The sequence below is a fragment of the Cherax quadricarinatus genome, chromosome 22 (assembly GCF_038502225.1).
Source record: "Cherax quadricarinatus isolate ZL_2023a chromosome 22, ASM3850222v1, whole genome shotgun sequence".
NCBI lineage: Eukaryota > Metazoa > Arthropoda > Malacostraca > Decapoda > Parastacidae > Cherax > Cherax quadricarinatus.
In genome coordinates, this window is record NC_091313.1 from 1,648,073 (window position 1) to 1,792,251 (window position 144,179).

The following is a 144,179-nucleotide window of genomic DNA, read 5'->3' on the forward strand; positions in this document are numbered from 1 at the left end:
TGCATATTAGACTGGCCAGTTGGACACACATTTCTGTTACTTTTAGCTCATTCCATTCTATCAAATGAGACAAAAAAAAAAAAATGTGAAATATACTGCTAAGGGGCAGCTAATGGCTGAGAAGTGAACTCCATTATTTAGGGTCCGATTTCTTTCAATTTTGATGTACATTAAGAAGCATCTTTCCATCATACAGTGCCCAAGTTTCAATAAGATAGTCCAACAAACAAATGAGATCCAATTCCCTAGATCAAGAGCAAGAGCCCCTCACAAGCATCGAGGAACCTCCTTGAGGCCTGCTCTCTGGAAATTTTGCTCGTGTCTGGAAGTAAAAAATTACCAAGCGACTGCTCATATCTGGAAAAACTTGTACGTGGATGCGCTCATAAGTAGAGGTTCCACTGTATAAGATGATTATACGTGGATTAAAACAAGTAATTATTATCGAGCAAAATAGCAAATTTCAGCAATTTCATTCCCCGAGGCATACGACCCCTATGGGTTTAGTGCTCCCCATGAATGTAATAATGCAACAGGTTCAAAAAACAGGAATTTTTTTCTTATAAGACTGGAATCTTGTGGATATGACCAGCGGAGGACTGATAAATATATGGTCACTGCAAAGTGATAGGTTGATAGCTGGAGCAGTTGTGTTATTAGAACTGATGAACTGAAGTTATGAGCTCCAAGGCTGCTTCCAGGTTGCATGCGAGTATTTTTAAATATATTGTTAGCGTAGGTTTAGGGTTTTGGGAGGACTAAAGGTAGTAGTCATCCTACCTTAGTAGACAGAAAATGGGATTCAATTTTATATTTGAAGTTGAAAAATCTTCAGTACAGGCATTGCAAGTTGTAAATGAGCAGTGCTGTAAGGTACTTTCAGGTTTAGCATTTCAGTTGATTATAATGTAATGGAGTTAATATTAAACTGGTGTTTTGATGCTGGTGAAGAGCTCTTAATCCAAGGAAGTGGACCTATTCTTCCCTTGGATCAAATCTTTGCAAAACTTTTCAGGTCTTGTTGATAGTTTAACCTTTTAATTGTACCATTTATCAAGGCCCCTTGATGCTGGTGAGGTGCTCTTGGTTCAAGGAATTAAGACTTATTGTTCCTTTCCTTGGATCAAACCTGATTGCCTTCTATTTTTCCCAGTGCTGCTTGACTTTATGAATGTAGTAATTCTAATCAGAGCAAGTATTCATTTTCACTTCCTCTTCAAGGGGGGCTCCTTGGCGTGGTGAAGAGGCTCTTGGTCTGAGGAATTAGCCCTGTCGGTCTTCTTCCTCAGACCGAACCTAATTACCCCCCATTCTCCCCTCCCCTATCCCATCCTCCCCATCCTCCCCTTTTTCCATTCCTCCTCCTCCTCCTCACCCCTCCCTTTTGCCCTTCCTCTTTTTAGCCTTCGTGATTTCTCCCACAGGCGCGCTAGTTCCTAGGTAGGGGAAAGGACACCGGGGTCGATCCCATTCCGTTGAGGTTTCTTGGCGGTGGCGTAGTTTGCCGTGGAATCTGGATTGCCTAGGGATGTCCCGATCCCTCTCCGGTATCCCGGAGTAGCTTTGGGTGTCTTTTGGGCGACGGGTGTATCTCTGGAAGCCACCTTTCGGATTCCGGGGGTGGTGGCTGAAGGAGGTATGCTTTGTGGCGGATATCCGGCCGCCCTCTCTTTTGTCCACCGAGGTAGCTCGGCAGATGTGAGGTTGCTATCCCGGATTGCTGGTTTACTGGCATGAAGGGTAGGGTATGGCACGGGTTCCATGCTGCATCTGCGCTACTAGCGGTGTCGAGTCCTCTTGGGCGCGGAGGGAGATTTCCGGCCCTTTCATTCCTCCTGGGAACTATTCCTCCCCGCTCCCCCCTTTTTTTTATTCTTTTTTTTGTTTTTATTTTCTTTTCTTCTTTCTTTTTTTTTTCTTAAAAACAAAAAGCAAAGGAGTAACCTAACCATGGCAGCCCTAGTCCATGAAACCACTACCCCCGGGCCCCTTCTTGATACCGCACCCCATTCTGACCCTGCCTTGTGTTTAGACCACTCTTCGGACACTCCTGATGCCCCTGTACCTCTTGCTGGTGCTGTTTCCTCACCCGCTTCAGGTACCGGGGCTTCGACTGACTCCTTCGATTTGTCTGAGCTCCGCTCTCCTTTGACTATGCTTCCGGCTTCTCCCTCTACGGTACGGCAATTTTCGAATCGCCCACCCATTTCATGCCGGACCAACTCCGGTCCTACTCCTAAACGCCAACGTCAATCTCCTGATGATGCTCCGTCGTTACCTTCCCATTCTACTCGGAAACGACCGACACGTCAAGCACTCCCTCTCCACGCTCAGTTTCGGACCACACAATGGACTAAATTCTTTACTTTAAGACCAACTTCTTCTTCTGCCTACCTTTCTGACCATAGTATTGCCAAAGCGCTCCTGCGTCATGTTGGCAGAGATATTTCATTTCACGCTCTCAAGAGCGGTACGCGCATCGTCACTGTCCAGAATGCTACCCAAGCTCATGATCTTTCTCTCCTTTCGAATATCGATACTACTCCTATCACTATTGAAAAACATCTTTCTCTCAATTCTTGTAGTGGTACTGTCATTCTGCCCCATACCATAGTCCAACAGAATTTCCAGTCATGTGGCAATGACATTTTTGAACAGCTGGAACTCCAGGATCTCCCAATCCTCAAAGTAGACACTTATGTCCTTCCTGCCCGGGGGCGGAGACGTTACCCTTGCAATGTGGCTCGTTTAACTTTTGACAGCCGAGAACTCCCGTCCTCTGTATATGTCGCGGGACATCGGTTACAAGTTCGAAAGGTGATACCTACACCGCAACAATGTAGAAATTGCTGGCGTTTTGGTCACCCAGCGAAATATTGCAGATCTATGGCCGAATGCCCAGTCTGTGGTGCCGACGACCATTCTAATACATCTTGCAGTCAACCTCCATCTTGCCTTAATTGTAATGAAGCTCACCCTTCGTACTCCCGCCGTTGCCAGGTCTACTTAAATGAACGTGAAATCCGTTGCCTCAAAGAGGCAGAAGGTCTCCCTTATGCTATGGCAGTTACTCATCTCCGCCTCCAAGGGAGACTACCCCGTGTTTCTTATTCTCGTGTTTCCAAACATCCCCCCACTTCTGGGGTCCCATCTTCTGCAGCCTCCTCTGTTGTTACCCCTCCCATAGCCATTACGGCATCTAATCCTTTTGCTGTCCTTGGCTCTGACGTCCCGACTACAACTCAGTCTGTTCTCACATCTTCGCGTCCTTCCTCACAAGCCCCAGTATCGACAAGACCTCGTACGACACCTAATACCAATCGCCCCTCTACTCAGAAGTCCAAAAAATCCACATTGCTCAAATCTTCTTTGCCCCTTCCTTCCCTTCTTCCACCTCCACACGTTACCTTTCCAGTCTCTGTACCTAGTTCTTCCCCTCTCTCTGGCTCTATTACAAGTGTGGAGATTCACCCTCCTCCTCGTACTATGCCTTCCACCCCCGTCCCCTCCCAAGTTTCTCCCTCTTCTGTCACCTCCCAGGTTTCTACCTCTTCTGTCCCCCCCCACACTTCATCTCCAGTCCCTTACACTTTTCCCTCCCCCTCTACTTTGGTACAGTCCATTACTGTCCCAATCTTTTCTCACCCTCCTCCTCCTATCTCCAATATGGTTTCCCATACATCTTTGAATTCAGAAACACTTGAAGCCATTTCAGAATATATTGCAGAGACTAAACCTTCAATGGACACTGATTCACTTCCTGTTCCTTCTCTTCCCTCTCCTCCATCTTCACAACCCCATTCTTCGCAACGCTCCGTTCCTTCGCTACTTGAACATCTTCCAATGCCACCACACGTTGACTTTTCTAACCCCTCTAGTCCGTAGGTGCCTTTACCTACAGATTCCTGATATTTTCTTCATCGCCAATCATGGCCTATTTACAGTGGAATATCCGCGGCCTCAGGGGTAATCGGGGTGAGCTTCAGATGTTGCTTTCCAGGTTTTCCCCTGTTGGTGCTTGCTTACAAGAACCAAAATTACACTCGGCTGTTTTCCAACCTATCTCAGGCTATAATTTATTGTATTCTTCGGATCCTTTCTCAGATGGGACCTTTAATGAAAGTGCCCTTCTTCTACGCAATGATATTCCGTACTGTCAACTATTTGTCCATACCTCGCTGCATTACACTGCAGCCCGTATCCACTTGAATAAGTGGTTTACAATATGTTCTTTATATCTCTCTCCTTCTCGAGCATTTTCTATCCCAGACTTTGCCTTTCTTGTTTCATCCTTACCACCACCACTTCTGTTACTTGGTGATTTTAATGCCCACCATTTCCTCTGGGGGGGGTCTCATTGTGACTCACGTGGCATTCAGTTGGAGGCTTTTCTTGCCTCTCACCCCCTCCATGTTTTAAATACGGGTACTCCCACCCATTTTGATCCTCGTACTCATACTCTCTCTTGCATCGATCTATCAGTCTGCTCTTCCTCCACTGCACTAGACTTCACCTGGTCTGTTCTACCAGACTTACATGACAGCGATCATTTTCCGATCATTCTTACTTCTCCTTCCTATTCACCACCTTCCCGTAGCCCTCGCTGGCAATTTGATCGGGCAAATTGGGATCTTTACTCACACCTCACTGCTTTTAGTGAGGTTCCTTCTTCATCCTCCATTGATGAGCTCCTACACATCTTCTCGACATCAGTTTATACCGCAGCTTCTCATTCTATACCCCAAACCTCAGGCAGGCATTCTCAGAAGTGCGTGCCTTGGTGGTCTCCTGCTTGTGCTCGTGCAGTACGTTTGAAACGTGCTGCATGGGGCAGGTACCGGTACAATAGAACCGCTGAGAGACTTGTTGATTTTAAGCAGAAGCGTGCGATCGCTCGCCGTGTCATCCGTGAAGCTAAACGCACTTGTTGGCGAGACTATGTTTCCACCATCACCTCTGCTTCTTCTATGAGTGCAGTCTGGAAAAAAGTGAGGAAATTGAGTGGTAAATACTCTCCTGACCCGGCTCCTGTTCTACGGGTCACTGGTGTTGATATAGCAAACCCTCTCGACGTTGCCATTGAACTTGGCACACATCTGGTCCGTATTTCCCGAGGGCTCCATCTATGCCCCTCGTTTCTTTCCTCAAAGTCTGCCAGAGAGTTAGTACCCTTGGACTTTTCTTCTCTCGGAGAAGAACAGTATAATGTGCCTTTTACACTTCAAGAACTGGAGGCAACGCTCTCAGCTTGCCGATCATCGGCAGCTGGGCCTGATGACATTCATATTCGTATGTTACAACATTTACATCGGTCAGCCCTTGTAGTCCTCTTACACCTCTTCAATCTTATTTGGGCACAAGGAGTTCTTCCCCAGCTGTGGAAATCTGCCATTGTTCTCCCTTTCCGCAAACCGGGTACTACAGGACATGATGCCTCCCACTATCGCCCCATCGCTCTTACAAGTGCAGTTTGCAAAGTGATGGAACGCCTCGTAAATCGACGTTTAATGTGGTATTTAGAGACTCACAACAGTCTCTCCGCTAGTCAATATGGCTTTCGTAAGGGTCGTTCTACCATAGACCCCTTACTACGCTTGGATACGTATGTTCGTAATGCCTTTGCGAATAATCACTCAGTTATTGCCATATTTTTTGACCTTGAGAAGGCATATGACACAACTTGGAGGTATAATATTTTGGCCCAGGCCCATTCCTTAGGCCTCCGAGGCAATCTACCATCCTTCCTTAAGAACTTTTTAACTGACAGACATTTCCGTGTTCGAGTCAATAATGTTCTTTCCCCGGACTTCGTCCAAGCTGAAGGTGTCCCTCAGGGATGTGTTCTAAGCACAACACTTTTTCTCCTTGCTATAAATGATTTGGCCTCTGTTCTTCCACCCAATATTTGGTCATCACTCTATGTTGATGACTTCGCTATTGCTTGTGCAGGCGCTGACTGTCACCTTATTGCAGTTTCTCTCCAGCATGCGGTCGACCGTGTTTCCACTTGGGCCACCACACATGGGTTTAAATTTTCAAGTACCAAAACTCACCAAATTACTTTCACTAGACGCTCTGTTATCTCCGATCATCCTTTGTATCTCTATGGCTCCCGTATCCCCGAACGTGATACAGTCAGGTTTCTAGGCCTTCTCTTTGACCGTCGGTTAACCTGGAAACCTCACATTACCTCTCTGAAGGCAACTTGTCACAGCCGGCTAAACCTTCTTAAAACCCTTGCTCATCTTTCCTGGGGAGCTGATCGTCGAACTCTGCTTCGCCTACATTCAGCCCTCGTTTTATCGAAACTCGATTATGGTGACCAGATTTATTCCGCGGCCTCTCCTGCTACTCTCTCTAGCCTTAACTCTATCCATCACCAAGGCTTACGTTTGTGCCTTGGTGCTTTTCGCTCTTCCCCTGTTGAGAGCCTCTATACAGAAGCAAATGTTCCATCCTTGTCTGATCGCCGTGATGCCCATTGCCTTCGTTACTATGTACGCTCTCACGATCTACACAATCCTTCCATTTATAGAATGGTCACCGATATTAGTAGACATTCTTTATTCGTTCGCCGCCCCTGTTTGCTCCGTCCCTTTTCTCTTCGCCTACTTTCACTCTTGTCTTCCCTTCAGTTACCACCTTTATATGTTCATGTAGCATCTCACTTTTCCCTACCCCCCTGGGAAGTTCCAGCTGTTCGGGTCTGTTCTTTCTCACTCCCTTGCTCGAAAGCTCAACTGCCTACGGTGGCTTCCCGCTCTCTTTTTCTTGATCACTTCCACTCTCATTCTCATGCCACCGCTGTGTACACAGATGGCTCTAAGTCTTCAGACGGCGTCGGATTCGCAGCAGTGTTTCCGGACAGCGTCGTACGAGGGCATTTACTATCTTCAGCTAGCATTTTTACTGCTGAACTGTATGCCATTCTTGCGGCACTTATTCGTATCGCATCTATGCCTGTGTCATCATTTGTAGTAGTCTCAGACTCCCTTAGTGCTCTACAGGCTATACGAAAATTTGATACATCTCATCCCCTAGTTCTCCGTATCCAACTTTGGCTACGCCGTATCTCTACCAAACATAAAGATATTGTTTTTTGTTGGGTCCCTGGTCATGTCGACGTACAGGGCAATGAACAGGCAGACACTGCTGCGCGGTCAGCAGTATATGACCTACCAATTTCCTATCGAGGTGTTCCATTTCTGGACTATTTTGCTGCAATAGCTACCCACCTTCGCACCCGTTGGCAACAACGTTGGTCAACTCTGCTCGGTAACAAACTTCATTCTATTAAACCGAGCATAGGTTACTGGCCGTCTTCTTGTCATCAGTGCCGAGGTTGGGAGACCACTCTCTCCCGCCTTCGCATTGGCCACACTCGTCTTACTCATGGGTATCTCATGGAGAGGCACCCTGTTCCTCTCTGTGAGCAGTGTCAAGTTCCAGTATCGATTAGCCACATTCTGTTAGACTGCCCTCTCTATCAACGAGCACGCAGAATTTACCTCCAACGTCGTCTTCGTTCTCCTACTCTCTCTTTACCTTCCCTTCTTGCTGATGGACCCTCCTTTAATCCTGACTCTCTCATTGACTTCTTGACAACGACTGATTTACTCCACAAACTCTGATGATACTTTTCGCACTCCCCTCAGCCCTTTCTGGTTCAGTCTCTTGCTGCCCTTTACCCTTTCACCATCCACTGCCCCGCTGTTATCCGTAACCTGTTGCTCATCCATCTCCCTTTTGCCACCTGATGCCCTCGCTTCCTTCCTGCCCTGCAGCGCTGTATAGTCCTTGTGGCTTAGCGCTTCTTTTTGATTATAATAATAATCATTTTCACTTAAAATTATTTTAATTACCAGTCGTATCCCTGAACAACTTGCAAGTTAAAACTTACCATCCTAGCATAGTAATCTAAGCAAGTCATTGCTGGACACAGGTCATTTAGCCAAAAGTATCTAACCAAGACAACTCGCAGCAATGCCTTCAAGTTTGAAAATTTTACATTTATAAAAGATACAGAAAAGGCTGGAAAGTACTGGTTTGGCTATAGAGTTGTAGGTGAGTAGAACAGAGTCCCAAGTTTACCTGGACCTGGAGTTTACCTGGAGAGAGTTCCGGGGGTCAACGCCCCCGCGGCCCGGTCTGTGACCAGGCCTCCTGGTGGATCAGAGCCTGATCAACCAGGCTGTTGCTGCTGGCTGCACGCAAACCAATGTACGAGCCACAGCCCGGCTGATCAGGGACTGACTTTAGGTGCTTGTCCAGTGCCAGCTTGAAGACTGCCAGGGGTCTGTTGGTAATCCCCCTTATGTGTGCTGGGAGGCAGTTGAACAGTCTCGGGCCCCTGACACTTATTGTATGGTCTCTTAACGTGCTAGTGACACCCCTGCTTTTCATTGGGGGGATGGTGCATCGTCTGCCAAGTCTTTTGCTTTCGTAGTGAGTGATTTTCGTGTGCAAGTTCGGTACTAGTCCCTCTAGGATTTTCCAGGTGTATATAATCATGTATCTCTCCCTCCTGCGTTCCAGGGAATACAGGTTTAGGAACCTCAAGCGCTCCCAGTAATTGAGGTGTTTTATCTCCGTTATGCGTGCCGTGAAAGTTCTCTGTACATTTTCTAGGTCGGCAATTTCACCTGCCTTGAAAGGTGCTGTTAGTGTGCAGCAATATTCCAGCCTAGATAGAACAAGTGACCTGAAGAGTGTCAGCATGGGCTTGGCCTCCCTAGTTTTGAAGGTTCTCATTATCCATCCTGTCATTTTTCTAGCAGATGCGATTGATACAATGTTATGGTCCTTGAAGGTGAGATCCTCCGACATGATCACTCCCAGGTCTTTGACGTTGGTGTTTCGTTCTATTTTGTGGCCAGAATTTGTTTTGTACTCTGATGAAGATTTAATTTCCTCATGTTTACCATATCTGAGTAATTAAAATTTCTCTATCGTTGAACTTCATATTGTTTTCTGCAGCCCACTGAAAGATTTGGTTGATGTCCGCCTGGAGCCTTGCAGTGTCTGCAATGGAAGACACTGTCATGCAGATTCGGGTGTCATCTGCAAAGGAAGACACGGTGCTGTGGCTGACATCCTTGTCTATGTCGGATATGAGGATGAGGAACAAGATGGGAGCGAGTACTGTGCCTTGTGGAACAGAGCTTTTCACCGTAGCTGCCTTGGACTTTACTCTGTTGACGACTACTCTCTGTGTTCTGTTAGTGAGGAAATTATAGATCCATCGACCGACTTTTCCTGTTATTCCTTTAGCACGCATTTTGTGCGCTATTACGCCATGGTCACACTTGTCGAAGGCTTTTGCAAAGTCTGTATATATTACATCTGCATTCTTTTTGTCTTCTAGTGCATTTAGGACCTTGTCGTAGTGATTCAATAGTTGAGACATAGAGGAGCGACCTGTTCTAAACCCATGTTGCCCTGGGTTGTGTAACTGATGGGTTTCTAGATGGGTGGTGATCTTGCTTCTTAGGACCCTTTCAAAGATTTTTATGATATGGGATGTTAGTGCTATTGGTCTGTAGTTCTTTGTTGTTGCTTTACTGCCCCCTTTGTGGAGTAATGTCATCGAGTGCAAGAACTTTGAGTAGCTTTAATTATAGGTTGGTAGGGTACATGAATAGGCATAGTTGGGTGTGATTTAGACCAGCCTTGCATGGACAAATAGTTAAATGTCTTTATTATCATTTTTCTGGACAGGCACCTAAAGTCAGTAGTAATAATAATAATAATAATAATAATAATAATAATAATAATAATAATAATAATAATTTTCACATAGCCTTTAATCCAGCGGAGAAACCATCTTCCTACATCCATTCTGGCAGGTTCACTAATGATTACATGTCAGCTGGCTACATAAAATGCAGATTTTAGGTCAAGGAAGGTAGCGTATGAGCTGTCAGTGTGCAGGGTGAGAAAGGTGGTTATGCAATGATGTACGTTCCTTCCATGCATGAAACCATACAAATGGGGATATAGAAACTGTTTGATTCTGTGCATGAGACGAATTAGAATCATCTGAAATGTTTTACACAAGCAGCTAGTAAGAGATATTGGGCAAAATGCATTATGTTGATTGGGCTTTGGAATGGGAATGATGAGGCTGTAGGTCTCAGATTTAAGGAGCTCCCCAGTTACATACCTCATGTTATATAATTCAAGTAAAGGATTACCTGATACTCAACATAACAATCTTTAGGTTACAGTCACATTTTGCATCGACTCGATGAATGAACCATTTTTATAGAGACTGTTACCCAGTTATGACTTTTTTAGCGGTAAAAGATTTTTTTGAGATTTAATTCCATGCTGTACTATGTACAACAACTATATGCCCATGCCCCATGCCCATGCACTCTGCCCCAGGCCCAGGCTCATGGAACTGTGTTCATCAAGAACTGCAAGAAGTCCCTTTCACGTGCTTTTAACATCCTGTGGAGAAGGAGCTTGGACACTGGAGTTGTTCCAGTTACTAAAACAACAGACACAGCCCTACTCCACAAAGGCGGCAGTAAAGCAATAGCAAAGAACTACAGACCGATAGTGCTAACGTCCCATATCATAAAAATCTTTGAAAGGGTTCTAAGAAGCAAGATCACCACTCATCTAGATACCCATCATTTACACAACCCAGGGCAGCATGGGTTTAGAGAAGGTTGCTCCTTCCTGTCCCAACTACTGGACCACTATAACAAGGTCCTGGATGCTCTAGAAGACACAGAATGCAGATGTAATATACATAGACTTTGCAAAAACCTCTGATGAGTGTGACCATGGTGTAATAGCGCACAAAATGCGTGATAAAGGAATAACAGGAAAAGTAGGTAGATGGATCTATAATTTCCTAACAAATAGAACACAGAGTAATAATCAACAGAGTAAAGTCTAAGGTGGCTATGGTGAAAAGCTCTGTTCCACAAGGCACAGTACTCGCCCCCATCTTGTTCCTCATCCTCATATCCGACATAGACAGGGATATAAACCACAGCGCTGTGTCTTCCTTTACAGATGACACCCGAATTTGCATGACAGTGTCATCCATTGAAGACACTGCAAGACTCCAGGCGGACATCAACCAAATCTTTAAATGGGCTGTTGAAAACAATATGAAGTTCAATGATGAGAAATTTCAATTACTCCGATATGGAAAACCGTGAGAAAATTAAAATTTCATCGGAGTATAAAACAAATTCCAGTCACACAATAGAGCGAGAAACTAATGTCAAAGACCTGGGGGTGATCATGTCAGAGGATCTCGCCTTCAAGGACCATAATATTGTATCGTTCGCATCTGCTATAAAAATGACAGGATGGATAATGAGAACCTTCAAAACTAGGGATGCCAAGCCCATGATGACACTCTTCACTTCGCTTGTTCTATCTAGGCTGGAATATTGCTGCACACTAACAGCACCTTTCAAGGCAGGTGAAATTGCTGACCTAGAAAATGTACAGAGAACCTTCACAGCACGCATAACTGTGATAAACCACCTCAATTACAGGGAATGCTTGAAGTTCCTAAACCTGTACTCCCTAGAATGCAGGAGGGATAGATACTTGATTATATACACCTGGAAAATTCTAGAGGGATTAGTACCAAACTTCCACACGAAAATCACTCCCTATGAAAGCAAAAGACTTGGCAGACGGTGCAACATCCCCCAATGAAAAGCAGGGGTGCCACTAGCACTATAAGAGACAACACAGTAAGTGTCAGGGGCCCAAGACTGTTCAACTACCTTCCAGCATACATCAGGGGGATTACCAATAGAAACCTGGCTGTCTTCAAGCAGGCACTGGACAGGTACTGACCAGCCGGGCTGTGATTCGTACGTTGGATTATGTGTGGCCAGCAGTAGCAGGCTGGTTGATCAGACCCTGATCCACCATGAGGCCTGGTTACAGACCGGGCCGCGGGAGCGTTGACCCCCGGAAATCTCTCCAGGTATATGAAAAAACTGAAAATTTTTAATGGAATATGATATCAAGTTTTTGAGATTGTATTGCTTAATATACTGTGTAAAGAACTATATGAAGTACTAATTGTAAAATATGAAATTTATTTTTTTCAGCATGATACAATATTTGTACACGGGTAACATTTTAGTTGTGCATGCAGTAAGCCCATAGGTATGTAGAGCATTTCGGACAAAGGACTAGCATTTCTTTCTAGCTCGCTGTATAGCCCTTGTGGCTTAGCGCTTCTTTTTTATTATAATAATAATTTCTAGTAATTTAACATTGCTCAGTGGGATATTATAAAGACCCCTTGATTAGATTTTGCCACCGAAGTGGCTAGTTTATTGTGCACCCCATATCCATCCTGTGGACGGTAGCGCAAGAGCATATGGATACACAAAAGGCCTAGGAACTAGGCCCCAAAAGGGTTAACAGGTGTACATTTGGATTTATATCTACATATCTACAGTTCACTTATCTGTTACAAGCAAATTTAGGAAATTTGCTTAGTATATCTGGTATCTTATTTTCATTAATAAGATATCTTGACATGTCACATAGGTTATTATACTGTCTGTCTCTATATTCCTCAATAAGTGGACAATTAAGCACATGGTGTTCAAGACAGTGACCATATGCCTGACCACACAGTTTGCATTTATATTCATATTCATTCGTATATTTTATTTGGACATGATACATAGTTGTACAATGAATTATAGTAGTTGGGTGAATATGCCAAAAGCCGCTTGTAATGCAGAGCATTATCGGCAGGCTTAAAATTAACTTAAAATTAACAAGCAATGAAAAGTTCAGTGTTAAAAATTACAGTAAACAATTTATATTATGAAGTACAATTGAGTATTTGAAACAATGAAATTTGAACATATTTATACCGAAGCATTATAGTTGTACAAATTTGTCACATTACAATGTATAACAAAAGATGATCAATTTGCTATATGTTGTCTTGAATTTTAAGATTTAAGTAATTGGGAGAATTATTGGTAATGTTAAATAATGAGTGTTGATTATTTAATCCTGGGCGAGTAAGTGGTTTTTTTTAGAAGAGTATTAAATTGATTTTCAGGCCTGGTTACTTTAGTATGTCCTGGTAATGAATTTCAGATTTTGGGGCCCTTTATGTGCATAGAGTTTTTACAGTGTGATATGGACACGGGGTACATAAAAAAAGAGATCTGTGTCTTGTGTTATGGTCGTGTGTCCTGTTATGGTTGGTGAGGAGAAGTTTGAGTGGAGGGTTTATGTTGCGTGTATTGTTCTATGTATGTAGTAGGCACATGCATAAGTATCGATGTTCTTTATGGTGAGCAATTTTAGACCTTTGAATAGAGGTGGAGTATGCTGTCTCGAGTGGGAATTTGTTATCATTCTGATTGCAGCCTTTTGCTGGGTTATTAGTGGCCTTATGTGATTTAATGTTGCTGACCCCATGCACAAATTCCATATGTGAGATAAGGGAAGATGAGTGAGTGATACAGTGCAAGGAGAGCTGATTGTGGAACTTAGTACTGTATCTTTGATAGTATGCCTACTGTCTTGGAAATTTTCTTGGAAATTTGTTGTATATGTGTCTGGAATTTGAGGCTACTGTCTAGGTGGATTCCTAGGAATTTTCCCTCTGAGTCTTGTGATGAGTGATCCATTTAGCATTACGTTAAATGGAACATTTGCAGCTCTGGTTCCAAACTGAATGAAATAGGCTTTGTCAGTATTTAGGGTAAGTTTATTCGTCATCATCCAGGTAAATATTTTCTGCAATTCAGCATTTAACAGTGTTGGCAAGTATGACTGGGTTTGGGTGTGAGAAGACGTATGTAGTGTCATCTGCAAATAATATGAGTTTGAGTAGCTGTGATGCATTCGGTAGGTCATTGATACAGATGAGAAAGAGGAGTGATCCAAGGACACTTCCCTGTGGGACTCCTACTGTGATTGGTTGGGTGGAAAAGTTTGCACCATTTACGTACACGTATTGACTTCTGTTACTATGGTATGACTTTAGGTAGTTATGGGAATGGCCTCTTATACCACAGTGTGTTAATTTAGTGTGCAGCAATTCATGGTAGACTGTATCAAAAGCTTTACGTAAATTAATGAAAATTCCCAGTGGGACTTCTTTCTTCTCGAGAGCGGTATATATTTAGTTTGATCATCATCTGTGTGTCTCCCAAACTGCCAGAAGTACTTGTAACCAAGCCTAAGCCTGGCCACTACAACATCAGTCAGTCTGTTCACATTGCAAGTTGCTCCATAAACATACTTATCTATGTTCATGTTATCATTGTGGGTAATAGATCTACTCAGACTTCTAACTGCATTCCTATAACAACCATTTTCATTATTTACTTCTCTCGTAATATTATTCCTAATGCTAGACACAGATATACCAATGTTATATTCTACATTCTCCTTCTGGGTACTCTTCTTGTCTAACATATCAACTTTATCTTGAAGGAGTAATTCAATGTGTGATGGGATCCATAGCAATTGTACATTAATTCCTTTGTCCCTGATTTTTGAGTATCTATACCTGGCTTCTCCAATGAGCATGTTGTTGGAGTCATTATATGAGTTAAGAGCATTCATTGATGACATAGAATCAGTAATGATGATTGTGGAAAATTGCATTTATCTGAATGTATCATTATGTACATATCAGTAAATGAACAAAGATAATTATTATTTATCAGTTAGACAAGTAGGAATTTGGGACACCTAGGTCGCAAAAATGTCCCCCTTCGATACCTACCACTGTCATATCCACAAGTTGCTCTGGACCTATTAATTATAAATAAAAGATACATCACCAGGAATGCTGGTAAATATATAAATTTGTGGACTGTATATTAAATTAAAAAATGATTATATATAAACACATTTACATAACAGAAGGAAAATATCTTAATCATAACACTCACCAATTTGACTGGAGATTAATGTGTCATGTACAGGACCCCCCTCCTTTTGCCTACATTTATGAAGAATTTACTGGCCAGAAATTAAACATAATTTAGACAGCTTATCTGAGGTTCCTGGAGTTGTCCGGTCCTGTCGCCTGATTCTCAAATTATGCAGGAATGCACATCCAACAATTTCACCTCCTATATGAGAGGTGTCAGCCCGATTTTAACCTCTAGAGCACGAAAAATTCTTCCCATTATTCACAACGTGTTATTCAATTCAAACAAAATGGCGACTCTCCTTCTGCGCAGACGCAGCTTCCGTTTTCGATAACATAAATTTTATTAAATACAGTATGGCCATCTATTTACATATAACTACTGTATTTCTGGAAAATATATACAGTATTTTCCACAATGATAGAGTCAAGCTCAGTGTCACAGGTTAGCTTTAGCGCCATCAGGATTGCAAACAGTTCAGTTTGCAGTGTAGACACCCAGTTGTTAATTCTTATGCCTAGTTCAAGAAATTTATTATCGTTCTTAATTAGGGAGGTGGCAACAAGAGCAGATGCTGCCCTGCCAGAAGACTCTTCTTTAGATCCAACAGTGTATATAACTTGTGATAACTTACCTACCAGGTAGGAGAGAAATAAGACCCATTGTGTTGCGCAACTTAACATTAAGATCAACAACACTCTAATTGCCAGACATAATGAGGGCAAATTCCTTGGCCTATACCTCGACAACAACCTAAATTTCAGCACCCATATCCGACACATAAAAAAAGTATCCAAAACGGTGGGGATCCTCTCCAAGATACGATACTACGTGCTGCAAACTGCTCTTCTCACACTATACCATACCTCACCTATGCTATCTGTGCGTGGGGTTCAACTGCAGCAACACACCTAAAGCCAATAATAACTCAACAAAAAGCCGCAGTACGAATAATCACTAAATCCCATCCCTGGCAACATCACCCCCCCCCCCCCACTCTTCATAGATCTAAACATACTCCCTGTTCAGAACATCCACACTTACTACTGTGCAATCTATATCTACAGGACCTTAAATTCCAATATTAACCTTGACCTAAAACGCTTTCTTGATATGTAGTTGTGACAGGATCCACAGGCGTAACACCAGACACAAACATCTCTATGACATTCCCCATGTTCAACTAAACCTTTACAAAAATTCAATGTATTTCAAAGGACCTAAAATCTGGAACACCCTATCTGAAAACTCTAGAACTGCAGACACATTCTGTGGAAAATACTGCATATATTTTCTGGAAATACGGTAATTTATAGGTAACTTAATGGCCTATACTGTATTTAATAATATTTGTCATAGAAAACGGAAAGCCTGCATCTGGGCAGGAGACTTGCCATCTTGGTTTTGAATTTTGTACAAACGTTGGTGTAATGGGAAAGAATTTTTTGTGCTCTAGAGGTTAAAATTGTGTTGGCACCTCTCAAATAGGAGGCGAAATTGGTGGATGTGCATTCCTGCATAACTTGAGATATCAGACGACTGGACAAGACAGCTACAGGAACCTCAGATAAGCTCTCTAGATTTGTGAGTAATTCTGGCCACAAAATAAGAGCGAAACACCAACGTCAAAGACCTGGGAGTGATCATGTCGGAGGATCTCACCTTCAAGGACCATAACATTGTATCAATCGCATCTGCTAGCAAAATGACAGGATGGATAATGAGAACCTTCAAAACTAGGGAGGCCAAGCCCATAGCTCTTCAGGTCACTTGTTCTATCTAGGCTGAAATATTGCTGCACACTAACAGCACCTTTCAAGGCAGGTGAAATTGCTGACCTAGAAAATGTACAGAGAACCTTCACGGCGCGCATAACGGAGATAAAACACCTCAATTACTGGGAGCGCTTGAGGTTCCTAAACCTGTATTCGCTGGAATGCAGGCGGGAGAGATACATGATTATACACACCTGGAAAATCCTAGAAGGACTAGTACCGAACTTGCACACGAAAATCACTCACTATGAAAGCAAAAGACTTGGCAGACGATGCAACATCCCCCAATGAAAAGCAGGGGTGTCACTAGCACGTTAAGAGACCATACAATAAGTGTCAGGGGCCCGAGACTGTTCAACTGCCTCCCAGCATACATAAGGGGGATTACCAACAGACCTCTGGCAGTCTTTAAGCTGGCACTGGACAAGCACCTAAAGTCGGTTCCTGACCAGCCGGGCTGTGGCTCGTACGTTGGTTTGCGTGCAGCCAGCAGTAACAGCCTGGTTGATCAGGCTCTGATCCACCAGGCGGCCTGGTCACAGACTGGGCCGCAGGGACGTTGACCCCCGGAACTCTCTCCAGGTAAACTCCAGGTATAGATTTAGTTAGAGTGAGGTTTTCTGAGTATGATACACATTAATCTCCAGTCAAATTGGTGAGTGATATTAAGATATATTTTCCTTCTGTTATGTAATTGTGTATATATATAACCATTTATTATTTTTAATATACAGTCCACAAATTTACATATCTACCAGTATTCCTGGTGTATGCATATTTCATTTAATTAATAGGTCCAGAGCAACTTGTGGTTATGACAGTAGTAGGTATCGAAGGGGGACATTTTTTGCGACCTAGGTGTCCCAAATTCCTACTTGTCTATGTAACATTGATAAATAATAATTATCTTTATTATCATTTACTGTTATGTACATAATTAGTTACATTCAGATAAATGCAATTTTCCACATTTAATTAGCCTGTTGGTCCTTCGAACCGGATGTAATTAGTGAAGTCATTAATTAGTTAATTACTTAATAATTTTATGTGAAATGGCAGAAGGAGGTGGATGTTAAGTTCACAAATTTACTGAATGTGTAGTGAATTATAATTATTACAATATTAATTTTGATAAGTCAAGTCTGGCTAAGTTTATATTAATTTGTATAATATTAATTTGATAAGACAATTCTGGCCAAGATTTATATCAGTGTATGTGTAATTGATAAGACAAGTGTTATGGAAAATTTTCTAGGGGTGATTACCTGTATGTACCTCAACATTGTATACATACAAGTAATCTCATTGGGAGACAACCATATTGTTTACCGTAGTCACCCCGTGTAGACATGTGAGAAAACTTAACCACCCCTGGTCACGGCAGGTGGTTCCTTCGACCTCACAATCTTATCCATATCTATCCGAGACCAGTATGGATTGGATAGCACCCACAAGTATGGTGCTACTAATTAATTGTGGACTGTATAGATTATATTAGTGTAACTGAATGAAGGGGGGGTAGGTTACACATGGATATATCTATCAAGGAAAAACACTTGTACATAATCTCACCACTTACCAGATATTCTCTGGGGGTCACTTGATGTAGCTGGATCACCCATAACCTATCCAATTACAACATACCTAACTGGCCAGTATCAGTCTGCTATAACTAGAAGGGTTACTTAACTGTGGGTGATTGATACTCCTTATTTCCTCCATTCACCATCTCATTTCGATGTCCTGCTACACCGACACGGTTCTTATTCCAGCAGGACGAGGTATCCGACGGTTTGTCCCGGTTTAGAAGTCGTGACTCCATAAAGCCTTCACTATCCTCGGGACAGGAACAACGAGGTAAACATGTGCACACACACTCTGGGAATGGCAGTTCATATCGCTTCAACGATTCCTTAACTTAGTGTTATTATCACTGATTACATTACAATTTACAAGACGGTTTAATGTCTCATAATTATTATACACATTGGAGGCCACTCCATTAAGATTTGAGATCGATGAGTGATGATTAAATCACGGGTATTTTTCCCCGGGACACAGTCCATGGCGACCCGCCAGTCACCACCGGTCCTACAATTATTCACTCATTTTACCACCTTATTTACAGCGGTGCCGTCAATCACGTTCCCTCACTCTTCACCAGGGACAGTCACAACACTTCCTATTATGAAATGAGGCCTATATTAATCCTTAGGCCGCCGTGAATGCCAATTTCCTGGTTCCATGCTTTCCCAGCCTCCTCACAACATTCAAAAACACTGCCGCCTCTCCCATGCCCCGAGTCGACCTCTACCCCTGCACATCCGCACATGTGCAAAGGGAACTCTTGGTTCTATCCTATTGTCAAATACATTTTTGACTCATATCGACACATTAAACACCTATTAGGCACTATAGCTTTGGAAAAATATAATATTTTCCACAAGTGTGGATAAAGATTATATTGTGTATAATATTAATTTTGCTATGCCAAATTCTGGCAAGGATTTATTAATTTGTATAATATTAATTTTGATGAGCCAAGTTTGTATTAATGTACATTTAAAATTTATATTATACATGTAATTGCTAAGCTCAAGTAGCTAGAATTTATTTAAATGTAAGTTGTACTATTTACCTTTATAAAGTGCATAATTTAGTACATAATCAATGTTATTAAGTTGAATTTAATACATTACATCATGGCTGAAAATGAGGAAATTAATGTAGAAGACAAACATATGGAATATAAAGCAAAGAAAGCATCTCTGCAAGCTAGGAAGGGGCATGTAACAAAAGCATACAATAAATGTTTTGAATTAATGAATCAAGAAACTGTGAATACTGATGATTTAAAATTGTATTTAGATGCTTTAGGTAATAGATATGATTCATACAAATTATATTACAACAAATATGAAGGAGATTTATTAGTAAACTGTGTAGATGAGACTGAAGTAGATCTCATAATTAATCAGTATTATGAATTAGAGGAAAAGATTCTTTCTTGTAAAAGTCAGGCCTTGAATAAATTAAAATGTGTAAACCAGGCAGTTAATCAGTCTGCTCCAACAAATAATATGTCTTTGCCAAAACTCCCAGAACTATGTTTACCTGTATTTAATCCTGGTGAAAATTGGGAGGAATTTTGGTCAATTTTTAAAGCAGTTGTGCATGACAGGAGTGACCTAGCCTGTGTAACTAAATTATTTTATCTCAAAGGACAGGTAAGAGGAGATTCTCACATACTCATACAAGCCTTTCCCAATGTAGATGACTCTTACAAGGAAGCAGTTGACTTGTTGAAGGTCACTTATGGTAATATAGAACAAAGTAGGTTGGATCTAGTGAATATCATTGTTAATTAAAATCCCCAGATCACACTTACAAAGGTTTACAGCAGTTTAGAGTTAAACTGGAGAGCACTCTCAAAACTTTAAGTAATAAATATAATCTGAAGGATTCAGACTGGTTATTGAGTGCCATGATACAGAATAAATTAAACTATAAAACACTTGAATGACTCTCAAACAAATATCACAAGGGTTATTTTGGTCTGGAGGAAATAAGACTATGTCTACAAGAATTGATTGTGCAGTTGCAGACCAGCCAACTAACTCATTTTAAAGAAGCAACACATGATAACTCTGAGGTATCTGCCAAGTTTCACAAAGGGAAAAATTATCCTAATGTTAATAATCAGAATTCATTTCCTAAAAAGAGTTACATAGGGGCATATCAAGGAGCAGGAATCAGAAATAATGATTCTCCACAAGGTAAGAAGAATAAGTACCCTCCTAAGAGTATGCCCAGTTAATAAAAAACCAGTCAAAGAAAGGAGAGATTGTCTCTTCTGTAAGGGTACTCATTTTTCTAAGAATTGCAGTGCATACAATTCATGGAATGATAAAGTTGAAAGATTGGAGGAACTTGACAGATGTATCAGGTGTTTAGGTAATCACAATGTATAGGATTGTCATGCTAAATTAAACAGCTGTTATCAATGTCACAAAGGAAGACACCATATAGTCATGTGTAAGGGTCTATATGACAATGTTGATAATAATGATAATGTTGACAATCCTGACACAACAGTGGGTAATGTAAAAATTGCTGATAATGTTAATAATGATGGTTTTGCTGAAGTAGCCTTACCTGTGTTACAGGTAAAAATTGATGATAAAAGGCATAAATAAAAAATTGTAAATGCATTATTGGACCAGGGATCCCAGCATACTTTCATAAAACGTAAATGTCTTGATGGTATGAAAGTACAGATGGGAGATCCCACAACTTTAAAATTATCTGGTTTTCTCTCGGATAAAAGGGCTCAATTGTATGACACTGTTTATGTAACTGTCAGGTTGGACAATGAGAAAAAACGTGTTAATGCAGTAATTATAGATAGACTTCCATAGAAAATATCTACAGTAGGGCTTAGTAAAGCTACAGAAAGACTTTCACATAATGTAAATTTAGCACCTTCTGGGGTAAGTAATGATTCTGTAGGCCCAATAAATATTTTGATAGGTAGTGACTATTATGCCTCCTCTGTAAAGGGTATGGTAAAGAAATGTGGTGTCACCCTTTTGAAGACTGCAGGAGGCCATGTAATGTATGGTAGGATTCCTCGTAATAATAATTCATGACTAGAGGAAACTACAAATACCATAACTATGTGTCTTACTCATGAAGTCGTGCCCCAGTATAATTCTTTCATAGAGGATGGTGTTGAGCCAGTGCATAAATTGTGGGAATTAGACAGCATTGGAATAAATGTAAATGAAGAAAGTCCAGACTTTCACATAATGTAAATTTAGCACCTTCTGGGGTAAGTAATGATTCTGTAGGCCCAATAAATATTTTGATAGGTAGTGACTATTATGCCTCCTCTGTAAAGGGTATGGTAAAGAAATGTGGTGTCACCCTTTTGAAGACTGCAGGAGGCCATGTAATGTATGGTAGGATTCCTCGTAATAATAATTCATGACTAGAGGAAACTACAAATACCATAACTATGTGTCTTACTCATGAAGTCGTGCCCCAGTATAATTCTTTCATAGAGGATGGTGTTGAGCCAGTGCATAAATTGTGGGAATTAGACAGCATTGGAATAAATGTAAATGAAGAAAGTCCAGACGATTCTTTTACTCAAGAACAATACCTGAGAGATGTAAAATTTGAATCTGGACAATACTGGGTACGACTTCCGTGGAGACTGAACCATCCAGAATTGCCCACTACTGTAATTACAGAATGGCATACCTGGAGTTTACCTGGAGAGAGTTTCGGGGGTCAACGCCCCCGCGGCCCGGTCTGTGACCAGGCCTCCTGGTGGATCAGCGCCTGATCAACCAGGCTGTTGCTGCTGGCTGCACGCAAACCAACGTACGAGCCACAGCCCGGCTGATCAGGAACTGACTTTAGGTGCTTGTCCAGTGCCAGCTTGAAGACTGCCAGGGGTCTGTTGGTAATCCCCCTTATGTGTGCTGGGAGGCAGTTGAACAGTCTCGGGCCCCTGACACTTATTGTATGGTCTCTTAACGTGCTAGTGACACCCCTGCTTTTCATTGGGGGGATGGTGCATCGTCTGCCAAGTCTTTTGTTTTCGTAGTGAGTGATTTTCGTGTGCAAGTTCGGTACTAGTCCCTCTAGGATTTTCCAGGTGTATATAATCATGTATCTCTCCCTCCTGCGTTCCAGGGAATACAGGTTTAGAAACCTCAAGCGCTCCCAGTAATTGAGGTGTTTTATCTCCGTTATGCGCGCCGTGAAAGTTCTCTGTACATTTTCTAGGTCGGCAATTTCACCTGCCTTGAAAGGTGCTGTTAGAGTGCAGCAATATTCCAGCCTAGATAGAACAAGTGACCTGAAGAGTGTCATCATGGGCTTGGCCTCCCTAGTTTTGAAGGTTCTCATTATCCATCCTGTCATTTTTCTAGCAGATGCGATTGATACAATGTTATGGTCCTTGAAGGTGAGATCCTCCGACATAATCACTGCATATGGACAATTAAAGGCTCAGCTCTGCGAACTGAGTAAGACACCAGAATTGTTAACTGCCTATAATGATATAATTGCTGAGCAGTTAATTAATAAATTTATAGAAGAGGTACCTCCTGAGCAAGCCAAAATTTATGGTCACTATATGCCATATCACGGAGTGAAGAAGGATTCTAAGACCACTCCTTTGAGGATTGTGTTTAATTGTAGTGCCAGGAGTAACAAAAATGTACCTAGTTAAAATGACTGTTTGATGACAGGTCCGTCGTTGACGGAAAAATTAGGAGATACAGTGGACCCCCCGCATAACGATGGCATCACATAGCGATTATTTCGCATACCGCTTACTTTAATTGCAAAAATTTTGCCTCACATACCGCTTAAAAACCCGCTTACCGATTTTCGTCCGAGACGCGTCCAATGTGCGGCCTGAGCCACGCTCACATGTTCCGCCGGTGGCATTGTTTACCAGCCAGCCTCCGCGGTAACATCCAAGCATACAATCGGAATATTTCGTATTATTACAGTGTTTTCGGTGCTTTTTCTGGAAAATAAGTGACCATGGGCCCCAAGAAAGCTTTTAGTGCCAACCCTACAGCAATAAGGGTGAGAATTACAATAGAGATGAAGAAAAAGATCATTGATAAGTATGAAAGTGGAGTGCATGTCTCCGAGCTGGCCAGGTTGTATAATAAACCCCAATCAACCATCGCTACTATTGGTGGTACAGCTGCTGCTGCTGCTGCACTGTCAGCTGCTGCTGCTGCTGCACTGTCAGCTGCTGCTGCTGCTGCACTGTCAGCTGCTGCTGCTGCTGCTGTAGCACCGTTGTTGGTGTGGCTTATTGAGAATACCAAGAAACAATTAACCCCAGAGGATTTGCCACCCAGGATAACCCAAAAAAGTCAGTGTCATCGAAGACTGTCTAACTTATTTCCATTGGGGTCCTTAATCTTGTCTCCCAGGATGCAACCCACACAAGTCGACTAACACCCAGGTGAACAGGGTAAAATGCCTGGAACTAGTGCTCATATTGGTGAATTTAAAGCCAGCAAAGGTTGGTTTGAGAGATTTAAGAATCGTAGTGGCATACACAGTGTGATAAGGCCTGTTCTGGAAGAAAATGCCAAACAGGACCTACAGTACTCAGGAGGAAAAGGCACTCCCAGGACACAGTGTCTCATCAGTCATTGCTGCATCTTCAATAAAGGTAAGTGTCATTTATTCTTCATTTAGTAGACTAGTACATGCACAATATATACTGTGCATGTACTACTCTACTATTGTGCATGTATCCTTCTCTTTGTGTGTGGGAAAATGTATATTTCATGTGGTAAAATTTTTTTTTTCATACTTTTGGGTGTCTTGCACGGATTAATTTGATTTCCATTATTTCTTATGGGGAAAATTCATTCACATAGCGATTATTTCGCATAACAATTACCCCTCTTGCACGGATTAAAATCGTTAACCGGGGGTCCACTGTATCTTATTAAATTTCAGAGTAAAGAATTATGCCTTTACGGCTGACATAAGTAAAGCTTTCCTAAGAGTGGGTTTACAAGAGGCGGACCAGAATTGTACCCGCTTCTTATGGCCTGAGAATCCTATTGACCCACTTAGCCCTCTGAAAACCTTTCGCTTTAGGAGCGTATTATTTGGTGCTACATCCAGTCCGTTCCTACTTCAAGCGACGATAAATGTACACCTTAAATGTACGGGAAGTCCATTGAGTAAAGTAATGAGCAAACAATTTTATGTGGACAATTTCCTGGGTGTGACGTCAACTGAAGAGGAACTGTTAATGACTTATGGAGAGACTAATAAAATAATGCAAAGTGCAAATATGCCTCTGAGAGAATGGAATAGTAATTCGTCCAAATTGAAGGACAAAATAAGTAAAGATTACCCTGGAGATGAAGTGCCAAAATGTAGTAATGTATTGGGTTTAACTTGGGATACTGAGAGAGCGATTTGTTAATGTTAAAACCTAATAATTACAGTATGCCCAATAAATTAACTAAGAGAGTTTTGCTTGCTGAAGTTTCCAAATGTTTTGATCCACTAGGTTTAGTGTCACCCCTTACTATAAGAGGGAAATTATTAATTCAGGAAGCATGGAAACTTAAATGTGCTTGGGATGAAATTCTACCTGAGGAATTCATTAACAGGTGGGATGAATTAATTGGTGATTATGAGAAAATTCCAATGTTGGAGTTCCCACGCCAGGTGGCCAATCCAGACGGGAAAAATGTACTCCACATTTTTTGTGATGCTTCAAAATTGGCATATGGAGCAGTTGCTTACCTTCAATGTAATAGTGTTATCTCTCTTGTTATGTCTAAGGCTAAAGTGTCTCCAATTAAATCATGTACCTTACCTCAGTTGGAATTAACAGCCATTTATGTAGGTGTCAAATTAGCTAATTATATAAGAAATAAGTTGCAGGAGATAAATATTAGCGACACTGTAATTTGGTCTGATAATGAGGTATCCTTACAATGGATTCGTAATGGAAACAGTAAAATTGTGTACGTACAAAACAGAGTCGCTGAAATTAATCAGATGCAAGAGAAGTATAATAGTTTGGGTCAGCATATGTTAACATTTAATCATATACCTGGTGAGGAGAATCCCGCTGATTTCTTGTCTCGAGGTTTACCTTATGCTAAATTTGTAAATGCTGTATTATGGTTTAAAGGACCAAGCTGGTTGGTAAATAAAGCTAATTGGCCTGTGCAAAAGGCGTATATTGCTCCTGTTGAAATTACTGTGACCACCGCTCCAATAGTTTGTCCTTCCCCAGCCATTGATATAAATAGGTATTCTTCTTTACCCAAACTAATCAATGTAACTAAATTGGTGTTTAAATTTCTAAACAAGATGAATATTTCATATAAGTTTTCACATCCTCTTGAATATTGGATAAAGAGGGTACAGGAGGAAATCTATGGAAATGAGATTAAATTGATGATGGAAAGAAAAATTGTGAAAGGTTCCATAATAGAGAAATTGGGGCTGTATTTAGAGAACAATGTAATTAGGTGCAGAGGTAGGTTACAAAATGCTGAATTGGGTGATTATGCCAGTTGGGTAGGTCCTGTGCCCCTCCCCCGGAATATCTGGGTGCATGGTTTACGTTTCCTAAACATCGAAGTGTACCTACCCCCTAAACGTAGGTGTTACAAATGCCAGCACTATGGCCATGTTGCAGTAGACTGTGGAATACTACATTCTTGGTGTGTTAAGTGTGCTGGGAAACATTCCACTAGAGAATGCACAGTAGGCCCTGACAGCCGAAAATTTAAGTGTATTAACTGTAAAGAAGTTGGGGTTACAGTTTCCCACAAGGACTGCAGTCAGAACCCAAACAACCTTCGATGTAAACCTGATAACAGTCCTTTAATGGTAACTGAGGATGGGGCCATCCAGTCTACCACAGCCAGATCTGAGACTGAACCTCTGCAAAGTGTGCAAGAACCCCACCTCACTGCAAAGGATTCTGGTGATACCAGAATGCCATCACACACACCAGCTGTGGAGGAGCTAGCCATCCCTGCTAGCACATATGGAACTACTGGTCTGCCACTACAGATACCTATGGCTACACCTGAATATGGGGATGAGTTTGTCATTTCTCCCAATACACACAACTACAACAGTCAGACGGACACCACACAGGTAACCTCCCTGGAAATTGGAGATGAGTCAGATGCACAGGACCTACCTGCAATGAATGATGAAACAGAGAACACTAATGTAACCATGGTACCTGTTAAGGTGATAGGTGTTAAAGAAAGTACTAACCCAGAAGTGCCATCCTCCAGAGAGGCATTGGATTCGCCTGACCTTCCTCATATTATAACAACTTTCCAGAAAAAAATTGAGCATCTTGAACAGATCCTGACAAGCTTAATAAATATATGTAATCAGGATGATGATCTTGAGCATGGTGATGATGTCAAAAGTGCAGCAATCTCCGTTCAGCTTCCAGCAATTTGTGAGAAAGAAGCCCATAACTCTTTCCTTCAAGACTTGCCTTGGAACTGGCTGCCAATATGCCGAAAAATGCTTAAAAATAAAGGTCCTGAAGATAAAGACGTACAAACTATGCTATTTGCTCTTAAGTATCTGCACACTGTAGCCAAAGCATAATAGTTTTACCATCTTATGAGCAAGAGATTGTAATAACTCACTACAATGGATACATTACAAATCTTTTCATGGAACATTGCTTCCATCAGGAAGCGGTTGCCTGACTTACATCATATTAGTGCAACCAAGAATATTGATGTCATCTGTTTGCAGGAATGTAGATTGAAAGATGGAGCACCTCCACCAAACTTGCCTGGATATGCAGCTTATAACCTAAGGTCAACCAACTGTTGTGTGATGTATGTCAGAAAGAGCTTGCCACATTCACTCCTTTCCTTGCAGAGTCGAGTTAACATGCAGTATCATGGTGTCAAAGTACATGCAGGCGATTTTTCCATAAACATTTTTAATCTCTATGCCCCAGCGAACCAGCTTCGACCTGATGCTTTACCAGATCGCATCAATAGTGAACCTACCATCATTCTTGGAGATTTTAATGCCAGACATAAGAATATTGGTGGGTCTATAACAAACACCAATGGAACTAAACTAGTGAGATTGCTAAATGAGCATGATAATGTTCGAATTGTGGGCACTACTGAGCCTACTCACATATATGGTGGCATACTAGATCTGTGTCTTGGATTTAATACATCATATACGATGCATGACTCTGTCATAGTTGATGATCTTCTATCTGATCACTTCCCAAGACTAACAACTGTCAATCTTGATCACATCTCCAGCAATCAAGGAGCTAAATACAGAAGAAGGAAACTTATTCTCAAACCAGAACACAGAGACAACTTTATTAACCACTTGGATCAATGGTATAAGAATTACGAGCCCATTGGCACACAAAAATTTAATGATGATTTAATTACCACTATTGAGAGTGTTCTCACAGATCAAGTGGGCAGGAATAGGAAACAAAAACAATCCACTATAAATAACAATAAAAACCAATGTAAATACTATAATGATCCACAGCTGCGCAATCTAACACATGCAGCTAGGAGGATTGGTAAAGCATACCGTGAATGTAGAACCCCAGACCTGCTCAGAACGTTCCAAGCTGCACTAACAAATGCAAGGAATAGAAAGGAAGAACTTAGGCAACAGGAATGGGAACAGTTTGTTAGTGGATTAAATAGGTCCACCCCTTTGAGTTTGGCTTGGAAAGGTATAAATAAAATAACCAGGAAAAAGACTGGCAATGTTGCTCATCCCTTTCCTCTTGAAAAAGCAAATGACCTCATAAATGACTGGTCCAAAACATCCAGGCATGAAAGCCTTCCATCTCATATTAGAAAAAATTTAGAGAGTACTTCTGAAGAAATGTTGAAACTGATTAATTTTATGAGCCAAAATATTGATGAGAGTGATTGCCTCTTTACCGAGTATGAATTAGATAATGCATTAACCAAAGGTCGATCAACTGCTCCTGGAGAGGATGGTATAACCTATGATATTCTCAGAACTCTAAGGCACGTGCCTGATAACCCTTTGTTGGCACTGTATAATCTCAGTTACATTGAGGGCGTTCTTCCTACTTCCTGGACCAATAGTCTCATTGTGCCTATCCCTAAGCCCCAACAGCCTGATACATTTAGGCCGATCTCCTTAACTAGTTGTCTTTGTAAAACTTTTGAAAGAATGATGCTTAACAGACTGTACTACAGAATCAGACACCAACTTTCCCCCTACCTCTATGGGTTCATGAAAGGTAAAAGTGTGCAGAACTGTATTTCCACCTTTCTCACTGCACACACCTCTACTAGTTTTACCACTTTTCTTGATCTAAAATCTGCATTTGATATTGCGAACAGAACCGTTATACTACATGAACTAGCCAAAATGAATATTGGTGGTAGCTTACTCTGCTGGATAATAGGATACCTGTCAAACAGAGTATCCTCTGTCCTTTACCAAGGCTTCAGAAGTGATTCTAAAGAAATGTCTTTAGGTACACCGCAGGGAGGAGTTCTTAGTCCCATGCTATTTAATATTCTGATTAATGCTCTCCTAAATGCTCTACCTGCCTCACCTAAACATATAGCTATAAGCTATGCTGATATCATGATCCATACAACAGGGCATAAGAAGATGAATACCATTCTTAATGAAGTTCAAGCAATTTGTAATCGACTAGGCCTCATAATATCTTCCTCTAAAACTAAGATATTAACAAGCAAACGACATCCCCCACCCATCTATTTGCAGGGTGAAATCATTAGCTACGTTAAAACTTACAGATATCTTGGTGTAGATGTACCCTTTAACAAATCCACTATACCACAACTAAACAAGAAATGTAAAGCTAGGCTAAATGCTCTCAAAGCTGTTGCTGGCTACAATCCCAACTATGGTGCAAATGTGAGAATCGTGAGAATGATGTACATAGCCTATGTTAGGTCCTTAATTGATTATGCTGCTCCCATGTTGATATTAGCTAGAGAAAGTTCTCTCCGACCCTTGGAGTTAATGCAAAATGAAGCTCTCAGGATTATTCTTGGCTGTCCCAGATCTACAAAAGTTCTTAACATGAGGAAGGAGCTTGGTATTTCTAGTATCAGTGATAGGATTGTTGAAATTAACACTGTACTCGGTATTAGAATGTTGAGAAACGAACCAGACACTGTCACAGTGAATCTTACCAAGTGTCTAGAGGTAAATACACACAGATCTAAATGGATTGTGAAAACGTGCAATTGCATTAAGTTTTATAACCTGCATGAACTGTATCACTGTAGGCAACAAGAGCATTTCACCCCTCCATGGAAGATGTGTTCATTTAATATCACATACCTACAAGTCCCTCCCAAGAAGCTCATTGCTAGTAATCCCTTCCTTAAATCTCTTGTTAGAGCAACTGCTCAAGAAGAAATTTCTCACCTAGCTGGTAGTAACAAGTTATCACAAGTTATATACACTGATGGATCTAAACAGGAGTCTTCTGGCAGGGCTGCATCTGCTCTTGTTGCCACCTCCCTAGTTAAGAACGATAATAAATTTGTTGAGTTAGGCATAAGAATTAACAACTGGGCGTCTACACTGCAAACTGAATTGTTTGCAATCCTAATGGCGCTAAAGCTAACCTATGACACTGAGCTTGACTCTATCATCATTACTGATTCTATGTCATCATTGAAGGCTCTTGACTCATGTAATGACTCCAACAACATGCTCATTGGGGAAGCCAGGTATAGATACTCAAAAATTAGGGACAAAGGAATTAATGTACAATTGCTATGGATCCCATCACACATTGGATTACTCCTTCATGATAAAGTTGATATGTTAGCCAAGAAGAGTATCGAGAAGGAGAATGTAGAATATAACTTTGGTATAACTGTGTCTAGCATTAGGAATAATATTAGGAGAGAAGTAAATAATGAAAATGATTGTTATAGGAATGCAGTTAGAAGCCTGAGTAGATCTATAACCCACTATGATAACATGAACGTAGATAAGTATGTTTATGGAGCAACTTGCAATGTGAACAGACTGACTGATGTTGTAGTGGCCAGGCTTAGGCTTGGTTACAAGTACTTCTGGCAGTTTGGGAGACACACAGATGATGATCAAACTAAATGTAAATTATGTGATCAGGCATATGGTCACTCTCTTGAACACTATGTGCTTAATTGTCCACTTATTGAGGAATACAGAGACAGACAGTATAATAACCTATGTGACATGTCAAGATATCTTATTAATGAAAATAAGATACCAGATATACTAAGCAAATTTCCTAAATTTGCTTGTAACAGATAAGTGAACTATAGATATGTAGATATAAATCCATATGTATTCCTGTTAACCCTTTGGGGCCTAGTTCCTAGGCCTTTTGTGTATCCATATGCTCTCGCGCTACCGTCCACAGGATGGATATGGGGTGCACAATAAACTAGCCACTTCGGTGGCAAAATCTAAAATCTAAATGCTAAACACCCTATCTTACTGCCCAAAACTCATCATCTAACAAATTTAATTGTGCTAAATGCCCATAAAAATGTAATGCATGGTGGGGTACAAGATACCTTAAATTGTATTAGGGAAACTTTCTGGATTCCACAAGGACGGCAAAGTGTAAAAAGGGTGATTAAATCTTGTGTAATATGTCGCCGTGTAGATGCCAGATCCTATATGTACCCAGGTCCTCCACCGTTGCCAAATCAGCAATTTGAGTTGTTTTGCAACGACCTCCGCCTGGCCGCAGTGTGGAAAATACTGTATATATTTTCCGGAAATACGGTAATTTATAGGTAAATAGATGGCCTATACTGTATTTAATAATATTTGTGATAGAAAACAGAAAGTCTGCGTCTGGGCAGGAGACTCGCCATCTTGGTTTTGAATTTTGTACAAACGTTGGTGTAATGGGAAGAATTTTTCGTGCTCTAGAGGTTAAAATTGTGTTGACACCTCTCAAATAGGAGGCGAAATTGGTGGATGTGCATTCCTGCATAACTTGAGATATCAGACTACTGGACAAGACAGCTACAGGAACCTCAGATAAGCTCTCTAGATTTGTGTGTAATTCTGGCCAGCATTATTTTCATAGATTTAGTTAGAGTGAGGTTTTCTGAGCATGATACACATTAATCTCCAGTCAAATTGGTGAGTGATATTAAGATATATTTTCCTTCTGTTATGTAATTGTGTATATATATAACCATTTATTATTTTTAATATACAGTCCACAAATTTATATATTTACCAGTATTCCTGGTGTATGTATATTTCATTTAATTAATAGGTCCAGAACAACTTGTGGTTATGACAGTGGTAGATATCGAAGGGGGACATTTTTTGCGACCTAGGTGTCCCAAATTCCTACTTGTCTATGTAACATTGATAAATAATAATTATCTTTATCATTTACTGTTATGTACATAATTAGTTACATTCAGATAAATGCAATTTTTCACACATTCATCACTCTCAAAACTACAGTTAGAAAACATCTTCCTGATACACCCCGACAACTAACTACATGATAACCACCTGGTGGTTCACAATTACACTCACTCACCCACTGACTATAAACCCAGAAATACTAATCTTAATCTTAAAATAATAAATCCTAACTAGTCATAAGTTTGCCTATGATACTCCAATATAGACACTTTGTATTGTGCCAAAACAAAAGCATTCACATTGCTAAACTCACAAATTGTGATGTAGTCACTTAGCCTTAATACCATAATCTGTAAGGATTTAATGTTAAGAATTAATCTAAGTCTGCCCGAAATGCCTAGCCATGCTAGGTGTCCTAGTGGCCCCCTCTGTAATTACTATTTTATAACATGTAAACCACACAAAACCTGTAAACCCCACATTGTAACCCTTATAGAGAATAAACTTAAATTGAATTGAATCGAATCTCATTTTTTTTTTGTGTGTGTGCCACCGCTCACAGGATGAACATGGGGTGCTCAATGAACTAGCCACTCAGGCGATACAACTTAAAAAAAAACCTTCTGCACGCTGAGTGTCTGTGGTTCGATTCCCGGCACGGGTGGAAACATTTGGGCATGTTTCCTTACACCTGTTGTTCTGTTCACCTAGCAAGTAAGTAGGTACCTGGATGTTAGTCGACTGGTGTGGGGTCGCATCCTTTGGGACAAGATCCCCTCGAAGAAGGTTCCTTGACGTTGGTGAGGGGCTTTTGATCTAGGGAATTGGATCTGTGCCCCAGTTTCCTGAATTAAGCCTGAATACCTTCCACATCCCCCCCACAGGCTCTGCATAATCCTACGGGTTTAGCGCTCCCCTTGATTATAATAATTTGGACAAGACTGAGGACCCCAATACAAATAAGAACAGACAGTCCCTTGATGACGCATTGCCTTTCTTGGGTTATCCTGGGTGGCTAACCCTCCGGGGTTAACAATCAGGACAAAATCTTGTCTTGTTTGGGTACAGTAAGCTTTCCAGTTAGTTTAAGTTTAATATGTTCATTATGCACCCAATACCCATCCTATGGGCGGTAGTCAAAAGATCATTATGAAGCTCTGTATAGTCTGCAGTCAGTCAAACAACGGGCTTCCACATGGATAAATTGTCATTTTTGTGGAAATTGGTGTCACGCCCCTTGTGCAGATATCCAAGCAGTATTAAAACAGGGAAGTGTTTTTGGGTATGCCCAAATGAGGAAAATCTGTGGACTAAAATCACAAGGGTATTAAAAGAGGATAACATCAAAGCTGCTTTCATAGACAACCTGGAAGCTTTCTACAACAGATGGGAACATAAAAAGTCTGGGCTGAATGGTACTGCCCTTGATACTGGCCATGTAGTCAGAAACTGTAAGGCTGGAGGTGATGTCCTGGTAGTCAGTAAATGTGGGGCTGATAGTACTGTCCTGGGAGACAGTAATGGTGAAGCTGGAGGTGCTGTCCTGGGAGACAGTAATGGTGAAGATGGAGGTGCTGTCCTGGGAGACAGTAATGGTGAAGCTGGAGGTGCTGTCCTGGGAGACAGTAATGGTGAAGCTGGAGGTGCTGTCCTGGGAGACAGTAATGGTGAAGCTGGAGGTGCTGTCCTGGGGGAGACAGTAATGGTGAAGCTGGAGGTGCTGTCCTGGGAGACAGTAATGGTGAAGCTGGAGATTTTATCCAGGTAGTCGGGAATTATACGCAGGAAGGAATACATATAAATGACCTCATAGGGGACAGGAGCCGTAGTGGGGAAACAAGTGTAGTCAAAGATAAGATAAAACCAATATTGCAAACTAGAAATACCACAGGAAATAGCAAACAAGAGGACTCCACTAGCAATAGTGAGGATATATTACCAAAAACAACTGGTGGGAGCTCCATTGTTGGTGCTAGGGAGGATAGGAATAAGACAGGGAAACATGCACCAACAGGGAATACAGTCACAGAAACCCAAGGCAAACGGAAACCAAGCCTGTGCACATACTATGCACTTGGTATCTGCAGACATGGGAAATCTGGAAAAACAGACGGGACGTGTAACTATGACCACCCTAGAAAATGCCATGCCCATATGACAACAGGAAAATGCAAACTCCCTTCCTGTAAGCTTTTTCACCCTGAAATGTGTACCTCTTCAGTACAGGAAAGACTGTGCTATAACTTAAATTGCCAGGCACACGATCTAAAGGGTACAAAAAGATACAAAACATCCAGGCCATGGGAAAACCTGGGTAGCCACAGCCACTCAAGAAGGAGAGGTTTTTTAGTGCCAGGAAAGAAAAAAAACTGGCAGGAAATGGCAGAACTCGTACACCAAATCCAGTCATTCCTGGAGTGGAACCACAGTCGATGGCCTCCACTCCAAACCAACAGATGCAGATACTAATGCCGGAAAAAAATACCCCCCCCCCCAGTACCAACAATACCACCAGTCCGATAACATTCTTCTTTGCAAATATACAGGGTCTAAAGCCAGCAACAAACAACAAAATACCTTTCATCCGTGGACTGCTTGCAGAGGCAAAGGCAATGTTCGCGGCTTTCACTGAGACCCACATAAAGGATTACTTGAATAACGAAATATGGATCCCAGGTTACAACCTATACAGATGTGACAGTGAACAGGCAAAAGGGAGGGGATGGGAGGTTGGCCTGTACATTGCAGAGTCACTTGTTTGCACAGAACTGCTAAATGTCTCAAATGATGTAGTGGAAGTTTTAGCAGTAAAGGTCGAGAACCAAAACCTAGTCATTGTGGTAGTCTACAAGCCTCCGGATGCAATATCCCAGCAATTCCACGAACAGCTGTTAAAAATTGACCACTGTCTGGAAAATCTTCCAACTCCTGCACCCAACATCTTGCTCCTGGGGGATTTCAACTTAAGGCACCTAAAATGGAGGAATATAGCAAATAATATTGTTGCAGTAATAACACCAGGAGGCAGCTCTGATGAAAACTCACACTCACACGAGCTTTTAAATATCTGCAGAAAATTCAATTTAAACCAGCAAATAATAGAGCCTACTAGACTGGAGAATGCACTAGACCTCATCTTCACTAACAATGATGATCTGATAAGAAATGTCACCATATCAAAAACAATATACTCAGATCACAACATAATTGAGGTTCAGACATGTATGCGCGGAGCCCCAGACCGACATAATGAGACTAGTCACGAGTGAGCATTCACCAAATTCAACTTCAATAACAAAAACATAAAATGGGACCAAGTAAACTAAGTCCTAACCGATATAAGCTGGGAAGATTTACTAAGCAACACAGACCCCAACTTATGCCTAGAACAGATTAACTTGGTGGCACTCGATGTATGCACAAGGCTTATTCCTCTAAGAAAAAGGAGGAGTAGATGTAAAATAGAAAGAGACAGGCGCTCCCTTTACAGGCGACGGAAAAGAATAACAGAGCGGCTAAAAGAGGTCAATATATCTGAAATGCGTAGGGAGACACTGGTCAGAGAAATAGCAAGCATCGAACTCAAGCTAAAGGAATCTTATAGGAGTCAGGAATCGCGGGAAGAACTAAAAGCCATAAATGAAATCGAAAGAAACCCAAAGTATTTCTTCTCCTATGCCAAATCAAAGTCGAGAACAACGTCCAGTATTGGGCCCCTACTTAAACAAGATGGGTCCTACACAGATGACAGCAAGGAAATGAGTGAGCTACTCAAGTCCCAATATGACTCAGTTTTTAGCAAGCCGCTAACCAGACTGAGAGTCGAAGATCAAAATGAATTTTTTATGAGAGAGCCACAAAATTTGGTTAACACAAGCCTATCCGATGTTATCCTGACGCCAAATGACTTCGAACAGGCGATAAATGACATGCCCATGCACTCTGCCCCAGGGCCAGACTCATGGAACTCCGTGTTCATCAAGAACTGCAAGAAGCCCCTATCACGAGCCTTTTCCATCCTGTGGAGAGGGAGCATGGATACGGGGGTCGTCCCACAGTTACTAAAAACAACAGACATAGCCCCACTCCACAAAGGGGGCAGTAAAGCAACAGCAAAGAACTACAGACCGATAGCACTAACATCCCATATCATAAAAATCTTTGAAAGGGTCCTAAGAAGCAAGATCACCACCCATCTAGAAACCCATCAGTTACACAACCCAGGGCAACATGGGTTTAGAACAGGTCGCTCCTGTCTGTCTCAACTATTGGATCACTACGACAAGATCCTAAATGCACTAGAAGATAAAAAGAATGCAGATGTAATATATACAGACTTTGCAAAAGCCTTCGACAAGTGTGACCATGGCGTAATAGCGCACAAAATGCGTGCTAAAGGAATAACAGGAAAAGTCGGTCGATGGATCTATAATTTCCTCACTAACAGAACACAGAGAGTAGTCGTCAACAGAGTAAAGTCCGTGGCAGCTACGGTGAAAAGCTCTGTTCCACAAGGCACAGTACTCGCTCCCATCTTGTTCCTCATCCTCATCCGTGTCTTCCTTTGCAGATGACACCCGAATCTGCATGACAGTGTCTTCCATTGCAGACACTGCAAGGCTCCAGGTGGACATCAACCGAATCTTTCAGTGGGCTGCAGAAAACAATATGAAGTTCAACGATGAGAAATTTCAATTATTCAGATATGGTAAACACGAGGAAATTAAATCTTCATCAGAGTACAAAACAAATTCTGGCCACAAAATAGAGCGAAACACCAATGTCAAAGACCTGGGAGTGATCATGTCGGAGGATCTCACCTTCAAGGACCATAACATTGTATCAATTGCATCATAACATTGTATCAATTGCATCTGCTAGAAAAATGACAGGATGGATAATGAGAACCTTCAAAACTAGGGAGGCCAAGCCCATGATGACACTCTTCAGGTCACTTGTTCTATCTAGGCTGGAATATTGCTGCACTCTAACAGCACCTTTCAAGGCAGGTGAAATTGCTGACCTAGAAAATGTACAGAGAACCTTCACGGCGCGCATAACGGAGATAAAACACCTCAGTTACTGGGAGCGCTTGAGGTTCCTAAAACTGTATTCCCTGGAACGCAGGCGGGAGAGATACATGATTATATACACCTGGAAAATCCTAGAGGGACTAGTACCGAACTTACACATGAAAATCACTCACTACGAAAGCAAAAGACTTGGCAGACGATGCAACATCCCCCCAATGAAAAGCAGGGGTGTCACTAGCACGTTAAGAGGCCATACAATAAGTGTCAGGGGCCCGAGACTGTTCAACTGCTTCCCAGCATACATAAGGGGGATTACCAATAGACCCCTGGCAGTCTTCAAGCTGGCACTGGACAAGCACCTAAAGTCGGTTCCTGACCAGCCGGGCTGTGGCTCGTACGTTGGTTTGCGTGCAGCCAGCAGTAACAGCCTGGTTGATCAGGCTCTGATCCACCAGGAGGCCTGGTCACAGGCCGGGCCGCGGGGGCGTTGACCCCCGGAACTCTCTCCAGGTAATCAGGTAATCTCCAGGTAATAATGGGTCCAGGGACTGGACCCCGAAGTTTCTCTACACATATGCTGCTATGTATAATAATCTATGCAACTGTATTTGTGTATACCTGAATAAACTTACTTACTTGATAGCTGAGCAAGTTACAAAAGTAATGAACTCCAGGTTTCCCGGACTCCCGGAAAGCTGCATAATAAAGCTAAGCTTTAGCAGCCCTTCACAACCACAACAACAGTTGTGTCTGGCTCGGGTTTTTTTGCTCCAGTTTATCCTCTCTAGTTTGATAATTATCAATTACAACACAACATGATAACTAAGGACCAGGCACTCTCATTCTTTTGGTGCACTTAGGTAACTGGCAAATCTGACCCTCGCAATAAGTGGCTGAAGTGATGTCTTAGGTGGCCTGGTGGTCTGGTGGCTAAAGCTCCCGCTTCACACACGGAGGGCCCGGGTTCGATTCCCGGCGGGTGGAAACATTTCGACACGTTTCCTTACACCTGTTGTCCTGTTCACCTAGCAGAAAATAGGTACCTGGGTGTTAGTCGACTGGTGTGGGTCGCATCCTGGGGGACAAGATTAAGGACCCCAATGGAAATAAGTTAGACAGTCCTCGATGACGCACTGACTTTCTTGGGTTATCCTGGGTGGCTAACCCTCCGGGGTTAAAAATCCGAACGAAATCTTATCTTATCTTATCTTATCTTGTTCTGGCGAACTTTGAACCACAATTTTTTTTTTCTTTAAAGGCTTGTAGAGATATATTGGACTAATTTAAGTAAGCTTTTTGTTCAGGTTCGGTACACAAGTAACCTAGGTATAAAGGACCTGCCCAGGATTGTAAAGGACCTGCCTAGTATGGGCCACCCCTCAAGGAAGGTTCCTTGATGTTGGTGAGGGGCTCTTGATTTAGGGAATTGGATCTGTGCTCCAGTTCCCCGAATTAAGCCTGAATGCCTTCCACCCCCCCCCCAGGCGCTGTATAATCCTCCGGGTTTAGCGCTTCCCCCTTGATTATAATAATAATAGTATGGGCCAACAGGCCAGCTGCAGTGTTCCTCCTTTCTTATGTTCTTATATTAATCTTAGATAACCCGATAGTCAAATGTACCGAGTTATCTGTTGAGTTGTATCTATTACAATTATATATAATTTCTGAAAAGAATTGTATATTTTTTCAACAGTATATTTGGTGATAATAGAAGACTGCTCCTTGTCGAATCTTGGCCTTTAGCCATAGTCTGAATTGTACAATACTAAGTTTTACAGTTGGGGTGTTATTTTGTTGTGCAAATTAAAAAATAAGTACAAAACGCACCTAACCCAACCTAAAAAAACCTAACAGTCTTACTTCGCCGTTGGTAGATTATACGACTTTTTAACATTCATCCAGACTTGATACAGTATTAAACATTGATTGGCTTGGACATGCTTTGCAACCAAACTAGATGTGCTATTTTTAAAAATACCTCCCAAAATAACAGTTTGAACATCAAACACTTAATTATGTATTGAAAGGTTTAAGCTAATGCCAGAGTTCTGCTGTGTAATAGTCATAAGCTGTATTCATACTTTTCACTGTAAAATTTATTAACAGATGGCAGTAGAAGATCTGGAGCCTCTTACTAAACCAGATGAGAAAGATGCAGGAAACCGACAGAAGAAAGGGAAAGATGCTGGGGAAAGATTTGATGCCCTCTTGACCACAGCTCTTCATAAGCATGCTGCCAAAAAACTTGGAAAAGTAAGTAATGTCATATAAATATATTTACTTTTTAATTGGTACATTCTTATTTCCTTTGTATAGCTCATGAACTTAGATTAAAACAGTGATTACTCTCCTTGTTTATCACATATGATATGATGGAGGGTATTAACTTTATGTCTTCAAATGCTAACTTATTTTTCTACTCTTTTAGAAAATTATTGTATGTATTGTTGAACTCCCCTCTTTCTCTAATATATAATAAAGTACTTCACTGCACAGTCTATTTTATTCTCACTGTTTAAGTGATATGTATTTTAAGTGGTACACATTTCTTATGTTACACAGTTACACATGCTGTACTAAGCTTAATCAGGTCATCAACACCTAATTCCTCATAATTAGAATTAACAAAATATTTTGTGAACTGCATCTACCACAAATTGCAAATGTATTTTGTACTTTTGGAATTACTAATAGAAATGGAACCTTGTAAAGCAATGAATTTGCATAAAGCAAGGAGAAACTTACACAGTACATTCAAGGTATTTCTCACCATCAGTTGATGGCTGTGTACTTGTTCAGTCTTTACTGACCTAGTGAGGATAAAAAAATAGATTGAGTTTAATAAATTATGGGAAAGGGGAGATTGTGTGAGAGGCAAGGATTGGATAAGAGATTTTGTCAAGTTAGCATTTTATGTATGTTTATACAAAGAAGTGAACACTGACAAAAAACTTCAAGTCATTTTCCTGGGCATTTGAGATGATAAATTAAGTTAGATAAACCATGCACTGAGGCACAGTGGTATTGTGGAGGCATTCAATTCATCCACTTACTCCATAAAAAAAAATGTACTATTAATATAGTATATATATTGTTAAATGTTGATGAAGATAGGGAAGCTGTGATTTCGTGTATAGGGCAAGGAGAAATAACATCTTGTAGGAGTGAGGAAGAGTCAGTTGTGAGTGTGGGGGAAGTTTGTGAGGCAGTAGGTAAAATGAAAGGGGGTAAGGCAGCTGGGATTGATGGGATGAAGATAGAAATGTTAAAAGCAGGTGGGGATATAGTTTTGGAGTGGTTGGTGCTATTATTTAATAAATGTATGGAAGAGGGTAAGTTACCTAGGGATTGGCAGAGAGCATGCATAGTTTCTTGTATAAAGGCAAAGGGGACAAAAGAGAGTGCAAAAATTATAGGTGCGGGATTACCAAAACTGTTGTTCAGAGGGCTGAGGAAGGGTTGTTGAGGTGATTCGGACATGTAGAGAGAATGGAGCGAAACAGAATGACTTCAAGAGTGTATCAGTCTGCAGTGGAAGGAAGGCAGGGTAGGGGTCGGCCTAGGAAAGGTTGGAGAGAGGGGGTAGAGGAGGTTTTGTGTGCGAGGGGCATGGACTTCCAGTGGGCATGCGTGAGCATGTTTGATAGGAGTGAATGGAGACAAATGGCTTTCAATACTTGACGTGCTGTTGGAGTGTGAGCAAAGTAACATTTATGAAGGGATTCAGGGAAACTGGCAGGCTGGACGTGAGTCCTGGAGATGGGAAGTACAGTGCCTGCACTCTGAAGGAGGGGTGTTAATGTTGCAGTTTAAAAACTGTAGTGTAAAGCACCCTTCTGGCAAGACAGTGATGGAGTGAATGATGGTGAAAGTTTTTCTTTTTCGGGCCACCCTGCCTTGGTGGGAATCGGCCAGTGTGGTAATAAAAATAATAATAAAGTCTGTTGAGTATACCTGGTAAAGTGTATGGTAGAGTTATTATTGAAAGAATTAAGAGTAAGATGGAGAATAGGATAGCAGATGAACAAGGAGGCTTTAGGAAAGGTAGGGGGTGTGTGGACCAGGTGTTTACAGTGAAACATAAATGAACAGTATTTAGATAAGGCTAAAGAGGTTTTTGTGGCATTTATGGATTTGGAAAAGGCATATGACAGGGTGGATAGGGGAGCAATGTGGCAGATGTTGCAGGTGTATGGTATAGGAGGTAGGTTACTGAAAGCAGTGAAGAGTTTTTACGAGGATAGTGAGGCTCAAGTTAGAGTATGTAGGAAAGAGGGAGATTATTTCCCAGTAAAAGTAGGCCTTAGATAAGGATGTGTGATGTCACCGTGGTTGTTTAATACTATATTTATAGATGGGGTTTTAAGAGAAGTAAATGCGAGGGTCTTGGCAAGAGGCGTGGAGTTAAAAGATAAAGAATCACACATAAAGTGGGAGTTGTCACAGTTGCTCTTTGCTGATGACACTGTGCTCTTGGGAGATTCTGAAGAGAAGTTGCAGAGGTTGGTGGATGAATTTGGTAGGGTATGTAAAAGAAGAAAATTAAAAGTGAATACAGGAAAGAGTAAGGTTATGAGGATAACAAAAAGATTAGGTGATGAAAGATTGGATATCAGATTGGAGGGAGAGAGTATGGAGGAGGTGAATGTATTCAGATATTTGGGAGCGGACGTGTCAGCGGATGGATCTATGAAAGATGAGGTGAATCATAGAATTGATGAGGGGAAAAGGGTGAGCGGTGCACTTAGGAGTCTGTGGAGACAAAGAACTTTGTCCTTGGAGGCAAAGAGGGGAATGTATGAGAGTATAGTTTTACCAATGCTCTTATATGGTTGTGAAGCATGGGTGATGAATGTTGCAGCGAGGAGAAGGCAGGAGGCAGTGGAGATGTCATGTCTGAGGGCAATGTGTGGCGTGAATATAATGCAGAGAATTCGTAGTTTGGAAGTTAGGAGGTGCGGGATTGCCAAAACTGTTGTCCAGAGGGCTGAGGAAGGGTTGTTGAGGTGGTTTGGACATGTAGAGAGAATGGAGCGAAACAGAATGACTTCAAGAGTGTATCAGTCTGTAGTGGAAGGAAGGCGGGGTAAGGGTCGGCCTAGGAAAACTTGGAGGGAGGGGATAAAGGAGGTTTTGTGTGCGAGGGGCTTGGACTTCCAGCGGGCATGCGTGAGCGTGTTTGATAGAAGTGAATGGAGACAAATGGTTTTTAATACTTGACGTGCTGTTGGAGTGTGAGCAAAGTAACATTTAATAAGGGATTCAGGGAAACCAGCAGGCTGGACTTGAGTCCTGGAGATGGGAAGTACAGTGCCTGCACTCTGGAGGAGTGGTGTTAATGTTGCAGCTTAAAAACTGTAGTGTAAAGCACCCTTCTGGCAAGACAGTGATGGAGTGAATGATGGTGAAAGTTTTTCTTTTTCAGACTACCCTGCCTTGGTGGGAATTGGCCAGTGTGCTAATAAAAAAAATATCATAGTACTGTACGATAGCAATAATATTTTCATTTTACTACAATGTCAGTTACGGTAGAGTGTAAGAATATGGAGAATAGGACAAAGGCAGACAGGAAAATTGTCATTTGGACACATTTTTGAAATGCCTACTGTATATTTTAAGTCAAGTTATCAAGTTTTTTAGAAGAATTAAATAAAAGTAGTACATACTTAAACACTTTTAAGGAAAATTTGTAGAAAAAATATTATATCTGCTGCCTTATTTCTTAAACTTTTAGAAGCCCCATATTTTAAAAAGGGTGTGGCACCTTGTTATACTGTGTTTACTGTCTGATAGGAAAAATCAGTTGGAGGAATAGGTCTTCAGCAAATTTTTGGAAATAATACTGGTGGCTGAGTGCCTATTTGTGCTAAATTTGTTTTTGTTTGGTGCAGTTCAGTGAGTAAGTACTTTTAGTCTCACCAAATGGAGGGTTTGAATCTTTGGAAAGCTAGCCTTGAAATTAGCAGGTCAGTGTGTTGTCCTTTTATTGTAAGGGGTAAAGTAAATGCTAGAATGCTGTTTTTTTTTCAGAAGCTTAGCAAGAAAAAGAAAGATGAGGCAAATACTGAAGAGGACACTTGCCAACTGCAAGACACAAAGTAAGTGGAGGTCAACACATCCTCAGAGTTATACATACTGTATATTCTTCTGCTGGAGCAGAAATTGTTACAATCATGTCTGTTGGGGATAATCTTTGGTAAATTAAAGCAAATACTGTATAATTTGCTTTTGTATTTTATCACTTCATCCGTTTCCCATCAAAGTAGGGTGACCCCAAAGAAGGAAACAGTCATTCGCCGTTACTCATTTGGTAGATTTCTTTCCAGAAGTTCATGGGCATCACACTTCAAGTGACATTTCAAATTGTAATGGAGATGAAAAGAGAGATAGTACTGTACTGTGCTAATTTGCTGCTTTGTAATATTTTTATGAGCCTATGTTTGAGAGTCATGATAATGACTGGAAATAACTGTTGAAAAATGCACCTTCTGCTGTCATTTCCTGCTTAGCAACCATGATGCATTCCAGAGAAGAGTTATTTTATTTTTTTTTTTAACACATCAGCCAATTCCCACCAAGGCAGGGTGGCCCAAAAAAGAAAAACTTTCATCATCATTCACTCCATCACTGTCTTGCCAGAGGAGTGCTTTACACTACAGTTATAAAACTGCAACAGTAACACCCCTCCTTCAGAGTGTAGACACTGTACTTTCCATCTCCAGGACTTGAGTCCAGCCTGCCAGTTTCCCTGAATCTCTTCATAAATGTTACTTTGCTCACACTCCAACAGCACATCAAGTATTAAAAACTATTTGGCTCTATTCACTCCTGTCAAATATACTCATGCATGCTTGCTGGAGGTCCAAGCCCCTCGCACACAAAACCTCCTTTACCCCCTCCCTCCCTCCAACCTTTCCTAGGCCGACCCCTACCCCGCCTTTCCTCCACTACAGATTTATACACTCTCGAAATCCTTCTGTTTTGTTCCATTCTCTCTACATGTCCAAACCACCTCAACAACCCCTCCTCAGCCCTCTGGATAATAGTTTTGGTAATCCCGCACCTTCTCCTAATTTCCGAACTATTAATTCTCTGCATTATATTCACACCACACATTGCCCTCAGACATGACATCTCCACTGCCTCCAGCCTTCTCCTTGTTGCAACAATTATCACCCATGCTTCACACCCATACAAGAGTGTTGGTACAACTATACTCTCATACATTCCCCTTTTTTGCTTCCATGGACAAAGTTCTTTGTCTCCACAGACTCCTAAGTGCACCACTCACCCTTTTTCCCTCATGAATTCTGTGATTCACCTCATCCTTCTTAGACCCATCTGCTGACATGTCCACTCCTAAATATCTGAATACATTCACCTCCTCCATACTCTCTCCCTCCAATCTGATATCCAGTCTTCTATCACCTAATCTTTTTGTTATCCTCATAACCTTACTCTTTCCTATATTCACTTTTAATTTTCTTCTTTTACATACCCTACCAAATTCATCCACCAACCTCTGCAACTTCTCTTCAGAATCTCCCAAAAGCACTGTGCCATCAGCAAAGAGCAACTGTGAAAACTCCCACTTTGTGTTTGATTCTTTTTCTTTTAACTCCACACCTCTTGCCAAGACCCTAGCACTCGCTTCTCTTACAACCCCATCTATAAATATATTGAACAACCACAGTGGCATCACACATCCTTGTCTAAGGCCTACTTTTACTGGGAAATACTCTCCCTCTCTCCTACATACTCTAACCTGAGCCTCGCTATCCTCGTAAAAACTCTTCACTGCTTTCAGTAACCTACCTCCTATACCATACACCTGCAACATCTGCCACATTGCCCCCCTATCCACCCTGTCATATGTCATATGTTGAATGAAATTTCCTCTGAAGCAAAACTTACTTTTCCCAAAGGCACCTATTGTAATTGGAGATGCTTTTCATGATTTTTTTCTAATAAAGTATATTTTTCAAAATAAATGCAATTTTTAAATAAGTCATAGAAAGGCACCAATGATCTGAGACATAGAATGAACATGTTTCAATAAACAAAGTGCAAAATATTTCATTATATAGTTAACAGTGATCAATGATTATTTGCTTTTTTTTGGGAAGGGGGAAGGGGTTGAAGATTAGGAAAAGGTGTAGTGAAGTTGGGGATTACTGTAGAGTAGGGATAAACAACATGCAACCCTTGAGTGACATAATTTTGGCCCTCGATGTCTGTTAAAAAAATCTAACTCACTCACTGTAATTAAGACATAGCAGTGTGCAACATTTAGGACATTTTATTAGGAGGTATTTTGTCTGTTGGAGGCTTTATCAACTCAACACAAATCAATCATTCAATCAATCAAGTTTATTCTCTATAAAAATTACAATGCGGGGTTTACATATTTTAGGATATTGTGTGGTTTACATGCTATAAAATACTAATTACAGAGGGGGCCACTGTCACACCTAGCATGGCTAGGCATTTCGGGCAGACTAAGATTAATTCATAACTAAGTTATTACAGATTATGTAGCAAGTTGATATTAAGGCTAAGTAACTACATTACAGTTTGTAAATTTAGCAATGTGAAAAGCAGTATATAGTGGGCAGAGGTTATGTGAATCAAATGGGGTTAGGTGCTGGTGTGTGCATGAGGTGACATGGAAGGATCAGTCTAGTGAGGACACCTTATATGCTAAAACTTAAGATGTGAGCCACTGCATTGAACACAGTGAGCAAGGGTGCCTCGAGAATGCTGCTTCTGCAATTCATTTCGTTAGCAACTGAATTGAACAGGTATAAGCCTATATCAAACTTGCCCCTACTGTCTAAAATCTTTGAAAAATTAATTCATAAACAAGTCTTCTCCTACTTAGTATCCCACAACATACTCAACCCCTGTCAATTTGGGTTCGGACTGAAAAAAAGTACTAACGATGCTATTATATGTATGCTTGAACTAATATATTCTGCACTCGAAAAAAATTAATTTCTCCTGGGATTTTTCATAGACTTACGAAAAGCATTTGATACAGTTGACCATGACCTTTTGTACTTAAAACTTCAACATTATGGGGTCAGAGGACACTCTCTTGATTACCTAAAATCTTAGCAGTAGAACCCAGTATATATGCACAAATGGAGCCAGCTCCATTACTCAACTTGTTCTTGTTGGAGTCCCACAGGGGAGTGTCTTTGGCCCACTTCTCTTTATCATTTACATCAATGACCTACCAAATGCATCTAATCTCCTTAAACCCATTTTATTTGCAAATGACACTACTTATGTCTTCTCTCACCCAAACCCAGCCATACTAAGAGACACTGTAAATGCCGAACTGCTAAATATATCTTCTTGGATGACTACCAACAAACTTACTCTCAATATAGACAAAATCTACTTCATGCTGTTTGGAAACAGAGCTTCAAATATACAGCTAAACATATTGGTAAATGGTTCACCCATTTCTAGACAGACAGACAGGGCAATTTCCTAGGTCTCCACCTTGACTGCAGTCTCAAATTTCAGACACACATACAGCAAATTTCCAAGAAAGTCTCCAAAACAGTAGGCATCCTTTCAAAGATTCAGTAGCTCTTCTATCTCTCTACCACTCTCTCATTTACCCTTACCTCACCTATGGTATTTGTGCATGGGGCTCAACCACAGCAAATCACCTTAAGCCTTTAATAACCCAGCAAAAAGCTGCAGTGCGATTGATTACTAAATCCTACATTAGACAACACACTCCACCATTTTGCAAGAGTCTTAACTTGCTTAATATACAAAACATCCACACTTATTATTGTGCCTACTACATACACAAACACTATACTCAAATATAAACCCTCCTCTCAAACTTCTCCTTAATAACTATAACAGAACACACAGCCATAATACAAGACAGAAATCACTCTTCGATATCCCTCGTGTCCATCTCTCCCTTTGCAAAAATGCTGTGCATGTAAAGGGCATGAAGTTCTGGAATTCATTGCCAGAACACACTAAAGGACCCCTGTCTGCAAATCAGTTTAAGGCCTTACTAAGAAATCACCTCATCACCCAAATAGTTTGCCCAAAATGCTCTGCATACAAAGGGGCTTTTGGCATGTACACCCAACTGTTATATTCTTCTGTACACACATGTATCATGTCAAAATAAACTTCTTATTCTTTATTATTCTTATTCAGCAGAGACAACCTGGCTAAGTTTTGTGATTCACCACAACTGACAATGATACGTAAAGAATTGGAAGGAAGCCATGTTGTTGAAGGAGAGTGATTTGCAGAAATGTGTTGTTCTTGAGGCATCCTTAATTGCTGTGTAAAACATAGTGGCTCAGAACTTTGGAAGTTTTAGAGCATCAAGTATCCTCACTAAGCTGATCCTTCCCCATTACATGATGTATGAACAGGTTACTCATGCAGTGACACCTGACCCCACTTGACTCATAACCTCTGTCCAGTCTATATATATTTTGTGTTTTACCTGTTCTCTGTATGGGATTGATAGAGACCTTAGCAGGAGAAGTTTACTATATAATGTCATAAGTGTTACATACCTGTGTATTACACAGTTTGTCAGTATTGTTATACGTAGTACAGTACTTGTATTATCTCTGACTCATGATTCTACAAACCTTCCTTTGTCTTTGGTGAGTTCATAACCTATACACCACATTGCTTATTCTTCAGTCAAAATTTGGTGACTGAAAATGTTGTGCATCCCTGCTATAGAGCATGTAGAGAGAGGAGGGACTTAAGTTCAAGAGGTTAGATGTCTATATATTCTTTCATATACTTTTATGGCCTTGTATGGAGTTCATGTCTTCCTGTTTTCTCCCATTAGCCTCTTTTCTGCATTTGTAAATGATGTTTTTTGTGTTTCACAATATTTGCTAAAACTGATCCAAGAATAAATATTAGATGGTGAATGCAAGTATGACATTTTTTCAAGCCAGTGCACTTGGTAAAAAAAGTTACATTGTAAATATTGCACTTTAAACTTGTTTGTGATAACTTATGATAGTGTTTAATCTCTTCTAATAAATATAGGGAGCAGAAAAAGAAAAGGAGCAAGTCGGCAAAGGAAGCTGGTGTTCAAGATGCCTTTGTATTAAAAGTAGTCAGAAATTCCAAAAGTTCAAAGAAGAGCAGGAACTTTGAAAAGGAAGATCTTGAGGGGCAAGAGGATGATCAGGCAACACATATCCAAGAATATTTAAGGAAACATAAAGATAATCAAACAAAACAGATACAAGATTTAACAGTCAAGGAAGAGGAGGTTTGGACATACCCAGCTTGATTAGAGGCTTTGCTTAAAGTATAATGTTTATGGATTAGTGGTTAAGAGTTTTGTTGTGTGTCTTAAAGAGCCAGAGCCCTGCTGTTATCACTGATTTTTGGATGATGAGCATTTTTTTATTGAACTTTTTTTTTGAACAAAATAGCATGCTGACAAGAGTGGGGTAGAATCTGAATGAGTGTTTGGTAGTATGTAATGACTGAGCATCAGAAGAAAGTTTTACTGCTGTTGCTACTTCAGTTTTGTCCTTGCAGCTGGTGTTGCAACTGCTAATACAGCATGTGCTATTGTTGATATTGCAGCTATTCCAATCTTATTATTGATGTTAATAGCTACTGAATATATTTATAAAAATAAAATAAGTTTAAATTTGTAAAAAAAAATTTTTTTTCAGTTTAATTAATCAGGGAAAAATAATCTCTCATTCTCTTCATAGACCTTAATAACTGCTACAGAATCTTGAAATGGGTGATGATTGTATATTTGCTTATAATATTCGCTTGACTTACCAGAATATTTTTTAAGGCTGTCAAGAATGATGGAGAGCCAGAGGATCCAGAAGAAAATTTACATGGTCCAAGCTCTTCAACTGCTGAGTACCTGAAGGCAGTTTCAGTGCCAAAAAAGACACTTTCTAAAAAATCCAAGAGAGGTGCTAAAGATTCAGGTAAAGCTGTCTATCTGCTGCTTCATTCATCTGTATGTTTTAATGATGTAAGGTGCTGTTCTTTAATTTTAAATTAGAGTCAGTATTCAGCTATCCTTCTTTCAGTTACCAGTGTGCTCTTTGTTACTATAAAAGATGAACTGCATTTTCTACAAACTACAGCATTTTATAAACTGTTGTGTAAATTATTGTATAACCTTTATAGCTTTATTGCTTCCCCATGAATATAATAATTTAGTGTAGGACATTAAACCTTCCCATGATCTCTCTGTAGGTCATAAAAACACAAGCAACAATTGAAAACTTCATTTAAGATGCAGTAGAATTACAGTATACATGTACTTGAAATGAAGAGGCATCATAGTATCTATGTATAAGGAGATCTAAAAAGGTTATTCTATTATTCATTTCAGTTTCTAAGAGTCAACTGAATTAATGGTTGAACTCCACTGAGATTGTCCCATAGCTGGTGAAGGTTGAGCTGTGTAGGGGTGATTAACGATACTGTATGTCATTGATATACCTCACGCAGGACACGTAGGAGTTAGCAAGTCAATCAGTTTCCAGCAATTAATGTAAACTTTTGCAAGTACAGCACTTAACAGTGAGCCCTTGGCCATGCTTAAGAATTGTTTGTAGGAAGCGTTATTGTATGTGAAGAAATTAACCTTTTCACTCTCGTGTAGACCTACGTGATTGGAGTCAGTGCTGCTTATGTAGAGTTGGTTGCTTAGGAATTCCCCATAAGTTTAATGAATTATGTTAATAAGTTCTGTAATTTTTTTGTATTCATTTTAATGAATTTCTTGGCTATTATAGGAAAAAAAAAGAGAAACTAATATTAAGTAACAGTTGCTCAGAGATACTGTAATTGTAAATTTAAAACTTGCACTTGCTTTACAGATAAAGTGTTGGGTATCACAATCCATTGTGCAGACCGTTTTGAAGGCTCTCCTATGTTGCTTCCACATCCTGTGGTCCAGGTTAGGTCTAATCTTTGTTGCTTATGAACAATACTAGCCGTGTATTCATTTGAATATATTTCAGTGTAATTTTTTGAAGCACTCTTTCATCATCACTTTATTTTTCTAGACACTCACTGGGAGGGAAACACACAAACATGTTTGGAGAAACCATACCACGGGCGGGATTGAACCTGCGGTCAGAGAGTCTCAAAACTCCAGACCGTTTGTTTGCAATCGTGTCATTACAATTTTGTGAGTCATGTTTGGAGAAGGTGTATGAACTCGTAGAATTCCATTCAGAGATTTTAAATTCAACCATCTCTATACCTTTGATACAAATATGTGGCTACTGTATTACTTTAAATGTTGCTAAGCCATTCCTTATGCTCAAGTTGCTATATATTTGTTGTTATATATATTTGTTGTTGTTTCTTCTTTCAACACACCGGCTGTATCCCACCGAGGCGGGGTGGCCCAAAAGGAAAAACGAAAGTTTCTCCTTTTCCATTTAGTAATATATACAGGAGAAGGGGTTACTAGCCCCTTGCTCCCGGCATTTTAGTTGCCTCTTACAACACGCATGGTTTACGGAGGAAGAATTCTGTTCCACTTCCCCATGGAGGTAAGAGGAAATAAACAAGAACAAGAACTAGAAAGAAAATAGAAGAAAACCCAGAGGGGTGTGTATATATATGCTTGTACATGTATGTGTAGTGTGACCTAAGTGTAAGTAGAAGTAGCAAGACGTACCTGAAATCTTGCATGTGTATGAGACAGAAAAAAAAAAGACACCAGCAATCCTACCATCATGTAAAACAATTACAGGCTTCAGTTTTACACTCACTTGGCAGGATGGTAGTACCTCCCTGGGCGGCTGCTGTCTACCAGCCTACTACCTAAGATATTTGTTGTTACGTATATATATTTGTTGGTAGACAGCAACCACCCAGGGAGGTACTACCGTCCTGCCAAGCGAGTGTAAAATGAAAGCCTGTAATTGTTTTACATGATTTTAGGATTGCTAGTGTCCTTTTTTCTGTCTCATAAACATGCAAGATTTCAGGTAGGTCTTGCTACTTCTACTTACACTTAGGTCACACTACACATACATGTACAAGCATATATATACACACTCATCTGGGTTTTCTGCTATTTTCTTTCTAGTTCTTGTTCTTGTTTATTTCCTCTTATCTCCACGGGGAAGTGGAGCAGAATTCTTCCTCTGTAAGCCATGCAACTAAAATGCCCAAGGCAAGGGGCTAGTAATCCTTTCTCTTGTATAAATTACTAAATTTAAATAGAGAAAGTTTAGTTTTTCTTTTTGAGCCCTCCTGCTTTGGTGGGATGTGGCCGGTTTGTTGAAAAAAAAAATATTTGTTGTTACGTATATATATTTGTTGGTAGACAGCAACCACCCAGGGAGGTACTACCGTCCTGCCAAGTGTGTGTAAAACGAAAGCTTGTAATTGTTTTACATGATGGTAGGATTGCTGGTGACTTTTGTCTGTCTTGTAAATATGCAAGATTACAGGTACGTCTTGCTACTTCTACTTACACTTAGGTCACACTACTCATACATGTACATGTTTATTTATACACACTCATCTGAGTTTTCTTTGATTTTATCTTAATAGTTCTTGTTCTTATTACTTTTCCTTTTATATCCATGGGGAAGTGGAATAAGAATCTTTCCTTCGTAAGCCATGCGTGTTGTAAAAGTCAACTAAAATGCTGGGAACAATGGGCTAGTAACCCCTCTTCCTCTAATGATTACTAAAAAGAATAAGAATAAGAAAATTGTCAAAGTGGGATGTCTGAATGTGCGTGGATGTTGTGCGAATGATAGGAAAGAGATGATTGTGGATGTTATGAATGAGAAGAAGCTAGATGTCCTGGCTTTAAGTGAAACAAAGCTGAAGGGGGTGGGAGAGTTTCAGTGAAGAGAAATAAATGGGATTAGGTCAGGGGTTTCAAATAGAGTTAGAGCTAAAGAAGGAGTAGCAATAATGTTGAAGGATAAGCTATCCCAGGAAAAGAAGGAGTATAAATGTATTAATTCAAAGATTATGTGGAGTAAAATAAGGGTTGGATGTGAAAAGTGGGTTATAGTAAGCGTACATGCACCTGGTGAAGAGAGAAATGTAGAGGAGAGAGAGAAATTTTGGGAAATGTTGAGTGAATGCGTGGGGAGTTTTGAACCAAGTGTGAGAGTACTTGTGGTTGGGGATTTCAATGCTAAAGTCGGTAAAAATGTTGTGGAGGGGAGTAGTAGGTAAATTTGGGGTGCTAGGGGTAAATGAAAATGGGGAGCCTTTAATTGAGCTATGTGTAGAAAGAGGTTTGGTAATAAGTAATACATATTTTATGAAAGAGGGGATAAATAAATATACAAGGTATGATATAGCACGTAATGAAAGTAGTTTGTTAGATTATGTATTGGTGAATAAAAGGTTGATGGGTAGGCTCCAGGATGTACATGTTTATAGAGGGGCAACTGATATATCGGATCATTATTTAGTTGTAGTTACAGTTAGAGTAGGAGGTAGATGGGACAAGAGGAAAATAGCAATAACAAGTAAGAGAGAGGTGAAAGTGCATAAACTAAGGGAGGAGGAAGTTTGGGTGAGATATAAGCGACTATTGGCAGAAAGGTGGGCTAGTGTAAGTATGAGTAGTGAGGGAGTTGAAGAGGGTTGGAATAGTTTTAAAAATGCAGTATTAGAATGTGGGGCAGAAGTTTGTGGTTATAGGAGGGTGGGGCAGGAGGAAAGAGGAATGATTGGTGGAATGATGAAGTAAAGGGTGTGATAAAAGAGAAAAAGGTAGCTTATGAGAGGTTTTTACAAAGCAGAAGTGTTATAAGAAGAGTAGAGTATATGGAGAGTAAAAGAAAGGTGAAGAGAGTGGTGAGAGAGTGCAAAAGGAGAGCAGATGATAGAGTGGGAGAGGCACTGTCATGAAATTTTAATGAAAATAAGAAAAAATTTTGGAGCGAGTTACACAAGTTAAGAAAGCCAAGGGAACAAATGGATTTGTCAGTTAAAAACTGAGTAGGGGAGTTAGTAGATGGGGAGATGGAGGTATTGGGTAGATGGCGGGAATATTTTGAGGAACTTGTAAATGTCGATGAAGAAAGGGAGGCGGAAATTTCATGCATTGACCAGGGAGGTGTACCATCTTTTAGGAGTGAAGAAGAGCAGGATGTGAGTGTGGGGGAGGTGCATGAGACATTACATAGAATGAAAGAGGGTAAAGCAGCTGGAACTGACAGGATCATGACAGAAATGTTAAAAGCAGGGGGGGGGGATATGGTGTTAGAGTGGTTGGTATTTTTGTTTAATAAATGTATGAAAGAGGGGAAGGTACCAAGGGATTGGCAGAGAGCATGTATAGTTCCTTCATATAAAGGACAAGGGGACAAAAGAGATTGTAAAAATTATAGAGGAATTAGTTTACTGAGTTTAGCAGGAAAAGTGTACAGTAGGTTATTATTGAAAGAATTAGAGATAAGACAGAGTGTACGATTGCAGATGAGCAAGGAGGTTCTAGAGTGGGTAGGGGATGTGTAGGTCAAGTGTTTACATTGAAGCGTATATGTGAACAGTATTTAGATAAGGGTAGGGAAGTTTTCATTGCATTTATGGATTTAGAAACGCATATGATAGAGTGGATAGGGGAGCAATGTGGCAGATGTTGCAAGTATATGGAATAGGTGGTAAGTTACTAAATGCTGTAAAGAGTTTTAATGAGAATATTGAGGCTCAGGTTAAGGTGTGTAGAAGAGAGGGAGACTACTTCCCAGTAAAAGTAGGTCTTAGACAGGGATGTGTAATGTCACCTTGGTTGTTTAATATATTTATAGATGGGGTTGTGAAAAAAGTAAATGCTAGGGTGTTCAGGTGATTGGTGGGATTAAATTATGGGGAATGAAATAGAAAATAGGAATTGACACAGTTACTTTTTGCTGATGATACTGTGCTTATGGGAGATTCTAAAGAAAAATTGCAAAGGTTAGTGGATGAGTTTGGGAGAGTGTGTGAAGGTAGAAAGTTGAAAGTGAACATAGAAAAGAGTAAGGTGATGAGGGTATCAAATGATTTAGATAAAGAAAAATTGGATATCAAATTGGGGAGGAGGAGTATGGAAGAAGTAAATATTTTCAGATATTTGGGAGTTGACATGTCAGCGGATGGATTTATGAAGGATGAGGTTAATCATAGAATTGATGGGGGAAAAAAGGTGAGTGGTGCATTGAGGTATATGTGGAAACAAAAAACATTATCTATGGAGGCAAAGAAGGTAATGTATGAAAGTATAGTGGTACCAACTCTTTTATAGGTGTGAAGCTTTGGTTGTAAATACTGCAGCGAGGAGGTGGTTGGAGGCAGTGATGTCCTGTCTAAGGGCAATGTGTGGTGTAAATATTATGCAGAAAATTCAGAGTGTGGAAATTAGGAGAAGGTGTGGAGTTAATAAAAGAATTAGTCAGAGGGCTGAAGAGGGGTTGTTGAGGTGGCTTGGTCATTTAGAGAGATTGGATCAAAGTAGAATGACATGGAGAGCTTATAAATCTGTAGGGGAAGAAAGGCGGGGTAGGGGTCATCCTCAAAAAGGCTGGAGGGAGGGGATAAAGGAGGTTGTGTGGGAGAGGGTCTTGTGCTTCCAGCCAGCATGTGTGAGCGTGTTAGGAGTGAATGGAGATGAATGGTATTTGGGACCTGACGATCTGTTGGAGTGTGAGCAGGGTAATATTTAGTGAAGGGATTCAGGGAAACCAGTTATTTTTATATAGCCGGACTTGAGTCCTGGAAATGGGAAGTACAATGCCTGCACTTTAAAGGAGGGGTTTGGGATATTGGCAGTTTGGAGGGATATGTTGTGTACCTTTATACGTATTTGCTTCTAAACTGTTGCATTCTGAGCACCTCTGCGAAAACAGTGATTATGTATGAGTGAGGTGAAAGTGTCGAATGATGATGATGAAAGTATTTTCTTTTTGGGAATTTTCTTTCTTTTTGGGTCACCCTGCCTCGGTGGGAGATGGCCAACTTCTTAAAAAAAAAAGCATTATTTTATGGATCTGTAGAATTAAGAGCCTAGAGGTCACATAATAAAACTAGTTAGCATATGTTTGTTTAATTTGGTTAATATTGTGAGATAAGATGATTTTTAGCAAAGTCCTAAATTTATAAGCTGTCAGGGGATCCTTGACCTGTTCCGGTAGCGAGTTCCAGATCTTCGGGCCTTTTATGTACATAGGGTTCTTGCATAGTGAGAGACTGACTCGAGGGATGTCTAAAAGTGCCTTATGCCTTGTATTGTGACTGTGCATTCTGTTGTAACTGTCTAGGAGTAGTTTTAGGGGAGGGTTTACAGTGGAGTTTAATGTTCTGTATATGTAGCAAGCACAAGAAAAAGAATGTATGTCTTGTATATTTAGCAAGTTGAGTCTTTTGAAAAGTGGTGGGGTGTGCTGACTAGCACAGGAGCTGGTTATCACCTGCACAGCAGCTTTTTGTTGGATTATTAAGGGTCTAAGGTGGTTAGCTGTAGTTAAGCCCCAGACACAAATACCATAGGTGAGGTAAGGATATATTAGAGAGTGGTACAGGGTAAGGAGAGTCATTTGTGGTACATGTTATCGTATCTTGGAAAGGATTCCTACTGATTTGGAAATTTTCTTGGCTATGTGATGGACAATGTACGGTGTAGGTGCCTTATACAACAAAGTGTTTCTTTTATTCGATGGAACCATGGCTAGGGCTAAAAGTGAGCAGGTTATAACAATAAATGGAGAAAAAGAAATTGAAATGACTTATACAGCAAGTAGCACCACCAAACAGTAGCTGATTGGTGTGGCAACCCTGGTAATTTGAAATTATGCTTGCCGAAAATAGTGCCGGATTACTGATGGAACCGGATAACTGATTGCCGGATTAGTGATGGCTGGCCTGTACATAATAATTACTTAAATTTAGACAAGATATGAGTGGTTAATCTTTGTATTAAGATTAAATTCTTTATTTAATTTTAATACTAATATGAGGTAGTCAAGGTGGAAGTTTATAAGAATAATAATCTTGAAGTTGCACATAATAGAAGCAGTATTACAATTAATGGTTCAAGCAGTAATATTTCATGGATTGGCAGATGTAGATGTTTCATAGACTAGAGGTCATATAATATAATAACTGATTCAGGGAAACCGGTTAGCCAGACTTGAGTCCTGGAAATGGGAAGTACAGTGCCTGCACTGTAAAGGAGGGGTTTGGGATATTGGCAGTTTGGAGTGACTATCTCAACTGTCTTATCTGGGCATCTCTGATTATGTATGAGTGATGGTGAAAGTGTTGACTGATAATGAAAGTTTTTTCTTTCTTTTTGGGTTTTTCTTTCTTTCGAAAATGGCCAACATGTTAAAAAAAAAAAAAAATGCTGATTATAAGTTGTTTTGGTTAGTATTGAGAGATGAAATGATTTTTAAGCAAAGTCCTAAATTTATAAGTATTCAGGGGATCCTTTACCGGTTCAGGTAGTGAATTCTAGATTCAAAAGCAGAAAGATAGTGGATGGAGCAGGACAGGATAAGGACAGCATATACAGTGGACCCCCGACTAACGATATTATTTCAATCCAGAAGTCTGTTCGGGTGCCGTTATAGACCGAATTTGTTCCCATAAGGAATATTATGAATTAGATTAGTCCGTTTCAGACCCCCAAAAATACACCTACAAAAGCACTTAAAAAAATACACTTACAGAATTGGTCGAGTTGGGAGCTGATCGTTAGTCGGGGGTCTACTGTATATAGATGTAATGAGAGAAGAGCAATCACTGAACAACAGTGCAAATTTAAATAATTATAGTAAACACTAAGTGGTGCAGCAACAGTCAAACTGTTGTGGGAGAAAGTATTTCTTATAATTTGGTTGTAATCCTCTTAAAAGTATCTCAGAGAATGTTTTCTAACTATCACTGTACTCTCAGCCGAACTGTTACTAAAGCTTCACATCTGAACAATTCTGTTTTGGTTGCCATTATGCCACAAGAGTTTTTTAGTTGATCTATTGCTTCTCTCTCTCTTTTACTTATTACCTTTCTATATCAGGGGTTCAGCTATACATGTACTACATGTATATCATTAATTTGATGGTCCAAATGTTTCAACCTTTAACAGAACTACTGCATATTTCAGGTACACATTTGCAACTCAGACACAGGCCATTGGCTCCAGAAATCAAGTAAAGATCGTAAAGTAACATCCTATTATGAGGGGAGGGAAGTTCACTACATCCTGCCCATCATGACACAGTCATATGATATGAAAAAGGAAAGGTAAATTAAGCATTGAGTTTTGTGAATAATAAGTTCAGTTATTTATTGAAAAGTTGTGCTGAATATTATGCACATCTCAGCACTAATATCACCTATTGTGAGGTAAAAACTTAAGTTTATATACAGCAATTATATATCGGGTGATTTGCACAGCTTCTTCCCTTGTTTCATACAGTTGTGGTATTGTAAGTTTTTAATATGGCAAAAAAAAAGTTCGGAAAAGAGTATTTATCAGTTGTTATTATCCTCAAATCACTATAAAATGTGTTTTTTTTTTTGAGTTTGGGAGGAGACATGTGACCCCATGCACAATTAATAGTATCTAAGGGTCAACATCACTTACAATTTGCTGCCGCACCACCTTAAATGCAGCAAGCTGCCAAGTGTTACCACTTGCATCACTGTATGTTGATATCACATCACTTGTTTGTTGAATTTTGCTTAATAGTTAAAAGCCTTCCAGGATTGCCTAGCGGGCCTCCAGCAGCAACAGCCAGGTTGACCAGGCGAGCACCAGACGAGCCTGGCCCATGGCCGGGCTCAGAGAGTAGATTTTTTTTTTTTTTTTCCAACAAACCAGCCGTATCCCACCAAGGCAAGGTGGCCCAAAAAGAAAAACGAAAGTTTCTCTTTTTAAATTTAGTAATTTATACGGGAGAAGGGGTTACTAGCCCCTTGCTCCCGGCATTTTAGTCACCTCTTACAACACGAATGGCTTACGGAGGAAGAATTCTGTTCCACTTCCCCATGGAGATAAGAGGAAATAAACAACAACAAGAACTAGAAAGAAAATAGAAGAAAACCCAGAGGGATGTGTATATATACATATATATGCTTGTACATGCATGTGTAGTGTGACCTAAGTGTAAGTAGAAGTAGCAAGATGTACCTGAAATCTTGCATGTTTATGAGACAGAAAAAAGGACACCAGCAATCCTACCATCATGTAAAACAATTACAGGCTTTCGTTTTACACTCACTTGGCAGGACGGTAGTACCTCCCTGGGCGGTTGCTGTCTACCAACCTACTACCTATAAGAGAGTAGATATACTCTCGAAATTCTTCAAAGGTATATCAAAAGTATATCAAAGGCAAACAGTACACCTGTTTTTATTTTAATAGGCAAATAATGAATTTCTTACAATTAGTAATTTCTTTCTTTGAACACACCGGCCGTATCCCACTGAGGCAGGGTGGCCCAAAGGAAAAATGAAAGTTTCTCCTTTTACATTCAGTAATACATACAGGAGAAGGGGTTACTAGCCTCTTGCTCCCGGCATTTTAGTCGCCTCTTACAACACGCATGGCTTACTGAGGAAGAATTCTGTTCCACTTCCCCATGGAGGTAAGAGGAAATAAACAAGAAGAAGAACTAGAAAGAAGATAGAAGAAAACCCAGAAGGGTGTGTGTATATATATGCTTGTACATGTATGTGTAGTGTGACTTAAGTGCAAGTAGAAGTAGCAAGATGTACCTGAAATCTTGCATGTTTATGAGACAGACAAAAGACACCAGCAATCCTACCATCGTGTAAAACAATTACAGGCTTTCATTGTACACTCACTTGGCAGGACGGTAGTACCTCCCTGGGCAGTTGCTGTTTAATTAGTAATTATTATGTTAAATAATAATTGATACTTATTTGTTAACTTTTTTTTTTTTTTTTATCACACTGGCCGATTCCCACCAAGGCAGGGTGCTTTACACTACAGTTTTTAAACTGCAACATTAACACCCCTCCTTCAGAGTGCAGGCACTGTACTTCCCATCTCCAGGACTCAAGTCCGGCCTGCTGGTTTCCCTGAACCCCTTCATAAATGTTACTTTGCTCACACTCCAACAGCACGTAAAGTATTAAAAACCATTTGTCTCCATTCACTCCTATCAAACACACTCACACATGCCTGCTGGAAGTCCAAGCCCCTCTCACACAAAACCTCCTTTACCCCCTCCCTCCAACCTTACCTAGGCCGACCCCTACCCCGCCTTCCTTCCACTACAGACTGATACACTCTTGAAGTTATTCTGTTTCGCTCCATTCTCTCCACATGTCCGAACCACCTCAACAACCCTTCCTCAGCCCTCTGGACAACAGTTTTGGTAATCCCGCACCTCCTCCTAACTTCCAAACTACGAATTCTCTGCATTATATTCACACCACACATTGCTCTCAGACATGACATCTCCACTGCCTCCAGCCTTCTCCTCGCTGCAACATTCATCACCCATATAAGAGCGTTGGTAAAACTATACTCTCATACATTCCCCTCTTTGCCTCCAAGGACAAAGTTCTTTGTCTCCACAGACTCCTAAGTGCACCACTCACCCTTTTCCCCTCATCAATTCTATGATTCACCTCATCTTTCATAGACCCATCCGCTGACACGTCCACTCCCAAATATCTGAATACATTCACCTCCTCCATACTCTCTCCCTCCAATCTGATATCCAATCTTTCATCACCTAATCTTTTTGTTATCCTCATAAACTTTCTCTTTCCTGTATTCACTTTCAATTTTCTTCTTTTGCACACCCTACCAAATTCATCCACCAATCTCTGCAACTTCTCTTCAGAATCTCCCAAGAGCACAGTGTCATCAGCAAAGAGCAACTGTGACAATTTCCACTTTATGTGTGATTCTTTATCTTTTAACTCCACGCCTCTTGCCAAGACCCTCGCATTTACTTCTCTTACAACCCCATCTATAAATATATTGAACAGCCACGGTGACATCACACATCCTTGTCTAAGGCCTACTTTTACTGGGAAATAATTTCCCTCTTTCCTACATACTCTAACTTGAGCCTCACTATCCTCGTAAAAACTCTTCACTACTTTCAGTAACCTACCTCCTACACCATACACCTGCAACATCTGCCACATTGCCCCCCTATCCACCCTGTCATACGCCTTTTCCAAATCCATAAATGCCACAAAGACCTCTTTAGCCTTATCTAAATACTGTTCACTTATATGTTTCACTGTAAACACCTGGTCAACACACCCCCTACCTTTCCTAAAGCCTCCTTGTTCATCTGCTATCCTATTCTCCGTCTTACTCTTAATTCTTTCAATAATAACTCTACCATACACTTTGCCAGGTATACTCAACAGACTTATCCCCCTATAATTTTTGCACTCTCTTTTATCCCCTTTGCCTTTATACAAAGGAACTATGCATGCTCTCTGCCAATCCCTAGGTACCTTACCCTCTTCCATACATTTATTAAATAATTGCACCAACCACTCCAAAACTATATCCCCACCTGCTTTTAACATTTCTATCTTTATCCCATCAATCCCGGCTGCCTTACCCCCTTTCATTTTACCTACTGCCTCACGAACTTCCCCCACACTCACAACTGGCTCTTCCTCACTCCTACAAGATGTTGTTCCTCCTTGCCCTATACACGAAATCACAGCTTCCCTATCTTCATCAACATTTAACAATTCCTCAAAATATTCCCTCCATCTTCCCAATACCTCTAACTCTCCATTTAATAACTCTCCTCTCCTATTTTTAACTGACAAATCCATTTGTTCTCTAGGCTTTCTTAACTTGTTAATCTCACTCCAAAACTTTTTCTTATTTTCAACAAAATTTGTTGATAACATCTCACCCACTCTCTCATTTGCTCTCTTTTTACATTGCTTCACCACTCTCTTAACCTCTCTCTTTTTCTCCATATACTCTTCCCTCCTTGCATCACTTCTACTTTGTAAAAACTTCTCATATGCTAACTTTTTCTCCCTTACTACTCTCTTTACATCATCATTCCACCAATCGCTCCTCTTCCCTCCTGCACCCACTTTCCTGTAACCACAAACTTCTGCTGAACACTCTAACACTTCATTTTTAAACCTACCCCATACCTCTTCGATCCCATTGCCTATGCTCTCATTAGCCCATCTGTCCTCCAATAGCTGTTTATATCTTACCCTAACTGCCTCCTCTTTTAGTTTATAAACCTTCACCTCTCTCTTCCCTGATGCTTCTATTCTCCTTGCTTCTATTCTCCTTATCTTTGTGAATGTAAAGGCTGAATGGCAGTGTAATCTTAATATCAGAAGGATGGTGCCTGGATAAACAAGCCACCATAAATGATCTAGATTTTTTTACTTGTGCTTTGATTGCATATCTGCCAAGCGATGAATAAGTAAGAGTTTACTGTTTGAAATTAAACCAGGTAATATGATCAATTTCTTTTTTTTTTTTTTACATTTCAGGAGTCTCTATTGCAAGTGGGAAGAGCAGTTGATAATCAATGAGCCAAGTAACTACTTCACATCATCTGATTCCCCAGTTATCATACTCTTTCAGCTAATGGACTTCCCAATCTCATCAACAAATAACTTCGGCATTTCATCAAACAACTGTGGATGGATGACATTTGCTTGGGCATTCCTTAAGATAAGAGGAGCTAATAATCATCTTAATATTGGTCATCAACTACGGTTGCAGTTATGGAGACCCAGGAAGTCTGTCAAGGTGAATTATCAAGACCTTCATAGCTGGTGGAGAAGTGGTTGTAGGAACAAATATCCATCATCACTGTACATCACTTTGCAGGAAATTTCCATTCCCCAGAATCCTCGTCCAGCTCTTAGGTGAGCGTTTTGATTAATAAATGATCTTCATAGTAAACATTATTGATTTTCCATCGCAGAAAATGTGGATATAGATGTATATATTTTCATTAGAAACTCAGCCTTTTATAATAAACCTTCAGTTTAGTGGACCTTTGTTTAATATGATATGGAAATAAGGGACAAAATCTGCTGGGTCAGATGATTCGAAAGCAACAAATTCCTTAGTTACAGAATTGTCCATTATTTTTATAGTAAAAGCAAGACAATTTATCTCTACCACAATAGTCATTAGTTGCCATTAAATCTAGGTTTTATTTACCTACTATACTATATGTACCATTTTAACATTTTTAGTATATTTTTAAATGTTTATACAGTATTTTTTTTTTATTATCACACTGGCCGATTCCCACCAAGGCAGGGTGGCCCGAAAAAGAAAAACTTTCACCATCATTCACTCCATCACTGTCTTGCCAGAAGGGTGCTTTACACTACAGTTTTTAAACTGCAACATTAACACCCCTCCTTCAGAGTGCAGGCACTGTACTTCCCATCTCCAGGACTCAAGTCCGGCCTGCCGGTTTCCCTGAATCCCTTCATAAATGTTACTTTGCTCACACTCCAACAGCACTTCAAGTATTAAAAAACATTTGTCTCCATTCACTCCTATCAAACAGAAGTAAGATCAGGGACAAGATAGGCCCACTCAAAAGTTCCTTGGGTCAGCTCACTGACAGTGATAAGGAAATGTATAGAATTTTTAACACATACTTCCTCTCAGTTTTTACACGGGAGGATACCAACGATATTCCAGAAATGATAAATTATGTAGAACAGGATGATAATAAACTGTGCACGATTAGGGTCACAAGTGACATGGTCCTTAGGCAAATAGATAAATTAAAACCTAACAAATCCCCAGGCCCTGATGAACTGTATGTAAGGGTTCTAAAGGAATGTAAAGAGGAGCTTAGCAAACCTTTGGCTAATCTTTTCAACATATCACTACAAACTGGCATAGTGCCAGATAAGTGGAAAATGGCAAATGTGATACCTATTTTCAAAGCAGGTGACAGGTCCTTAGCTTCGAACTATAGACCAATAAGCCTAACCTCCATAGTGGGAAAATTTATGGAATCAATAATTGCCGAGGCAGTTCGTAGCCACCTTGAAAAGCATTAATTAATCAACGAATCTCAGCATGGTTTTACAAAGGGGCGTTCCTGCCTTACGAATTTATTAACTTTTTTCACTAAGGTATTTGAGGAGGTAGATCATGGTAATGAATATGATATTGTGTATATGGACTTCAGTAAGGCTTTTGACAGGGTCCCACATCAGAAACTATTGAGGAAAATTAAGGCACATGGAATAGGAGGAGAAATTTTTTCCTGGATAGAGGCATGGTTGACAAATAGGCAGCAGAGAGTTTGCATAAATGGGGAGAAATCAGAGTGGGGAAACATCACGAGCGGTGTTCCACAGGGGTCAGTGTTGGGCCCCCTGCTGTTCACAATCTACATAAACGACATAGATGAGGGCATAAAGAGCGACATCAGCAAATTTGCCGATGACACCAAAATAGACCGTCGAATTCATTCCGACGAGAACATTAGAGCACTCCAGGAAGATTTGAATAGACTGATGCAGTGGTCGGAGAAGTGGCAGATGCAGTTTAATATAGACAAATGCAAAGTTCTAAATGTTGGACAGGACAATAACCATGCCACATATAAACTAAATAATGTAGATCTTAATATTACGGATTGCGAAAAAGATTTAGGAGTTCTGGTTAGCAGTAATCTGAAACCAAGACAACAGTGCATAAGTGTTTGCAATAAAGCTAATAGAATCCTTGGCTTCATATCAAGAAGCATAAATAATAGGAGTCCTCAGGTTGTTCTTCAACTCTATACATCCTTGGTTAGGCCTCATTTAGATTATGCTGCACAGTTTTGGTCACCGTATTACAGAATGGATATAAATGCCCTGGAAAATGTACAAAGGAGGATGACAAAGTTGATCCCATGTATCAGAAACCTTCCCTATGAGGATAGACTAAGGGCCCTGAATCTGCACTCTCTAGAAAGACGTACAATTAGGGGGGATATGATTGAGGTGTATAAATGGAAGACAGGAATAAATAAAGGGGATGTAAATAGTGTGCTGAAAATATCTAGCCTAGACAGGACTCGCAGCAGTGGTTTTAAGTTGGAAAATTCAGATTCAGGAAGGATATAGGAAAGTACTGGTTTGGTAATAGAGTTGTGGATGAGTGGAACAAACTCCCAAGTACAGTTATAGAGGCCAGAACATTGTGTAGCTTTAAAAATAGGTTGGATAAATACATGAGTGGATGTGGGTGGGTGTGAGTTGGACCTGATAGCTTGTGCTACCAGGTCGGTTGCCATGTTCCTCCCTTAACCCTTTGACTGTCGAGGTCGTATATATACGTCATGGGAGATACCGTGTTTGACGTATCTATACGCATAAATTCTAGCGGCTTCAAATCAAGCGGGAGAGGGCTGGTAGGCCTACACGAGAGAGAATGGGTCTCAGTGGTCGGTGTACACCCTGTGAAAAAAATCTGGGACTCAGCGGTGCATTGTGGGAACACCATCTTGGTAGTCCATTTTCACCATGCCTCATGGTAAGAAGTTCCTCACTCCTCGGCGGATTGGAGGTCTTTTGATAGCTCAAGTGATAGCTCAAACAGTGATGATAGTGTCAGTGAAAGTGAATTCCCTGGTTTTGAAGCGGGTGTGACCGAGAAAATTACCCAGGATAACATAATTAGTGATGAAAATCCAGATGACCCACAACCTTCCACCTCTGGTGCTGGGCTAGCTCGTTCATGTTCACCTGTACCAGGACGAAAGAGGAAACTATTTGCCCGTGTACAAGACTCAGATGTGAGCAGTGCAAGTGATAGTGATAGTGATTTCAAGGTTATTGAAAGCAGTTCTAGTTGTGACAGTGAGGGTGAATATTCCCCAGTGAAGCGGCAGTATATACGACGTCGCATGCGGTCTGGTAGTGTGCCATATGCTCTTCCAAGAGGAAGGAGTACATCTCGGAGCACATCCCGTGGCCCTACACCACGTCCTGATAGTGAAGATGACGATATTGTTACGATGGGTATAAATGATGTGAGTGAAGCAGCAGGCGGTGGTGGTGATAGTGATGGTGGCATGAGTCTTGTGACACCAGCAGTGGGCCACGCTACTACCCGCGCTGCTGACTCTGCACAACTACAACCAGCCTCGCCCGACCCCACACTCCCACAACCACAACCTGCACAACCACAACCACATTACAATATCCAGAACGCACCAGCTGACCGCATCTGGGATTGGCAGCAAGATGACAAGTTTGTTTCCAATCCCCATGACTTTGATGGAGGACAAAGTGGAATACGGCCATCATGTACACTTGGGAACAATCCCACTGAACTGGAATGCTTTCAGTTGTTCTTCGATGAACCCCTGATGGACATTATTGTCAGGGAAAGCAATACATACTATGAGTACACCATGGCAAACACTATTCTGTCACCAAGATCACGCCTACACCAGTGGAAAGACACAACTGTGGCAGAGATGTATCTGTTCTTTGCCACAATAATGCTTATGCCACATGTGTATAAGCATAGTGTCAACACATACTGGGCAACAGACTGCCTGATTTCAACCCCTGCTTTCAGTGACATTATACCAGTGAATAGATTTGTGTTACTGTTACGTATGTTACACTTTTCAGACAAAACCAGGCCTTACAGAAGCGACAGGTTATATAAGATCAGACGTGTGTTTATGTACCTGAAACAAAAGTGCTGTATGTATTTTTATCCCTTCAGGAAGCTTGTTATTGACGAGTCTTTGATTTTGTTCAAAGGAAGACTCTCATTCAAGCAGTATATACCAAGCAAGAGGAAACGCTTTGGTATAAAGTTATTTGTTCTGTGTGATTGCAAAACTGGTCTGGTTTTGGATATAATTGTGTACACTGGCGGTAAAACAATGGAAGATACCAGGAAGTTACTGGGTATCTCTGGTGATGTGGTTAGAACAATGATGGAGCCATATCTTGGTAAGGGGCATATTTTATATACTGACAACTGGTACACAAGCCCTATACTCAGTGATTTCTTGCGAGTGAACATGACAGATGTGTGTGGCACAGTGCGTAGAAATCATAAACATATGCCTAGGTTCGATGCTGGCAGTCGTAGAGGTGAAGTGCAGGTGTGTGCTGCCAATGACATCATGGCATTTCGGTGGCATGACAAACGTGATGTCACACTGCTGCCATCAGTTCACCGACACGAAATGGTAGACACTGGCAAGCAGAATAGAGAGACCAATAAACCCATTGTAAAACCTGCAGCTGTGATGGATTATAACCTCAATATGCACTTAGTGGACAAATGTGACATGCAGATTGGGTTTGCTGACTGTGTTCGCAAGAGTTATAAGTGGTACATAAAACTGTTTTTCCATCTTCTTGACATTTCCATGCTGAATGCTTATAATATGTATAAGTTGAAGACCAAGAAGAAACCCAAATATGGTGAATTTTGTTTGTCAGTCATCAGACAAATAATATTCAAGTACCAAGAAACAACACCTGCAATAGACCAGCGCCCACGAAATTATCAACACGTGTCCTCTCGTCTGAGGCCTGGTGATCACTACCCATACCACTGCCTGCTACTACTGCCAAGAAAAATGCTCAGAAGAGGTGTTTTGTCTGTGAATATACCACAAAACGCCCACAAAAACGCAGACACTCGTTTTATGTGTGAGGAGTGTAAGACACCATTGTGCTTATACCCATGTTTCAAAGAATTCCACAAGCTGCAGCAGTTCTAGAAAAGTGTCCAGTGATTGTACATATGTATATATATTATAAAACAATTGTAATAAACATTTGTTAAATTGTTTGTTTGTGTAAACAAGTTTTAGCAACATTATAATGATACGAGTGTTTTTGCTATAATTGTGTTACATTCAACGAGTGTATATTTGAACATTGCACAATAATTTGGTCTCACAGGCCACAAAAGTTATGTGAAAAAATAAAATAGTGAAAAAACAAGAAACCATCGAATACAAGTAAATCAAAGTTTACCGGGTGAGCGGCAGTCGCCGCTGTTGCCGCTCGCAGATCAATTTCAGCAAACTTCAGGACTCTATATCTCGGTAAGTACTGATGGGCAAATTTTTTTTTGGGACTAAAACAATCAGAAAAATAATCTTAACATTTTCATAAGAAAAATAATTTTTTTTTTTTCGAATATTTTGCGACACCAGGAGACACTTCAGGATTGAGCCCTTCGACAGTCAAAGGGTTAAGCCAATATGACCTGACCTGACTAGGTTGGGTGCATTGGCTTAAGCCGGTAGGAGACTTGGACTTGCCTCGCGTGGGCCAGTAGGCCTGCCACAGTGTTCCTTTGTTCTTATGTTCTTAAGACAGTGATGGAGTGAATGATGGTGAAAATTTTTCTTTTTCGGGCCACCCTTCCTTGGTGGGAATCGGCCAGTGTGTTAATAAAAAAAAATAATAATATATTTTTTTTAAAAATTGGCCGTCTCCCACTGAGGCAGGGTGACCCAAAAAGAAAGAAAATCCTCAAAAAGAAAATACTTTCATCATCATTCAACACTTTCACCTCGTTCACACATAATCACTGTTTTTGCAGAGGTGCTCAGAATACAACAGTTTAGAATTATATACGTATAAAGATGCACAACATATCCCTCCAAACTGCCAATATTCCAAAACCCCTCCTTTAAAGTGCAGGCATTGTACTTCCCAGTTCCAGGACTCAAGTCCAGCTATATAAAATAACCAGTTTCCCTGAATCCCTTCACCAAATATTACCCTGCTCACACTCCAACAGCTCATCAGGCCCCAAATGCCATTCGTCTCCATTCACTCCTATCTAACACACTCACGAACGCTTGCTGGAAGTTCAAGTCCCTCGGCCACAAAACCTCCTTTACCACCTCCTTCTTACCAAAGCCAAGGCAGAGTGACCCATCACTCATACATAATCAGTGTCTTTGCAGAGGTGGTCAGTTAGGTCAATTTAGATGTCAATCTAAACTGCCAATATCCCATACTGCTCCTTTAAAGTGCAGGCATTGTACTTCACATTTCCAGGACTTAAGGCCGACTAACTGGTTTCCCTGTATCCCTTCACAAAATATTACCCTGCTCACACTCCAGCAGCAAGTCAGGTCTCAAAAATCATTCATCTCCATTCACCCTATCTAACATGCTCACGAACATTTGCTGGAAAGTTCAAGTCCCTCGGCCACAAATCCTCCTTTACCTCCCTCCTTCCTACCTTTTCGAGGATGACCCCTACCCCACTTTCCTTCCCCTACAGATTTATATGCTCTCCATGTCATTCTACTTTGATTCATTCTCTCTAAATGACCAGACCTCCTCAACAACCCCTCTTCAGCCCTCTGACTAATACTTTTATTAACTCCACACCTCTTCCTAATTTCCACAATACAAATTCTTTGCATAATATTACACTACACATTGCCCTTAGACACGACATCTCCACTGCCTCCAGCCTCCTCCTCACGGCAGTACAGTGGACCCCCGACATTCGATAGCATCGACATTCGATAAATCCGATATTCGATGCATTTTAACGCAAAAATTTCGCCTCGACATTCGATGGAAAACCCGACATTCAATACGATTCGTACGAGACGTGTCCACGTGTGGCCTGAACTGCCCCGTGTGTGCCAGTGTTTACAAGCCAGCCAGTGTGCGTGCATCTAAGGATACATTTGGTACATTCCATATTATCCATATTATCACTGTTTTTAGTGCTTGTTTCTGCAAAATAAGTAACCATGGGCCCCCAAGAAAGCTTCTGGTGCCAACCCTTCGAGAAAAAAGGTGCTAATGACTATTGAAATGATGAAAGAGTTAATTGCAAAGTACGAAAGTGGAGTGCGTGTGTCGGAGTGCATGATTATTTGGTAAAGAAATTGCCTGCAACTAGTGGTGATATGAGTGAATTTAAGGCTAGCAAAGGTTGGTTTAAAAGATTTAAGAATCGTAGTGGCATACACAGTGTGGTAAGGCATGGTGAGGCTCCCAGTTCAAGTCCTAATGGAAGGGGATTCCCCTTCTAAACACTAACACCATCCACACACTCCCCTCCTCCCATCCCATCAATCATCACCAGATCTTCATTAAAGGTAAGTGTCAATTATTCTATTGTTATTAATCTATTGCTATTGTTGTTACTGTAATTATTCTATTGCATTAAACTTAATATTTCATGTGGTAAAATTTTTTTTCCATACTTTTGAGTGTCTTGCACAGATTAACTTGATCTCCATTATTTCTTGTGGGGAAAATTAATTCGACTTTTGATATTTTCGACATTCGATAGCTCTCAGGAACGGATTAGTATCGAATGTCGAGGGTCCACTGTATTTACAACCTTAGCTTCACACCCATATAAGAGTGTTGGTATCACTATACAGTGGACCCCCGGTTCACGATACTAATCCGTTCCTGAGAGTTCATCGTAAACCAAAAATATCGGAAAGCGAATCAATTTTCCCCATAGGAAATAATGGAAATCAAATTAATCCGTGCAAGACACTCAAAAGTATGAAAAAAAAAACTTTTACCACATGAAATATTAAGTTTAATGCAATAGAATAGTAATTACAATAACAACAATAACAATAAATAACAATAAATAATGAAAGAATAATTGACACTTACCTTTAATGAAGATCTGGTGATGATTGATGGGATGGGAGGAGGGGAGAGTGTGGATGGTGCTAGCATTTAGAAGGGAAATCCCCCTCCATTAGGACTTGAGGTAGCAAGTCCTTTTCCGTGGTTACTTCCCTTCTTCTTTTAATGCCACTAGGACCAGCTTGAGAGTCACTGGACTTCTGTCACACAACATAACTGGCAGCCTCACCATGCCTAATCACACTATGTATGCCACTACGATTCTTAAATCTTTCAAACCAACCTTTGCTGGCCTTAAATTCACTCACATCACCACTAGTTGCAGGCAATTTTTTTACCAAATCGTCATGCAACTGCCTAGCCTTTTCACAAATGATTGCTTGAGAGATGCTACCTCCTGCTATCTGTTTTTCATTTATCCACACCAATAACAGTCTCTCAACATTTTCTAACACTTGCGGTCGCTGTTTCGTAATCACAGTTGCACCTTTTGCAAGAACAGCTTCCTTGATTGCCGTTTTCTTGCTCACTATAGTAGAGATGGTTGATTGGAGTTTACTATACAACCTGGCCAGCTCCGACACACGCACTCCACTTTCGTACTTTGCAATTATCTCTTTCTTCATTTCAACAGTCATTAGCACCCTTGGTCTCGAAGGGGAGCTTTCTTGGGGCCCATGGTGACTTATTTTGCAAAAACAGGCACCAAAAACAGTGATAATATGGATAATATGGAATGTACCGAATGTATCCTTAGATGCGCGCACACTGGCTGGCTTGTAAACACTGGCACACATGGGGCAGTTCAGGCCACACATGGACACGTCTTGTACGAACCACATCGCATACCGGGTTTTGTATCGGGAAGCGAGGCAAGTTTTCTGCGATATAATGCATTGGTTACCGGATTTATTGGATACCGATAGCATCGCGAACCGGGGGTCCACTGTACTCTCGTACATTCCCTTCTTTGCCTCCATGGATGATGTTTTTTGTCTCCACATATACGTCAATGCACCACTCACCTTTTTCGTTCATCAATTCAGTGGTTACACTCATCCTTCATAAACCCATCCCCTGACAAGTCAATTCCCAATTCCCTCCCTAAAGTGTGATATCCAATTTTTCTCTTATCTAAATCTTTTGATACCCTCATCACCTTAATCTTATCTATGTTCACTTTCAACTTTCTACCTTTATACACCCTCCAAAACTTGTCGACTAACCTTTACAAAATCTCCCAAAAGCACAGTATTTCTTATTTATTTTTTTTCTTTCTTTTTAACAAGTCGGCCGTCTCCCACCGAGGCAGGGTGACTCAGAAAGAAAGAAAGAAAATCCCCAAAAAGAAAAAACTTTCATCATCATTCAACACTTTCACCTCACTCACATGTGATCACTGTTTTTACAGAGGTGCCCAGATACAACAGTTTAGAAGCATTTATAAATATCCCAAACTCCTCCTTAAAAATGCAGGCATTGTACAGTACTTCCCATTTCCAGTACTCAAGTTCAGCTATATAAAAATAACGGGTTTCCCTGAATCCCTGACTAAATATTACCCTGCTCACACTCCAACAGCTCGTCAGGTCCCAAAAACCATTTGTCTCCATTCACTCCTACCTAACACGCTCATGCACGCTTGCTGGAAGTCCAAGCCCCTTGCCTACAAAATCTTTACCCTCTCCCTCCAACCTTTTTGAGGACGACCCCTACCCCGCCTTCCTTTCCCTACAGATTTATACGCTCTCTATGTCATTCTACTTTGATCCATTCTTTCTAAATGACCAAACCACCTGAACAACCCCTCTTCAGCCCTCTGACTAATACTTTTTTTAAGTCCAAACCTTCTCCTAATTTTCACACTTCGAATTTTCTGCATAATATTTACACCACACATTGCCCTTATACAGGACATCTCCACTGCCTCCAACTGCCTCCTCGCTGCAGCATTTACAACCCAAGCTGCACACCTATATAAGAGTTGGTACCACTATACTTTCATACATTCCCTTCTTTGCCTCCATAGATAATGCTTTTTGTCTCCACATATACCTTAATGCACCACTCACCTTTTTTTTTTCATCAATTCTGTGGTTAACCTCATCCTTCATAAACCCATCCGCTGACACGTCAACTCCCAAATATCTGAAAACATTTACTTCTTCCATACTCCCTCTTTCCAATGTGATATCCAATTTTTCTTTATCTAAATCATTTGATACCCTCATCACCTTACTTTTATCTATGTTCACTTTCAACTTTCTCCCTTTGCACACCCTCCCAGACTCATCCACTAAGCTTTGTAACTTTTCTTTAGAAGTTGCTAGGTTGTAGGTTGGTAGACAGCAATCACTCAGGGAGGTACTACCTTCATGCCAAGTGAGTGTGAAATGGAAGCCTGTAATTGTTTTACATGATAGTAGGATTGCTGGTGTCTTTTTATTTTTGTCTCATAAACATAGAGGAATAAGTTTACTGAGTATACCAGTAAAAGTGTACGGTAGGGTTATTATTGAAAGAATTAGAGCTAAGACAGAATGTAGGATTGAGAATGAGCAAGGAGGTTTCAGAGTGGGTAGGGGATGTGTAGATCAAGTGTTTACATTGAAGCATATATGTGAACAGTATTTAGATAAAGGTAGGGAAGTTTTTATTGCATTTATGGATTTAGAAAAGGCATATGATAGAGTGGATAGGGGAGCAATGTGGCAGATGTTGCAAGTATATGGAATAGGTGCTAAGTTACTAAATGCTGTTAAGAGTTTTTATGAGGATAGTGACACTCAGGTTAGGGTGTGTAGAAGAGAGGGAGACTACTTCCTGGTAAAAGTAGGTCTTAGACAGGGATGTGTAATGTCACCATGGTTGTTTAATGTATTTATAGATGGGGTTGTAAAAGAAGTAAATGCTAGGGTGTTTGGGAGAGGGGTGGGATTAAATTTTATTATTATCACACTGGCCGATTCCCACCAAGGCAGGGTGGCCCGAAAAAGAAAGACTTTCACCATCATTCACTCCATCACTGTCTTGCCAGAAGGGTGCTTTACACTACAGTTTTTAAACTGCAATATTAACACCCCTCCTTCAGAGTGCAGGCACTGTACTTCCCATCTCCAGGACTCAAGTCCGGCCTGCCGGTTTCCCTGAACCCCTTCATAAATGTTACTTTGCTCACACTCCACCAGCACGTCAAGTATTAAAAACCATTTGTCTCCATTCACTCCTATCAAACACGCTCACGCATGCCTGCTGGAAGTCCAAGTACCTCGCACACAAAACCTCCTTTACCCCCTCCCTCCAACTTTTCCTAGGCCGACCCCTACCCCGCCTTCCTTCCACTACAGACTGATATACTCTTGAAGTCACTCTGTTTTGCTCCATTCTCTCTACATGTCCGAACCACCTCAACAACCCTTCCTCAGCCCTCTGGACAACAGTTTTGGTAATCCCGCACCTCCTCCTAACTTCCAAACTACGAATTCTCTGCATTATATTCACACCACACATGGCCCTCAGACATGACATCTCCACTGCCTCCAGCCTTCTCCTCGCTGCAACATTCATCACACATGCTTCACACCCATATAAGAGCGTTGGTAAAACTATACTCTCATACATTCCCCTCTTTGCCTCCAAGGACAAAGTTCTTTGTCTCCACAGACTCCTAAGTGCACCACTCACCCTTTTCCCCTCATCAGTTCTATGATTCACCTCATCTTTCATAGACCCAACCGCTGACACGTCCACTCCCAAATATCTGAATACATTCACCTCCTCCATACTCTCTCCCTCCAATCTGATATCCAATCTTTCATCACCTAATCTTTTTGTTATCCTCATAACCGTACTCTTTCCTGTATTCACTTTCAATTTTCTTTTTTTGCACACCCTACCAAATTCATCCACCAATCTCTGCAACTTCTCTTCAGAATCTCCCAAGAGCACAGTGTCATCAGCAAAAGAGCAACTGTGGCAACTCCCACTTTATGTTTGATTCTTTATCTTTTAACTCCAGGCCTCTTGCCAAGACCCTCGCATTTACTTCTCTTACAACCCCATCTATAAATATATTAAACAACCATGGTGACATCACACATCATTGTCTAAGGCCTACTTTTACTGAGAAATAATTTCCTTCTTTCCTACATACTCTAACTTGAGCCTCACTATCCTCGTAAAAACTCTTCACCGCTTTCAGTAACCTACCTCCTACACCATACACCTGCAACATCTGCCACATCGCCCCCCTATCCACCCTGTCATATGCCTTTTCCAAATCCATAAGTGCCACAAAGACCTCTTTAGCCTTATCTAAATACTGTTCACTTATATGTTTCACTGTAAACACCTGGTCCACACACCCCCCTACCTTTCCTAAAGCCTCCTTGTTCATCTGCTATCCTATTCTCCGTCTTACTGTTAATTCTTTCAATAATAACTCTACCATACACTTTACCAGGTATACTCAACAGACTTATCCCCCTATAATTTTTGCACTCTCTTCTGTCCCCCTTGCCTTTATACAAAGGAACTATGCATGCTCTCTGCCAATCCCTAGGTACCTTACCCTCTTCCATGCATTTATTAAATAATTGCACCAACCACTCCAAAACTATATCCCCACCTGCTTTTAACATTTCTATCTTTATCCCATCAATCCCGGCTGCCTTATCCCCTTTCATTTTACCTACTGCCTCACGAACTTCCCCCACACTCACAACTGGCTCTTCCTCACTCCTACAAGATGTTATTCCTCCTTGCCCTATACACGAAATCACAGCTTCCCTATCTTCATCAACATTTAACAATTGGTAGACAGCAACCACCCAGGGAAGTACTACCGTCCTGCCAGATGACTGTGAAACAAAAACCTGTAACTGTTTTGCATGATGGTAGGATTGCTGGTTTCTTTTTCTGTCTCATAAACACGCTAAGATAACAGGGATATCTTGCTACTCCTACTTACACTTTGGTCACACTTCACAGACACGCACATGCATATATATATATACATACATCTAGGTTTTTCTCCTTTTTCTAAATAGCTCTTGTTCTTTTTTATTTCTTCTATTGTCCATGGGGAAGTGGAAAAGAATCTTTCCTCCGTAAGCCATGCGTGTCGTATGAGGCGACTAAAATGCCGGGAGCAATGGGCTAGTAACCCCTTCTCCTGTATACAATTACTAAAAAAGAGAAGAAGAAAAACTTTATAAAACTGGGTTGCTTAAATGTGCGTGGATGTAGTGCGGATGACAAGAAACAGATGATTGCTGATGTTATGAATGAAAAGAAGTTGGATGTCCTGGCCCTAAGCGAAACAAAGCTGAAGGGAGTAGGAGAGTTTCAGTGGGGGGAAATAAATGGGATTAAATCTGGAGTATCTGAGAGAGTTAGAGCAAAGGAAGGGGTAGCAGTAATGTTAAATGATCAGTTATGGAAGGAGAAAAGAGAATATGAATGTGTAAATTCAAGAATTATGTGGATTAAAGTAAAGGTTGGATGCGAGAAGTGGGTCATAATAAGCGTGTATGCACCTGGAGAAGAGAGGAATGCAGAGGAGAGAGAGAGATTTTGGGAGATGTTAAGTGAATGTATAGGAGCCTTTGAACCAAGTGAGAGAGTAATTGTGGTAGGGGACTTGAATGCTAAAGTAGGAGAAACTTTTAGAGAGGGTGTGGTAGGTAAGTTTGGGGTGCCAGGTGTAAATGATAATGGGAGCCCTTTGATTGAACTTTGTATAGAAAGGGGTTTAGTTATAGGTAATACATATTTTAAGAAAAAGAGGATAAATAAGTATACACGATATGATGTAGGGCGAAATGACAGTAGTTTGTTGGATTATGTATTGGTAGATAAAAGACTGTTGAGTAGACTTCAGGATGTACATGTTTATAGAGGGGCCACAGATATATCAGATCACTTTCTAGTTGTAGCTACACTGAGAGTAAAAGGTAGATGGGATACAAGGAGAATAGAAGCATCAGGGAAGAGAGAGGTGAAGGTTTATAAACTAAAAGAGGAGGCAGTTAGGGTAAGATATAAACAGCTATTGGAGGATAGATGGGCTAATGAGAGCATAGGCAATGGGGTCGAAGAGGTATGGGGTAGGTTTAAAAATGTAGTGTTAGAGTGTTCAGCAGAAGTTTGTGGTTACAGGAAAGTGGGTGCAGGAGGGAAGAGGAGCGATTGGTGGAATGATGATGTAAAGAGAGTAGTAAGGGAGAAAAAGTTAGCATATGAGAAGTTTTTACAAAGTAGAAGTGATGCAAGGAGGGAAGAGTATATGGAGAAAAAGAGAGAAGTTAAGAGAGTGGTGAAGCAATGTAAAAAGAGAGCAAATGAGAGAGTGGGTGAGATGTTATCAACAAATTTTGTTGAAAATAAGAAAAAGTTTTGGAGTGAGATTAACAAGTTAAGAAAGCCTAGAGAACAAATGGATTTGTCAGTTAAAAATAGGAGAGGAGAGTTATTAAATGGAGAGGTAGAGGTATTGGGAAGATGGAAGGAATATTTTGAGGAATTGTTAAATGTTGATGAAGATAGGGAAGCTGTGATTTCGTGTATAGGGCAAGGAGGAATAACATCTTGTAGGAGTGAGGAAGAGCCAGTTGTGAGTGTGGGGGAAGTTCGTGAGGCAGTAGGTAAAATGAAAGGGGGTAAGGCAGCCGGGATTGATGGGATAAAGATAGAAATGTTAAAAGCAGGTGGGGATATAGTTTTGGAGTGGTTGGTGCAATTATTTAATAAATGTATGGAAGAGGGTAAGGTACCTAGGGATTGGCAGAGAGCATGCATAGTTCCTTTGTATAAAGGCAAAGGGGATAAAAGAGAGTGCAAAAATTATAGGGGGATAAGTCTGTTGAGTGTACCTGGTAAAGTGTATGGTAGAGTTATAATTGAAAGAATTAAGAGTAAGACGGAGAATAGGATAGCAGATGAACAAGGAGGCTTTAGGAAAGGTAGGGGGTGTGTGGACCAGGTGTTTACAGTGAAACATATAAGTGAACAGTATTTAGATAAGGCTAAAGAGGTCTTTGTGGCATTTATGGATTTGGAAAAGGCGTATGACAGGGTGGATAGGGGGGCAATGTGGCAGATGTTGCAAGTGTATGGTGTAGGAGGTAGGTTACTGAAAGCAGTGAAGAGTTTTTACGAGGATAGTGAGGCTCAAGTTAGAGTATGTAGGAAAGAGGGAAATTTTTTCCCAGTAAAAGTAGGCCTTAGACAAGGATGTGTGATGTCACCGTGGTTGTTTAATATATTTATAGATGGGGTTGTAAGAGAAGTAAATGCGAGGGTCTTGGCAAGAGGCCTGGAGTTAAAAGATAAAGAATCAAACATAAAGTGGGAGTTGCCACAGTTGCTCTTTTGCTGATGACACTGTGCTCTTGGGAGATTCTGAAGAGAAGTTGCAGAGATTGGTGGATGAATTTGGTAGGGTGTGCAAAAAAAGAAAATTGAAAGTGAATACAGGAAAGAGTACGGTTATGAGGATAACAAAAAGATTAGGTGATGAAAGATTGGATATCAGATTGGAGGGAGAGAGTATGGAGGAGGTGAATGTATTCAGATATTTGGGAGTGGACGTGTCAGCGGTTGGGTCTATGAAAGATGAGGTGAATCATAGAACTGATGAGGGGAAAAGGGTGAGTGGTGCACTTAGGAGTCTGTGGAGACAAAGAACTTTGTCCTTGGAGGCAAAGAGGGGAATGTATGAGAGTATAGTTTTACCAACGCTCTTATATGGGTGTGAAGCATGTGTGATGAATGTTGCAGCGAGGAGAAGGCTGGAGGCAGTGGAGATGTCATGTCTGAGGGCCATGTGTGGTGTGAATATAATGCAGAGAATTCGTAGTTTGGAAGTTAGGAGGAGGTGCGGGATTACCAAAACTGTTGTCCAGAGGGCTGAGGAAGGGTTGTTGAGGTGGTTCGGACATGTAGAGAGAATGGAGCAAAACAGAGTGACTTCAAGAGTATATCAGTCTGTAGTGGAAGGAAGGCGGGGTAGGGGTCGGCCTAGGAAGGGTTGGAGGGAGGGGGTAAAGGAGGTTTTGTGTGCGAGGGGCTTGGACTTCCAGCAGGCATGCGTGAGCGTGTTTGATAGGAGTGAATGGAGACAAATGGTTTTTAATACTTGACGTGCTGTTGGAGTGTGAGCAAAGTAACATTTATGAAGGGATTCAGGGAAACCGGCAGGCCGGACTTGAGTTCTGGAGATGGGAAGTACAGTGCCTGCACTCTGAAGGAGGGGTGTTAATGTTGCAGTTTAAAAACTGTAGTGTAAAGCACCCTTCTGGCAAGACAGTGATGGAGTGAATGATGGTGAAAGTTTTTCTTTTTCGGGCCACCCTGCCTTGGTGGGAATCGGCCGGTGTGATAATAAAAAAAATCTTCCCAATACCTCTAACTCTCCATTTAATAACTCTCCTCTCCTATTTTTAACTGACAAATCCATTTGTTCTCTAGGCTTACTTAACTTGTTAATCTCACTCCAAAACTTTTTCTTATTTTCAACAAAATTTGTTGATAACATCTCACCCACTCTCTCATTTGCTCTCTTTTTACATTTCTTCACCACTCTCTTAACCTCTCTCTTTTTCTCCATATACTCTTCCCTCCTTGCATCACTTCTACTTTGTAAAAACTTCTCATATGCTAACTTTTTCTCCCATACTACTCTCTTTACATCATCATTCAACCAATCGCTCCTCTTCCCTCCCGCACCCACTTTCCTGTAACCACAAACTTCTGCTGAACACTCTAACACTACATTTTTAAACCTACCCCATACCTCTTTGACCCCATTGCCTATGCTCTCATTAGCCCATCTATCCTCCAATAGCTGTTTATATCTTACCCTAACTGCCTCCTCTTTTAGTTTATAAACCTTCACCTCTCTCTTCCCTGATGCTTCTATTCTCCTTGTATCCCATCTACCTTTTACTCTCAGTGTAACTACAACTAGAAAGTGATCTGACATATCTGTGGCCCCTCTATAAACATGTACATCCTGAAGTCTACTCAACAGTCTTTTATCTACCAATACATAATCCAACAAACTACTGTCATTTCACCCTACATCATATCTTGTATACTTATTTATCCTCTTTTTCTTAAAATATGTATTACCTATAACTAAACCCCTTTCTATACAAAGTTCAATCAAAGGGCTCCCATTATCATTTACACCTGGCACCCCAAACTTACCTACCACACCCTCTCTAAAAGTTTCTCCTACTTTAGCATTCAGATCCCCTACCACAATTACTCTCTCACTTGGTTCAAAGGCTCCTATACATTCACTTAACATCTCCCAAAATCTCTCTCTCTCCTCTACATTCGTCTCTTCTCCAGGTGCATAAACGCTTATTTTGACCCACTTTTCGCATCCAACCTTTACTTTAATCCACATAATTCTTGAATTTATACATTCATATTCTCTTTTCTCCTTCCATAACTGATCCTTCAACATTACTGCTACCCCTTCCTTTGCTCTAACTCTCTCAGATACTCCAGATTTAATCCCATTTATTTCCCCCCACCGAAACTCCCCTATCCCCTTCAGCTTTGTTTCGCTTAGGGCCAGGACATCCAACTTCTTTTCATTCATAACATCAGCAATCATCTGTTTCTTGTCATCCGCACTACATCCACGCACATTCAAGCATCCCAGTTTTATAAAGTTTTTCTTTTTCTCTTTTTTAATAAATGTCTACAGGAGAAGGGGTTACTAGCTCATTGCTCCCGGCATTTTAGTCGCCTCATATGACACACATGGCTTACGGAGGAAAGATTCTTTTCCACTTCCCCATGGACAATAGAAGAAATAAAGAAGAACAAGAGCCATTTAGAAAAAGGAGAAAAACCTAGATGTATGTATATATATATATGCATGTACGTGTCTGTGAAGTGATTAAATTATGGGGATCAAATACAAAATGGGAATTGACACAGTTGCTTTTTTGCTGATGATACTGTGCTTATGGGAGATTTTAAAGAAAAATTGCAAAGGTTAGTGGATGAGTTTGGGAGTGTGTGTAAAGGTAGAAAGTTGAAAGTGAACATGGAAAAGAGTAAGGTGATGAGGGTATCAAATGGTTTAGATAAAGGAAAATTGGATATCAAATTGGGGAGGAGGAGTATGGAAGAAGTGAATGTTTTCAGATACTTGGGAGTTGACGTGTCGGCGGATGGATTTATGAAGGATGAGGTTAATCATAGAATTGATGAAGGAAAAAAGGTGAGTGGTGCGTTGAGGTATATGTGGAGACAAAAAACGTTATCTATGGAGGCAAAGAAGGGAATGTATGAAAGTATAGTAGTACCAACACACTTATATGGGTGTGAAGCTTGGGTTGTGAATGCAGCAGCTAGGAGGCGGTTGGAGGCATTGGAGATGTCCTGTCTAAGGGCAATGTGTGGTGTAAATATTATGCAGAAAATTCAGAGTGTGGAAATTAGGAGAAGGTGTGGAGTTAATAAAAGTATTAGTCAGAGGGCTGAAGAGGGGTTGTTGAGGTGGTTTGGTCATTTAGAGAGAATGGATCAAAGTAGAATGACATGGAGAGCATTTAAATCTGTAGGGGAAGGAAGGCGGGGTAGGGGTCGTCCTCGAAAAGGTTGGAAGGAAGGGTAAGGGAGGTTTTGTGGGCGAGGGGCTTGGACTTCCAGCAGGCATGCATTAGAGTGTTCGATAGGAGTGAATGGAGACGAATGGTATTTGGGACCTGACGATCTGTTGGAGTGTGAGCAGGATGATATTTTGTGAAGGGATTCAGGGAAACCGGTTATTTTATATAGCAGACTTGAGTCCTGGAAATGGGAAGTACAATGCCTGCACTCTAAAGGAGGGGTTTTGGGATTTTAGCAGTTTGGAGGGATATGTTGTGTCTCTTTATACATATATGCTTCTAAACTGTTGTGTTCTGAGCCCCTCTGCAAAATCAGTGATTATGTGTGAGTGAGGTGAAAGTGTTGAATGATGATGAAAGTATTTTCTTTTTGGGAATTTTCTTTCTTTTTGGGTCACCCTGCCTCGGTGGGAGACGGCCGACTTGTTAAAAAAAAAAAAAAATGTTTGAAAACAGGTTCATATATCTTGTTGTTTCTACTTACACTTAAGTCACACTACACATGCATGCACACACACAGATATTTACACACCCATCTGGGTTTTCTTCTATTTTTCCTAATGGTTCTTGTTCTTCTTTATTTCCTCTTATCTCCTGTATGAATTACAGTACTAAATTTAAAGAGAGAAGCTTTTGTTTTTCTTTTCGGGTCACTTTGCCTTGGTGGGATACAGCCGATTTGTTGAAAAAAAAAAGAAAAATACTTAGAGCATATTTAAATTGTTTTATATGAAATCAGTGTTACCATACTATCATTTTCTGAACTCTTTACAGGTCTATGCTTGCTACTCAAAAGGAAGAGGGTGGTGGAACAGTTTTATCATCCTTGTTGGACCAGTCTTCTGCCAGTGGGTCAAGTCAAATTCATTCCGAACAGACCAAGCCAGTGATCAGCTGGGCACGGAAACCCAACCAGTCTTGCAAGATCCTCAGTTCTGTAAAACATTATTTACCACAAACTGATAAAGGATGCTTGATGGTTAAATTTTCACATGATGGATTGAAACTTGCATGTGGAGCTCACAAGCAGATCCTTGTGTATGATGCCTTGGAAGGGCATTTAGAGCACACACTAATGGGTCATCTGGGGCTTATTTATGATATCTCATGGAGTGTTGATGATCATCTATTGTTAACAGCCTCAGCTGACTCGACTGCAAGAGTCTGGCATGTAGATGCAGAGAATGAATATAGACAAAGCCAGGTTTTGACACACCCTTCTTATGTGTATGTTGCTTGCTTTGTACCTGCCAGATCTAACATTATTGTAAGTGGGTGCTATGATCATGTACTCAGGGTCTGGTCTTGTAGTAAGAGTGGTAATTATTCTCTTACTCAAGAACTTTTAAATCATCTTGGCTTTGTAAATGCTTTATGCTTTAATCAGGAAGGCAATATTCTTTTCTCAGGAGATAAACAAGGTGTTATTCTGGTGTGGAATGTTGATGTTATGAAAAAAGATAAAGGAAAGAAAAAGCCAAAGATTCTTTCTTTGGAGCGTGAAGTTAAAATGAACGATATTATTGGGAACACCATAAACAGCATCTCTTGTCATCCTAGTGGGTTTCGCTTGATGGTTCATACAAGAGACAGTCAGATAAGACTTGTCAATCATAAACATTGGACAATAACCCACAGACTTCGAGGCTTATTAAATGTTCGAGAGCAAATGCGAGGTTGCATTAGCCCGTGTGGTACCTGGGTGATATCAGGTAGTGAAGATGGCGGACTTTATGTGTGGAATTCAGATACAGGGGATATGGTTTCAGCTCTAATGAACCTACCAATAGAGGGAACTATCTCCTGTGTTGACTATCACCCACTTGATCACATGATGGCTCTGTGTTCTTATTCTAATGAAACACCTGTTCTTATTTTAGGTTATAACCAAGAAAGTATGTCATCTAATACAACTGTCCCAATGTCTGTCCAACCAGCTACCTCAAGAAGCTTACAAACATCTCTACCAAGAAGTCCAGGCCCTAGTCACCTGCCATTAAAACAGCTTTTATCCCCAAATCTCAAATACCAAAGTCATATTAATCCCAAAGCCATGTCTTCTCCAGCAAAATCCCTCTTAAATTCTGGGGAGGAGAGAAAATCAGAAATAAAAACTTTTACATACAGTCATTCAGTCATGGAGAAAAAGCATACAATCTTTACTGTGAGCAGGCAGTACTTGTTGGATAATGATCAGACACTGAACAAAGGAGGACTCAGACATCATCATGGGGATAAGATCTTAAAGAAATTAGATTCTGTGTTGAAGATGGCAAGTGAGGATCCATTAAACATGAGTGGCAACAGAGTCATGTAAGATCATATTTTAAGTTCCAATCTACTTAAGTTAGCATATTACCTTCAGGTTAGTTTACCATTTTTCTGTGTTGATGAATATTGATACACAAAAGGCTGAATGTCAAATTTCTGGATGTGCATATGTTTAGAGTAACTGACATGTCTGATCATTATTTAGTTATAGCTAAAGTAAAAGGATGGTAGAGCATAAGAACAATGGTGTCAGTGGGTGAAAGAGAAGCAAAAGTAAAAGATAATGAATGTATGTGGTGGGAGATTTTCTAGTCATGTTTTGCTAATGATACACTGCTTTTGAGATGTTTAGAAGAAAAATTGCAGAGGTAGGTTAAGTAATTTAGGAGGGTGTACAAATGAAGGTAGTTAAAAGTAAACAGAAAATTGCAGTGTGATGAGAATATAAAGATGTCTATACAGTGAAATATTTAACATTAGGTTGTTTGGAGGTAGCATGGCAGCAGTGTTTTTGTTTAGATTTTTGGAAGTGGATATGTCAATACATAAGTTTTTGAAAGTTGAGTTGGGTTACATAATAGACAAGGACAAGGAGGAGAGGTTTGTGTAAAAGAAATGTTTTTCAGTGGATACGTGTAAGTACTGTTGAAGTGATAAGGCTCTGAACATCCAGTGATCATGCAAGCATGCTAGATTGTAGTGAGTGTAAACAAGTGGGTTTTGGGATCTGATATGCTGTTATAGTATAAGCAAGGTAACCATGAAGAGATTCAAGAAAACCAACTAGTTGAAATTGAGTTTTGGAAGTGGTAAGTATAGTGCCTACACTCTGTAGCATGAGTGGGGATATACAGTTTGGTGGTTCATGAAATATGATGCCAGTGCACTTCTGGAAAGGTAACTAGGGAGCGTGTGATGGTGAATATATTTCCTTTTAGGGTATCCTACCATGGTGGGAAATAGCTGACATGTTAAGAAAAATCATAGTTCAGGATATGTAAAGTGCCTGCACTCTGGAGGACAGGTGGTGATATTTGCAGTTTTGAACAGAAGTATCAGTGCTCCTCTGGCAAAACAGTGATGGAATGAGTGATGGAAAAATGTTTCTTGTTTTTGGGTCATGCTTCCTTGGTGGGAAACGGTTGTTGTTTTTAAAAAATGATCCAAATACTTTCACCATACTCTTCTTATTGGTGTTACTCTGCTAATGTTTTTCAGTAGTACTTGTCTGAATGCATTTACACTTTTGTCTATGCTTCTTTGTGCTTACATGCTTGAGTAATATTTGTTTGTGTTAGCAAGTTGAGTAAATTAAATTTATTCTTCACCTGGGATTATACCCAGAAGACTGACTATTGAGTGTGCTCATCCTAGGTGTGCTTATTTTTAATTTTTAATTTCTTCTTTCAACAAACTGGCCATATCCCATTGAGGTAGGTGGCCCAAAAGGAAAAGCTAAAGTTTCTCCTCTTAAATTTAATGTATACAGGAGAAGGGGTTACTAGCCCCTTTCTCTCGGCATGTTTGTCGCTTCTTATGACATGCATGGCTTACTGAGGAAGAATTCTGTTCCACTTCGCCGTGGAGAAATTTTTAATTTGTCTGTTTTATTTTCAGAAGCAGCTGTGGTGAAAGGCTTTTACCTTTGGGACAACTTGCTACTGTTTTGTATGATTTCACCAGCTCTGAGCCAGATGAACTGTCAGTTAAGCAAGGTACTTTTGAAGGGTTTTGAAACATCCTTACTGCAACCTCTTTTTTTACATGTTTTTTTTTTTCCCACTTTACATAAGATAAATATAATGCTATAAAGCTTTTACTTGACTTTTAGAAGCTAATGTAGACTTACAGACCATTTTTACACATTGGTTGTGATGAACCACTCAGGGATTGCCATCTGTCAGTTGTACCCCTGCATCACCAGTTTTGGACCTCCATACCTTTTTCCACCTTCCATTCTCCAAAACAGATGCCTGTTTTGTATGTCTTCTTGGTATGTACTGTTCTGATGACCCAGAACCTATTAATACACCAAAAGCTATTATGATTAGACTCTGCTTATTTGTATTTCTGTAGAGATAATGCATTGATTGTTAACACCACTGGAGAGTGAGTTAGCAGGCTTTGATGAGTAGGTTGTCTTTATTAAGCTCTTTTGTTTCTCCAGATTAGAGGAAAGTGATAGACATATTCAGTGTTCAGGCTCTATGACAAATTAAGGCCTGTTAAGTGTCCTCAGGACATAAAATGAGGATTTGTTCTGTTGTTCTAAGACAGTCAAAAATCTATTGACAGCAAGATTCTGTTGAGAAATCATTGCTTGTTGCATTATGACAACATCAGTAGATAAGCTAGTCCAAGTATCGGGAAATATTTGATACACTGACTATAATATTGTATAAATTAATGTTTAAAATAAATGGGCTGTTCTTGTGTTAAAATAGCTCATTGCATAGCAGTAGTAATATGAGCTTCCTTGATTAGAATAAATATTATAGGATAAGAAGGATGATCAAGCTATATAGGCACCTCAGAAGATAGTTGGGCAGCCAGTTAGGATGACTTACCAACACTGATGCTCTGTATAACCACTCCACTTTCTAAACTACACAACTGTTTATCATAAGTGAGTTAGACATTACAACTTGTAATTATTTTTTCCAGCACCCTTATTACAAGCCAGAGTTGTGGAATAATATAGCCTCATACAAGCTTCTATGTTAACCCTTTAAATAAACCTATAAATTTTAAGTATTATTAAAAAATACTACTTTAACCCTTTCAGGGTCCAAGATTTAAAAAAAAAAAAAAAAAGTTTGTTATTTTTACTCATGAAATGGTAGAGAATCTTTTTCTGAAGGTAATAAAACAAAAAGTATGAGATTTGATGGAAAATTGATGAAATTACACTCGCGAATTTTACTGCATCAGTGATATTGTCCACTTTGACTCCTATTTTATACCAATTACATTATTCCAGTTGACCAAATTCTTAGCTATTTTGCTAGTATTACTTCTATTTTACCAGTTGAGCACAAGAAACTGCCCAGTCAACTATTTCAACTACCCAATAAAGTGATCAGAAATTGGTAATTTGGCCAATTTCACACATTTTCAAAACAGGGGGCCAGAATAAACAATGCAGGCATTCCTGGCACTAAAATAATGTTTGCTCCATTTATTAGTTATGTTTCCAGGCTCTATAGATGAATTCTGGTAAAGTGTATGGTAGAGTTATAATTGAAAGAATTAAGAGTAAGACGGAGAATAGGATAGCAGATGAACAAGGAGGCTTTAGGAAAGGTAGGGGGTGTGTGGACCAGGTGTTTACAGTGAAACATATAAGTGAACAGTATTTAGATAAGGCTAAAGAGGTCTTTGTGGCATTTATGGATTTGGAAAAGGCGTATGACAGGGTGGATAGGGGGGCAATGTGGCAGATGTTGCAAGTGTATGGTGTAGGAGGTAGGTTACTGAAAGCAGTGAAGAGTTTTTACGAGGATAGTGAGGCTCAAGTTAGAGTATGTAGAAAAGAGGGAAATTTTTTCCCAGTAAAAGTAGGCCTTAGACAAGGATGTGTGATGTCACCGTGGTTGTTTAATATATTTATAGATGGGGTTGTAAGAGAAGTAAATGCGAGGGTCTTGGCAAGAGGCGTGGAGTTAAAAGATAAAGAATCACACACAGGGTGGGAGTTGTCACAGCTGCTCTTTGCTGATGACACTGTGCTCTTGGGAGATTCTGAAGAGAAGCTGCAGAGATTGGTGGATGAATTTGGTAGGGTGTGCAAAAGAAGAAAATTAAAGGTGAATACAGGAAAGAGTAAGGTTATGAGGATAACAAAAAGATTAGGTGATGAAAGATTGAATATCAGATTGGAGGGAGAGAGTATGGAGGAGGTGAACGTATTCAGATATTTAGGAGTGGACGTGTCAGCGGATGGGTCTATGAAAGATGAGGTGAATCATAGAATTGATGAGGGAAAAAGAGTGAGTGGTGCACTTAGGAGTCTGTGGAGACAGAGAACTTTGTCCTTGGAGGCAAAGAGGGGAATGTATGAGAGTATAGTTTTACCAACGCTCTTATATGGGTGTGAAGCATGGGTGATGAATGTTGCAGCGAGGAGAAGGCTGGAGGCAGTGGAGATGTCATGTCTGAGGGCAATGTGTGGTGTGAATATAATGCAGAGAATTCGTAGTTTGGAAGTTAGGAGGAGGTGCGGGATTACCAAAACTGTTGTCCAGAGGGCTGAGGAAGGGTTGTTGAGGTGGTTCGGACATGTAGAGAGAATGGAGCGAAACAGAATAACTTCAAGAGTGTATCAGTCTGTAGTGGAAGGAAGGCGGGGTAGGGGTCGGCCTAGGAAGGGTTGGAGGGAGGGGGTAAAGGAGGTTTTGTGTGCGAGGGGCTTGGACTTCCAGCAGGCATGCGTGAGCGTGTTTGATAGGAGTGAATGGAGACAAATGGTTTTTAATACTTGACGTGCTGTTGGAGTGTGAGCAAAGTAACATTTATGAAGGGATTCAGGGAAACCGGCAGGCCGGACTTGAGTCCTGGAGATGGGAAGTACAGTGCCTGCACTCTGAAGGAGGGGTGTTAATGTTGCAGTTTAAAAACTGTAGTGTAAAGCACCCTTCTGGCAAGACAGTGATGGAGTGAATGATGGTGAAAGTTTTTCTTTTTCGGGCCACCCTGCCTTGGTGGGAATCGGCCAGTGTGATAATAAAAAAAAAAAATAAAATAATTAAGAATTTTTATTCACACCAAAAAATAGAAGATTTACTGTTATGCAATATTGTAATAATTGCATAAATAATATCAGCGCATTTGTGAATGTATATTAGATCCACCAGTTGACGTGTATTGGATGTGTGACGTCATTTGTTTACTCTTGAACACCGGCAAAAATCAAACATTTCCGCTACCTTGAGCTCATTTTCAAGCTATTTTCAATAATAAAACAAATCAAAATCATCTCTATTCCTGTAATATATCTTCCATTCTATCAGATAAGACCAAGAAACCGTGAGTACAACCGTAAAAACCATACGAAAATACACCGCAAAGTCAGAGTTTTAATCCAAAAACACAGTTGCATTTTTCCCCCTCATTATGCACTGCATGCTGCAGGATTTGTTTTATATGGTGTACACTTACCACATAGATGCATTCTCTTATATCTAGGACAAAATTTACCACTCACAGCTTATCTAAGTGAGCTGAGCTCATGACGTAGAACTACGGCTTGGACCGTCAGAGGGTTAAGTCCCAGTAAACCAATTTAGTATCTTGCCAATGCATTAGATATTCCTTCGTGCTGCTGTGTATACACAAGTGTTGTTAGTGTCATCCCTGCTGGAGGCATTTTCATGTTCACAAATCCTCTAGGAAAAATCTCTCCCAGTTTCCCCCACTTAAGCCTCGGTACAGTGCCCACAGGGGATGGTTTATACTTCTATTACCTTAGACGGAAGAAGAAAAGGCACAAAACTGTGACTGGAACAATCTACAAATAACCCACACATAGGAGAGAAGACATTATGACGACATTTCAATCCGTCTTGGACCATTTACATTAAATGGAGATGTTTTTCTTGGTGAGCATCACCAGTTGAAGCTGTGGTAATAGTAGACTTTTATGTTACTTTTGGCAAAAGCTCATGTGATGTGTGTGTGTAGCTACATCACTGTTGAATAACTCCAGAAATTTTGAGTTATCTCTAGCAGCCGGTTCATTGTGTAGAATGGCTTGAGCTCTGAATCTGCAATCCTGGATAAAGTGAGAGGGGAAGTGAAGACGTGTATGTGTCTGTTGAATGTAGCTGCATATTCCCCAAGAACTCAGGATACAGATACGTTGAGCCCTCGGGAAGAATGCTATGACCTTGCATTTTGTGCAAGACTCATGGTGTGAAAAGAAGTGTGCAAGGCCATATTTATTGGTAGGCTTCCTATAAACCTTGAAGGACACTGTATCTTTCTCAGGTCTGCCGGAGAGGAGAGTGTCAAGGAAGGGAAGCTTAGCATCAGCTTCAACTTTAAACTTAATGGTTGAGTCTATGTTGTTGATTTTGTATAGAAGTTCTTGTATGTTCAAAATGTCTGGGATAGAGGCCCAGGATATTGTCAGCATACCAGAGCCAAGAAACATATTGTCAGCATACCAGAGCCAAGAACCAAAGCATCTTCAGTGAATTGCCTTCTTTCTATAATTTTTGTTTTTAACACGTTGGTTGTCTCTCACCGAGGCAGGGTGACCCAAAAAAGAAAGAAAAACTGTCACCTTCATTCAGTACTTTCACCATCATTCACACATAATCACTGTCTTTGCAGAGGCGCTCAGATATGACAGTTCAAATGTCACTTCAAACAGCCAATATCCCAAACCCCTCCTTTAAAGTGCAGGCATTGTACAGTACTTCCCACATCTAGGATTCCAGTCTGGCTAACCAGTTTCCCTAAATCCCTTCCCTACGCTCTAACAGCTTGTCAGGTCCCAAAAAACATTCGTCTCCATTCACTCCTATCTAAAATGCTCACACATGCCTGTGTGTATGCCTTGCATACAAAACCTCTTTTACCCCCTCCCTCCATCCTTTCCTAGGATGACTCCTACCCCTCCTTCCCTCCACTACAGATTTATATTCCCTCTAAGTCATCCTATTTTGCTCCATCTTCTCTAAATGACCAAACCACCTCAACAATTCCTTTTCAGGCCTCTGAATAATACTTTTGGTAACTCCACACCTCTTCCTAATTTCCACACTACAAATTCTCTGCATAATATTTACACCACACACATTGCCCTTAGACATGACATCACTGCTTCTAGCCTCCTACTCTCAGCAGCATTTGCAACCCATGCTTCACACCCATATAAGAGTGTTGGTATCACTATACTCTCATACATTCCATTAAAAATGATTTAACTACCAGTACATTTTAAAAAAGTTAGATACAACTAGGTAAGAAAAAAAAGTCATGCAATAATAAAAGATCTATTGTTATACGTGTCTTTTTTCCACTCCTTGTTGGCCCACAGCCATACTCTAACTCCAAAGATCATTATTGAAAGAATGTTCATAATTTTGTGTATTATTCTTTCTTGTTTGACTTACAGGTGATTATGTGAATGTAGTACAGGAGATGAATGGAGACTGGTGGCTTGTTCGCACTGCAGACATGAGAACCACAGGTCTAGTACCAGCATCATATCTTCAGCACTTGCCAGGAGGGTTTAGGCAAGAACAAGAAGATGAAATGGGCTCTGGAAAAGTATGTTATTTATCATTGTCAATGGTTTGTTATTTTATAATTATTTTCTCTGGAACTTTTAATAATGAGTATTCCCTGTGTTAAATTTCTCCCTTTAAGATTTTTTTTGTCCAACAAGTCAGCCGTCTCCCACCTAGGCAGGGTGACCCAAAAAGAAAGAAAATCCCCCAAACGAAAATACTTTCATCATCATTCAACACTTTCACCTCACTCATTCATAATCACTGTTTTTGCAGAGATACCCAGATGCAACAGTTCAGAAGCGTATATAAAGATACAATATAAAAAGTGACCCGAAATAATATAATAAACTCCATATAGAATATAATATCAGGGCCCCAATTATATATATACCATCCTATTACACATCTCTCCAATCTGCTAATGTTCCAAACCCCTCCTTTAAAGTGCAGGCATTGTACTTCCCATTTCCATAACTCAAGTTTGGCTGTATAAAAATAACCAGTTTCCCTGAATCCCTTCACTAAATATTACCCTGCTCATACTCCAACAGCTCATCAGGTCCCAAAAACCATTCGTCTCCATTCATTCCTATTTAACACGCTCATGCACGCTTGCTGGAAGCCCAAGCCCCTCGCTCACAAAACTTCCTTTACCCTCTCCCTCCAACCGTTTTGAAGACGACCCCTACCCCGTCTTCCTTCCCCTACAGATTTATATGCTCTCCATGTCATTCTACTTTGATCCATTCTCTCTTAATGACTAAATCACCTCAACAACCCCTCTTCATCCCTCTGACTAATACTTTTATTAACTCCACACTTTCTCCTAATTTCCACACTAAGAATTCTATGCATAATATTTACACCAGACATTGCCCTTAGACAGGACATCTCCACTGCCTCGAACTGCCTCCTCACTGCAGCATTTAGAACCCAAGCTTCACACCCACTATACTTTCATACATTCCCTTCTTTGCCGCCATTGATAACGTTTTTTGTTTCTACATATATGTACCACTATACTTTCATACATTCCCTTCTTTGCCGCCATTGATAACGTTTTTTGTTTCTACATATATGTACCTCAATGCACCACTCACCTTTTTTCCCCTCATTTTAATTAATGTGGTGAGATATTTAAAGCAGCTAGTTTGCACTCTTATATTTATGTCAGTAGGCATTTGCTTGTCAAATATGAATAATAATATAATAATATCTTTATTTCTACAAGTGCATGTACAAGGCATACAGGCCTAACTGACATGAATGACTTACTATTGTATAGAAAGCTGCTTGTTATGCAGAGAATTTCGGGCAAATTAGGTCAGTTTGGTCCCAGGATGCGACCCACACCAGTCGACTAACACCCAGGTACTCATTTTATACTGATGGGTGAACATGGAGAGCAGGTGTCTTATGGAAACATGTTCTAATGTTATCCAGCCGAACCAGGGATCTGAACTCTGGACTTCAGTGTGTGAGCTGAGTGCGCTAGTGATCGAGCTACGGGACACCTAAAGAAATTTTCATGTATACACGAGGGCCCCGTTTCTATGGCTGTTATGTTCCCAACCACCAGTGATTGCATTTTTTTTTCAATGTTGAATGCATCTAAAATGCCTAATAGCAAGTTTACAGTATCATATATTAAGTACTCAATAGTGCAAGGCATAAAAAAACAGATACAATACAAATGTAAAATAAATACACAGTACATACAGTACTTACCTTAAAATATGGCACCAGCTGCCCTTCTCTTATACAGCTGTTGTGTGAAAGCAGTGGAAAAGCAGAAAAAATACTGAATATGTTGAACAATAGCTCATTTGAAAACCAATAAAAATGTGGAACAGAAAGAGGGGTGCCTAATATACAGGGCCTTCCTGTACAACAATTTCTATATGTTGATACTTGAGTAGATTATTTGACTGTTAATCCTCTTTTGAACTTAGTTCCTTTTTTTTTTTTTTAACAAGTTGGCTGTCTCCCACTGAGGCAGGGTGACCCAAAAAGGAAAAAAATCCCCCAAAAGAAAATACTTTCATCATTCAACACTTTCACCTCACTCATACATAATCACTGTTTTTGCAGAGGTGTCCAGATACAACAGTTTGGAAGCATATACAAAGATAAAAATCTCTCAGATATAACTTATTCCTCCAAACTGCCAATATCCCAAGCACCTCCTTTAAAGTGCAGGCATTGTACTTCCCATTTCCAGTACTCAAGTCCGACTATATAAAAATAACCAGTTTCCCTGAATCCCTTCACTAAATATTACCCTGCTCACACTCCAACAGCTGGTCAAGTCCTAAAAACCACTTTATTCCATTCTCTCCTATCTAACACGCTCATGCACGCTTGCTGGAAGTCCAACCTTCGTTTCAGCTTTTCCGAGGACGACCCCTACCCCGCCTTCCTTACCCTACAGATTTATACACTCTCCATGTCATTCTACTTCGATCCATTCTCTTTAAATGACCAAACCACCTCAACATCCCCTCTTCATCCCTCTGACTAATACTTTTATTAACCCCACACCTTCTCTTAATTTCCACCCTCCGAATTCTGTGCATAATATTTACACCTCACATTGCCCTTAGATGGGACATCTCCACTGCCTCCAGCTGCCTCCTCACTTCAGCATTTACAACTCAAGCTTTTCACCCTTATAAGAGTGTTGATACCACTATACTTTCATACATTCCCTTCTTTGCCTCCATAGATAACATTTTTTGTCCACAGATAAATCAACGCACCACTCACCTTTTTTTCTTCATCAATTCTGTGGTTAACCTCATCCTTCATAAACCCATACATTGACACGTCAACTCTCAAATACAGTATCTGAAAACATTCACTTCTTCCATATTCCTCTCCAATGTGATATCCAATTTTTCTTTATCCAAATCATTTGATACCCTCATCACCTTACTCTTATCTATGTTCACTTTCAACTCTCTACCTTTACACACCCTCCCAAACTCGTCGACTAACCTTTGCAACTTTTCTTTAGAATCTCCCATAAGCACAGTATCATCAGCAAAAATTAACTGTGTCAATTCCCATTTTGTATTTGATTCCCCATAATTTAATCCCACCAATTCCTCGAAAACTGTCGGGCTCGATAGTCGCCCTTTTCGGAAAGCGTCGCATTATTTTCGTTCAAACATTGGCTCGCAAATGGTCGGTTGACTCGCTAATCGTCATTCCTCCTGGATGCATACTCAGGGCTCTGAGCCGCCTTGGCCTCCCTTTCCATCCAGTGTGCCATTGTTTACCAGTGAGCGACAGTCCCCTCACTTGCTCACATGAAATATTTCATAATATGTACAGTGGAACCTCAAATATCGAACTTAATCCGTTCCAGGAGTTAGTTCTAAATTCGAAAAGTCTGAAATATTTTCAATATTTCGCATAAGAAATAATGGAAATAAAACTAATCCGTTCCAGAAACCCAAAAATATTCACAAAAATAAAATACATTTCATAGAGATTAATTATAGTTTTACATACCCACAACAAATATAGTGTTCAATTATGTATTAATAAATTTAAATAAACATATAAAAAGAACATTTTATTTACCTTTATTGAAGATTGGTGATGGCTTCTTGAAGATAGGGAAGAGGAGAGAGGGAGTTGGGGTTAGTGTTTGGAAGGAGAATCCTCCTCCATGAGGTCTTCAGGTGTCAAAGCCCTCTCTGGGGTTACTTCCCTTCTGCCTTTTAATGCCACTAGGACTAGCTTGAGAGTCACTGGACCCCTGTCTCACAAAATAACTGTCCACAGTTTTCTGTTTCTGGTGCCTCTTTAAGATTTCCCTAAAATGGGACATGGTTCTGTCACTGAACTTGTTGCAAAGATGGTTTGTTTCAGCTTGCTCAGGGTGGTACTTCTCCACAAACATTTGGACATCATTCCACTTCTGTATTATTTCCTTCTTCACATCTATGGTGTTTCTCACTTTCTTTACCACAAGGGTACCACTAGCAAGTTTCTTTGGGCCCACTGTAGCTTATTTCACAGTCCCACAAGCACTAAACACAATGAAATAATCATAAAATGTTTGAATGAGAGCATCAACAAAACCAGACTGGCTCACGGAGCCTGCGTGGGGACGCAGACAGTGCGGGCTGCCGGACAGGTCCGGTGCCCAGCGGTTCGAAAATAGGGGCGAGCTCGATAATAGGGACAAAGTTGGTTTGAAAAAAGGGTTCTATTTTCGAAGAGTTCGATAAGCGATACATTCGAAATTTGAGGTTCCACTGTATTCCGATCATTTTAGTGCTTGCAAGTGCTAAATAAGCTACCATGGCTCCAAAGAAAGCTCCTAATGCTAAGCCTTTGGTAAAGAAGGTGAGAAATATGATTGAATTTAAGAAAAATATCATTGAACAATGTGAAAGTGGCGTACGTGTGGCCGAACTGGCAAGGATATAAAACAAATCCCATACAATCATATCTTCCATCGTGGCCAAGAAAAAGGAAATCAAGGAAGCTGTTGTTGCAAAGGGGGTAAATATGCTGACTTAAAAATGAGATAACCAGTACTCGAAGATGTTGAGAAGTTATTATCGGTGTGGATAAACAAGAAACAATTAGCAGGAGATAGTCTTATGATGTCGATTATTTGTGAAAAGGCTAGGCAGTTGCATGAAGATCTGGTAAAGAAATTGCCTGCAACGAGTACTGATATTTGTGAATTTAAGGCCAGCAAAGGTTGGTTTGAGAGATTTAAGAAGCGTAGTGGCATACACAGTGTGATAAGGCATGGTGAGGCTGCCAGTTCGGACAAAATTGCAGCTACAAAATTTGTAAGTGAATTCAAGGAGTACATAGAGGCTGAAGGACTGAAACCTGAACAAGTGTTCAATTGTGACGAAACAGGCCTCTTTTGGAAGAAAATGCCAAAGAGGACCTACATTACTCAGGAGGAAAAGGGACTGCCAGGACACAAGTCTATGAAAGACAGGCTGACGCTCATGTTCTGTGCTAATGCTAGTGGGGATTTCAAAGTGAAGCCGTTACTAGTGTACCATTCTGAAAATCCCAGAGTGTTCAGGAAAAACAATGTTATGAAGAGTAAATTGTGTGTGTCTTAGAGATCTAATAATAAGACATGGGTCACGAGGGAAATTTTTGTCGAGTGGTTCAATGAAGTGTTTGGCCTTAGTGTGAAGAATTACCTCCTGGAAAAGAAATGGGATCTCAAGTGCCTCCCAGTAATGGACAATGCACCTGCTCATCCTCCAAACTTGGATGACCTAATTCTGCAGGAGTGTGGGTTCATCACAGTATAGTTCTTGCCCCCGAATACCACTCCTCTCCTCCAGCCCATGGACCAGCAGGTCATTTCAAACTTTAAAAAACTCTACACCAAAGCAATGTTTCAAAGGTGCTTTAATGTGACCACAGACACTCACTTGACCCTAAGAGAGTTTTGGAAAGAACACTTCAGTATCCTCCATTGCATAAGTATTATAGGTAAGGCTTGGGAGGGAGTGACTACCAGGGCTTTGAACTCTGCTTGGAGAAAATTGTGGCCAGATTGTGTCCACAAGAGGGATTTTGAAGGGTTTGTGGCTGACCCTGATGAGTCTGTCAGTTGTGAACTCTATTGTGGCATTGGGGAGTTCCATGGGGTTGGATGTGAGTTTGGAGGATACGTGGAAGAGTTGGTGGAGGACCACAATGAAGAGCTAACCACTGAGGAGCTGCAAGAGCTTCAGCAAGAACAGCAACAGATCGCAGCTCAGAATCTTGCTGCAGAGGAGGAGGAAGAGAGATGGAGGAAGGTGCCTTCTTCAGAAATTAAGGAGATTTTTGAAATGTGGGGTAGGGTGGAAAGATTTATGGAGAAACATCACCATGAGAAGGATGTTGCAAGCCATATTGGCAAATTGTACAGTGACAGAGTCTTTGTTCATTTTAGGGAAGTTTTAAAGAGACGCCAGAAACAGAGCTCTCTGGACACTTTTTTTGCGAGACAGGACTCCAGTGACTCTCAAGCTGGTCCTAGTGGCATTAAGAAACAGAGAAGAGAAGTAATCCCAGAAAAGGACTCTTAGCTGTGATCTGTTTAGTTTTTTTAGGGCAGTGCTTGTTATGGAGGTATTGGGTCTTTTTTAGAAAATTATTAATACATTCGTCAGTATCTGTAGAGATTTCTAGCTGAGTTTGCCAGTCGATGTTTGTCATTGCTGTTGTGAAGTTATTAATGGCTGCCTCACTTTCACCTCTCTCATACTTCTTGTTGCCATTTTCCTTTTGTCCCATTTACCTCTTAATCTAACTATAGCTACAACTAAATAATGATCCGATATATCAGTTGCCCCACAATAAACATATACATCCTGAAGCCTACCCAGCATCCTTTTATCCACCAATACATAATCTAACAAACTACTTTCATTATGTGCTATATCATACCTTGTATACTTATTTATCCTCTTTTTCATAAAATGTATTACTTATTACCAACCCTATTTCTACACATAGCTCAATTAACCCTTAATTAAACTGTCCAAACGTAGATCTGCGTTCGCTCGCATAGCGCTCCAAATGTAGATCTCCTCTTTTTTTACATGCTTTCAAATGGAGAAAATCAAAGTCGGAGCGCTACTTGCGTAAACATAGATCTACGTTTGGACAGTTTAACCCTTTGACTGTCGCAAGCCCCTTTCTGAAATTGTCATTCTATGTCGCAAAAGTTTTGGAAAAAAAAAAAAAATTTTCTTATGAAATGATGGAGAATCTTTTCCCGATGGTAATGACACCAAAAGTACGAAATTTGGCTGAAAACTCATGGAATTACGCTCCCACGAAGTTAGCAGTCTCGGCAACATATACGCATCGGCGATTTTGGCGACTTTGAGCCCTGTTTTTGGCCAATTCCGTTGTTCCAGTTGACCAAACTCATAGCTATTTCTTTAGAACTCCATTTTTTCTATTGGTTGAGTACAAGAAACTGCCCATTTACCAATTTGAACTACCCGATAAAGTGGTCAGAAATTGGCAATTTGGCTAATTTCACACAAATTAATAAAGATGCCAATTTCAAAACTGGGTCCAGAATAAACAATGTAGACATTCTTGGCACTAAAATAACATGTCCTCTGTTCATTAGCCACATCTCTAGGCCTCTCTTATATTACTATTGCTTTCTATTTTGATTTTTTATTCATACAGAAAGATACAAAATTTACTGATATGCAGACTACTGCATTATTGTAATAATGGTATAAATAATATCAGTGCACTAGTGAAAGAATATTAGACTCCCCAGTTGATGTGTATTGGACGTGTGGTGTAATTTGCTTTCTCCTGAACATTGGTAAAAATCGAACATTTCCGCTACTTTGAGCTCAATTTCAAGGTTGTTTTCATAGTGAAAGTAATGAAAATCATCTCTATTTCTGTAATATGTTTTCCATTTTATTACCTGAGACCATGAAAACAAGAATATAATGATAAATACTATACGAAAATACACCTCAAAGTCGGTATTTTAATCCAAAAAAACGGTCAGATTTTTTTTTCTCATTATGCACTGCATGCTGTAGGATTTTTTTTTTATGTGGTGTACACTGACCACACAGACCCATTCTCCCACATGTGGGCCTACCAGCTTTCTCCTGCTTGATTTGAAGCCACTAGAATTTACGTGTATAAATACGTCAGAAACAGTAAGTACATATACGCGTAAGACGTATATGTATGACGTAAACAGTCAAAGGGTTAAGGGTTAAAGGCTCCCCATTTTCAGTTACCCTTTGCATCCCAAATTTACCTACTACTCCCTCCACAACATTTTTACCCACTTTAGCATTGAAATCCCCAACCACAAGTACTCTCACACTTGATTCAAAACTCCCCATGCACTCACTCAACATTTCCCAAAAATCTCTCTCTCTCCTCTACACTTCTCTCTTCTCCAGGTGCATAAATGCTTACTATAACCCACTTTTCACATCCAACTCTTATTTTACTCCACATAATACTTGAATTTATACATGTATATTCCCTCTTTTCCTGCCATAACTTATCCTTCAACATTATTGCTACTCCTTCTTTAGCTCTAACTCTTTTTGAAACCCTTGACCTAATCCCATTTATTTCTCCCCACTGAAACTCTCCCACCCCCTTCAGCTTTGTTTCACTTAAAGCTAGGACATCCAGCTTCTTCTCATTCATAACATCCACAATCATCGCTTTCTTATCATTCGCATAACATCTATGCACATTCATACATCCCACTTTGACTGTTTTCTTCTTTTTCTTTTTAGTAGGCTATACAGGAAAGGGGTTACTAGCCCATTGTTCCCGGTATTTTAGTTGACTTTTACAACATGCATGGCTTAAAGAGGAAAGATTCTTTTTCCACTTCCCATGGATATAAAAGGAAAAGCTATAAGAACAAGAACTATTAAGATAAATCAAAGAAAACTCAGATGAGTATGTATACATAAACGTGTACATGTATGTGTAGTGTGACCTAAGTGTAAGTAGAAGTAGCAAGATGTACCTGAAATCTTTCATGTTTCTTTCTTTATTTCAACACACTGGCCGTATCCCACCGAGGTGGGGTGGCCCAAAAGGAAAAACGAAAGTTTCTCCTTTTCTTTCTTTCTTTCAACACACCAGCCGTATCCCACCGAGGTGGGGTGGCCCAAAAGGAAAAACAAAAGTTTCTCCTTTCATATTTAGTAATATATACAGGAGAAGGAGTTACTAGCCCCTTGCTCCCGGCAATTTAGTCGCCTCTTACAACACGCATGGCTTACGGAGGAAGAATTCTGTTCCACTTCCCCATGGAGGTAAGAGGAAATAAACAAGAACAAGAACTAGAAAGAAAATAGAAGAAAACCCAGAGGTGTGTGTATATATATATGCTTGTACATGTATGTGTAGTGTGAGTTAAGTGTAAGTAGAAGTAGCAAGACATACCTGAAATCTTGCATGTGTATGAGACAGAAAAAAAAGACACCAGCAATCCTACCATCGTGTAAAACAATTAGAGGCTTTTGTTTTACACTCACTTGGCAGTAGGATAGCACCTCCCTGGATGGTTGCTGTCTACCAACCTACTACTAATCTTTCTTTCAACACACCAGCCGTATCCCACCGAGGCGGGGTGGCTCAAAAGGAAAATCGAAAGTTTCTCCTTTTACATTTAGTAATATATACAGGAGAAGGGATTACTAGCCCCTTGCTCCTGGCATTTTAGTTGCCTCTTACAACACGCATGGCTTATGGAGGAAGAATTCTGTTCCACTTCCCCATGGAGGTAAGAGGAAATAAACAAGAACAAGAACTAGTAAGAAAATAGAAAACCCAGAGGGGTGTGTATATACTATATGCTTGTACATACATGTGTAGTTTGACTTAAGTGTAAGTAGAAGTAGCAAGACGTACCTGAAACCTTGCATGTTCATGAGACAGAAAAAAAAAAGACACCAGCAATCCTACCATCGTGTAAAACAATTGCAGGCTTTTATTTTACACTCCCTTGGCAGTAGGATAGCACCTCCCTGGGTTGTTGCTGTCTACCAACCTACTACTAATATCAACATTTTATCCACCAATATATAATCTAACATACTACTTTCATTACTTGCTATATCAAACCTTGTATAATTTTTTATCCTCTTGTATCCTTGTATTCATTTATACTTACCTTAATTAAACACACCTGTGATCAGTTTTGAGTATGTATTCTTTTACCCTCAGAGCCAGGTCTAAGGTCAATCTTGCTTGATGGCTATTTGGTCAACTAGACTATTGCTGTTAACGGCCCTCAAACCTGCATAGTTATTGCGACCTAACTGGTGAAATACTTAAAGGAGGTGGTGTCTAATTTTCTCTTGAGAACTTTTACCTTTTGACCATTCATGAGAGAGAGTTACTAGTAATCCCTTCTTAGCAATATTTAAGTGAGCTCCTGGCTCTGTAGCTTTGAATGCATTGAACACTTTTTCCTATTGTACAATTGGTTTATGCTTACAAAATTTTTTGTTTTATACTCATTATATTGTTTAAAACTAACACTGCAACAATGGCTAATTGACTAGACCAGTGGTCCCCAACCTTTTCACCACCAAGGACCCCTTTTATTTAAATTAGTTTTCTCACAGACCCCAGGTTTTTGAAAGGTCTGTCTACGTAAGAAGCCCATTTTGTTAACTAACAACAAACTCGTTTTCCCAGTTTCATCTCTCATTTGACAGACCTACATAACTGATTATGCAATTAAATAAATGGTAGTATATTTAAAAACTTGTTTAAAGAGATGGTTGATGCTGCTTTAACACTATGTTCTGAATTTTAGTTTCAGTGGCAGATAGTTTTAAGCATGGATTAGGTTCCACATTCATCCTGTTTTTGTGTTTTGATTTTATATTAATCAATTGAGTGAATAGAGATGAATGGTTTTTGGGACTTGATGAGCTGTTGGAGTGTGAGCAGGGTAATATTTTGTGAAGGGATTCAGGGAAACTGGTTAGCCAGATTTGAGTCCTGAAGGTGGGAAGTACAATGCCTGCACTTTAAAGTGGAGGTTTGGGATATTGTCTGTTTGGAGCGACATCCGAACTGTCATATCTGGGCACCTCTGCAAAGATAGTGATTGTATGTGAATGATGGTGAAAGTGTTTCTTTCTTTTTTGGGTCACCCTGCCTCAGTGGGAGACAGCTGATGTGTTAAAAAAAAAAAAAAGCTGGGAGAAAGCCTGCTCACATCAATATGTAGAGGGGAATGGCATTAAATATCTCAGTGCTTTGGATGCCAGTTCTGGCTACTCATTTTTCACATGCAATCAAAAGTCTGATAAGTTGTACTGAATGAAACTTGACTTCAGTGAGATATCACACCAAAGTTCCACAAGACTGTTTTCTTCATTTGCAAATTACTTGTTCATTTCCTTATTTAATATAAATGCTACAGACAAACAGTGTCTTTATTATGTCATTAATGAGTTAAAATAAATAAATTAAAATTCTTGGTAATGAACTAATCAGAATCAAATCTTTTTACCATAATTTTGTTATAGAGATGGAGCCTCATTTTCCTGCAGACATTGGAATTGTAGGTTTGATTGATGAAAAGACAAAGAATTATTGGAAATTAAGGAGAATTTAGGTAAATAATTAGTATATTTTTGTGAGGAACATAGTCATAAATGCAAAAATTCGTATACATATTTCATGAAGTGCACGGAGTGGTAGAGGCTTGTGAAGGCTTACTCAGCCCTGTAACAACTTCAGTCAGTATTACTCAGGCTGGCTCCTCCTCAGGAAAATTAGTGAATAGAAAAAGAAATAATAACAGACAAACATAAACACTTTATTATATAGAAAATATAAAATGTAAAACACTTAAATATGAAATATTAATCCTACATTAAAGAAAATGAAAAATGAAAAATATAAATGATAACTGAATTCAACGCTAATTTAAATGTATATAAAACGTGGGTGTCTGGTGTTGGTGACACTGTTGTTGAAATCGTAGCCGTTGCTGATGATGGAGGGGGGTCGCAGGTGTTGGTGACCACCACTGGCTAGATCTTCACAGATTATTGCCATGAGTATAATATCCCGATGACAGGAAAGCAGGTTCTTTACCGCTGCAATGATGTGGGGTTATGTCCTGCAATTTCATACAGGTGCACAGGTACTTCAATACAAAATGGAGAAGTCTCTGGACGTTAGTCCTCCTCCTGTTCTGCTCGTTGATTGCCAGGTGACCCTCTCTGACATCCAAGCTGGAAAGATAGACAGGTTACCCACTGCTTAAATAATCACTCTCCATGGTAGTGTACAATATTCAAAAGACGTGGTGATTATTACAACAGTCAACCTAGAGCAAGACTGAAAGGACTAAGTTTATTATTGGTCAAAAGTGAAGCTTTTAACCAATAAATCCACTAGAATACAAGGCAGGCATGTACTTACAGTAGTGTTGGGAGCTGCGAGTCGAGTGATTTACTGTTTGACCAGAGCCCCATACGTCACCTTTCGAGGGGGGCGGGGAAGAGGGAGGGGAAGGGATAGCGGGAGCTAGACTGACCCTACGTTAACAAGCAGCCGGCAATCAAACTATCACTTTAAGGGTGGGGGGGGGAGAAAAGGTGGGAAAAACGGGAGCGTGACTTACCCTACCTTAACTAGTAGCCGGCAATGAAACTATCACTTTCGAGGAGGGGGAAGAAAGGCGGGAGCGTGACTTACCCTACCTTAACTATTAGCCGGTAATTATTATTATTATAATCAAAAAGAAGCGCTAAGCCACAAGGGCTATACAGCGCTGCAGGGTAGGGAAGGAAGCAAGGGAATTGGATGGCAGAAGGGAGGGGGGATGATCAGCAGGTTACAGAAAACAGCGGGGCAGGGGATAGTACGGGGGTAGAGGGTAGCAAGAGATTCAAGTAGAAAGGGCTGAAAGTATCAGAATTTGTGAAGTAAGTCAGTCGTTGTCAAAAAGTCAATGAGAGAGTCCGGATGAAAGGTGGGTCCATCAGCGAGAAGGGAAGGTAAAGAGAGAGCAGCGGGGCGAAGACGACGACAGAGGTAAATTCTGCGTGCTCGTTGATAAAGTGGGCAGTCCAATAGAATGTGGCTGACTGATAATGGAGCTTGGCAATTCTCACAGAGAGGAGCAAGACGCCTCTCCATGAGATATCCATGAGTAAGACGAGTATGGCCAATGCGAAGACGGGAGAGAGTAGTCTCCCAACCTCGACACTGGTGATAAGAAGACGGCCAGTAACCTATACTCGGTTTAATAGACTGAAGTTTGTTGCCAAGCATAGTAGACCAACGTTGTTGCCAACGGGTGTGAAGGTGGGAAGATATTACAGCAAAATAGTCCGTACATGGAATACCTCTATAAGAAACTGGTAGGTCATGTACTGCTGACCGCGCAGCAGTGTCTGCCTGTTCATTGCCCTGTACGTCAACATGACCAGGGACCCAACAAAAAACAATATCTTTATGCTTAGTAAAGATGCGGCGTAGCCAAAGTTGGATACGGAGGACTAAGGGGTGAGGTGTATCAAATTTTTGTATAGCCTGTAAAGCACTAAGGGAGTCTGAGACAACCACAAATGATGACACAGGCATAGATGCAATACGGATAAGTGCTGTAAGGATGGCATATAATTCAGCAGTAAAAATACTAGCTGAAGATAGTAAATGCCCTTGTACGACGCTGTCCGGAAACACTGCTGCGAATCCTACGCCGTCAGAAGACTTAGAGCCATCTGTGTACACAGCAATGGCATGAGAATGAGAGTGAAAGTGGTCAAGAAAAAGAGAGCGGGAAGCGACCGTAGACAGTTGGGCTTTCGAGCAAGGGAGGGAGAAAGAACAGACTCGAACAGCTGGAACTTCCCAGGGGGGTAGGGAAAAGTGAGATGCTACATGTACATAGAAAGGTGGTAGTTGAAGAGAAGACAAGAGCGAATGAAGGCGAAGAGAGAAGGGACGGAGTAAGCAGGGGCGGCGAACAAATAAAGAATGTCTACTAATATCAGTGACCATTCTATAAATGGAAGGATTGCGGAGATCATGAGAGCGTACATAGTAGCGCAGGCAATGGGCATCACGGCGATCGGATAAGGATGGAACGTTCGCTTCTGCATAGAGGCTTTCGACAGGGGAAGAGCGAAAAGCACCAAGGCATAAACGTAATCCTTGGTGATGAATGGGGTTAAGGCTAGAGAGAGTAGCAGGAGATGCCGCTGAATAGATCTGGTCACCATAATCAAGTTTCGATAAAATAAGGGTGGAATGTAGGTGAAGGAGGGTTCGACGATCAGCTCCCCACGAAAGATGAGCAAGGGTTTTAAGAAGGTTCAGCCGGCTGTGACAAGTTGCCTTCAGAGAGGTAATGTGAGGTTTCCAGGATAACCTACGATCAAAGAGGAGGCCCAGAAACTTGACTGTATCACGTTCAGGGATACGGGAGCCATAGAGGTACAAAGGATGATCGGAGATGACAGAGCGTCTAGTGAAAGTGATTTGGTGGGTTTTAGTGCTGGAAAATTTAAACCCATGTGTGGTGGCCCAATTGGAAACACGGTCGACTGCATGCTGGAGAGAAACTGTAAGGAGGTGACAGTCAGCGCCTGCACAGGCAATAGCGAAGTCATCAACATAGAGTGATGACCAAATATTTGATGGAAGACTAGAGGCCAAATCATTAATAGCAAGGAGAAAAAGTGTTGTGCTCAGAACACATCCCTGGGGGACACCTTCAGCTTGGATAAAGTCCGGGGAGAGCACATTATTAACCCGAACACGGAAATGCCTGTCAGTTAAAAAGTTCTTAAGGAAGGATGGTAGATTGCCTCGAAGGCCTAAGGAGTGGGCTTGGGCTAAAATATTATACCTCCAAGTTGTGTCATATGCCTTCTCAAGGTCAAAAAATATGGCAATAACTGAGTGGTTATTCGCAAAGGCATTACGAACATACGTATCCAAGCGCAGTAAGGGGTCTATGGTAGAACGTCCCTTACGAAAGCCATATTGACGAGTGGAGAGACTGTTGTGTGTCTCTAAATACCACACTAAACGTCTATTTACTAGACGTTCCATTACTTTGCAAACTGCACTGGTAAGAGCAATGGGACGATAGTGGGAGGTTTCATGTCCCGTAGTGCCTGGTTTGCGGAAAGGGAGAACAATGGCGGATTTCCACAGCTGTGGAAGAACTCCTTGTGACCAAATAAGATTGTAAAGGCGTAATAGGACTGCAAGGGCTGACTGATGTAAATGTTGTAGCATACGAATATGAATGTCGTCGGGCCCAGCTGCCGATGATCGACAAGCTGAGAGTGTTGCCTCCAGTTCTTGAAGTGTAAAAGGCACATTATACTGTTCTTCTCTGAGAGAAGAAAAGTCCAAGGGTGCTAACTCTCTGGCAGACTTTGAGGAAAGAAATGAGGGGCATAGATGGAGTCCCTGAGAAATACGGACCAGATGATTGCCAATTTCATTGGCAACATCTAGTGGGTTTGCTATATCAACACCGGCAACCCGCAGAACAGGAGCCGGGTCAGGAGAATATTTACCACTCAGTTTTCGTACTTTTTTCCAGACTGCACTCATAGAGGAAGCAGAGGTGATGGTGGAGACATAATCTCGCCAGCAAGTGCGTTTAGCGTCACGGATGACACGGCGAGCAATCGCACGCTTCTGTTTAAAATCAAGGAGTCGCTCTGTGGTTCTATTGTACCGGTACCTGCCCCATGCAGCGCGTTTCAAACGTACTGCACGAGCACAAGCAGGAGACCACCAAGGCACGCATTTCTGAGAATGCCTGCCCGAAGTTTGGGGTATAGAATGAGAAGCTGCGGTGAAAACGGAGGACGAGAAGAGGTGTAAAAGCTCATCGATGGAGGACGAAGAAGGAACCTCTTTAAAAACAGTCAGGTGTGAGTAAAGGTTCCAATTTGCCCGATTAAATTGCCAGCGTGGGGTGCGAAGAGGTGGCGAATATGAAGGGGAAGTAAGAATGATTGGGAAATGATCACTGTCATGTAAGTCCGGGAGAACAGACCAAGTGAAGTCTAATGCGGCGGAGGAAGAGCAAACTGAGAGATCGATGCAAGAGAGAGTATGAGTCCGAGGATCAAAATGGGTGTGAGTACCTGTATTTAAAACATGGAGGGGGTGGGTGGCAAGAAAAGCCTCTAACTGAATTCCACGGGAATCACAGTGAGACCCCCCCCAGAGGAAATGGTGGGCATTAAAATCACCAAGTAACAGAATCGGTGGCGGTAATGACGAAACAAGGAAGGCAAAATCCGGAATAGATAATGCCCGAGAAGGAGAGAGATATAAAGAACAGAGCGTATACCACCTATGTAAGTGGATACGGGCTGCTGTGTAATGCAGCGAAGTATGAACAAATAGCTGATGGTACGGAATATCAGTGCGGAGAAGAAGGGCACTTTCATTAAAGGTCCCATCAGGAAAAGGATCTGAAGAATACAATAAATTATAGCCTGAGATGTGAGAAATAACAGCAGAGTGTAATTTTGGTTCCTGTAAGCAAACACCAACAGGGGCAAACTGGGAGAGTAACATCTGAAGCTCACCCCGATTACCCCTGAGGCCGCGTATATTCCACTGTAAAAAGGCCATGATTGGCAATGATAAAGATACTTGAAATCCGCAGGTAAGGGTTCCTACGGACTAGAAGGGTTAGAAAAGTCCACATGCGGAGGCAGTGGAAAATGTTCAAGCAGCGAAGGAACGGTGCGCTGTGAAGAAAGGAGTTGCGCAGATGGAGCAGAGGAGAGAGAAAGAGCGGAAGGTGGATCAGTGTCCATTGATGGTTTGGTCTCTGCAATATATTCAGAGATTGCTTCAAGTGTTTCGGAATTCAGAGATGTCGTATGGGAGACAATATTGGGAATGGTAGGGGGAGGATGAGTAAAGATTGGAACTGTATTGGACTGTACCAAGGTAGGGGGGGGCGAAAGGGTGGAGGGAACTGGAGAAGCGTGGCAGGGGACAGAAGAGACAGGAACCTGGGAGGTGGCAGAAGAGGAAGAAACTTGGGAGGGAACAGGGGAGGAAGGTACATTACGAGGAGGAGGGTGAACCTCTGCACTTGTAACTGAGCCAGTGAGAGGGGAAGAACTAGGGACAGAGACAGGGAGGGTAAAATGAGGAGGTGGAAGATGGGTAGGAGGTGTTACCGGACCTTTTTTTGACTTTTGAGAAGTAGAGGGACGATTGGGAAGAGGTGTCGTACGAGGTCTCGTCGACACTGAGGCTTGTAAGAGAGAACTCGAAGAAGCGAGATTAGACTGAGGCGTTGAAGTAGGGACGTCTGAGCCGAGGACAGCAAAAGGATTAGATACAGGAGTGATTATGGGAGAGGTAACCACAGAGGTGGGTGTAGAAGATGGGATACCAGAAGTGGGGGGACGTTTTGAAACACGGGAATAAGAAACACGTGGGAGTCTCCCTTGGAGGCGGAGATGAGAAACTGCCATGGCATAAGGGAGACCTTCTGTCTCTTTGAGGTAACGGATTTCCCGCTCGTTTAAATAGACCTGACAACGGCGAGAGTACGAAGGGTGAGCCTCATGACAGTTAAGGCAAGAGGGAGATCGATTGCAAGACGTATTAGAATGGTCATCGGCACCACAGACTGGGCATTCGGCGATAGATCTGCAATATTTCGCTGGATGGCCAAATCGCCAGCAATTTCTACACTGTTGTGGTGTAGGGATCACCTTTCGAACTTGTAACCGATGTCCTGCTATATAAACTGAGGATGGGAGTTCTCGGCTGTCAAAAGTTAAACGAGCCACATTGCTAGGGTATCGTCTCCGCCCACGGGCAGGAAGAACGTAAGTGTCTACCTTGAGGATTGGGAGATCTTGGAGTTCCAGCTGTTCTAGAATGTCGGTGCCACATGTCTGGAAATTTTGTTGAACTATGGTATGGGGCAGAATGACGGTACCACTACAAGAATTGAGGGAATGATGTTTTTCAAGGGTGACAGGAACAGTATCTATATGGGAAAGACGAGAGAGCTCACGAGCCTGGGTAGCATTCTGTACGGTAATGATGCGCGTACCGCTCTTAAGAGCATGAAAAGAAATATCTTTACCAACATGGCGTAGAAGTGCCTTGCCAATACTATGGTCAGAAAGATAGGCAGTAGAGGAAGTTGGTCATAAAGTGAAGAATTTAGTCCACTGTTCAGTCTGAAACTGAGCGTGGAAAGGTAGTGAAGGACGTGTCGATCGTTTCTGAGAAGAACGAGAAGGTGAAGGTGGAGAAGTATCATCAGCAGGTAATTGTCGTTGACGTTTAGGCGTGGGACCAGAGTTGGTCCGACGTGGAACGGGTCGGCGATTTGAAAATTGCCGCACCGTAGAGGGAGAGGCCGGAAGCATAGTCAGAGGAGAGCGAAGGTCTGATAAATCGAAGGAGTCAGTCGAGGCCTCAGTACCTGAAGCGGGTGAGGAAACAGCACCGGCAATAGGTACAGAGGCATGAGGAATGTCTGAAGAGTGGTCCAAAGACGAGGCGGGGTCAGAACGGGGTGCGGTATCAAGAAGGGGCCCGGGGGTACCAGGTTCATGGACTAGGGCTGCCATGGTTAGGTTACTTCTTTCTTTTTGTTTTTAAGAAAAAAAAAGAAAGAAGAAAAGAAAATAAAAATAAAAAAAAGAAAAAAAAAGGGGGGACCGGGGAGGGATAGTTCCTAGGAGGAATGAAAGGGCCAGAAATCTCCCTCCGCGCCCAAGAGGACCTCAGCACCGCAAGTAGCGCAGATGCAGCATGGAACCCGTGCCATACCCTACCCATCATGCTAGTAAACTAACAATCCGGGATAGCAACCTCACATCTGCCGAGCTACCTCGGTGGACAAAAGAGAGGGCGGCCGGATATCCGCCACAAAGCATACCTCCTTCGGCCACCACCCCCGGAATCCGAAAGGTGGCTTCCAGAGATACACTCGTCGCCCGAAAGACACCCAAAGCTACTCCGGGATACCGGAGAGGGATCAGGACATCCCCAGGCGATCCAGATTCCACGGCAAACTACGCCACCGCTAAGAACCTCAACGGAATGGGATGGACCCCGGTATCCTTTCTCCTACCCAGGAACTAGCGCGCCTGTGGGAGAAATCCCAAAGGACAAAAAGAGGAAGGGCAAAAGGGAGGAGTGGGGAGGAGGAGGAGGAAAGGAAAAAGGGGAGGATGGGGAGGATGGGATAGGGGAGGGGAGATTGGGGGGTAATTAGGTTCGGTCTGAGGAAGAAGACCGATAGGTCTAATTCCTCAGACCAAGAGCCTCTTCACCACGCCAAGGAGCCCCCCTTGAAGAGGCAACAAATCTTTTACTGACTGTCACGACTTAACCAGTCAGAGAAATAATTGGATGAACCATTGATATACACAATATGGAACTTAAAAGCCTGGAGTGCCAATGTCCACCTCAAGAGGCGACTGTTGGTTCCCTTAAAAGTTTCTAGGTATATCAAAGGTTTGTGGTCCATTTCTAAAATGAATTCTTTTCCCAGCAAATAAAATTTAAGTTTGGAGATACCCCACACAAGGGCTAAACATTCCTTTTCTATTGTGGAGTATCTTGTTTCTGCGGGAAGGAGTTTCCGGCTTAGGAAGCATACAGGGAAGGGAGTACCATCATGGTATTGTAGTAACACCGCACCTAAGCCAGTATTGGAGGCATCAGTTCTCAAACAAAATGTTGTATTAATATCAGGAATCTTAAGTATAGGGTCTTTCGAAAAGATACTTTTAATCTCAAACTTTTCCCGAGCTACGTCGGAAAGTTCAAGAGGTTCCTTCACAGACTTTTTAAGGAAGTCCGATAAGATGCCTGTAAGATCAGCAAGATTCGGGATGAACCGAGCATAAAAATTTACAGAACCAAGAAAGCTACGCATGAGCTTCTTGGTTTTGGGGAATTTAAATTCTAATAAAGCGTTGATCTTACTGGGGAGAGGCTGCAGAGAGTTATTAGAAAGTATCAGTCCAAGATATCTAATCTTGTTATACCCAAGGAAGCATTTCTTCGGCTTGGCAGTGAGGCCATGTGAGCGTAACCTACGCAAAACTGATGTTAATGTTTGGATATGTTCGTACCACGTGGATGTCATTACGTAAATGTTATCAAAATAAACTGAAACATTTGGCATATTACCCAAGACCTTTCTCATCAGTCTCACGTAGGTAGCACAGGCAGTTACCAAACCGAAGGGCATAGTTCTATACTGCATCAGTCCTTGGTGTGTAGGAAAAGCGGTGTACTGCTTAGAAGAAGGATCTAACATTACTTGATGATATGCCTGCGCAATATCAATCTCTGAAAAGAAGGAAGAGTCATAAAATTTGTGTAGATCGCTATCTATTAAAGGCATAGGCTCAGCATCCCATCGAGTTATAGCATTAAGGCCTCTGAAGTCAATAGCAAGTCTATATGAATTATCCTCCTCCTTAACCATGACTACTGGTGAACAATATGATGATACTGAAGGTTCAATGATCTTTAGTTTTAATAATTTGTCTACCTCTCAGTCAAATGCATCCCTAAGGTGAACTGGAACTGGGTGTAATTTTCGTTTGATAGGATTGTCCATCACTAAGTCAATCTTATGGACTACCGTGGAGGTAACACCTGGAATATCAGTAAAGACATCTGAAAAGTTACTCACACATTGAAGTAGTTCATGTCTCTTATGGTCATCCAAAGATTCATTAATATTAATGGTGGTTGCGTCCGAGTGGTCAAGAGTCACCAAGTCATGTAGTTCTTCATCATGGTCTAAGTTAGAGGTGTCAATTACGCACACTTTACATTCTTCAGTTGTCTTATCAAGTTCGTGTGGAAAAACTAAGTCTAAGTTATTAAGGCAGTTAACCGAATTTCTTCGGTAATATTTCTTAAGGATGTTGATATGATAAAGCTTAGGTTTCCCCTTGACTTCTATGAGGTAGTCAACTTTCCCACAAATTTTTAATACTTTATATGGACCTTTCCATGCTACTAATAATTTATTTGACTTGATAGGCAAAAGTACAAGAACTTCATCACCTACTTTAAAACTTCTCTGACTTTTGGAATCAAAATATGTTTTGTACTGGTCCATTGACAAGCTTAGGTTTTTCGAAACTATGTCAGAGGTCTCCTCAAGTTTGGATCTAAGGTCAAGGAGAAACTGGTAAGAAGACTGAACCTCAGCATTTACCTCCTCATTAGTCCATAAGTCATGAAGGATGGACAATGGGCCTCTGGCCTGTCTACCATAGAGAAGTTCAAAAGGTGAAAACCCCAAAGAGTCACTGGGAACTTCCCTCATGGCAAACAAAGCACAGGGTAGGTAACGATGCCACTCCTTAGGTTTAAGGGAGCAAAGTTTTCTTAAAATGGACTTGAGAATCGAATGCTGGCGCTCAATCCTCCCATTACAGCTGGGATGATAGGGTGTGGTGAAGAGAGGCTTCACTCCCAGAAGTTGGTATAGATGTTGCATTAAGTCAGATGTAAATTGTGTCCCACGGTCAGACAAAATTTCTCTAGGGATGCCCACTCTGGAGAAGATGGACAAAAGGGCTTCAGCCACCTCTGTAGTAGTTATGGTCTTTAAGGGTATGGCTTCAGGGAAACTCGAAGCATAATCAACTAATGTTAATATATATCTATGTCCCCCAGATGAAAGTGGAGATAAAGGACCAACGATGTCAATAGCTACTCTTTCAAACGGTACCGTAAAGATAGGCATTTTGACCATAGGTACTCGCCTGGTACCTCGGGAGGATGACAGTTGGCAAACTTTACATGATCTACAATAGGTAGTGACATCTGAGGACATTTTTGGCCAAAAATAGGTTTCCCTAATTTTATTTAAGGTTTTACGATGCGAGAAATGTCCAGCCACTGGCAGGTCATGAGCCATTTTAAGAACAGTCTCTCTGCATTGACTTGGAACAACTAAGATGGAATAGTCTATCTCATCTGAATTTAATTTGAATACTGACTTGTACAAGATTTTTTTTTTTTTTTTTTTTTTCAACAAGTCGGCCGTCTCCCACCGAGGCAGGGTGACCCAAAAAAGAAAGAAAATCCCCAAAAAGAAAATACTTTCATCATCATTCAACACTTTCACCACACTCGCACATTATCACTGTTTTTGCAGAGGTGCTCAGAATACAACAGTCTAGAAGCATACACATATAAAGATACACAACATATCCCTCCAAACTGCCAATATCCCAAACCCCTCCTTTAAAGTGCAGGCATTGTACTTCCCATTTCCAGGACTCAAGTCCGACTATATGAAAATAACCGGTTTCCCTGAATCCCTTCACTAAATATTACCCTGCTCACACTCCAACAGATCGTCAGGTCCCAAACTACCATTCGTCTCCATTCACTCCTATCTAACACGCTCACGCACGCTTGCTGGAAGTCCAAGCCCCTTGCCCACAAAACAAGATACCTTTTATATATTCAAATTTATATGAAAAGTTTTTCCTTTGGATAACTTGATTTTGTTTAGCGGCATTATGGCAATTCTGAAGAGAAGGGGAATTACGTTGTAACTTGACAAAGGAGTCCTTTGATATATCTAAAGGCTTAAAGTCAGGGAAAATCAAAGGATGGACAGTAGGAGAAGCCTGGGCTTTGGTCTGAGCCCTAGTCAAGACATTTATGGTATCGGAGGTGATATCTTCACTTTCATCTAACAAGTGAACCGGTGATCCTACTACCTCGCTTTCGAGAGTAGCATCACTGGTTTTTAATCCCACATGAATCTCACGAGACATTGTTTCATCTGAACTTTCGAGGGGCTTCTCTGACTCTACAGGAAGAGGATCTGAAACACTTATATCCATCTTTGGTGATGAAAGGTCAACCTCAGAAGGAAGAATGGCACCTTTTACATTACCTATTAGTACGGAGCAAGAAGTGATGGGAGCTAGTACGGCTTCAGACCAACCTGTGAACCATTTAGACCTAATGTAACAACGGATGGTAGGAAAAGTGTCCGTACGGCCCAAGTAGTCTGAAAGTATAGCAGAGGAATGAGTTTCTTTAAGGTTAGGGAACAGCTTATCAGAAATGACTATACATGTGCATCCAGTGTCTCGTAAAATGGTAGATACATTAAGTCCATTAACTGTTCCTGAACAGAAGGGTGCTTGGTCATTACAGTCTTTAAAACATCTTCCAACTTTTTGGACCTTCTTAGAAGGACAATCTGGACGTTTATGTCCCTTAACACCACACAAATGACAAACAGGAATAAAAGAAGTCATTTTACTTTCCACTAGAGGCTTTGATTTCTTAAGGTCTGATGAACCCTTGCCCTTAAGGTTCGATCCCTTTAGGTCTTTATAGGAATTGTGAGCCTCAGCATACAGGTCAGCAGCCTCAGCAACTTCCTCAGCTTTAATCAGGTTACATTCTCTGATGAATGTTCGTATCTGATGGGGAAGAGCTGTCAGGAACTGGTCAGCAACCATGAAGTCTCGAAGAGATTCATAACTGTGATAAATTCCTGAACTCTCAGTCCAAAAGTCGAACAAACGAAAGAGTGTTACCTGTTAATGCTGAAAGTTCTGGCCAGGCTGTAAGGTGGCATACCTGAAATCTTTCCTGTAAGAATTAGTGGTTTTTTGATATGCTTTAAGGATTGCCTTCTTTAGTAGGTTATAATTACATATGATATCCTGCGACAAAGTTGCATGGATATTCAAGGCTGTACCAGAAAATAACATTCCTAACCTGGTAGCCCAGGTGTCAGCAGGCCATTCACAGAGGGTAGCGGTATTTTCAAACCTGATAATGTATGAAGTTATGTCTTCCCCCTCTGTGAAGGGAGGTAAATTAGGTGTTGGAATATGTGCACTGACTGCACGTTGTTCCATTACTCCTTCCTCTAATTGTTGTTGTGTAAGAGTTAACTTTTTATTCTCCAATTCAAGGCGAGATTTTTCGAGCTCGCGATCCTTTTCTCTCTCTATTAACTCATGTTCTCTAGCTTTTGCGTCACGTTCTCTAGCTCTTTCCTCACGTTCTCTAGCTTTTTCCTCAACTTCTCTATCCTTTGCTCTTTCCTCAAGTTCTCTTAATTTAACCTGTTCCTCACGTATCTTAGCTTGTTCCTCACGTATCTTAGCTTGTTCCTCACGTTCCTTAGCTCTTTCCTCACGATCAAGTCTATCACGCTCTTTTTGGTCTTCTCGCTCTCTTTCTGTCTTTCTTGGATTTCTCTCTCAATTCTCTCTCTCTCCTTTTTCTCCTGTCTTTCAAGGTTCTCTTTCTCCTTTTTCTCTTCTCTTTCGATTCTTTCTCTCTCCTTTTCTTCTTCTCTTTCGATTCTCTCTCTCTCCTTATTCTCTTCTCTTTCCCTTTCTAGCTGTCTTTCTTCTCTCTCAATTCTCTCTCTTTCAAGTCTTTCCTGGATCTTAGCACTAATGAAAGATTCTAAATTTTTCCCTGTTATTCCTAACTTACTTCCAGCGTTCATCCAAAACTGGTATTCATCCATACTTGCAAGAATAACTTAAACTATCAGGGGAAATGAAATGGGTATTAAAGAAAATGGAGGGTTCAATTCCTGCTCCGCTCAAAATGTAAATAAACCAGAGGGCTCAATCCCTGCTTCAATTAAACAATATGTATTAACGAAAACGAAGGGTTCTGTGCCGGCTCCGAGCAAATAGTAAGTAGAATGGGGTCCCTTGACCATCCAATCTTCTCACCAACAAATCAAGAGTGTCCTATGACAGTTCCCTTGATAAAATAAAGAGCTCAATGAAACAAGTTGTCACTGGAAAATCTCGGGTCCCTAGAGTCTAATCCTCCAAAGTGTTTCAAGCTCACATGAAAAAGTGGCAGAATTAACTATTATATCCTGCCTGACTTGACTTACAATAAATTGAGACTATAACAATCACCAAATCTTTCAAATACCTGTACTGTAGTCCTACCATAGAGAATGATTACTCATGGCTGGTGGTAACCGTCTGTGGTATGCGGCGTTGAAGTTCCAATGGTAGATTCGAGATGGAGTTGAATCTTGATTCAGTAGAGTTGATCCTGGCAAGGTCGCCACTTGTGAAGGCTTACTCAGCCCTGTAACAACTTCAGTCAGTATTACTAAAGGTGGGCTCCTCCTCGGGAAAATTAGTGAATAGAAAAAGAAATAATAACAGACAAACATAAACACTTTATTATATAGAAAATATAAAATGTAAAACACTTAAATATGAAATATTAATCCTACATTAAAGAAAATGAAAAATGAAAAATATAAATGATAACTGAATTCAACGCTAATTTAAATGTATATAAAACGTGGGTGTCTGGTGTTGGTGACACTGTTGTTGAAATCGTAGCCGTTGCTGATGATGGGGGGGGGGTCGCAGGTGTTGGTGACCACCACTGGCTAGATCTTCACAGATTATTGCCGTGAGTATAATATCCCGATGACAGGAAAGCAGGTTCTTTACCGCTGCAATGATGTGGGGTTATGTCCTGCAATTTCAAACAGGTGCACAGGTACTTCAATACAAAATGGAGAAGTCTCTGGACGTTAGTCCTCCTCCTGTTCTGCTCGTTGATTGCCAGGTGACCCTCTCTGACATCCAAGCTGGAAAGATAGACAGGTTACCCACTGCTTAAATAATCACTCTCCATGGTAGTGTACAATATTCAAAAGACGTGGTGATTATTACAACAGTCAACCTAGAGCAAGACTGAAAGGACTAAGTTTATTATTGGTCAAAAGTGAAGCTTTTAACCAATAAATCCACTAGAATACAAGGCAGGCATGTACTTACAGTAGTGTTGGGAGCTGCGAGTCGAGTGATTTACTGTTTGACCAGAGCCCCATACGTCACCTTTCGAGGGGGGGGGAAGAGGGAGGGGAAGGGATAGCGGGAGCTAGACTGACCCTACGTTAACAAGCAGCCGGCAATCAAACTATCACTTTAAGGGTGGGGGGGGAGAAAAGGCGGGAAAAACGGGAGCGTGACTTACCCTACCTTAACTAGTAGCCGGCAATGAAACTATCACTTTCGAGGAGGGGGAAGAAAGGCGGGAGCGTGACTTACCCTACCTTAACTATTAGCCGATAATGAAACTATTGTTACTATATTGCTACTCCTATCTATTGAACTTTTCCCTCACAAGGCTTGATCCCCAGTCTTCTAATTTCTGCCTAATTTCTGTTGAGGCTGATAAATTAAAAAACACAAAAAGAGAGTTAGTTATGAAGACTAAGAGTACATACAGTTTTGAGGATGATGATAGGTGGGAGTTGATATTGTTGTGCATTTTACAGATATCTTACCACTTCTTTCACTTTTATTTTTTGTGAGTATAATGTATATCTAACAAATATTTAATTTAAATCTTACAGGTTATTGCAGTTCCATCAAGATCTGGAGACGTCAGCTTTATATCTGACATTGAAGGCACCCCAAGCAAAGCACGTGCTCGCAGACACAAAGCCAAAGTCTTACCATCGAAGATAACTACTTCAACCCCAAAAGGCAAATAAAAGGAAATGAAGATGCTGGTAGCAGAGAATCTTTATTTCCATTTGTTGGCCTTTGCCATTGCCTACCTTGGCAAAAGAAAAGTGACATGGTTATGGTGGCACAAAACCATAATTAAATGATGTGGTATTACTCTTTTGGGATATTATTACTTTATTCAGGAGAGGGGAAGGGCTAAATCCTTAGGGTCCACCCTACCAATCAGCCATTTCCCACCAAGATAGAGTGACAAATATATAGGCAACATATATTGATATATTTCTTGCACTAATAAATATTTGCATTCAGTGATTCATTAATGTTTTAGTAATGTGAAGAGGAAAACAAAATAGTGTAGCTTTAAATATTTTTTATAAATGTCGATCCATTTGTCAGTAATAATATAATGACAAATCAGGGAACAGGCGGGGTGTGAATCCATGGCATGGATTCAAATCCCACCTGGTCCCTAATTTGTCTGCAATCATATTGTTTCAATTTCTTGGGTCATGACATAGTGCACTTTTTTATGAAATTCACTCAGATTTCATAGTGAAAATATAAGCTTGGATTATTACAGTAGTTCTCTGCAGTTAAAGGTATGCATTGTATCAGTGCTCTTTTTTCTATAAATTATTGTTCATCTATTTGGAAACTGACTGGTTTGATCATATATGGAGGAATTGTAATGATTGTTCCATCTTGCAGTACAAAATGTTGATATGTATTATTACTATAATCATAGAGAAGCACTAACCCAGTAGTGGTCATGCAGTGTTTAGGACATGAGAAGTATTTGGTGTTGAAGGGTGTTGGTATTTTTACACTTCGGAGGTTCCAAAATTTTTGCTTTTATATTTTGTTTGTTTTCCATTATAACTTTTTCCATCCAGTATACTTTTATTGTTTCTTGTTAGTGTTATATTTATGGGGAAATGGTAAAATTGTAAGGGTCACACACAGCCTTGGAAGGCAATCAGGTTTGTTTGAAGGGGTAGTTAGGCATAATTCTTCCATGAACCAGGAGCCCCTCACTGGTATCATGATACCTCCCTTGAATGAATTTTTTTTTTTACCAATTAGGTGTTTCTCACCAAGGTAGGTGAACGTAATTGAGGACACATTCACCTTCACTCATTCAGTAGCTGTCTTGCCTAAAATGCACATATGTCACATTACTGATGCCCATACAACACTTAGAAAGAGAAACCACCAGCACTGAAGTAGGTAACTTCAAAACGTGTTGAAGGGGTGTGAAGGCATTATAGAAAATTACAAGAAGATAATCACACATGTATGCCATTTAATTTACTCCCGTGAAGATCAGGTCACCATTGGAAGCCTTATCAGGAGATGACTCTGCCAATATACTGTAGCTTTTTAGACACACTGAACATGCCAGGGTAGCTCCATTGTGAAGAAACACCAAATAACAACCAACCTGGGTTGAGCACATTTTTGTGAATATAAAAATATTTCATTGGGGTAGAGCACAATTAGATCTATGTATATTATGATGTGCAAGATTTCAGGTACGTCTTGCTACTTCTACTTACACTTAGGTCACACTACACATACATGTACAAGCATATATATACATACACCCCTCTGGGTTTTCTGCTATTTTCTTTCTAGTTCTTGTTCTTGTTTATTTCCTCTTATCTCCATGGGAAAGTGGAACAGAATTCTTCCTCCGTAAGCCATGCGTGTTGTAAGAGGTGACTAAAATGCTGGGAGCAAGGGGCTAGTAACCCCTTCTCCTGTATAAATTACTAAATTTAAAAAGAGAACTTTTGTTTTTCTTTTTTGGGCCACCCTGCCTCGGTGGGATACGGCCGGTTTGTTGAAAGAAGAAAGAATATTATGATGTACAGTATCTTGAAAATGAATGAGGATGTTTCATATTGCTCTCTGATATTAATGTAAAGGTAAAAGCTACTGCACTCATTGCTCTTTACTGCAGACTTTTACCCTGGTGACTTTTTTTTTTGAGCTGAATACAGGTTGACCATCACTAATCTGGCATCAGTGGGACCTGTAGGGTGCTGGATTAGTGACTTTGCCAGATCACAGGGTGATTAAGCTAGAATACACTTAATCCAACAGCTAACCACCTCATCTTACCTTTAAGATACCCTGTAAATCAGTACAAGTTGGTTAATAAAGTTAACAAACTTGACGTACACAAGAAACCTCATCACTGCTGCTTCCAAAGTGAAGAGCTGAAATTCACAACTAAGCACATTTACAAGTCTTGAAGGGCTGTCAGGATTGCCATCTTCTTGAGGTGAAGGCTGTCAGGATTGCCATCTTCTTGAGGTGAAGGCTGTCAGGATTGCCATCTTCTTGGGATGAAGGGCTGTCAGGATTTGCATCCTCTTCATCTTGGAAGGTGACTGAGATATGAGGAACTGATGATGACAGTGGCAGCATATCTAGTTGAACAGATGTTGAAGGCACTTGATTTTCAAGTGGTGACTCCTCTGTTGCACACTTTTTAGCTATTTTTTTGAACATATCTTGCAAGCTAAGCAGTTTCATATATTTTGGCCTTTCTTTGATTAGTTTATCCTGCAGCATGTAAACGTTCATTTTTTTGTTTCTTGTTGCCGCAGGTTGGTGCAGTGACCCATAAAATTTGAAATTATGCTAGCTGAAATTAGTACCAGTTTAGTGATGGAGCCAGATTAATGATTGCTGGATCAGTGATGGCTGACCTCTATATGATTTTGGAATGGGAAAAGTAGTAGTCCCTATTGGGTATTGAGACAAGAAGCCAACTGTACAGGGTTTAGCAGGATGTGGGTGTCCAGCCCTCATTACACAGAAATTACTACTGTGAGATTGGTTTCTTTAGCTTAAAGATAGATCACACTCAGTTCACCCATAGACACTTGCTTGAGGGTAATTCTTTACCTTTCTGTGCATCTTGTTGTTGCTGACCATGAACTATATTTTAATATCACTTCCTTGGCTCCAGTCTTACCATTTTAGTCATGGACTTTATAATAACCTGAGTGTCCATAGAGGTATCGGTGACATTTTAAGATAAGATTTTCTTCAGATTTTTAACCCAGGAGGGTTAGCCACCCAGGATAACCCAAGAAAGTCAGTGCGTCATCGAGAACCGTCTAACTTATTTCCGTTGGGGTCCTTAATCTTGTCCCCCAAGATGCGATCCACACCAGTCGACTAACACCCAAGTACCTACTTGCTGCTAGGTGAACAGGACAACAGGTATAAGGAAACGCGTCGAAATGCTTCCACCCACTGGGAATAGAACCCGGGCCCTCCGTGTGTGAAGCGGGAGCTTTAGCCACCAGGCCACTGGGCCACCATAGATGAAACTTTTAGTATGATTGACTTGATAACTTTTATTTAATAACTGAGATGCTTTGAATTTATTATGATTTTATTTATTTATTATTTTTAGGACTCTGGTGCTATTTTACATTTTGGAGCTTGAATGTGTGTATATTGCAAATGGATGTAAGTGCTGATGTATGTTTTTTTTTTTTTAACAAGTCGGCCGTCTCCCACTGAGGCAGGGTGACCCAAAAAAGAAAGAAAATCCCCAAAAAGAAAATACTTTCATCATCATTCAACACTTTCACCTCACTCACACATAATCACTGTTGTTGCAGAGGTGCTCAGAACACAACAGCTTAGAAGCATATACCTATAAAGATACACAACATATCCCTCCAAACTGCTAATATCCCGAACCCCTCCTTTAGAGTGCAGGCATTGTACTTCCCATTTCCAGGACTCAAGTCCGGCTATATAAAAATAACCGGTTTCCCTGAATCCCTTCACTAAATATTACCCTGCTCACACTCCAACAGATCGTCAGGTCCCAAATACCATTCGTCTCCATTCACTCCTATCTAACATGCTCACGCACGCTTGCTGGAAGTCCAAGCCCCTCGCCCACAAAACCTCCTTTACCCCCTCCCTCCAACCTTTTCGAGGACGACCTCTACCCCGCCTTCCTTTCCCTACAGATTTATATGCTCTCCATGTCATTCTACTTTGATCCATTCTCTCTAAATGACCAAACCACCTCAACAACCCCTCTTCAGCCCTCTGACTAATACTTTTATTAACTCCACACCTTCTCCTAATTTCCACACTCCGAATTTTCTGCATAATATTTACACCACACACACCCTTAGACAGGACATCTCCACTGCCTCCAACCGCCTCCTCGTTGCTGCATTCACAACCCAAGCTTCACACCCATATAAGAGTGTTGGTACTACTATACTTTCATACATTCCCTTCTTTGTCTCCAAAAATAAAATTTTTTGTCTCCACATATACCTCAACGCACCACTCACCTTTTTTCCCTCATCATTTCTATGATTAACCTCATCCTTCATAAATCCATCCACCGACACGTCAACTCCCAAGTATCTGAAAGCATTCACTTCTTCCATACTCCTCCTCCCCAATTTGATATCCAATTTTTCTTTATCTAAATCATTTGATACCCTCATCACCTTACTCTTTTCTATGTTCACTTTCAACTTTTAATGTGCCTATGTTGTGAATGGATGTAAGAAGCTTAGTATATTGTGTTGAATGACCTTTCTGTCCCAGTACTCTCTCAGCTCCACAGCTTTCACTGGTATTAATACTGAATATTGCTTGTCTAGTAATTTTTTGGGATCAATGCAAGAGATATAGAAAAAAAAAAGAAATATGTGGGCACATCATCAGATGGCCTCCTTAGAACCATGGCTTATTTTATAATGAACTGAATTTTTATAAAAAATCAGATTACCATGTAACTTGGTAGATGAATGTTCTTTTACTATAGTTCCGTGTAACATGGTAGATGACTATATATATTATTGTACCATGTAACTTGGTAGATGAATACACTTATTATTGTACCATGTAATGTGATAGATGAATACACTTATTGTTTTACCATGTAACTTGATAGATGAATACACTTATTGTTTTACCATGTAACTTGGTAGATGAATACACCTGTCATACAGTACCATGTGATTTGGTACAGTTGATGAATGTGCCTTTTATAGTAACATGTAACTTGATAAATAAATGTGCCTTTTCAGTGTGAGTTATGATGCCATAGGATTTATGTATGTGGCAAGCTCTAGTCAATATAGTCTTCCAAAAAGACTACAGTGTCTCCAAATATTCACGGCAGTGCAAAAGCTGATAGTGTTCCCCACCTCATTTAATAATAATAACAGTAATAATAATTTGGGATTGTATATTTCTCGAGCACCTGTTCTTTCAAGAAATTCACTAGCACTCATACACCAGCCCATAAATTCAGCAACAACAATAAAAAAGAATATGAAGGTATATATTCAGGAGTGACAGTACGATCGTCAGCAGCACGAGCTCTAGAAAAGAAATGAGATTTCAGCTGAGACTTAAAAGTATTTACAGATTCGGTATAATGTATCTATACCTGCATTCAGGTTCTTAGTGTGTGTTATGCAAGATTATTAAATGCCACGATTTGAAAATTGGCAAATTTTTACATCATTAATTAACCCTTTGACTGTCGCAAGCCCCTTTCTGAAACTCATTTTATGTTGCAAAATTTTTGGAAAAACAAATTTATTTTTTCTTATGAAATGATAGAGAATATTTTCCCGATGGTAATGACACCAAAAGTACGAAATTTGGTCGAAAACTCATGGAATTACGCTCCCGCGAAGTTAGCGGTCTCGGCAACATACATGCATCAGCGATTTCGCCGACTTTGAGCCCTGTTTTTGGCCAATTCCATTTTTCCAGTTGACCAAACTCATAGCTATTTCTTTAGAACTCCATTTTTTCTATCAATTGAGTACAAGAAACCGCCCATTTACCAATTTGAACTACCCAATAAAGTGGTCAGAAATTGATAATTTGGCCAATTTCACGCAAATTAAAAAAGATGCCAATTTCAAAATAGGGTCCAGAATAAACAATGTAGACATTCTTGGCACTAAAATAACATGTCCTCTGTTCATTAGCCACATCTCTAGGCCTCTCTATTACAATTGCTTTCTATTTTGATTTTTTATTCATACAAAAAGATACAAAATTTACTGATATGCAGACTATTGCATTATTGTAAAAATGGTATAAATAATATCAGTGCACTAGTGAAAGAATATTAGACTCCCCAGTTGATGTGTATTGGACATGTGGTGTAATTTGCTTTCTAATGAACATTGGTAAAAATCGAACATTTCCGCTACTTTGAGCTCAATTTCAAGGTCGTTTTCATCGTGAAACCAATCAAAATCATCTCTGTTTCTGCAATATGTTTTCCATTTTATCATGTGAGACCATACCATGAAAATGAGAGTACAACGATAAATACTATACGAAAATACACCTCAGAGTCGGCGTTTTAATCCAAAAAAATGGTCAGTTTTTTTTTCTCATTATGCACTGCGTGCTGCAGGATTTTTTTTATGTGGTGCACACTGACCACACAGACCCATTCTCTCACATGTGGGCCTACCATCTTTCTCCTGCTTGATTTGAAGCCACTAGAATTATAGAGTATATATACGTCCAAAACACTGGCTTGTAAGACGTATATATATGACCAAAACAGTCAAAGGGTTAATAGTTTTTGAGAAGTTGGTACTAGGTCAGAAGTATAGTGCATGAATCATTGAAAATCAGATATATTGTGCCTTTAATGTTGGAAACATGTATTGCTCTTTTCTTTTATGTGATCAGTTAAGTACTTTTATTGCCATTGCATTTTTTTAACATACAGTAAATGTAACATGTTTTCAATTAAAGCATAGGGAGATGTGCTATTAACACATTTTGCCAATTTTGACTACTTTATTATTAAAAGAAGAAACTATAATTTTAATTTTCTGGTTGAACTGAGCACAGACCTCAAGGAAAGTTTGATATTCCACACATAGTGGATTTTCTAAATGTTTTATTTTTTTCTGTAATGCATATATATAAGGATATGCAGTGGATACCACACTGAGCAATGATGGATATAATGCTGCTGCTTATAGTGGCATGCCTCATCACATACTGGTTGCCTTGTCAAATAGTGGGATGCCTTAATTCAAGTAAGTTGTGCCTAATTAATTCTTAATTAATAATGATTTGTCAAAAAAAAGCATTTTTGTACTGGAAATACTGTATAAACAAGCTAGTAAATCCTTGATATAATGGACTTCTGAAGTAATGGAGAAAATCCACTGGGTGAATTTTACTTTTAACCTCCTTTATTCCAGTGCTTATTGCTTATGGCAGTTTGGAAGGATATGTTGTGTATCTTAATACGTATATGCTTCTAAACTGTTGTATTCTGAGCGCCTCTGCAAAAACAGTGATTATGTGTGAGTGAGGTGAAAGTGTTGAATGATGATGAAAGTATTTTCTTTTTGGGGATTTTCTTTCTTTTTTGGGTCACCCTGCCTCAGTGGGAGATGGCCGACTTGTTGAAAAAAAAAAAATGTAAATTGTGTATACAGTATTATATTAGGTATAGAGTACTTTAGTACTTTTTCTGCTAATTTTTAACATTATTCTGATTTAATGGATGCTTAGACAATCCTTCCTATTAGTGCATTTTATTGAGGATTTACTGAAGCAATTGTTTCTCGCATGTGCCGACATTTTGTGGGTTTCCCTGCCTTGGTGGGAGATGGCCAGCATGTAAAAACAAAAAATGGTCTAATCCTAATAAAACCATTTTATCCTAGGAATGATTTTTTTTTGTTAACATGTCGGCCATTCCCCACCGAGGTAGGGTGACCCAAAAAGAAAGAAAAACCCAAAAAGAAAGAAAAAACTTTCATCATTCAACACTTTCACCATCACTCATACATAATCACAGTCTTTGCAGAGGTGCTCAGATATGACAGTTTAGATGTCCCTCCAAACTGCCAATACACAGTACACAGTATGTACATTGCTTATTTAACCCTTTTGTTGTCCATCATATAGAACTGTCATTGAGGCCAGGGTCCCTGACATAGTTCTTTGTCATGAGCTTTGCTCACTCATGTAAGCTGTGAGCAGTAAATTTTGGCCTAGATATGAGAGAATGGGTTGTGTGGTGAGAGTGCACAGCATAAAAAAATCCTGCCTCATGCGGTGCATGATAAGAAAAGCAAAACTCTGACTGTGTATATTTACAATAGCAACTCTGAGGTGTTTTCTTAGATGGTTTTCTTGGTATCATTTGATAGAATGACAAACATAAATGAAGATGATCTTGGTTGGTTTCAGGGCCAAAAGTAGCTTGAAATTGAGCTCAAAGTAGCAGAAATATTATTTTTTTTTTTTCCAATTTTTTGAGGATTGGTAAGGCCTCTCTATATCCTCCAGCCTATTTTTGGGACACTGTAAACCATGACCAATAATTCCTGGTGTGATAAAAGAGAAAAAGGTAGTTATGAGAAGCATTTACAAAGCAGAAATGATATAAGAAGGGCAGAGTATATGGAGAGTAAAAGAAAGGTGAAGAGAGTGGTGAAAGAGATCAAAAGGAGAGCAAATGATAAAGTGGGAGAGGCACTGTCAAGAAATTTTGCTAACAATAAGAAAAATTTTGCAGTGAGATTAACAAGCTAAGAAAGCCTAAGGAATGAATGAATTTATGAATTTAAAACAGGGGAAGGTAGTTTGTAGACGGGGAGCTGGAGGTATTGGGTAGATGGCGGGAATATTTTGAGGAACTTTTAAATGTCGATGAAGAAAGGGAGGCGGTCATTTCATGCACTGGCCAGGGAGGTATATCTTTTAGGAATGAAGAAGAGCAGGATGTGAGTGTGGGGGAGGTGCGTGAGGCATTACGTAGAATGAAATGGGGTAAAGCAGCTGAAACTGACTGGATCATGACAGAAATTTTAAAAGAAGGGGGGGGATATAGTGTTGGAGTGGTTGGTATTATTGTTTAATAATAAATATATGAAAGAGGAAGAGGTGCCTAGGGATTGGTAGAGAGTGTGGATAGTTCCTTTATATAAAGGGAAGGGGGACAAAAGAGATTGTAAAAATTATAGGGGAATAAGTTTACTGAGTATACCAGGTAAAGTGTATGGTAGGGTTATTATTGAAAGAATTAGAAGTAAGACAGAGAGCAGGATTGCAGATGAGCAAGGAGGCTTTAGAGTGGGTAGGGGATGTGTAGATCAAGTGTTTACATTGAAGCATATATGTGAACAGTATTTAGATAAAGGTAGGGAAGTTTTCATTGCATTTATAGATTTAGAAAAGGCATATGATAGAGTGGATAGGGGAGCAATGTGGCAAATGTTGCAGGTGTATGGAATAGGTAGTAAGTTATTAAATGCTGTTAGGAGTTTTTATGAGGATAGTGACGATCAGATTAGGGTGCGTAGAAGAGTGGGAGATTACTTCCCGGTAAAAGTAGGTCTTAAACAAGGATGTGTAATATCAGCATCGTTGTTTAATATAATTATTGATGGGGTTGTAAAAGAAGTAAATGCTAAGGTGTTGGGGAGAGGGGTGGGATTAAATTATGGGGAATCAAATACAAAATGGGAGTTGACGTTTACTTTTTGCTGCTGATACTGTGATTTTGGGAGATTCTGAAGAAAAGTTGCAAAGGTTAGTCGACTAGTTTGGGAGGGTGTGTAAGGGTAGAAAGTTTAAAGTGAACATAGATAAGAGTAAGGTGATAAGGGTATTAAATGATTTAAATAAAGAAAAATTGGATATCACATTGGAGAGAGGGAGTATGGAAGAAGTGAATGTTTTTAGATATTTGGGAGTTGACTTGTCAGTGGATGGGTTATGAAGGATGAGGTTAACCATAGAATTAATGAAGGAAAAAAGGTGAGTGGTGCATTGAGGTATCTGTGGAGACAAAACGTGTTATCCATCAAAGCAAAGAAGGGAATGTACGAAAGTGTTTTGGTACCAACACTCTTATATGGGTGTGAAGCTTGGGTTGTAAATGCTGCAGCGAGGAGGTGGCTGGAGGCAGTGGAGATGGCCTGTGTAAGGGCAATGTGTGGTGTAAATATTATGCAGAGAATTCGTAGGGTGGAAATTAACCCTTTGAGGGTTTTCGTCGTACTAGTACGTTTTACGCGTAGGGGTTTTTGACGTACTAGTACTCATAAATTCTAGCGGCCTCAAATCTAGTGGGAGAAAGCTGGTAGGCCTTCATATGAAAGAATGGGTCTTTGTGGTCAGTGTGCACAGTCTAAAAAAAATCCTGCAGCACACAGTGCATAATGAGAAAAAAAAAACTTTGACCATTTTTTTTGAATAAATCAGCGACTTTGCAGTGTATTTTCGTATGGTATTTATTGTTGTATTCTAGTTTTCTTGGTCTCATTTTATAGAATGGAAGACATATTACAGAAATTGAGATGATTTTGACTGGTTTTACAAAGAAAGGTGCCTTGAAATTGAGCTCAAAGTAGCAGAAATGTTCGATTTTTACCAAACTTCAAAAGTAAACAAATCGTGCCAAGCGTGCAATACACGTCAACTGGTGAGTCTAATATTCTTTCACAAGTGCACCAATAATATTTATACCATTTTTTACACTAATGCCGTAGTCTGCATAACAGTAAATCTTATATTTTTTGTGAAAATAAAAATTCAAAGTGGAAAGCAAAAGAATATAAGAGGGGACTTGAGACATGACTAATGACTAGAGGAAATGTCATTTTAGTGCCAGGAATGTCTTTCTTGTTTATTCTGGACCCTATTCCGAAATTAGCATCTTTTGAAATTTGTGTGAAATTGGCAAAATTGCTAAATTCTGACCACTGTACTGGATAGTTGAATTTCATAAATGAGTGGTTTCTTGCATCCATTCGATAGAAAAAATGGAGTTCTAGCGAAATATTCATGTTTTTTGTCGACTAGTACAGTGAAATTGGCCGAAAATGGGGCTCAAAGTGGGCAAAATCGCCGATGCGTAAACATCGCCGAGACCGCTAACTTTGCGAGAGCATAATTCCGTAAGTTTTCTATCAAATTTCAAACTTTTGGTGTCTTTATGATCAGGAAAAGATTCTCTATCTTTTCATAAGAGAAAATAATTTTTTTTTTTTTAAATTTGGCCGACCCTGAGAACGAGTTTCGGAGAGGGCCTGTCGACCCTCAAAGGGTTAAGAGGTGATGTGGAGTTACTAAAAGTACAGTGGACCCTCGGCCAACGAAGGCATTGTCTAACGATAAATTCATCCAATGAAGCGTTTGAGCGTAAAAATTTTGGCCTGACCAATGATGAAAAACTCGACCAACATAATTCGTCCCGAACCTGTCCATCCAGCCTGAGCGTCTCAGCTGCCCTGCCGTTGTTGTTTGGTTGATGGTTCCACACATATATTCGATAAATTTTGTATTATTCCATTGTTCTTAGTGCTCGTAACTGCTAAATAAGCCACCATGTGCCCAAAGAAAGCTTCTAGTGCCAACCCTGTGGTGAAAAGGATGAGAAATACTATCAAAATACTATTGTAGCATGGTCAGCTGCTGCTGCACCACTGTCAGGTGCTGCTGCACCACAGTCAACTGTTGCTGCTGCTGCACCACCGTCAGCTGTTGCTCCACCACTATCAGCTGTACTACTCGAAGATGTGGAGAGAGTGTTTTTGATGTGGCTTAACGAGAAACAATTACCGAGAAACAACCCCAGAGGGTTAGCCACCCAGGATAACCCAAGGAAGTCAGTGCATCATCGAGGACTGTCTAACTTATTTCCATTGGGTCCTTAACCCTTAAATGGTCCAAACAGATCGACGTTCAGATTCGTAGTGCTACAAAAGTAGATCTACTTTTTTTTACATATTTTCAAATATAACAAAAAAAAATGTAGATAAAAGTTTTTTACATGTTTTCAAATGTAAAACAAAAAAGAAGATCTACATTTTTTTACATGCTTTCAGATGTTGAAAAAACATATACAGTGGTCCCTCGTTGTTCGTAATTAATCCGTTCCTGGAGCCGTTACTATAAACGAAATTTACGATTTACGAATCAATTTTCCCCATAAGAAATAATGTAAATACAATTAATCCGTTCCTGACACCCAGAAGTATTAAAAAAAAATTTTTTTTAACATGAAATATACATGTAGTACATAAACAATACAATGGGAAATGATGAATGAAACATTAACAGCATAACACTTACCTTTATTGGAGATTCTTCTTAGTGTATGGGAGACTGGAGGAGGAGAGAGAGTGGATTGTTTATAGTTTGGAAGGGGAATCCCCTTCCATCAACACCTCAGGTACCATTTGCTTTTCTGGGGTTGCTTCTCTTCTCTGTTTCGTAATGCCACTAGGACCACCTTGAGAGTCACTGGAGTCCTGTCTCACAAAATAACTGTGGAGAGAGCTCTGTTTCTGACGTCTCTTTAACACTTCCCTAAAATGGCCCAAGACTTTGTCACTGTACATGTTGCCAACCTGGCTTGCAACAACCTTGTTAGGGTGATGTTTTTCCATAAAGCTTCTTCCATCTCTCTTCCTCCTCCTCTGCAGCAAGATTCTGAGCTGCGATGTGTTGCTCTTCCTGCTGAAGCTCTTGCAGCTCCTCAGTGGTGAGCTCTTCATTGTGGTCTTCCACCAATTCTTCCACATCCTCCAAACTCACATCCAACCCCATGGAACTCCCCAGTGCCATAATTGATTTTACAACAGACATAGGCTCATTAGGGTCAGTCCCAAATTCTTCAAAATCCCTCTTGTCGACACAATCTGGCCACAATTTTCTCCAGGCAGAGTTAAAAGTCCTGGTAGTCACTCCCTCCCAAGCCATACCTATAAGGGTTATGCAGTGGAGGATGCTGAAGTGTTCTCTCCAAAATTCCCTTAGGGTCAAGTGAGTGTCTGTGGTCACAGTCAAGCACCTGTGAAACATTGCTTTTGTGTAGAGTTTTTTAAAGTTTGCAATAACCTGCTGGTCCATGGATTGGAGGAGAGGAGTGGTATTCGGGGGCAAGAACTTTACTGTGATGAACCCAAACTCCTCGAAAATTAGGTCATCCAAGTTTGGAGGATGAGCAGGTGCATTGTCCATTACTAGCAGGCACTTGAGATCCAATTTCTTTTCCAGGAGATACTCCTTCACACTAGGGCCAAACACTTCATTGAACCACTCGACGAAAATTTCCCTCGTGACCCATGCCTTACTATTAGATTTCCAAAACACACACAATTTACTCTTCATAACATTTTTCCTGAACACTCTGGGATTTTCAGAATGGTACACTAGTTATGGCTTCACTTTGAAATCCCCACTAGCATTAGCACAGAACATTAGCGTCAGCCTGTCTTTCACAGGCTTGTGTCCTGGCATTGCCTTTTCCTCTTGTGTAATGAAGGTCCTCTTTGGCATTTTCTTCCAAAAGAGGCCTGTTTCGTCACAATTGAACACTTGTTCAGGTTTCAGTCCTTCAGCCTCTATGTACTCCTGGAATTCATGCACATATTTTTCAGCCGCCTTGTGGTCCGAACTGGCAGCCTCACCATGTCTTACCACACTGTGTATGCCAGTACAGTTCTTAAATCTCTCAAACCAGCCTTTGCTGGCCTTAAATTCACTCACTTCACCACTATTTGCAGGCAATTTCTTTACCAAATCTTCATGCAACTGCCTAGCCTTTTCACAAATAAACGAAGTCATAAGAGTATCTCCTTCTAATTGTTTCTCATTTATCCACACCAATAATAACTTCTCAACCTCTTCCAGTACTGGTGATCTCATTTTTGTCAGCATAGTTACTCCCTTTGCAACAACAGCATCCTTTATTTAATTTTTCTTGGCCACTATGGAACATAAGATTGTGTAGGGTTTCTTATACATCCTGGACAGTTCGGCCACACTTGTACCACTTTCATATTGTTCAATTTATTTATTTATTTATTTATTTATTTATTTATTTGTGCACACATACAGAGGTACAAAAAATACAGAAAAGAGCAGTATGCCAAAGCCACTTATACTATGCATAGCATTACGGGCTGGCTTAAAATTAACTTAAGATGAACTAAGCAATGATGACATCGGTGATAAAACTTTAATGTAAACAGATTACTATAAAGCACAAGTGAGTATTACAAAGACAGGTCATATGGTTGTATGCATTGTTGTACATTCAGTAGAATGGAGTATTCTGTTAGGTAGTGTATTTAAAAAATAATAAAGTTAGATTGGGTTTTAGGTTTAACATTTATGTGATATAATTGTGAGAAACATTTAAGATATACAATTTATAAGGTTCAGTTATTCAGTATTTATTTGGTTTTGGGTGAGTAAGTGATCTTTGAGAAGAGACTTGAATTTATAAACAGGTAGTGTTTCTTTTATATTTACAGGTAATGAGTTCCAGATTTTAGGGCCTTTTATGTGCATTGAGTTTTTGCAAAGTGTGAGATGGACACGAGGAACATCAAAGAGTGATCTGTGCCTTGTGTTATGGTCATGTGTTCTGTTGAGGTTGGCAAGGAGATGTTTGAGGGGAGGGTTAATATCAGAGTTAAGTGTTCTATGTATGTAATAGGTGCAGTAATAAGTATGAATGTTTTGTATGGTGAATAGGTTTAGTGTATTGAATATTGGTGGAGTGTGCTGCCTATAGTGAGAATTTGTTATCATTCTGACTGCAGCCTTTTGTTGGGTAATTAGTGGTCTGAGATGGTTACTTGTTGTTGAGCCCCATGCACAAATTCCATAGGTGAGATAGGGGTAAATAAGAGAGTGATATAGGGCCAGGAGGGCTGACTGTGGAGCATAGTACCGTATCTTCGATAGTATGCCTACAGTCTTGGAAATTTTCTTAGAAATTTGTTGTATATGTGTATGAAATTTGAGTCTATTATCAAGGTGGATTCCTAAGATGGTGGTTTTCTTAAATTCAATCGTATTTCTCACCTTCTTTACCACAGGCTTGGCACTAGGAGCTTTCTTTGGAGCCATGGTAGCTTATTTAGTACTTGCAAGCACTAAAATAAATGGAATATTATGAATATTTCGCTGGAGCATGTGAGGGGACCTTCGCTCACTGGTAAACAATGCCAGACTGGCTGCAGCCCTGGCTCACGCTGTGGGTACGCGTCGCGGACGAACTACGACTCTCGAGTCAACCTATGAAAAGCGAGTCCATGTTTATACGAAAATACCCCTATGATTGGCGAATTTTACAATTACCGGGAACTACGAAAAGCGGGGGACCACTGTATATACGTTTGGACCATTTAAGGGTTAATCTTGTCCCCCAGGATGCGACCCACACCAGTCGACTATCATCCAGGTGAACAGGAAAAAATCCCTGGAACCAGTGCTCATATTGGTGAATTTAAGGCCAGCAAAGGTTGGCTTGAGAGATTTAAGAATCGTAGTGGCATACACAGTGTGATAAGGCATGGTGAAGCTGAAAAATTCCAACCCCAACAAGTGTTCAATTGTGACGAAACAGGCCTGTTCTGGAAGAAAATGCCAAACAGGACCTACATTACTCACGAGGAGAAGGCACTCCCAGGACACAAGCCTATGAAAGACAGGCTAACTCTCATGTTTTGTTGTAATGCTAGTGGGGATACAAAGTGAGGCCTTTACTCATGTATCACTCTGAAAATCCCAGAGTGTTCAAGGAAAAACAGTGTCTTATCACTCATCAATACTCTTCAATAAAGGTAAGTGTCATTTTAACATTTATTTATGTAGTTATTGTGCATGTCTCATTGTTTTCTTTGTAGGGAAATGTATATTTCACAATTTTTTTTTTTTTAATAATACTTTTGGTTGTCTGGAACGGATTAATTGGATTTCCATTATTTCTTATGGGGAAAATTAATTCAACTAACGATAAATTCGCCTAAAGATAAGCTCTCTGGAATGGATTAATATCGTTGTCCGAGGGTCCACTGTATTAGATAGAGGGCTGAAGAGGGGTTGTTGAGGTGGTTTGGTAATTTAGAGGGAAAGAAACAAAGTAGAATGACATGGAGAGTGCATAAATCTGTAGGGGAAGGAAGGCGGGGTAGGGGTCGTCCTCGAAAAGGTTGGAAGGGGGGAGGTAAAGGAGGTTTTGTGGGTGAGGGGCTTGGATTTCTAGCAAGTGTACTTAAGCGTATTAGGATTGAATGGAGATGAATGGTTTTTGGGACCTGACGAGCTGTTGGAGTGTGAGCAGGGTAATGTTTTGTGAAGGGATTCAGGGAAACCAGTTAGTCAGACTTCAGTTCTAGAAATGGGAAGTACAATGCCTGCACTTTAATGGAGGGGTTTGGGATATTGTCAGTTTGGAGTGATTAGTTAAACTGTTGTATCTGGACACCTCTGCAAAGACAGTAATTATGTATGAGTGATGGTGAAAGTGTTAAATGCTAATGAAAGTTTTTTCTTTCTTTTAGGGTTTTTCTTTCTTTTAGGTCACCCTGCTTCGGTGGGAAACAGCCGACATGTTAAAAAAAAAAATTATAAGCCAAGAAATAGAGTGCATTTTCTATTTTTGTGTGATTATGAATTCAAAATAGAAAGCAAGTAACAAAGTACAAGTACAAAGTACAAAGTCACACAGTGACTTTGTAAATGGTCCAAGCCGGACCGAAACGTCGTCGTAAACTCTTCTCTTCTATGTGCGGGTTATTTGTATATAGAAGGCAAGTGTAATATAGGAGAGGCATAGAGACATGATTAATGAATGGAGAAGATATTGTTTTAGTGCCAGGAATGTTTACATTGTGTATTTGGACTTCATTTTTAAATTGGTATTTTTTAATTTTGTGTAAAATTGGCCAAATTCTAACTTCTGTGCACTCTATAGAACAGTTGAAATTGATGAATGGATGATTTCTTGTACAGTAGAACCCCTTTATCCATGGATTCGGTATCTGCGGTTTCAGTAATCCATGGTTTACTGTGGTCTAAAAATAACTGTTAATTTTGCTTAATAATGGCCCTAAAGCACAGAAGTAGTGATGCTGGCAGTTCTTCGAAGCCTAAGAGAAGCTGTGAAATGCTTCACATCAATGAAAAAGTGCTAATTCTAGACATATTTTGCATAATTTATCAATTAAACTTCGTCATAGTTATGTATGTAAACGAATAATGACATATATAGGGTTTGTTACCATCCATGGTTTCAGGTATCCATGGTAGGTCTTAGAACTTATCTCCCACAGATATGGGGGGACTACTGTACTCAGTTAATAGAATGGAAGGCATACTAGAGAAATAGCTAAGAATTTGATCAATTAAAGCAGAGGAATTTGTGAAAAATAGGACTCAAATTCAGTGAAATCACCATGCTTAAATTGCACCATCAATGCTAACTTTGCATCAACATAATTCCATGAATTTTCCATCAATACTTATTTTTTTTTTAAGAAAAGAGGATTTTGACAGCAATACGTAATAATTTCTGGGGTCTAGAGAGTGAAAAAGTTAAAGGCGAAGTACAATGACATCATAACTATCATAAATTATCTGCAGATTGTCTCTGTAATTATATACTGCTGAACACAGTTAACCCCTTGACTGTCGCAACCCCAAATCCTGAGGTGTCTCCTGGTGTCGCAAAATTTAAAAAAAAAAAAAAAAAAAAAAAATTCTTATGAAACGATAGAGAATCTTTTCCCGATTGTAATGATACCAAAAGAACGAAATTTAATGGAAAACTGATGGAATTACGCTCTCGCAAAGTTAGCGACCTTGGTGATATTTATGAATCTGCGATTTTGCCCACTTTGAGCCCTATTTTCGGCTAATTCCATTATTCCAGTCGACCAAACTCATAGCTATTTCTTTAGAACTCCATTTTTTCTACCGAATGAGTACAAGAAACTGCCCATTTACTGATTTTAACTAAACAATAACGTGGTCAGGAATTTGCAATTTAGCCAATTTCACAAAAAATAAAATATATGACAATTTCAAAATAGGGTACAGAACGAACAATGCAGACATTCCTGGCTCTAAAATAACATTTTCTTTGTTCATCAGGCATGTCTCAAGGCCCTTTTGATATTACTCTTGCTTTCTATTTTGAATTTTTATTAAAAAATACTCAGATATGGTAAACACGAGGAAATTATACACAGATAACCCGCACATAAAAGAGGGAAGCTTACGACGACGTTTCGGTCCGACTTGGACCATTGACTTTGTCAATGGTCCAAGTCGGACCGAAACGTCGTCGTAAGCTTCTCTCTTTTATGTGCGGGTTATTTGTGTATCGTTCCAGTCACGGTATTGTGCCTTTTTGTTATTTACGAGGAAATTAAATCTTCATCAGAATACAAAACAAATTCTGGCCACAAAATAGAGCGAAACACCAACGTCAAAGACCTGGGAGTGATCATGTCGGAGGATCTCACCTTCAAGGACCATAACATTGTATCAATCGCATCTGCTAGAAAAATGACAGGATGGATAATGAGAACCTTCAAAACTAGGGAGGCCAAGCCCATGATGACACTCTTCAGGTCACTTGTTCTATCTAGGCTGGAATATTGCTGCACACTAACAGCACCTTTCAAGGCAGGTGAAATTCCTGACCTAGAAAATGTACAGAGAACCTTCACGGCGCGCATAACGGAGATAAAACACCTCAATTACTGGGAGCACTTGAGGTTCCTAAACCTGTATTCCCTGGAATGCAGGCGGGAGAGATACATGATTATATACACCTGGAAAATCCTAGAGGGACTAGTACCGAACTTGCACACGAAAATCACTCACTACGAAAGCAAAAGACTTGGCAGACGATGAAACATCCCCCCAATGAAAAGCAGGGGTGTCACTAGCACGTTAAGAGACCATACAATAAGTGTCAGGGGCCCGAGACTGTTCAACTGCCTCCCAGCATACATAAGGGGGATTACCAATAGACCCCTGGCAGTCTTCAAGCTGGCACTGGACAAGCATCTAAAGTCGGTTCCTGACCAGCCGGGCTGTGGCTCGTACGTTGGTTTGCGTGCAGCCAGCAGTAACAGCCTGGTTGATCAGGCTCTGATCCACCAGGAGGCCTGGTCACAGACCGGGCCGCGGGGGCGTTGACCCCCGGGACTCTCTCCAGGTAAACTCCAGGTAAACAAAAAATAGAAGATTTACTGTTACGCAGACTACTGTAATATTGTAATAATTGTATAAATAATGTCAACCCATTCATGACTGCATATTAGAATGGCTACTTGAACATTTATTGGAAAATGACATCATTTGTTTACATTTGAACATCGGCAAAAATCAAACATTTCTCCTACTTCGAGCTCCATTTCAAGGTTCTTTTCAGAGTAAAACCAATCAAAATCATCTCTATTTCTATAATATGTTTTCCATTCTATCAAATGAGACCAAGAAAATGAGAATACTACCATAAATACTATACGAAAATAGACCACAAATTCGGCATTTTGATTAAAAAAGTCGGAGTTTTTTTTTCTCATTATGCACTGCTTGCTGCAGGATTTTTTTTATATGGTGCACACTGACCACATAGACCCATTCTCTCACATGTGGGCCTACCAGCTTTCTCCTGCTTGATTTGAAGCCGCTAGAATTTATGAGTGTATATATGTCAAAAACGGTGGCTCGTAAGACATATATATACGACCGAAACAGTCAAAGGGTTAACTATGACTGATTATGATATATATTCCAGGCTGCCATAGTTGGTACTGTATATTTATACATGTCCTCATAATGTTTCGATGTCATACATCTTAACTGCTATTATTTTTTTATTAACACATCGGCCGTCTCCCACCAAGGTAGTATGGCCTGAAAAAGAAAAACTTTCACCATCATTCACTCCATCACTGTCTTGACAGAGGTGCACTTACACTACAGTTATAAAACTGCAACATTAACACCCTTCCTTCAGAGTACAGGCACTGTACCTCCCATCTCCAGGAATCAAGTCCGGCGTGCTGGTTTCCCTGAATCCCTTCATAAACATTGCCCTGCTCACACTCTGTGAAGGCTTACTCAACCCTGTAACAACTTTAGACAGTATTACCAAGGCTGGCTCCTCCTCAGGAAAATTAATGAATAGAAAAAGAAATAATAACAGACAAACATAAACACTTTATTATATAGAAAATATAAAATATAAAACACTTAAATATGAAATATTGATCCTACATTAAAGAAAATGAAAAATATAAATGATAGCTGAATTCAACGCTAATATAAAACTTGGGTGTCTGGTGTTGGTGACACTGCGTGTTGTTGAAATCGTAGCCATTGCCGATGATGTGGAGGGGGGGGGGTCGCAGGTGTTGATGACAACCCACCGGCTCGTTCTTCACAGAATAGCCGTGAGTATTCTATCCCGATGACAGGAAAGCAGGTTCTTTACCGCTGCAATGATGAGGGGTTACGTCCTGCGATTTCATACAGGTGCACAGGTAATTAAATCCAAAAAGGGGAAGTCTCAGGACGTTAGTCCATCTCCATCAATTCAACTCGTTGATTGGCAGATGACCCTCTCTGTCATCCAAGCTGAAAAGATAAACAGGTTACCCACTGCTTAGGAAATCACTCTCCATGATAAGTACAATAGTACCTAAAAGATGTGGTGATTATTACAACAGTCAACTTAGAGCAAGACTGAAAGGACTAAGTTTATTATTGGTCAAAAGTGAAGCTTTCAACCAATAAATCCACTAGAATACAAGGCAGGCATGTACTTACAGTAGTGCTGGGAGTTGTGAGTCTAGTGATTACTGTTTGGACCGGAGCCCCACACGTCACCTTTCGGGGGGGGGGGAAGAAGGAGGGGAAGGGATAGTGGGAGCTAGACTGACCCTACCTTAACAAGCAGCCAGCAATCAAACTATCATTTTCGGGGTGTGGGAAAAAAGGCGGGAGCTAGACTTGCCTTACCTTAACAAGTAGCCGGCAAGCAAACTATCACTTTCGGGGAGGGGGAAAAAAGGCGGGAATAGCGGGAGCTTGACTTACCCTACCTTAACAAGTAGCCGGCAATGAAACTATTGTTACTATATACTCCCTCGCTACTCCTATCTATTGAACTTTTCCCTCACACACTCCAACAGCGCGTCAAGTCCTAAAAACCATTTGGCCCCATTTGCTCCTATCTAAGATGTCCCCTTGCACACAAAACCTCCTTTACCCCCTCCTCTACCCACTCCCTCCAACCTTTCCTAGGCTGACCTCTACCACGCCTCTACCCTCCACTACAGATTTATATGCTCTTGAAGTCATTCTATTTTGCTCCAATCTCTCTACATGTCCAAACCACCTCAACAACCCCTCCTCAGCCCTCGGGATAATATTTTGGATATTCCTGCACCTCCTCATATTTCCTAACTAAGAATTCTCTGCATTATGTTCACACTACACATTGCCCTCAGACACATCTCCACTGCCTCCAGCCTTCTCCTTGTTGCAACATTCACCACCCATGCTTCACACCCATATAAGAGCATTGGTATAACTATACTCTCATACATTCACCTCTTTGCTTCCATGGACAAAGTTCTTTGTCTCTGCAGATGCCTCAGTGCACCACTCGCCTTTTTCTCCCTCGTCAATTCTATGATTCACCTCATCTTTCATAGACTCATCTGCTGACACTCCACTCCTAAATATCCGAATACATTCACCTCCTCCATACTCTCTCCCTCCAATCTGATATCCAGTCTTCGTTATCTAATTTTTTTGTTATCCTCATCACCTTACTCTTTCACTTTCAATTTTCTTCTTTTACATACCCTACCAAACTCATCCACCAACCTCTGCAACTTCTCTTCAGAATCTCCCAAAAACACAGTGTCATCAGCAAAAAGCAACTGTGACAATTCCCTTTTTGTGTTAGATTCTTTTATCCTTTAGCGCCAAACCTCTTGCCAATACTCGAGCATTCACTTCTCTTACGAACTCATCTATAAATACAGTGGACCCCCGGTTAACGATATTTTTTCATTCCAGAAGTATGTTCAGGTGCCAGTACTGACCGAATTTCTTCCCATAAGGAATATTGTGAAGTAGATTAGTCCATTGCAGACCCCCAAACATACACGTACAAACGCACTTACATAAATACACTTACATAATTGGTCGCATTGGGAGGTGATCGTTAAGCGGGGGTCCACTGTATATTGAACAACCATGGTGACATCACACATCCTTGTCTAAGACCTACTTTTAATGTGAAATAATCTCCCTCTCTCCTACATACTCTAACCTGAGCTTCACTATCCTTGTAAAAACTTTTAACAGCTTTCAGTAACCTACCTCCTATTCCATACATTTGCAACATCTGCCACATTGCCCCCCCCAACCCTATCCACTCTGTCATATGCCTTTTCCAAATCCAAAAATGCCACAAAAGCCTCTTTACCCTTACCTAAATACTGTCCACTTACATGTTTCACTATAAGCCCTTGGCCTACACACCTGCTACCCTTCCTAAAGCTTCCTTGTTCATTTCCTATCCTACTTTCCATCTTATTCTTAATTCTTTCAATAATAACTCTAACCATAAACTTTACCAGGTACGTATACTCAAGAGACTTATTCCCCTATAATTTTTGCATTCTCTTTTGTCCCCTTTGTCTTTATACAAAGAAACTATGCATCATCTCTGCCAATCCCTAGGTAACTTACCCTCTTCCATACATTTATTAAATAAAAGCACCAACCACTCCAAAACTATATATCCACCTGCTTTTAGGATTTCTGTCTTTATCCCATCAATCTCAGCTGCTTTACCCTCTTTCATTCTACCCACTGCCTCACGAACGTCTCCCACACTCACAACTTGCTCATCCTCATTCCTACAGGATGTTATTCCTCTTGCCCTATACATGAACTCACAGCTTCCCTATCTTCATCAACATTGAACAATTCCTCAAAATATTCCCTCCATCTTCTTAATACCTCTAACTCTCCATTTAATAACTCTCCTCTCCTATTTTTAACAATCAACTCCATTTGTTCCCTAAGTTTCCTCAACTTATTAATCTCACTCCAAAACTGTTTCTTATTTTCAAAAAAATTTGTTAACATCTCACCCCCTCTCATTTGCTCTCTTTTTACATTGTTTCACCACTCTCTTAACCTCTCTTTTCCTCTCCATGTACTCCTCCCTCCTTGCATCATTTCTACTTTGTAAAAACCTCTCATATGCTAACTTTTTCTCTCTTACTACTCTCTTTACATCATCATTCCATCATTAAAACGGTATAAAATACCGACAGGTTGTTAGGTAAGACACATATGCAACAGTTAGGTATCTTTATTATGAAACGTTTCGCCTACACAGTAGGCTTCTTCAGTCAAGTACAGAAAAGTTGATAGAAGCAGAAGATACTTGAAGACGATGTAATCAGTCCATCACCTCAAAACTTTAAGGGTGATGGACTGATTACATCGTCTTCAAGTATCTTCTGCTTCTATCAACTTTTCTGTACTTGACTGAAGAAGCCTACTGTGTAGGCGAAACGTTTCATAATAAAGATACCTAACTGTTGCATATGTGTCTTACCTAACATCATTCCATCAATTGCTCTTCTTCCCTCCTGCACCCACTTTTCTGTAACTGCAAATTTCTGCTGAACACTCTAACACTACATTCTTAAACCTACCCCATGCATCTTTAACCCCATTGCCTATACTCTCACTAGCCCATCTGTCCTCCAATGGTTGTTTATATCTTACCCTAACTGCTTCCTCCTTTAGTTTATAAACCTTTACCTCTCTCTTACCTGCTGCTTCCATTTTCCTTGTATCCCATCTACCTTTTACTCTCACTGTAGCTACAACTAAAAAGTGATCCCATATACAGTGGACCCCCAGTTTTTGGCCAGTGCGGAAGTTGTACACTTCGGATTTCAAGCACTTTTTTCAGAAAATTTCTCCCCAGGTTTTGTACATCAGCTTGGAAATTGACGGTACCAGATGTGTCCATCTGGCCACTCATACGTTCATGACTCACTCTTGGGCACATCAATTATCTTATTTTACATTAATATAGACATTTTCATTCATCCATCTATGATATTTTCTTCAAAATTATACTATAAGAAACATGTTACATAGCACATAAACATTCAGTGTTTATATTCGATGTATGTTTAATAATAATCACTCTTGGACACATTAAATGTCTTATTTTAAGTTAATATAGACATTTTCATTAATCCATCCATGATATTCTCTTCAAAATTATACTATAAGAAACACGTTACATAGCATATAAACATGCAGTGTTTATATGCTATCGAGGGGTCAGTGGAAGGTAAACATTATGTTTTCTCTGGTCCAGCTTCAGAGAAAACGTGTATTAATCTGCGTTGGCTAGTAACTGCCTTTAATAGTACATAAGGCTTTTATTTACATTTCTTGGCATGAATTATTCATTAGTTCTCTCTCTGTTTTTGACGGCATCTAAAGGTAGTTGTTAGAAATGATTTAACTCAGTGAACATGGTATGTCGATGGTAATAATATGGCTGTAGGCCACAGTGTGTGTAGCTGGTAGGTATACACTGGGATGTAGTCCCTCTGAGACTACAAATAAATGCTACTCACCAACAAGAGTCTTCAATAAAGGTATGTAATGTTCATGTATCATTAAAATTACTCATTTATATATATTTCTCATTGTTTTCTGTATGTAAAACTATGGTTATTCTCTATAAAATGTATTTTTTTGTTAATATTTTTGTGTGTCTGAAACAAATTAATTGGATTTACATTATTTCTTATGGGAAACATTACTTTGGTTTTTGGCCATTTCAGATTTAGGCCAACATTCTGGAACTGATTAATTATGAACACCAGGGGTCTACTGTATCTGTGGCCCCTCTATAAACATGTACATCTTGAAGTCTGCCCAACAGTCTTTTATCTATCAATATATAGTCCATCAAACTACTGTCATTATGCCCTGCATTATATCTTGTATACTTATTTATCCTCTTTTTCTTAAAATATGTATTACCTATATTATTATTATTATTATTATTATAATCGAAAAGAATGTATTACCTACAACCAAACCCCTTTCAATACAAAATTCAGTCACCTGGCATCTCAAACTTACCTACCACACCCTCTTTAAATGTTTCTCCTACTTTAGCATTTAGGTCCCCTGCCACAGTTACTCTCTCACTTGGTTCAAAAGTTCCTGCACACTCGCTTAACATCTCCCAAAATCTCTCTCTCTCCTCTACACTTTCTCTTCTCCAGGTGCATACACACTTATTATGACACACTTTCTGCATCCAACCCTTATTTTAATCCACATAATCCTTGAATTTATACATTTATATTCCCTTTTCTCCTTCCATAATTGATATTAGTAATTCATAACTGATATTAGCAATCCATTTATTAAATTAGTTAACGACTTGTAAATATAGCAAACCTACTGAAATTATTAGAGGTTTGTTTTTTCTTGCATGCTGGGTAAAATGTATGGCATACAGTAATGTGTACTGTATTCACAAGATTTTCTGGAGTCCTACACTTAGCAGAGGAGAAAACAGAAACAAATATGGTAAGAGGGCACTGAGTAGGTCGGTGGACACACTTCTTGGCAGCCATTGTCTTTACCTTGTCATACAAGATATATAAAAAGCTTATCATTATTATAATCATGAAGTTGCACTAAACCTGTTGAGGTCATACAGCACCTGGGAAATGCAAGGGAATCAGATTTAATTTGAGGAATGGGAGGGTAGCTCTAATTTCTTGGATTGAGAGACCACTAAAGTGTAAACAATGGTTAAGACCTTGTTTAAAAGTTTTGCTTATAATTAGACAGCACTGAATGACCCACACAAATTTATTTTTTTTTGTAATTTTTTTTTGTAGGTGTACTCAGTCTCTAACCCTTTCAGGGTTTCCGACGTACTAGTACGGCTTACACACCAGGGTTATTGACATAATAGTACGCGTAAATTCTAGTGCCTTCAAATCTAGTGAGAGAAAGCTGGTAGGCCTATATATGAAAGAATGGGTCTATGTGGTCAGTGTGCACAGTATAAAAAAAATCCTGCAGCACACAGTGCATAATGAGGAAAAAAAAAAACTCTGACCGTGTTTTTGGTTTAAAACAGCGACTTTGCACTGTACAGTGGATCCCCGCATAGCGACTTTAATCCGTGCAAGAGGGCTGGTTGTTATGCGAAATGTTTGGTATGCGAATGAATTTTCCCCATAAGAAATAATGGAAATCAAATTAATCCGTGCAAGACACCCAAAAGTATGAAAAAAAAAATTTTTTACCACATGAAATGTTAATTTTAATACACACAAACTGAAAAAGGCATGCACAATTACATGACACTTACTTTTATTGAAGATCTGGTGATGATTGATGGGATGGGAGGAGGGGAGAGAGAGTGTTAGTGTTTAGAAGGGGAATCCCCTTCCATTAAGACTTGAGGTGTCGAGTCCTTTCCTGGGGTTACTTCCCTTCTTCTTTTAATGCCACTAGGACCAGCTTCAGAGTCACTGGACTTCTTTCGCACAACATATCTGTCCATAGTGGCCTGTACCTCTCGTTCCTTTATGACTTCCCTAAAGTGTTTCACAACATTGTCAGTGTAATAATCACCAGCACGGCTTGCAATAGCTGTGTGAGGGTGATTTTCATCCATGAAGGTTTGCACTTCAAGCCACTTTGCACAGATTTCCTTAACCCTTTGAGGGTTTTGGTCGTACTAATACGTCTTACGGGTAGGGGTTTTTTACGTACTAGTACGCATAAATTCTAGCGGCCTCAAATCTAGTGGGAGAAAGCTGGTAGGCCTTCATATGAAAGAATGGGTCTATTTGGTCAGTGTGCACAGTCTAAAAAAAATCCTGCAGCACACAGTGCATAATGAGAAAAAAAAAACTTTGACCATTTTTTTGGAATAAATCAGCGACTTTGCAGTGTATTTTCGTATGGTATTTATTGTTGTATTCTAGTTTTCTTGGTCTCATTTTATAGAATGGAAGACATATTACAGAAATTGAGATGATTTTGACTGGTTTTACAATGAAAGGTGCCTTGAAATTGAGCTCAAAGTAGCAGAAATGTTCGATTTTTACCAAAGTTCAAAAGTAAACAAATCGTGCCAAGCGTGCAATACACGTCAACTGGTGAGTCTAATATTCTTTCACAAGTGCGCCAATAATATTTATACCATTTTTTACACTAATGCAGTAGTCTGCATAACAGTAAATCTTATATTTTTTGTTAGAATAAAAATTCAAAGTGGAAAGCAAAAGAATATAAGAGGGGCCTTGAGACGTGACTAATGACTAGAGGAAATGTCATTTTAGTGCCAGGAATGTCTTTCTTGTTTATTCTGGACCCTATTCGGAAATTGGCATCTTTTGAAATTTGTGTGAAATTGGCAAAATTGCTAAAATCTGACCACTGTACTGGATAGTTGAATTTCATAAATGGGTGGTTTCTTGCACCCATTCGATAGAAAAAATGGAGTTCTAGCGAAATATTCATGTTTTTTGTCGACTAGTACAGTGAAATTGGCCGAAAATGGGGCTCAAAGTGGGCAAAATCGCCGATGCGTAAACATCGCCGAGACCGCTAACTTTGCGAGAGCATAATTCCGTAAGTTTTCTATCAAATTTCAAACTTTTGGTGTCTTTATGATCGGGAAAAGATTCTCTATCTTTTCATAAGAGAAAATAATTTTTTTTTTTTTTTAAATTTGGCCGACCCTGAGAACGAGTTTCGGAGAGGGCCTGTCAACCCTCAAAGGGTTAATCTTTGTAGTAGGCAACTTCTTCAACTTCTCTCTCCCCTCCTCTGAACCAGTTTCCTCAGGTCTGGCCTCTTGCTGTTGAAGTTGATCTATCAGCTCGTCAGTGGTTAGTTCTTCATTGTCCTCCTCCACCAACTCTTCCACATCATCCCCACTAACCTCCAACCCTAAGGACTTTCCCAATCCCACAATGGATTCCTCAACTGGCATAATCCTCTCAGGGTTAGCCTCAAACCCTTCAAAATCCCTTTTGTCTACACATTCTGGCCACAGTTTCTTCCAAGCAGAGTTCAAGGTCTTCTTAGTCACTCCCTCCCAAGCCTTACCTATAAGGTTTACACAATTGAGGATATTAAGGTGATCTCTCCAAAAGTCTCTTAGAGTCAGTTGAGTTTCTGAGGTCACTACAAAGCACCTTTCAAACAGAGCTTTTGTGTACAGTTTTTTGAGGTTTGCAATAACCTGCTGGTCCATGGGCTGCAGGAGAGGAGTGGTATTAGGAGGCAAAAACTTCACCTTAATGAATTTCATGTCCCCATAAAGTCGCTCTGCCACGACTGTAGGATGACCAGGGGCATTGTCTAACACCAGGAGGCACTTAAGTTCTAATTTCTTTTCAGTTAGGTAATCTTTCACATTGGGGGCAAATGCATGGTGTAACCAGTCATAGAAAAAGTCCCTAGTGACCCATGCCTTACTGTTTGCCCTCCACAGCACACACAAATTCTCCTTGAGGACATTCTTTTGCCTGAACGGTCTGGGAGTTTCAGAATGATACACTAATAAAGGCTTCACTTTGCAATCACCAGTAGCATTGGAACACATCAACAAAGTAAGCCTGTCTTTCATAGGCTTATGTCCTGGGAGTGCCTTTTCCTCCTGAGTAATGTAGGTCCTGCTTGGCATTTTCTTCCAAAACAGGCCTGTTTCATCACAATTAAACACTTGTTCAGGTTTCAGTCCTTCAGTTTCTATGTACTCCTTGAATTCCTGCACATAT

The 144,179-nt window shown here is 40.4% G+C and overlaps 1 protein-coding gene across 1 annotated transcript; it reads left to right on the plus strand.

Moving 5' to 3' along the window:
• The first annotated feature begins 37,391 nt into the window (after positions 1-37,391).
• On the plus strand, positions 37,392-117,063 carry LOC128689845 (jouberin-like). The gene is made up of 12 exons (XM_070087451.1): positions 37,392-37,532; positions 38,779-38,925; positions 42,703-42,770; positions 47,734-47,962; positions 48,509-48,650; positions 49,554-49,633; positions 56,810-56,949; positions 61,180-61,560; positions 80,697-82,235; positions 83,811-83,908; positions 89,314-89,468; positions 115,356-117,063. The coding sequence occupies exons 2-12, from the start codon at positions 38,779-38,781 to the stop codon at positions 115,494-115,496; spliced, it is 3,120 nt and encodes a 1,039-aa protein (XP_069943552.1). The 5' UTR covers positions 37,392-37,532; the 3' UTR covers positions 115,497-117,063.
• Positions 117,064-144,179: the final 27,116 nt, after the last annotated feature.

Coding starts and splice junctions, on each gene's coding strand:
- LOC128689845 (XM_070087451.1), top strand. CDS start 38,779: ATGGCAGTAGAAGATCTGGAGCCTCTTACTAAACCAGATGAGAAAGAT. Junction 82,236..83,810: donor ATGAGTGGCAACAGAGTCAT/GTAAGATCATAT, acceptor TTTTATTTTCAG/AAGCAGCTGTGGTGAAAGGC. Junction 89,469..115,355: donor ATGAAATGGGCTCTGGAAAA/GTATGTTATTTA, acceptor TAAATCTTACAG/GTTATTGCAGTTCCATCAAG.